Source organism: Oryctolagus cuniculus, chromosome X (assembly GCF_051225735.1).
Source record: "Oryctolagus cuniculus isolate XC-2025 breed Fujian yellow rabbit chromosome X, ASM5122573v1, whole genome shotgun sequence".
In the NCBI taxonomy this organism is placed as follows: domain Eukaryota; kingdom Metazoa; phylum Chordata; class Mammalia; order Lagomorpha; family Leporidae; genus Oryctolagus; species Oryctolagus cuniculus.
This window is the reverse complement of record NC_142888.1, coordinates 89,245,991-89,388,426: the sequence shown is the minus strand read 5'-3', so window position 1 is coordinate 89,388,426 and position 142,436 is coordinate 89,245,991. Positions and strand designations below refer to the sequence as shown.

The window sequence follows — 142,436 nt, the reverse complement described above, 5'->3', positions numbered from 1 at the left end:
TAAATACCCACTATTTCAGTTCAAATCCCAGCAAACTGAGATTTTAAAGTTTCACAGAAAATTAAAGGATATGAGATAGCCAAAAAAGTTTTGAAAATGAATCAAAAAGTTGGAGGACTCACACTGCCTGTTTTCAAAGTAACTATAAAGCTACAGTAATCAAGATTGAGTAGTACCAGCATAAGGATAGACAGGTCCATCAATAGAATATAACAGTCTAGAAATGGACTCACACATACATAGTCAATTCATTTTTGAAAATATAGCCCAAGAAATTCAATGGAGAAATGACAGATTTTTCAACAAATGATGCTGCAACACTTGTATATCTATATGCAAAATACAGTACTCTTACCTCACACCATATACAAAACATGAATGCAAAATTGCTCATAGATCATAAAACCTAAATTTTTTTAAAAAGGTCATTTATTTGAAAGGCAGAGTTACAGAGACAGAGAGAGAGAGAAACAGGCACACACACACACACACAGAGAGCGAGAGAGCGAGAGAGAGAGACAGAGAGAGAGGTCTTTCATTGCTGATTCACTCTCCAGATGGCTGCAGCAGCCAGAGCTGCACCAATCCGAAGCCAGGAGCCAGGAGCTTCTTCCAGGTCTCCCACACGGTTGCAGGGGCCCAAGCGCTTGAACTGTCTTCTACTGCTTTCCCAGGCCATAGCAGAGAGCTGGATCAGAAGAAGAGCAACCGGGACTCGAACCGGTGCCCAAGTGGAATGCCGACACTGCGGGTGGCGGCTTTACCCACTGCACCACAGCACCAACCCAAACCTAAAATTATAAAACTTCTTTAAGAAGTAAGAAAAACTTATGGAATATTTTGTAGTTGAATTATAATTATAAAATATTTATTTTTATTGGTTTAAAGATTTTCACAATTATTATTCTGTCACTATCTACTTAATAAGTTCCAGAGTTTTCTCCTAGTAAGAAATGGAAAAAAAGGCAAGTACTGATGGCAAAATATTTAAATGATGAGGGTAGGCGCTGTGGTATAGTAGGTTAAGTCACTGACTGCAGTGCCAGCATCCCATATGGGTGCTGGTTTGAATCCAGACTGCTCCTCTTCCTCTTCCTCTTCTTCAGATTTATTTATTTATTTATTTGAGAGGCTGAGTTACAGACAGGGAGAGACAGAGAGAGAGGTCTTCCATCTGCTTGTTCACTCCCCAAATGGCCACAGCAGCTGAAGCTGGGCAGATCTGAAGCCAGGAGCTTCCTCTGGGTCTCCATCTTCTGCTTTCCCAGGCCATCAGCAGGGAGCTGGATCAGAAGTGGAGCAGCCGGGATTCGAACCTGTGTCCATATGGGATGCTGGTGCTGTAAGCAGAGGCTTCACCTACTATGTCACAGTGCCGGCCCCTCAAAGTTCTTCTTCCGTGCTGATACCACAAAATGGTTGCGAGACAGACAGGCATTTGGCCTAGCAATTAAGACAGCACTTGGGACACCCACATAACAGTGCTTGGATTCATGTCCTGGCCCCACTCCTGACTCCAGCTTCCTGCTAAAGCACACGTTGAGAGGCAGCATTGATGGCTCAAGTACTTGCATCCCTGCCACCCACGTGGGAGACCAGGATTGAGTTCTGGGTTCCTGGCTTTGGCCCCTGATATGGGGCCATTCTGGACATATGGGGAATGAAGCAGCAGATGGGAGCTCTCTGTTTCTCCGCCTCTCAAATAAATATAAAAATAAATAAATATTTATACAAATATGATCGAGCCAGCCCTGTTCTGTCATTTTTATAATTCTTTCCCCTGTGATTTTATCTGGGGGACAATTTATGACTACTAACTGTTCTTCAAGGTTGTAGCATCCTGACTGTTACTCACTGGGCTGAAATCGCAATGTAGAGGGTTAACATAGTTCAGACCTTGGTTCTCTGGGCCCCTCTTTGTCTTCATATAAGCTACTTTTACAAGGAGGGATTTAACCATCCAAACTCCCAGAAGAAAAGGTTCACGGTCCAGGGTCCAGGAGGGAAATAACCCTCTGTTTATCTGTTTTCTAAGACTCTTGGTAAAGTATTATTTGTCAATGGGAGCTACTCTGGAGAGGCAATGCTACAGAGACCAGGCTCATCCTCTCTGCACTGTTCAGGCACAAGCTTGCAGGAGTTATGTGAATGACTGCAAAGAAACAGCAAAATAGGGATCTCATGATTAATACTCTGACCAGGATTCTTCCTGTTTTTAACCACTGGGAGGTCTTGAGATCTAAGTCAACAGGTCATAGTCTCAGGTAGTGAATGTACCCACTGTTGGTATCTGCCACAGAGGAAATTCTTAATAATTGTGAGAAAAATGCCGGCGCCGCGGCTCACTAGGCTAATCCTCCGCCTAGCGGCGCCGGCACACCGGGTTCTAGTCCCGGTCAGGGCACCGGATTCTGTACCGGTTGCCCCTCTTCCAGGCCAGCTCTCTGCTGTGGCCAGGGAGTGCAGTGGAGGATGGCCCAGGTGCTTGGGCCCTGCACCCCATGGGAGACCAGGAGAAGCACCTGGCTCCTGGCTCCTGCCATCGGATCAGCGCGGTGCGCCGGCCGCGGCGGCCATTGGAGGGTGAACCAACGGCAAAGGAAGACCTTTCTGTCTGTCTCTCTCTCTCACTGTCCACTCTGCCTGTCAAAAAATAAAAAATAAATAAATAATAAAAAAATAAAAAATAATTGGGAGAAAAATAATTCTCTGTAGATATCATTCATTCTCCCTGCTCACTCTACTTTCCCAGTGCTTGCTCTCAGTGGGCCCATGTACAAAGGAACAGTGGAAGAAGGGACCATGCAAGAGCTCAGCAATGTTAACTTCCAGCACCATCCTGATTTGACTACTGTGACAGCTGAGTTTGGAATGAGCCAAAAGTAGAGACCAATGCTGAGTCCCTAATATGGTACTGTTTCCAGAGGGAAGGTAGATTACATTGGATCTCTTCCACCATGGGGAGGCAATATTTGTCCTTAAACAGAAACTACTGCACTTAAAAAAAAAGATTTATTTATTTATTTGAAAGGCAGAGTTACACAGAGGCAGAGAGAGAGAGAGAGAGAGAGAGATCATCCATCCTCTGGTTCACTCCCCAATTGGCCGCAATGGCCAGGGCTGTGCCAATCTGAAGTCAGGAGCCAGGAGATTCCTCCTGGTCTCCCACAGGGGTGCAGGGGCCCAAAGACTTGGGCCATCTTCTATTGCTTCCCCAGGCCATAGAAGGGAGCTGGATTGAAGTGGAGCAGGCGGGACTAGAACCGGCGCCCGCATGGGATGCCGGCACTGCAGACGGCAGCTTTACTTGCTACTCCACAGTGTCGGCCCCTGCACTTTTTTTTTAAAGATTTATTTTTTATTTATTTGAAAGACAGAGTTACAGGGAGAGGTAGAGTCAGAGAGAGAGGTCTTCCATCCGTTGGTTCACTCCCCAGATGGCCACAATGGCCGGAGCTGTGTCGATCCAAAGCCAGGAGCCAGGAGCTTCTTCCAAGACTCTCATGTGGGTACAGGGGCCCAAGGACCTGGGCCGTCTTCTACTGCTTTCCCAGGCCACAGCAGAGAGCTGGATTGCAATAGGAGCAGCCAGGACTAGAACTGGCACCCATATGGGATGCCGGCGCTTCAAGCCAGGCCTTTAACCCGCTGCGCCACAGCACCAGCCCCCCGGCCCCTGCACTTTTTAAAAAATAGATTTACTTATTTATTTGAAAGGCAGAGTTACAGAGAGAGAGATGAAGACACACACACACACACGCACACGCACACAAAACACACAAAGAGACAGAGACAGACAAACAGAGAGACAGAGATTGATCTTCTATCTGCTCCAGTCATTGTGGCCATCTGGGGAGTGAACCAGCAGTTGGAAGACCTTTCTCTCTGCCTTTTTGTAACTCTGCCTTTCAAATAAATAAATCTTTAAAAAATAAAATATACAATTCAGTGGTATTTGGTTATTCACACAGTTGTGCATCCACTAATTTTAGAACATCTTCAAAGTTCCAAAATGAAACCCTGTGCAAATTAACAAACACTACACATTCCCCTCCCTTACCCACCTCTTGTTTCTAGAAATCACTGATATATTTTATATGGATTTGCCTATTGTGGACTTTTCATATAAATGGAATAATTTAATATGTGATATTTTATGGCTACTTTATTGCTTTTTTAAGGTTATTTATTTACTCATGTATTTGAGAGGTAGAATTACAAACAGAGAGGGAGAGACAGAGAGAGAGAGAGAGAGAGAGAGAGAGAGAGATCTTCCATCTGATGTTTCACTCCCCAAATGGCTGCAACGGGTGGAGCTGGGCCAATTTGAAGCCAGGAGCCAGGAGCTTCTTCCAGGTCTCCCACGTGGGTGCAGGGGTCCAAGTACTTGGGCCATCTTCTACTGCTTTCCCAGGCCATAGTAGAGAGCTGGATCAGAAGAGGAGCAGCCGGGACACGAACCGGCACCCACATGGGATGCCGGCTCCAAAGGCAGAGGCTTGGCCCACTCCGCCACAACAGCATGCCCCTGGACATCTTATTTCACTTAGCACAATGTTTTTGGAAGTTCATCCACATTGCAGCATATTCCAATACTTCATTCCTTTTTCACTGCTTAATAATATTTCATCAAACAGTAAACTATATTTTATTTATCCATTCATCAGTTGATGGGCAGCTGTTCTTTTCACTTGGGGTTATTGTAAATAATATTGCTATGATCATTAGTGTAAAATGTTTGTTTGTGGTGATGTGGCTGCCTATTAGCCAATGGTAAAACCCCCGGGATGTGACAGTGGCGTCTGTAGCATCAGAGAGGAATCAGCAGCAGCATCTCCAAAGCCTGCTTCCGCCGCCGCCAAGGAAGCAATCCAAATGTTAATTCTGGCACATGAAGACTGTATGGGAGCTAATTGTCGTGCCTGTGCTGTGGAATCTGGAATCAGTATTCTAAGCGAAATGCAAAACAGTTCCATTACTTTCTGCCTCCGTGCTAATCAATATGTTGGATTTTATCAAGAAGTTCGTGAGACATCCATTTCAAATTCTGGGGAAGAGGGAAGAGTCAAGCTTTGAAGGGATCAATGTTTCACAATGATTTTGAAAGAGGGTGAGGACAGAAGGACAAAGGCATTATCAGGAGGGAAATCATCTAAGCGGCAAGCTGCATTTAGATTCTTACTGATGTATTGAATCTCCAGTGGAGGTCGATCTGGGAAGAAAGCTCTCACGGTAAACATTAAGGAAGACAGGAAGATTCTCTGTGATGTTGAGATTTTCTATAGTCCCACAGTGGAGGGCTGTCCCGTGTGTAGGGCTGGCCTTCTTTTAATTCCTGAGATCAGATACTTTTGTAGGCAGTGCTTGCTGCTGATGAATATGCGATATCACAATGTGCATTGTGCTCTTTTCTTTGGAACTGTTTCAATCTCATCTCAATGCTCATAACAGATCAGAAATACGGATTTTGCTAGCAAAGTAACTAATAGACTCATGTGAAGACAGCAATTGACTTTATCCTCTTTAGAGTTAGACTGCTGTGATTGGGCATAAGAAATGGAGGTCTGTAAAAATCTTTCTTAGAAATGTATTTCCTAGTTCCATCAAAATAGTTATATTGGGTTCTCTGTCACTTACTAATATGCTTGTGGACTGCGAGATATGCGCTATATAAATCAACCAGTTGTGTGTCTGCTTTTATTGTGTTAGTTATTAGATTGAATAGAACAAACTTTAAAGTGATTTTTTAAAAGATTTTATTTATTTATTTGAGAGGTAGAGTTACAGACAGTGAGAGGGAGAGACAGAGAGAAAGGTCTTCCTTCTGCTGGTTCACTCCCCAAATGGCTGCAATGGCTGGAGCTGAGCCGATTCGAAGCCAGGAGCCAGGAGCTTCTTCTGGGTCTCCCACGCAGATGCAGGGGCCCAAGGACTTTGGCCATCTTCTGCTGCTTTCCCAGGCCATAGCAGAGAGCTGGATTGGAAGTGGAGCAGCCGGGACTAGCTAGAACTGGCGCCCATATGGGATGCTGACGCTGCAGGCAGAGGATTAACCTACTGTGCCATGGTGCCAGCCCCATAAAGTGATTTTTTTAAAGAAAATATTTGGACTCATTTTATTTGAGATTGTGTATTTATACAGAAAAACATTTTTTTTAGCATTAAATGAACTAGATCCTTTGGTTAAGTACCAGCAACAATTATGTCCTAGGATTAAATCTCAGTAAAACTGCCCTATTGTATATTGAATGTCTGGTAAATTGAAATAAAGTCTATATGTACTTATTGCAATTTACTGAACATTAAATATACTATATATATATATATAAAATTTATGTGGAAGATCTCTTTGTCTATCCCTGCCTCTCTAATAAAGAAAAAGTTGTATACTTAGTTACAAATATCCATAATATACAATAAAAATATCAATGAATTGAAAAACTTAGCTATATCCATCAGAAAAAAGCAAGAAGACTCAAATTACTAAAGCATGGACTGAAGTGAGGACGTTATTATTGACCTCATAGAGATTAACAGTATTATGGTGGAATACGATGAACAACTATAAGTCAGCCAATTAGATAACCTAGATTAAATGGACATTTTCTAAAAAGATACAATGTATTGAAGTTGATTTAAGCATTAGAAAATCTGAATAGACCTAGAACAACTGAACAGATTAAAGTTGTAATAAATCTCCTCAAAGAAAAATCTAGGCACAGATAACTTTAAAGATTTATTTATGTATTTGAAAATCAGAGTCACACACAGAGAGGGAAAAACAAAAAGAGAGAGAGAGATCTTCCATCTGCTGATTCACTCCCCAAATGTCTCAATGGCCAGGGTTCGGCCAGGTGGAAGCCAGGAGCCAGGAACTCCATCCAGCAGGGAGCTGGATCAGAAGTGGGGCAGCCAGGACTCAAACTAACGCTCATATGGTATGCTGGCATTGCGGGTGGCAGCTTAACTCACTGCATCACAGTGCCAGCCCCTCTATATAACTTTTAAACAAGCCTTCAAAAATAGATGAAGAAAGAAAAATATCTAAAAATAATAATAATAAACTTTAGGAGTGGGTGTTGTATACAGCAGGTTAAGCCATCTCCTGCATTTTAAGCTCCTGGCTTTGGCCTGACCCTGCCCTAGCTGTTGCAGGCATTTGAGGTGTAGACCAGTGAGACCAGTGGATGGGAGCTATCTCTCTCTCTCTCTCTCTCTCTCTCTCTCTCTCTCATTTCAAATACATAAGAATAATTAAATAAAATTAAAAAAAAAACAGAAACAATGTTAGGGTGCCGGTAGAAACTTAACTAGGCAATGCAGTCATTGCAGTAGGTAACATCTGGACTGAATTAAAGTGGAACAAACATTCCACTTAATGAGTGCCAAAGCGGTTCCACCCAGGTCAGCTGCAGACAAGAGCAGAGATTTTGATGAAATTTTAACCTAGTGGGGATCAAGATCTTGAGCTATTTCTTTGAGGAATTGCAACAGGAGATAAACCTGACTTTACCAGTATGATCTTGAGAACAAAGCACAAACAACTGTTACCAGGAGGTAGAAATAGTTCAGTCAAGACAAAAACAGACCTGGCAGGAGCAAAGTTCATAGCAACAGTTTTTTGGGAACTAGCAAAGCATTTTGCTTGTCGACTTGCTAGAGGGCCGAAGAATGATAATATCTGCTTATCAGGAGAGTGTTCAGAGAAAGTTTAGCAACCCTTCAGCAGAAAAATGCCTGGGAAACATTCACCAGAAACTTCTGTTCCTGCTCATTTCTCTCGAGGGCAATTTTGCAAGAGTTTCGATGGAAAATAATCAGATATTCACCTTACAGTCCTGATTTTGCTCCTTTTGACTTCTTTTTGTATCTTAGTCTTTAAAAAATTCTTTAAAGGGCACCCATTTTTCTTCAGTTACTAATGGACAAAAGATTTCATTGAGATGAGTAAGTTCCCAGGACCCTCAGTTCTTTAGGGATGGACTGGCTGATATATTGCTTATAAAAGTATCTTGGACTTGAGGGAGCTTGTGTTGAGAAATAATGTTTATATTTTTATCTTTTAATTCCATTTTTCCATGTACTTTTTGAAGACTCCTTTGTATATCTGTGAATATACACTGAAATAAATACTTTCAACAGCCAAAGTATGTTATTTGAATGATATCCTAATAAAGCTCTTTTAAAAAAGAATAAAAAAGTCATCATTACAGATTCTCCAAACATTTAAAGGACAGTGTAGGAATATTATGACAAAGTTTAGGACAATAAACTTGATAACATAGGTGCAATGGCCAAATTCCTTAAAAGACACAATTTTTTAAAGATTTATTTATTAACTTGATAGGCAAAGTTACAGACAGAGAGAGGGAGAGACAGAGAGGTCTTCCATCCACTGGTTCACTCCCCAAATAGCTACAATGGCTGGAGCTGGACTGATCTGAAGCCAGGAGCCAGAAGTTTCTTCTGAGTCTCCCACATGGCTGTAGGGGCCCAAGGACTTGGGCCATCTTCTACTGCCTTCCCAAGCCATAGCAGAGAGCTGGATTGAAAGTGCAGCAGCCAGGACACAAACTGGTGCCCATATGGAAAAAAAAAAAACAACAAAAAAAAACAATGAAATTAAAACTTTACCCACTACACCACAGAGCTGGCCCCTGTTAAGAATTTTTGCAGCAAATTCTTGTAGTAAAAGAGTGAATGCTTTCCTGATATGATCACGGACTAGACAGGTTGTCTGCTCTCAGCAGTGCTATGCAACACTGTGTTAGAAATCCTAGTTAGTATAAAAAAGTAATGTAAATGGGAAAGAAACAAATAAAACTGTCCTTTTTGCTAGAAAACCATGAATATGTACATAGACTACACTAAAAATCTACAAAAAGTTTTACAACTATTAAATAAATTTAACATGATTCCAAGACAAAAGATCATTTAAAAATAATTAAATATAGGGACTGGCGCTGTGGTATGACAGGTAAAGTCTGCAGCACTGGCAGCCCATATGGGCACCAATTCGAGTCCCAGTTGTGCCACTTCCGATCCAGCTCTCTGCTGTGGCCTGGGAAAACAGTAGAAGATGGCCCAAGTCCTTGGGCCCCTGCATTATGTGAGAGACCTGGAAGAAGCTCCTGGCTTCAGCCACTGCAGCCATTTGGGGATCTTCCAGTGGATGGAAGATTCTCTCTCTCTCTCTCTCTCTCTCTCTCTCTTTCTTTCTCTCTTTCTCTCTCTCCTTGCCTATGTCTCTCCTTCTCTGTAACTCTGACTTTCAAATAAATCTTTTAAAAAATTTAAAAAGTGTGAAATAATGTGAGATAAATTTTAAGAAATATGTGAAGACTTGCAAACTGAACACATCACTGACAGTAATTATGTGAGACCTAGAAATGAAGTGTACCATGTTCACATGTCAGAGAACTCACTATTGTCAAAGTGGCAGTTCTCCCTATGTTCATCTGTAGATTGAGTAATTCCAATTAAGATCCTGGCTGACTGGGGCTGGTGTTGTGGTACAGTGAGTTAAGCTACTGCCTGCAACACTGGCATCCCATATGAACACCAGTTAGTGTCCCAGCTGCTCTGCTTCTGATCCAGCTTCCTGCTAATGTGCCTAGGAAGATGGTAGAAGATGGCCCAAGTACTTAGGTCCCTGACATCCACAGGAGACATAGATGAAGCTCCTGGCTCTTGGCTTTGGCCTGGCCTGGCCCACCTGTTGTGGCCATCTGGGGAATGAACCAGTAATGGAAGATCTCCCTTTTTCTCTGGATTTCCCTCTCTCTGTAACTCTGTCTTTCGAATAAATGAATACACCTTTAAAAAAACAAAAGGATCCCACAGTGTGTGTGTGTGTGTGTGTGTGTGTGTGTGTGTGTATGACCTACAGTTGGAAGTAGAGCACCCAGGACTCAAACCAGCACTGATATAGGAAGCTGGCATTGTGGGTGGCCACCTAACCTGCTGCTCCACAATGCCAACTCCTTAAAACAATCTTGTAAAAGAACAGTATCAGAAGACTGATAATATTCATACCTAATTTTGAGACTTCCTAGAAAGCTTCAGTGCTCAAGACAGCATAGTGTCAGAAAAGGATGAGAAGTTAGACTATACATGTGTCTACCATTCTTGCTGCCCTATTTGCATATATATCATAGAATTACAGTGGTCCTGTGATGTTTAAGAGTTTAGCAAGTTTTGAATAAAGTGAAAGTAAGCATGCTACCTCTATCAATGAATAAGGGGCAGGGTTTGGGTGGTGATAGCTGGAAGGCTACCCTTTTGGTTCCATTCACAATTTACTTCTGACACAGAGTTCTAAGAAACAAAGATCCATGAAGTCGAATTACATCCTTTCTCCATTTGTGACTGCCCTGTATTTGCCAATTACTTACATTGACAGTGATGACAAAGAAAAGGAAAGATAGAGAAACCCCATAGTTCCTTTTCTTTTCAGTCCTTCTTTACTCTCGAGCAAGACAAAGGTAGAGAGTTTGTAGAGTGTGCATGTGTGCACATTATCAAGAAGCGAGATAAAGGGACCAGTGTTGTGGCAGATTAAGGGCATTGCCTGCAGAACCAGCATCCCATATGGGTGCCGGATCAAGTCCCAGCTGCTCCACATCTGATCCAGCTGCCTGCTAATGTGCCTGGGAAAGCAGTGGAAGACGGCCCAAGTTCTTGAGCCCCTGCATGTACTTGGGAGACTTGGAAGAAGCTCCTGGCTTTGAACTGGCCCAACCCAAGCCATGGCAGCCATCTGGGAAGTGAACCAGCAAATGGAAGACCTCTCTCTGTCTCTGTCTCTCGCTCTCTTTCTCTGTAACTCTCTGCCTGTCAAATAATTAAATAAATATTTTTTAAAAAGAAGTGGAAATAAAAATAGTTAATTGATTTTGTGCAGTGTTTCTACCATCCTAGTAAAAAATAAATACATACTTGTGTATAAGCTACAAAATATAAAATATAGGGGCCAGGGCTGTGGCATAGTGGGTAAAAGTTACTGCCTGTGCTGCTGGTATCTCATATGGGTACCAGTTCTAATCGCACCTGCTCCATTTCCCATCCAGCTCTCTGCTATGGCCTGGCCCTCCCAGGCACATTAGCAGGGAGCTGGATGGGAAGTGGAACAGCTGGGACTCAGCCGACACCCATATGGGATGCCAGTGTGCAGATGGTGGCTTTACCCACTACACCACAGTGCTGGCCCCATGCAGCTATCTTTTGAAGGCCAGGAGTTCTAGGACCTAAATATTTGTTGATTTAATGAATTAATATAAACTTTCGTAACCACAAGTACCAAGAAGTGACCGGATAAGGATTTTGGAGACCTAATAAAATCTATTTCTTCTATTATGAATAGCAACTATTGAATAATGGTATATAAATGTATATATAAAGTATTCATTATATATATATACACTTATTTGTATACATACACATACATACATATATACATATGTCTGTCTATATCGATAGAGCGAGAGTGAGAATGACAGAGCCAGAGAGAGAAATGCCATGCTTTGCTTTCCTCAAGGAGTCTCTCATTTTGGATAACACCTAAGATTTCTGGACTATTTATACATGGACAAATGTATTTGTGGTTTATGAATATCATTTTTTTCAGATTTATATACTTTACAAACTGAACTTTTTCTACGCGTCTACAACTAAATGACTATTAATTTAGCCTTGAGTTTCTATTCGTGACATAGGTCTGGGGGCTGAAAAACAAAAACAAAATACTGACGTCAAAGAAAAGTGAATGAGTTTCTCCCATGAAAATGACAAAAGCGGAAAAGGTGTCGAGAGATCCGAAATGGAAACGATGGAGTTAAAGACGTCGATGAAAACCGGGAGTGCTGGGATAGGAGGGGATGATATTGATTCGCGACGGCCAGGAAGTCAAATGTCAGTGCAGGATTTGAACTGCAGGGGCAATCAGGGGCTGCCGTGATGGGGAAGGGAGGGTGGGGGAGAGAGCTGGTATCCGGGGAAGCAGCAGAGAGGAAGAGGCAGGCAGTTTCCATACTAGGTGCTGACATCTCCGGCAAGCAGAAAAAGGCGCACACGGAGAGGTGAGAGACAATGCTGGGTGTGTTTGGGGTCAGATTCAAGCAGGTTGCTGTGCACGGCCGCCGGTCAAAGTGGTAACGGGGGATCTGAGCTCGGCAGTGACGCGCGGCCCTCACGTGACCAGGAGCCTGTGTCTGCCAAGTCCCTCTCGTCCTGGTCCTTTCTGCCTGTCCAGACACCGTCTTAGTACCCTTTGGTCGAGAGGGAAAGCAGAAGGAAGTAAGTTCTCTCGATCCTCTCCAATCGGCGGTCGGTGCTGCCTTGGATCCCCGGAATCAGTTAGGGATGGCAGCGCCCAGGCCTCTTCCCTCTGCTCCAGCCCCGCCCCCGCGCCCACATTTTGGTGCAGAAAATGGTGGTCTTGAGGGGGTGGGGTAGGAAGGTGACGGAGAGCCCGCCTGGGAGGAAGGTATAGACCCTTGGAAATCGTTTTCTAAGTAACCGCTTGCTTCCATTTCCCGCCCGAGAAAAAATGACAAGCTTTGTGAGGTGGGGGCGCGGAGAACGAAGCGGGATAGAGGGTGTCTGGGAGGGGAGGAGAGCCTGAAGGGGGCTGGCATGGGGGCGGCGGCTGGCGCCCAGAACTGGGGGTGTGTGTCGCTCAGGCTGTCCCTCCTCCCCGCCCCCAACCCTGTGTGGCGTCTGTTTGCGGGGCACTGAGGGGGCACCTCGAGGAGGGTGCGTCTAGGAGCATACGTCCCTGAAAGGTCCATGTCCGTGAAGGGCTGGGCAGCGGGCCGGGGCCGCGGTGCCAGGGCGCCAGGGCGCCAGGGCGATCGCCAAACGCAACGGCCTCTGAGGTCCCCGCTGTCCCGCCCCTCTCACTGCGGGAGCGGCCTGTGGCAAGGCCTGCTGGGAAAATGGTGGGCTTGCGGGAAGGAAGGGCGGCCGAGAAGCGCGCGTGTGAGGACCTGGCCCCCAGTCAGGGCGAGGCCGGTATTGCAGCCCTGGCTGGGGTGTTGCTGCTGCCCCAAGGATCCTGACACTGCCCTGCTTTGCTTGTCTCCTAAGAATAACCGCTCGGATCAGAATATTCTCAGCATGGAAAATCCATGCCAAGAAAATGAAGAACAGCCGCGGAGCGCGCCGAGGCCCGACGAGGAGGAGCCTCCAGTGGAGCAAGCTCCCGAGAAGCAGGGGCCTGAGGAGGAGCCCTCTTCGGAGGAGCAATCCTCGGAGGAGGAGTTCTTCCCCGAGGAGCTGCTGCCCGAGCTCCTGCCCGAGATGCTGTTGTGTGCGGAGCGCCCCCGGCAGGAACGCCTTTCCAGCAAGGACCTGTTTGAGGAGCGCCCTCCCATGGAGCAGCCTCCTTGTGGAGTAGGCAAACATAAGCTCGAAGAGGGAAGTTTCAAAGAAAGGCTGGCCCGCTCTCGCCCGCAGTTTAGAGGGGACATTCATGGCAGAAACTTAAGCAATGAGGAGATGATACAAGCAGCCGATGAGATGGAAGAGATGAAAAGAGTGAGAAACAAACTGATGATAATGCATTGGAAGGCGAAACGCAGCCGTCCTTATCCAATTTAATGTATTCTGTCTTTAATTCTGTTTTGCCTGGAAACAGTGTTGCCACCGGAACTTTCTGTCTGCATTTTCTTACATGTCTTTTTCCCCATCTTCCTAATTTTAACTTTTTTTTCTTTTTTGACGCAGCTTTAATTTAGGTGCTTGGCTCCTAACTGGCATAAAATTGTTGTTGCTTTTTTTTTTCCTCCCTGAGATCTGAGCTCCATCTATTTGCATGGAAAGATGTACATGACATATTGTGAAGTGAAAAAAGCAATTTTCAAGAGTTATATATAATATCCATTTTTGTAAAAAAGTCCTGTATATTTATATATTAATATGCAAAGAGAAAATGAAAAGTATGGACTTCAAAAGCTTACCATGGCCATCTGTGTGGTGAGATAAGTGATTTTAATTTTTAAATGTGTTGATCTATCTGAATCTCATTTTTTTTCCAAATGAACACATTCTGCTTGTGTCACAGAAAAAGAAAAACCAGTATAATGAAAAGTGAAGCTATTTTGAAAATTACCTAATCAGCTCATAATGACAATGTGGCACTTAATAAATACTTGTTGGAATTTTAAAAGAGCAAAAGTGAATGCTATGTTTTCTCTGACTCTCTTAGTCAAAAATATAAACCAAAACATTAATATATTTCTTCCATCTAATACCTTCCTTATAGTGCTGCTGCAGAAACAAATGAGATTTGAAAAAAATGTGTGAACTGTCTTTTATTCTGCCATCTACACATGCAGGACCCCAACCCCTATACATTCTGTACAAACTTAGGGGATCATACCCAAGGAGATCTCACTTGTGTTTAGCAACCGTTCCCGTGGTGACATTCCAGACCAGAGCCACATTCTGGTCCTGCCCTGCTGTACTCAGATCTAGCCACACCTGCTAGACCCAGCTGCTCCTCTCACTGGCCCTGGTCACTGGGGACGTGCTGCAGTCCTCGAGGTGTGAAGCCTCACTGTTCTGCACTGTGTGATGGGCCACCGTTGAACTGGGTCTCTACAGATATACAGTAAATGTCCCCCTTACAGCTTTAATACTATAGTTATCCAGCCAGGCACCGACCGTGCCATTGCTGCTTAGACCTCTATGTCTCTAAACAACACTTAGAAACATAGTCCTTTCCGTTTCTTTCCCTTAAGTCCTCCCTTTTCTCCACTGAACTTAGGAGTTCAGTGAGACCTGGGCCAGGAGACAGTTTTGTGACTAGACACCTTGTTATGTACTCAGAATCGAAAGCTCCTTCTCGGGGGTAGCATTGCAACGTAACGGGTAGAGCCGCTGCCTGTGATGCCGGCTTGCCTTATGGACACCCAGTTGAGTCCTGGCTGCTCCACTTCCAATCCAGCACCCTGCTAACGGCCTTGGAAAGCAGCAGAAGATGGCCAAAGTGCTTGGGCCCCTGCACCCACGTGGGAAACCCCAAAGAAGCTCCTGGCTCTCAACCCATCCTGGGACATAGCAGCCATCTGGGGAGTGAACCATCAGGTGGAAGATCTCTCTCTCTCTCTCTCTCTGCCTCCCCCCCAACTCTGCCTGGCAAATAAAATTTTGTTTAAAAAAGCCCTTCTTCTGGCTGGCGCTGTGGCGCAGCGGGTTAATGCCCTGGCCTGAAGCGCCAGCATCCCATATGGGCGCTGGTTTGAGTCCCGGCTGCTCCACTTCCCATCCAGCTCTCTGCTATGGCCTGGGAAAGCAATAGAAGATGGCCCAAGTCCTTGGGTCCCTGCAACCGTGTGGGAGACCTGGAAGAAGCTCCTGGCTCCTGGCTTTGAATTGGCGTAACTCTGGCCATTGCAGCCAATTGGGGAGTAAGCCATCGAATGAATGATTTTTCTCTCTCTCTCTCTCCCTCCCTCCCTCCCTCTCATCTCCTCTCCTCTCTCTGTGTAACTCTGACTTTCAAATAAATAAATAAATAAATATTAAAAAAAAACCTTCTTCCAAACCCAAAGATAACTATTTTAATTGCCTGACTTGCCTAGGTAACTTCTCTGTTGGGAGCTTCTGCAGGCTTGCCTTACAATTCAGGTGACTTGTATAAATTAAGGAGGTGAATAAAGCTGAGGTCCAAACTAGGACATTCCTCATTTACACTACTTGATACCAACCAGAAACATGCAAAAGTAAGTTATTAAAATATTATATACAGAGGGAGACATATATAAGTATATATATAAGTATACCATATATAAGTATATACATATATAAGTATACCATACATGATTTCTCTATTAAACTTTTTTCAAAATATTTATTCATTTTTGAAAGTCAGATTTACAGAGAGAGGGAGAGACAGAGAGAGAGAGAGAGGTCTTCCATCTACTGGTTCACTCCCTAGATGGCTACAATGGCCAAGACTGGGCCAGGCTGAAGCCAGGAATCTGGAGCTTCTTCCAATCTCCCACGTGGGTGGCAGGGCTCCAAGTACTTGGGCCATCTTCCACTGCTTTCCCAGGCCATTAGCAGGGAGCTGGATCAAAAGTGGAGTAGCTGGAACTCGAACGGGCACCCATCTGGGATGCCGGCATTGCAGGCAGCAGCTTTACCACAATGCCAGCCTCAAACTGTCTTTTAAAATTCTAAGATTATGTTTTACTGATCCTGCTAGTGCTGGAAACATAGATAGTACTTAATTTTTTTTTTAAATTGTGAGCTGTCATGAACTCTTGAGTTTCTGTTTCATTGACTATGTAAGCCTTAGTAAATATTTACTTCTGTTGAACTATGATTTGCAATTCCAGAGGGAGCACAGGGAGGGATTCATTCTCCAAATTCAATATTAAAATTATTTAAATTTTTGATATGTCAGTGTTTCTCTTATCAAAAATATGGAAACCTGGGCCCCACCCCAGACCCTCTAAATCTACTTTCCTTTTTTTAAAGATCATTGCCTACACCAATATCTTAAAATGCTTCCCCTATTTTTTTTTTAGATTTTATTTATTTATTTATTTAAGAGGCAGAGCTACAGAGAGAGGGAGAGACACAGAGAGAGTGGCCGTAATGGCCAGGGCTGGACCAGACCTAAGCCAGGAGCCAGGAGCTTCTTCCAGGTCCCCCACGTGGGTTCAGGGGCCCCCATCTTCCACTGCTTTCCCAGGCCATCAGTGGGGAGTTGGATCAGAAGACAAGCAGCAGCAACTAGAACCAGCGTCCAATGGGATGCCGGCACTGCAGGCAGAGGCTTAACCCACTATGCCACAGTGCTGGCCCCTAAATTTTACTTTTCTGTAAATTAGCAAATCAAAGTTGGAGAGCCACTGCTATACACTCCTGATTTTCTTAATAATAAATATAACGTAAATAGAAGAAAATACAGATAACTGCATCAGACTTAAAAGTTGAAAGGCTTCTTCAAGCGTATTTTTATGTAACAAACTAAAGACAGTCTCATGAAATTTATAACATAAAATGTGACAGATTTCTTGCATCAAAGCAAAATTATACACAAAGTGAAAAGCTGAGATGACTTAGAAGCAAGATGTCTTTTCCATGACTGATATTACTCAATGCCTTGCATTTCTTTCTTTCAATGTGAGTTCCAATGTGGCATCAAAAATAAATGCAAAGTTTTCCTTTTGTAATTATCTTACAAGGCAGTTGGGCAAGCCCTGTGCCCTTGGCTTTGTTGCTATTTTTTCACTGGATGATGCCATTTGAGAATATCTTCATGCCTCCAGACCATTCTTCAAGGTTATGGAAGACTGGTGAGTGCTGGCTGTGCTGGAATTCCAGTTGGCATGAGATAAGATTCCAGGAATCACTGTGCCCATTTCACAAGGCAGAATAAATCCGTCCCCCTGGCGCTCAGAGGGGGTGATGCTCAGGCAGGATGTGGAAGAGCTCACCCAAGCCATACTCCTCTCAGGGTGGGTCTGCCCAATTGTACCCACATGCAAGACTCAGATGAAACTTCAGGCTTCAGGCTTTGGCCTTTGGCCTGGCCTATCCCTGGCTGTTGTGGTTGTTTGGGGGAATTAACCTGGGGGTGAAAAGATTCTCTTTCTCTCTCTCTCTCTCTCTCTCTCTCTCCATATATATATATATATATCTTCTCTGTAACTCTTTCAAATAAATAAATACATTGTTTTAAAAACTGAGCTTTTTCTTTAAACCTTCTCTTCACTGAGACAATACTTGTTTGAAATATTTGGAATACTTACAATACTTATAAAAGATATTTAGAATATTTTGAAAAACATGCATAGTTTTTAATAATATATATTTCCATGAATTATTTGACTACTTCTCATTTGCATGGATTTTAAACTTTTTTACACCAAAATAAACATCTTTTTATTCCATATTCCATGACCTTTTTGAAATACCCTCACGTAGATAAGTGCCATCTGGTGACCAGAGCCAGAATTGCAGGTTGAACACAACAAAGGAGACGGGGAAGGAGAGAAAGTGTGGTGAAGGGGACAGGAAAGACTTTGATATTCTCCAGGGGAATGCCTTACTGTCTTAATGCCTTAAAGTCTTATACTACAAGTATTTTCACTTTTTCTCTAGTTGTGGAAGCTGTATATTTCTACTAGAAACTATCGGGAAATGCAGAAAGCATACAAAGAAGATAGAAATCACCTATACTTCCTCTACCCCTAGACAATATTGTTATTATTGAGATGAATATAGTCACAATATGCATATATATCTCCTTTTATGCACTCTATCAATTTACTTTGTTACATAATATATGTATGTTTACATTTTTTCTTTTTTATATTATACATTGAAATGCCTTTGTGTATTCATTTATATATTTGTAGATTTATCTTCTAGAGCATGCATTTTATTTATTCCTTTATTTTTAAAAATATTTATTTAGGGGGCCAGTGTTGTGGCATAGCGGGTAAAGCGGCTGCCTGCAGTGCCAGCATCCCATATGGGCACCAGTTCAAGTCCCAGCTGCTCCACTTCTGATCCAGCTCTCTGCTATGGCCTGGGAAAGCAGTGGAAGATGGCCCAGGTCCTTGGGCCCCGTGCTCACGTGGGAGACCTGGAAGAAGCTCCTGGATCCTGGCTTTGGATTGGTGCAGCTCCAGCCATTGCTGACATCTGGGGTGTGAATCAGCAGATGGAAGACCTCTCTCTCTCTCTCTCTCTCTCTCTCTCTGCCTCTGCCTCTCTTTAACTCTGCCTTTCAAATAAATAAATAAACCTTTAAAATATAGATAATTTATTTATCTGAAAGGCAAATTTACAGGGGTGGGGAGAGAGAGAGAGAGAAAGAGAGAGATCTTTCTTCCACAGGCCCACTCCCCAAATGGCCACATTGGCTGGGGTTGGGCCAGACCAAAGCTAGGAACCTGGGAATCCATCGTGGTCTCCAACATGGATTGCAGGGGCCCAAACACTTGGATCATCTTCTGTTGCTTTCTGAAGTGCATTAGTAGGAAGTTGGATAGAAAGTGGAGCAGCCAGGATTCAAACTGGTACTCATATGGATGTTGGCATTGCAGGTGGCTGTTTAACCCACTATGCCACACTGCTGGCCTTTATTCCTTTATTTTTACTTAGGTATATGCTATAACATTCATCTGTATTCCACAAATCACTACTCTTTGTGGTGAAGTCAGTGACAAAAATAAAATTGTTCTCTTAGATCTTAGAGGTCTATGTGTGATTTATGTATGTTTTAAAGATTTATTTATTTGAAAGTCAGAGTTACACAGAGAGAGAAGGAGAGGCAGAGAGAGAGAAGTCTTCAATCCACTGGTTCCCTCCCCAAATGGCCATAACAGCCAGAGCTGTGCTGATCTGAAGCCAGGAGCCAGGAGCTTCCTCTGGGTCTTCCCACACGGGTGCAGGGGCCCAAGGATTTGGAGCATCTTCTACTGCTTTCCCAGGCCATAGGAGAGAGCTGGATTGGAAGTGGAGCAACCGTGACTGGAATCGGTGTCCATATGGGATGCCAGCACTGTAGGCGGCGGCTTTATCCGCTATGCCACAGTGCCGGCCCCCAGATGATGTATTTTAAAATAATAAAAAAAAACAACTCACTTCTGATCCAGCTCTCTGCTATGGCCTGGGAAAGCAGTGAAATATGGCCCCAAGTCTTTGGGCCCCTGTACCCACGTGAGACCTGGAAGAAGCTCCTGGCTCCTGGCTTTGGATGGGCCCAGCTCCAGCCATTACAGCCATTTGGGGAGTGAACCAGCAGATAGAAGATATCTCTCTCTCCCTGTGTGTGTGTGTGTGTGTGTGCGTGAAACTCTGTGTAACTCTTTCAAATAAATAAATATTTTTAAAAAAGAAAAATAAAAAACTCTACTTACAGAATAAAAATGAACAAAGTACATAGAAAAGTAATTCGCAAGCTGGCGCCGTGGCTCACTAGGCTAATCCTCTGCCTTGCAGCGCCGGCACACTGGGTTCTAGTCCCAGTCAGGGCACCGGATTCTGTCCCGGTTGCCCCTCTTCCAGGCCAGCTCTCTGCTGTGGCCAGGGAGTGCAGTGGAGGATGGCCCAGGTGCTTGGGCCCTGCAGCCCATGGGAGACCAGGAGAAGCACCTGGCTCCTGGCTCCGGATCAGCGCGATGTGCCGGCTGCAGCGCACTGGCCGCGGCGGCCATTGGAGGGTGAACCAACGGCAAAAGGAAGACCTTCCTCTCTGTCTCTCTCTCTCACTGTCCACTCTGCCTGTCAAAAAAAATAAGTAATTCGCATGAGAAGAAACATCAATTTTGTGTGTGTATGGGGGGAGGTGTGTAGGAAAATATGCTGTAATGATTTTTCTCATGCAGGCTTCCTTGTGCATGTACGCATTACTCTAACGTTGAAGACTAGAATTGAGATTGTTGCATCGTAAGGTGCTCATAGGTTACTCTGCCAATTTGCCTCTGTTATAGATTTCTTTAAAAATTTTTTTATTGGAAAGGCAGATAGACCAGGGACACACACACACACACACATACACACACACCGAGAGAGAGAGAGAGAGAGAGAGAGAGAGAGAGAGAGATCTGCTGCTTCACTGCCCAAATGCCCACAACAGCTGGGGCTAGGCCAGGCTGAAGAAGCCAGGAATCCAGAACTTTTTCTAGGCCTCCTACCTGAGTGGTAGAGACCCTGCTGCCTCCCAGGGTGCACATTAACCGGAGTCTGGAACTGGGAACAGAGTTGGGACTATATCCTAGGCAATCAGATATGAGATGCACATGTCCTAAGCTGCTGATAGACTTCTGACATCCTAATTCTTTCTAGATTCAGACTGGTCTGGTCTGTTCAAGCCTTTGAAGCTAAGCTCCCTGCCTTTTCTCATGCTGCTATTTCTGTTCAGCTGTCCTCCATTTCTCTGCTCAGGAAAATGCCATTCAACCATTGATACTCGAAGTGTCACCTATTCCCAGAAGATGCTGCTGACAGTCGCCAGAGCAAGCTGAGTTAGGATACCTTTTCCTGCTGTTTGTAGAGTGCCAATGACTTAGGTTGTATTAGTATTCTCTGCTAAACTTATGTGTAAACATCTATCTCACTCCTACATCAATGAACTCCTCAAGGACATTTGTGTTTTATTCATCAGCATATACAGGACAGAGGGCAGAACAAACACTCATTCAATAATAAGCTGGTTGAATCAAACAGCCAAGATTCCGATTCTATCTCCTCCACTCCAAACACTGTCACCCATATCTTAGAGTGGGTTGTTCTAGGCTCTTTTGAGGGTCCCTGAGGTGAAGAGTGTGCAGGTGGTGGAGCCCAGTGGGGAAAGGCAGCCTGGGGCAAGTTCTGTGCTCTGTGCTTTCAGGAAAGGCAGCAGCAGCCACAGCCTGCAGGAGGTCCCCACTCAGGCCACCTGGTGTCCCAAGGACAAGCCCTTCCTCAGCATGGTGGGCTTGTTACAGCACCCTAGAGCTGGAAGGGAACGCATCCGGTTTCACTAACAGTGCCCCAGCCACCCACCTTTTAAGAAGAAGCGCATTAAACAGAGGTGCAGAGAGGGGTAGAAGGCACCCAAGCCTCCAGAGTCCCCGGCGAGTGAGTCCTCCCCAGCCCCCCGCACAGTACTGTACTGTCTCCCCTCAGCCCAGATCTGCACCTGTCTTTGCTGTCCCTGTGTGTTTCCAGGAGCCTGTGTTGCTACCCCATCTTTTCTCAGAGCCCCTTCCTTGTTTTTCTGAGCAAATATAAGTGTGTGTGTGTGTGTGTGTGTGTGTGTGTGTGTCTAGGCCCCAGTCAGGATGAGGCCAGAAGGGAAAGAAAAGGCTCTTGTTGTCACATTTCCCACTTGGATATTTCCCCGGAGGCAAGGGTTGGAAGTGAGAGCAGGAGAGCCACAGGTGGGCAGGGCCTGCTGCCAGCAACAGCTGCAAGTCTGAGACCAAGTGCTGCCTTTAGTGCCCTTAGGAAAGAATGCAGCAGCAGCAGGGACAGCTGGGGGCTGGGAGGGCAGAACTCCTCAACTCCAGGCTGCCAGGCCCTGCAGAGTGAAACCAAGGGGCCTCGGGGGAAGCGCAGGTTCAGTTCCTGCCATGGGAAAGGCAGCCTCACCAGGAACAGGAATCCCTGGACCAGAAACCCACCCGGGGCTTCTTGGGATCCCCAGAGAAAGGCCACACTCCTAGAGACTGTTGCCATGGCAGCAGCTGCCCTGGGCTGCCTGCCTTCCCCCTTCCCCGCATGGCTGCCTTCTGATATCTTTACCTCCTGCTTCCTGAACAGGTCTGTGCTGCCCACTGTGGCTGTGCGTACATGTGGTTGGGCCCCCACTTCCCTAGGAGAAGCTTTCACCAAGAAAAGACCTCCGAATATGTTCTGAAGAACTCAAGAAGGTGAAACACAAGGAGTAAGGCCCCCTGTATTATGCGATCTAGCCATGGAGTCCGGCCGGAAAGGCTGTGAGTTCACACACAAGGGTGCCAGGGACAACATCTCTCCTGGTTTGTTAGAGGCATTTGGAAGTTAATTAAATCTCTCTTTTTCCCCTCCTCTATAGCTGGGGTCAAAGAATGTTTGTAGAATTGTGTCCTTATAGCAGTTAGAAATATAGATTTATAACATCTCAGGGTCCAGTCCGAGTTCAGGGATGTGTAAGAATGACAATTTGGACTTGGTTCAAAGTGGCATTAGGTTCATTACATACCAAGGATATAGAAGAAATGGTGGTGCAAGTGATTAAGAGCGGCAACCAGTGTGTGTCTTGTGTGTCACTCTGCGGTGGCCAGAGCTCAGTGGTCTTGGCAGCCCAGGTAAGATGAGATGCTCAGTAGCTCAGAAGAGTGGAAAAATGTGAGCTTACTGCTTTTTCTTTTCACTTTTTCAAAAATATTTATCCATTTGAAAGGTAGAGTGGCAGGGAGGGAGAGAGGAGGGAGAGAGAAATCAAGGCGGAGTTTGGCTGGTTCACTCTCCAAATGCCCACAACAGCCAGGGCTGAGCCAGGCCAAAGCCAGTAGGTAGGAACTCCATCCAGGTCTCCCATATGGGTGGCAGGAACCCAAGTACTTGAACTATTTGCTGTCTCCCAGGTACATTCGCAGATTTGAAGCACAGAGTAGCTGAGACTTCAATGTCTAAGTAGCAGTTTATCCTGCTGTGCTACAGTGCCCACCCCAGGGTTACTGCTTTTTAAATTTCATGGGGTCCGGCGCTGTGGTATAGTGGGTAAAGCCGCCACCTGTAGTGCTGGCATCCCATATGGGCTCAGGTTCAAGTCCTGGCTGCTCTACTTCCGATCCAGCTCTCTGCTATGGCCTGGGAAAACAGTAGAATATAGCCCGAGTCCTTGGGCCCCTGCACCTGTGTGGGAGACTCGGAAAAAGCTCCTGGCTCCTGGCTTCAGATCGGTGCAGCTCCGGCCATTGCGGCCAATTGGGGAGTGAACCAGTGGATGCAAGACCTCTCTCTCTCTCTCTCTCTCACTCTCGCTCTTGCTCTCTGCTTCTCCTCTCTGTGTGTAACTCTGACTTTCAAATAAATAAATAAATAAATAAATAAATTTTTTTGAAAAAATTCACTTCTGGGCCTGGTGCTGTGGCGTAGTGGGCGAAGCTTCCGCCTGTCCTATATGGGCGCCAGTTTGTGTCCCAGCTGCTCCTCTTCTGATCCAGCTCTCTGCTCTGGCCTAGGAAAGCAATAGAAGATGATTCAAGTTCTTGGGCCCCTGCACCCACATGGGAGACCTGGAAGAAGCTCCTGGCTTTGAATCGGCTCAGCTCCTGCTATTGCAGCGAATTGGGGAGTGAACCAGTGGATGGAAGACTTCTCTCTCTCTCTCTCTTTCTGCCTCTTCCTCTGCTTCTCTGTAACTGCCTTTCAAATAAATAAACAAAAATATTTTTTAAAAAGTTTCACTTCTGTCAGGTATTTGAAAGAAATTTAGTTTACAAGCGAATATATCTGCTGCTTTGTGAGCCACTTCTCCAGGGTGTAATGGTCAAGCCCTGGACCTTGACCTTCCTTTTGTTCCAGATCTGGTGTCTCTCTCTCTGTTCAACAGGGAAGTTCTCAACACATGCCAATTTAGGGGCTTTTTGTGAAAAGGTTGACCATGATCTACTTAAGTAGGAGGGAACTCTTTCTGCCTAGGTTCAGTCTGGCAGAAAACAAGTCCTAGGGCATTTATCTGAAGAGTGAACGGAAAGGAATTCAGAAACCTACAGCATTAGAGAAGGCATGCAAGATGGAATGCAGATGGAGGAGAGAAGAGGTCAGAGGTGCTCGAAGTGGATGAGATCTGTATGTCCCATGGCAAGTGGTGAAACCACACCCAGCCTACAAACCAAACAGTGAATCCACAATTCTGCAAGAATCCCTTTTTCACTAACCTGGGGTAAAGTCTCTATTTCTCTCCTGTACTTTCATAGGGTTGGCTGCTATGGCTCTCAGCACCTGTGATTTATTTGTATGTTTCTGAAACATCCCGAGGAACAAATCCTTCAGGCCATGCATGCTGGTACAGTACTAGGCCCGGGGGAATTACGCATCTTAGGAGAATGACACAGCAAGGACCTGGAGGGGACAAGGGGAAAGTATGTTTGGGTCATGCTGATAGAGAATGGGTCTCTTCAGGCTGGAGCAGAGGAAAAATACATGCCAAAGCTTAGGAATCTGTGACTCAGCCTGGCTTCTGAAGCGTCCTGAAAGTCAGAGCCTTTGAGAGCAAAAGAATGGCACAATTAAATCAAGAAATAAAGGCGATTGGGGCCGGCGTCATGGTGCGGAGTGCTGGGGTGCCACCTGAGTTGCGTGAATCCCATATGAATGCTGCTTCAGGTCCCTGATGGCTCAGCTTCCAATCCAACTTCCTGCTATTGTGCCTGGGAAAGCAGAGAAGAGCCCAAGTATTTGGGCTCCTGCACCCACACAGGAGTTCCTGGCTCTTGCATTCAGCCTGACCCAGCTCCAGCTGTTGCGGCCATTTGGGGAGTGAACCAGCAGATAGAAGATTCTCTCTCTCCCCCTCCACCCCGTCTCTCCCTCCTCCACTCTCTGTAGCTCTGCTTTTCAAGTAAATGAAATAAATCTTTAAAAAAAGAATTATAAGCAGTAGGGGTGAGCATTTGGCCAGTGATTAAGACACTGCTTGAGATGCCCCCACTCCATATCAAAGTGCTTGAGTTTGAGTCCCAGTTTTGCCCCTAATGCCAGCTTCTTGCTGGTGCACAGCCTGGGAGGTAGCATGTGATGGCTCCAGTGCTTGGGTCCCAGTGACTTGCATGGGAGAACCGGGGTTGAATTCCAGGCTCCTGGCTTTGGCCTGGCTGTGGCAGGCATTTTGGGAGAGAACCAGCAGATGGAAGTTCTCCATCTCTGTCCTTCTGCCCTTCTAATAAAAGTAAATATGTAGGGGCTGGTGCTGTGGTGTAGCGGGTAAAGCTGCCGGCATCCCATATGGGTGCCGGTTTGAGACCTGGCTGCTCCACTTCCGATCCAGCTCTCTGTTATGGCCTGGGAAATCAGTAGAAGATGGCCCAGATCCTTGGGCTCCTGCACCTGCAGGAAAAACCTGGAAGAATGTCCTGGCTCCCTGGCCTCAGCTCAGCTCAGCTCTGACTGTTGTGGTCATTTGGGGAGTGAACCAGCAGATGGAGGACCTCTCTCTCTTTCTCTCTCTCTGCCTCTGCCTCTGCCTCTCTGTGACTTTGCCCTTCAAATAAATAAATACATCTTTTTAAAAAAAAGTAAGCATGTAAACAAACATAAAATTTAAGAAAAAAAGCATCGTATGCAATAACTAATCCATGCTTATGAATGGGTAAAGTTTGAGACTCATTAACAGAATAGGAGAAGTGAAAAACTGAATGGGTAGAGGTAATGCAAAGGTGAATTTTCTTTGAAGCTGATGATGCTTCAGCTTCAGGGCCCTTGATTGATATGGGCACCATCTAGCAGGGGTGGAGAACATTCAGCCCATGGGGCTGCGAAATCCTTTGGTCTGGCCCTGCCAAGGCAACTGCAGGCAGAATTCAGAATTCAATACATCTGTAACAGGTTACTTTGTAAGTTGTTAATTTTGTATGGCCCGAAAATGATGTTGTAAATATTCAAATGGCCCTTGGCAAGAAAAAACTTTTCCCAGTGTTGAAGGCCTTTGGGGAGGTTGTCGTAGGCAAAATTCTAAGATGATCCCCAATGACTTTCACACTTATGTAATCCCCTATCTTTGACTCTGGATGGAACATATGAATATAATGAGATAGCGTTCCGATTGTTGCGTTGTCATTTACTAAGAGGTATTCTGAAGACACAGTCAAGACCCTCAGATCATTGAGTTCATTAAAAGGGCAAAGACTCCGTGGGCCTAACTTAGTTAGGTTAGCCCTAAAAGGGACCCGTCCTTCTTTAAGTCAGAGAGATCTAAAGCGTGAAAGAGATTCAACGTGAGGAAAATTTTCCACCGCTGGCTTTGAAGGTGGAGGGGGCCAAGTGGCAAGGAATGTCAGTGATGTGTAGGAGCTCAGAGCGACCCTGGCAGATGGCTGGAAGGAAAGCAGGATCTCAGTTCTCCATTCACTTGGAATTGAACTTTGCCCCAATTGTGTTAGCTTGGAAAAGGATCCCAAGCTGCAGATGAGAACGCATCCAATCCGACGCATTGATTTGAGCTTTGTGAGGCCTGAGAGAGAACTGAGTTACACCCACCTGTGAGCGAGCCAGATAAATGTATTACTTTAAACCATGAATATTATCATATTTGGTTACATGGCAATAGAAAACTAATACAGGAACTGTAACTATGTTTCATATATTTTTGTAAAGTTAGCAAAAACAAGAATTTGCGGGGCTGATGCTGTGGCGTAGTGGGTAAAGCTGCCGCCTGCAGTGCTGCCATCCCCTATGGATGCCAGTTAGAGTCCCAGCTGCTCCTCTTCCGATCCAGCTCTCTGCTATGGCCTGGGAAAGCAGTGGAGGACTTGGGCCCCTGCACCCACATGGGGAGACCCATAGGAAGCTCCTGGCTCCTGGTTTCAGCTCCGGGTGTTGCAGCCATCTGGGGAGTGAACCAGCGGAAGGATGACCCCCCTCTCTCTGCCTCTGCTTCTCTGTAACCCTACCTTTCAAATAAATAAATAAATCTGAAAAAAGAATTTGGGGCACAATTCAAGACTACTGTTTCTTTTTTTAATCTAACTACCCCTGGGTGGTGAGATGGATATGGACATGTTGAAGGAATTGGACATTGATTTGAGATTACATTTCGCTCAGTTTTCGTTGGATAATTTATTTATGTGTTTCTCAGTCCCTTCTATGTGTAATTAAATTACTAGTTAGATTTCACAGGGGACTAGATGGAAGATCTAAGATTCAAGTCAGGGCTGTTCAACTCTAATAGTACTCAGTCTAAGCTATATTCTATTGCCTTTCTTTAAAAAAAAAAGATTAATCTATAGTTATTTGAAAATATGACAGTCAGAGTTACAGAAAGAGAGGGAGAGACAGAGATCATCCATCCGCTGGTTCACTCCCCTGAGATGCCCTCAGCAGCCAGGGCTGGGCCAGGCCAGAATCAGGAGCTTCTTCTTCTTCTTTTTTAACATTTATTTATTTTACTTGAAAGTCAGAGTTATATAGAGAAGGAGATGCAGAGAGACAGAGGGGTCTTCCATCCACTGGTTCACACCCCAGATGGCCACAACGGCCGGAGCTACACTGATCCAAAGCCAGGAGCCAGGATCTTCTTCCAGGTCTCTCACACGGGTGCAGGGGCCCAAGGGCTTGAGCTATCTTCTACTGCTTTGCCAGGCCAAGGCAGAGAGCTGTATGGGAGGTGAAGCAGCCAGGTCTCGAACCGGCACCCGTATGGGATGCTGGTGCTGCAGGCGGCAGCAGCATTACCCAATACGCCACAGCACCGGCCCCTAGAGTCAGGAGCTTCTTCCAGGTCGCCAACATGGGTGGCTGGGGCTCAAGCAATGGGGCCTTTTTCTGCTGCTTTACCAGGTGCGTTAGCAGGGAGCTGAATTGGAAGTGGAGCACTGGAGACATGAACTGGAGCCTATATGGAATGCCGGCATTGTAGACTGTGGCTTTATCTGCTATACCACAATGCTGGCAACTCTGTTGCCTCTCATGGGCATAGTAAGTCATCAACAAATCTTACACCTCAATTAAAAAAAAAATTGATCTATCATCAGCTTCTTGTCAGCATTTGATACAATTTCCCATTTCCCTACTTGATTCCAGGACACTGTGTTCAGTCTTAGCTCCCACTGCTGCCCAACAAGTACTACATGACTTATTAAACATGGAATACTGGACTTTTTTTTTAATCTATCATGCCTGTGGCTTTGCTCAGTTACATCTGCATAAATATTCATATTTATTTCTTGGTGGTTTGAAATGAAATACTGACATGGATACCATAGATACCGCAAAATTCAAGATATGTTATCACAAAGAGGACAGTGACATCAAACTGGTTTTTATGTGTCATTAAGAATATTTAAGGGGGCCGGCGCTGCGGCTCACTAGGCTAATCCTCCGCCTAGCGGCGCCGGCACACCAGGTTCTAGTCCCGGTCGGGGCGCCGGATTCTGTCCCGGTTGCCCCTCTTCCAGGCCAGCTCTCTGCTGTGGCCAGGGAGTGCAGTGGAGGATGGCCCAAGTGCTTGGGCCCTGCACCCCATGGGAGACCAGGAAAAGCACCTGGCTCCTGGCTCCTGCCATCGGATCAGCGCGGTGCGCCGGCCGCAGCGTGCCGGCCGCGGCGGCCATTGGAGGGTGAACCACCGGCAGAAGGAAGACCTTTCTCTCTGTCTCTCTCTCTCTCACTGTCCACTCTGCCTGTCAAAAAAAAAAAAAAAAGAATATTTAAGGGGCCAGCATTGTGGCACAGTGGGTTAAAGCCCTGGCCTGTAGTGCCGGCATCCATATGGGAAGCTGTTTGAGTCCTGGCTGTTCTACTTCCTATCCAGCTCCCTGATAATGCTAATTGGGAAAGCAATGGAAGATGGCCCAAGTCCTTTGGCCCCTGCACCCATGTGGGAGACCCGGAAAAAGCTCCTAGCTCCTGGCTTCATATTGGCACAGCTCTAGGCATAGCGGCCATTGGAGAGTAAACCAGCAGATAGAAGACTTCTCTCTCTCTGTCTCTACCTCTCTCAGTAACTCTGTCTTTCAAACAAATAAAAATGAATCTTAAAAAAATAAATATTTATGATTGGGATACGCACAAGAAAAGTTGAAATATTCTGAAATCTTAAGCCTACATAAGAAATACGCTCAATAGAGTTAGCAATTTCCTCAAATTTGACAATATTAGAAATTTACCCATCACCAGTAATGAGTTAAGCTGAAAATATGAAAATCAATAATAAAAAATAAATGATGGCAAAGGAAAGAGTGAAATTTCTGTTTATTTTCTTTGGAGAAAACAATATTTTAAAATGTCATATAAAGAAAAGATCGAAGCATTTGTAGCTAAAACTGTAAGGAAAATAATCATTATAAAAATGTGCCAAAATCTTTAAAAAATAATAAATAAAGGTGTGCCAGACAGTTAGTTAAGAAAATGTCATTTTTTATGGAAAGTGAGATGCTTTTGTATACAAATATAAACATTTTAATCTAGTTGCTTGCACTGTCCATACCTTTAATATCCTTTTTTCCTAGGACCCCAAAATGTAAATTTCAGCCCCCTCAGATCTGCCCCTTAGGTATTTCATTTATTTGAAAGGGAGAGTTACAGAGAGAGAGAGAGAAATTGAGGGAGAGACAGAGACAGAGATAGAGGTCTTCCATCCACTGGTTCACTCCCCAAATGGCTGCAGTGGCCAGGGCTGGGCCAGACGAAGAAGCCAGGAGCCAGGAGATTCTTCCAGGTCTCCAACCTGGGTGCAGGGGCCCAAACATTCAGACCATCCTCTGCTGATTTCCTGGGTGCTTTAGCAGGGAGCTGGATTAGAAATGGCGCAGCCAGGACTGGAACCAGCGCCCACCTGGGATGCCTGCATCACAGGCCGTGGTTTTACCTGTTGTGCCACAACGCTGGCCCCCACAGACAGGAAGTTTTTGATTTCAATTGGAAATGGTTAATAGGGATGCGGATGTGATAGAGGACTGGGAATTAACACAATTTTCGAAGACAAGAACATTGTGTCAAGCTTTTCAAATCTGAAAATACAAGGTGTACTCAGAACCCAGTGTCAGACTTCATGGAATAGCTTGGCAGGCACACAGGGGCCCCTCACAAGGGGAGCCTCCAGCTGTCCTGTACATTTCAAACTTCCAAAATAGTGGCTGCCTCAAGGATCTATATTTGTGTTATCTCAGAGCAGGGAAAACAGCTGGTGAGTTATTTGTTTACGCACACACACACTTGAAGCTACCTCCTGCTTCCCAAATGAAAATAGACTTTTCTATTTTCTAATGACAAACAGGATGTAGGCTTGTCACCGGAGGAAAGGCCGTGGAAGCTGTGGGGTTCTTGTCTTTAGGCAAGAAAGAATTCAGGGATGAGACAGAGAGCGGAGTGATAAGGCTTTATTGGGGATAGGGTATGCAAGGTGTCCCGCACGTAACAAATCTTCCCAGGCAGACGAATCAATTAATTCACAAGCTTTTATTGGGATTCCACTCCTGGGCGAGGTTCCCCGGTCCAAACAGAGCGGGCAGGCGTGTGTCAGAGGTTGGGAGGGCTCCTTTTATAGATACAGGGCATGGGGGTTAAAGGTTGAGGCGGGTCTGATCCTCACTGGTTGACCTTTAGGCACCCGCAGGGACCTTGATAAGGACTTTTCTTCCCCAGAAGTGCGGGTAGGGACTCTCCATTCCCGGAAGTGTAGGCCTTCTCTCCTTGCAGACCCCAAAGCTACCATCCCGACCTTTTGATGATAGGAAAGGGGGCGACGATGAGTCTCTCTGGCTACTTCCTGCTGATTGGGGACGATGAGGTACTCTTCGCTGGCATGGGGCGATGTCTCAAGCTGCTGTCTCCTGGGTGGGGAGCCAAATATATCCCTGTAGCAGCATTTGGTTGACCACCTGGTTGCTGAAGGCCTTGGTTCGTTCCACTATCACCTGCTGTAAACACTTAAACAGACACTGTAGTATACAAGTCAGGGTGAGAATAGCAACCAATGATCCTAAGAGTGGCATTAACCAGGTAATGAAAGGATTTCATAGAGGAGAGGAAGTGAGGGAGGGTCTCTGGACCCTTGTGAGGATTGTTTGATGGACGTGGTTTAAATCTGATCCCAGCCAAGACCAGGAGAAAGGCCACTCAACTTTTGCAGGTAGAGGGGTTTGTCTGTAGAGGAATTCTGAATAATCATACAACATTAAGTGGAGGAGAGGACCATCAGTACACACAGGTTAGGAGTAGAGCCATTGATGTTAGAGTAGAGGCTATGATTACAAAGGAATGAGGCCCAAGTGGGCTAGACAGGGTCTAGAACAAAGGACAGAGTCACTATTAGAGGACCCAAGAAAGGTGCTGTCTAAGCCACGAATAAATTCTCTGATTGAGAGACGAATAGAAACTGACAGAAGGGTCTTGATAATAATCTGGTGGGCTTTAGGCCTTATAAATTAAGAGGCCCAGACCTATCTCTTCACATAGGGTACATCCTAAGGGAGGTGTGAACCTCCTTAGGGAAGGCACCCTGTTGACTTCCATTACCTAGCTGGCCTGGGAGGAGAACTGGCCAGGTAAAGGCAGGTGGCATCTCTAACAGGAAATTTACAGTTCTGCCTGCAATGTTGCTGACCCTATTTGGCTGTCCCCTCAGCTGCGGTGGTCACTTTGGAAGCTGAGCCGAGTGAAGGGTTTTTCAGCTTAGAGCCAATAAGATCTGTGGCTCTGACCTGAAGTCCTTCAACTCCAAGGCAGTTCCACTTCTAGAGATCTAACTCTTGGCTGGCAGAGCTGCCAGGGCCCATCACAAGCTGACTTCTGCTGAAGCCCAGGCTTACCACATTGAAAGCCATTGCAGTGGATTGGCCTGTTGGGTCTCCTTGATGGCAGATCACTGTACAGAGCAGCCTTTAATAGGCCTGCCATCTATCTTTACCTTTCTTATGATGCCTAGCTTTTTTTTTCCTCCTGGTTTTTGTTAAAGCAGACCAGAGGATGCAAGTCAAGGGGGTGTTCAAGTCCCATCTCTAATCTTTGTGACCTAAACTAGAAGTCTGTAGTCACAGGCATGTTTGGATAGTGGTTTTTCTGAAGTAGACAATGCCCATGAGGAAAGCTATGTCCTCGCTTTAAAACTTTCTTTCCCTTTGGTCTGAAAGGGAGGTCTTCCCTGTCCGTAGTCAGCCTGGGGCACCAGACAGGTTCAAGGAGCGAGGGGACCTCGAACCCAGAAAGGGGAGGCACGTACCCTCAGCTCCCGGGTTTCGGCACCATCTGCAAGGTGTCCAGCACGTAACAAATCTTCCCAGGCAGACGAGTCAATTAATTCACAGGCTTTTATTGGGGTTCTGCTCCTGGGCGAGGTTCCCGGGTCCCAACAGAGCAAGGGGCCGGGGAAGTCATGCGTCAGAGGTTGGGAGGGCTCCTTTTATAGATACAGGGCATGGGGGTTAAAGGTTGAGGTGGGTCTGATCCTCATTGGTTGACCTTTAGGCACCCGCAGGGACCTTGACAAGGACTTTTCTTCCCCAGAAGTGCGGGTGGGGACTCTCCATTCCCTGAAGTATAGGCCTTCCTCCTTGTGGATCCCAAAGCTACCAGGGCATCCGTCAGAATAGAAGTGACAGAGTGCCCAGTCTAGGGGAGAGTGAGATTACAAGGTTGAACGGAGAGAATACACCTGGGCAGGCGGCTCAGCTGAGAGGCAGAGGGCTGAGTTCGAAGTCTGTTTGGACTCTCTAAGTTTTTAAGGGAGTCTGTTTACCCACATCCCCCTCTCCTCCAGGACAAAGGATTTGTTGGGTAAAAATTAGCAAATTCTTTCCCAGATTTGCTGGCGCCAGGCACAGTAGAGCCGCTTCCCTTAGGGCCTCTGTGAAGGTTTTATTGCCCGCTTTGGTCCTGAGGAGAGAGAATTCTCCGGGGAGCTTTCCTTGGGGGAAGGGCTGGGACTACCTAGGAGGTTATCAGGGTCCGGGCAGGACTTTGAAGTGCAAGACGCTGGGCTTCTGGAATTTCCGCAGTAGGTACTGGTCTTCAGGCTTGTTTCCCACATACTTAGGCTAAATCTGACTTCCTACCCAACAGGCTGATGATAGTAATAACTGTAACTAGAAGAAGAAGAAGACTGAAAAGAGCTAGTACAAATCTCTCACCCTCATCACCGCCTCCTTTCCTGAGCCCCATTCCTGTGTCTGGACAGGGCTGCAAAGTACTAGACCTGAGAGTCTTGGGGGAGGGGAGGTGGTGAGCATAGGGAGTAAGAGGCCAGAAAGGAGGCTTGATCTATGAACTCCAGGAGGCTGAGCCTTCCTTGAGACACGGGAATAAAAAGTTCACGGAGGTGAGACCCTCTTTGTGCAGCTAGAAAAGATGGAAAAGATTAACAACGTTAACTGAGGTCGGGGAAGGGGCGACTGTACTCCTGCCCCAGCGTTAATAGGGGGGGTCTGAGCTTGGAATTAACCCTGGTCTCCCTAGACAAAGAACTGATGTTAACTCAACAGTAGTCTGAGTCCTCCCCGCCCCCACCCCACCCCTATTGCCTTGGAAGCAGGCGGGCTTGTTTCTGGCCAGGAGACAGAAAAGGAGGTGACTATTTGCCTGCTTGGGATGCGAGGAGGTTTGAATGAGCAGAAGATACCCGAAGGTGAGGCGAGGAGCACAAAGGGTCCAGGGCTGCACTGCCTAGTCCCCTTCGCTTCCCTACTCAGATCCATTTTAGGTTCCAAAAAAAAAAAAAAAAAAAAAAAATGGTGGGCTTGCTTGCGGGGAGGGATCTGGGAAGGGGCCGGCGGTCGGGTTTGGATACAAGCTCCCTATCGCGTTGAAAGCAGACTTGGCTTCAGGCCCAGGTAGAGAGGAGGGGCCGAAGAACGCCCTTGCCCGCTGTCCGGTTGAGGGTAGGAACCACCTGCCAACTCCTGGAACGATAAAGAATGCGTGAACGGACGCCGCAGCGCGTCTCTTCCTGCAGTTCCCACAGCACGGCCACGCCCTTTGTCCATTTTGATTCCGAAAATGGTGGGCAGTGGAGAACTCGGGGGTGGGTGCGCGGTCGGGGGTGGGGGCGGGTGGCAAGGACAGCGGAACTCTGCGTGGGTGCCAGCTTCCCATTGCTGCCTGTAGGAATGTGGAGAGAAAGATAAAGAAAAGCAAGCGCTCTGGATCCCCGGAGGTGGATGTGAGAGTGGATGATGCGTATAGCCCTCAGGCGCCAGGGCGCGGAGATCCGAGATTGCATTCTCTTAAACTCCTGCTCTGCCTCCGCATGCCTTTTGGAAAGCAGACCAAGCCTCAGTGGCTCAACCCAGCTCACAGTAAAGGGTCTCCTGTGTTAGTGAAGGTCAGGGGTGAAGGGATTCTGCTTCCAGGAGCCTCTTAGCCACCCAGGCTGCCAGAGACTCTGCAACCTGGAACATCACTGGTCACAGTAAAAGGGGCAAGAGACACGTGGAAATCTTTCACCGACTATACATTAGTCTAGAAATAGCGTCACTGCTGTTCACAGCCGCTTAGCTAAAGCTAATCATGCTGCCTCACCTAATGGCAAGGGGCTAGGGAAGGGGACTGGAAAGTATAGTTTTTTCAGTGTAGATGGAGTAAAAACTATGAAGTGAGAAAAAGCAACGAAGAAAATACAAGAATTCAAAGCACCAAACAAAAGAGAAATTTAAAATCCTAACAAAGTGACAACTATAATATAGAAAGCTAATTTTCTATAAAGCAACATAAGAGTGAATGTGCCCTTTGTTTTTTGTTTTCTCTGTGTCAGCCTTTGGGGAGCTCTTCATGTCCCCAGACCATGCCTCAAGGTTCTGGCAGCCTGAACTTCCGGCTGCAGTGAGACAAGGTCCAGGAGGGAGTGCTGGTTTCACAAGACAGGACAACCCCATCCCCCCGGCGCTCAGGCGGGCTGTGGGTGAGCTCACCCAGCCACACTGCTCTGCAGGGTGGGTCTGCCTTCGGCTTCTCTGCCCCAGCCTGCAGCAGGCACCCAGCCCTCCTAGGCTGCCCGCTGGGCTGTCCTGGACACACACCTGGAGGACGACAGTCCGTGGCAGGACACAGCACTTTACCTGCTCCTCCCTTTCCTTTTCTCTTTCGGAGAACGTTCTGTAGGGAAGGGGATGCTAAAGCCCCACAGCTTCCCAAGTGGACACACTGGTGCGGGAAGTCTGAGCAAGCGAAGGGCTGACCGGGTCAGCCCAGGTAGCTCAGGGTTGAAGCACAAGGGGTGGACTCTTCTCTGGGTCCAGTGGAGTGGCTGCCCAAACAGCTGGGGCACGAATGGGGCTGGGCAGCAGACAAGACTGCCCCTTCCTTCGCCTGCTCACCGTGTTCAGACTCCCAGAAGGGCCTCAGGGGTGCTGTGGCCCGTTAGGGGGGTTCCCTAGCCCTAGGGCTGCCTGGTGCAGTGCAGTGCAGTGCAGCTGATGTCTGAGTCAGCCCAGGCCCAGCACTACAGGAGACGCCAGGTAGAGGGAGCTTGCAAAGGCATGTGGTCCCATGGCTCAGGAGAAAAGGCGTGTTATCTCCTGTCGGAACACCCACACGCACTGCGGGTCCCGTCCACCGCTCAGGTCCAGGAGAGTCAAGCTGTGAACTGGTGTGAAGATTTGTTTAAGGCCTTGATGATGGAGGGTCAGCAGTATCCAGAATTTATGGGTTTTCCTTCTTTTTTTTTTTTTTTTTTTGTTCATTCTCATCACCTTCCTGCCCCCACAAAATGTTGGTATCTCAATCACATGACCAAACAGTGACTTGCTTGGCCAACTGCAGAGCAGGAAGCATGGACATTCTAGGAGCCTAGAGAGAGAGCCTTCTGCTAATCAGGATCCCCCTGCTCTTGAGAGACATTGCACAAGTGTGGGAGCCTCTTTGGTAAGGCATTGTAGAACAGATCAGCCTCAAAGTCGTTGCAAAAACTTTGGGCCCCAGTCAGCAGAAGGTACATGCATGACTGCAAGGAAACAAGACATTTGGATATATTCTCACATTCAGGATTGTCTTTTTTTTTTCTACAAAAAAAATTATTTATTTATTTGAAAGTCAGATTTATAGAGAGGGAGAGAGAGAGAGAGAGATCTTCCATCTGTTGGTTCACTCCCCAACTCTCCAAATGGCTGCAACAGCTAGGGCTGGGCCAGGCTGAAGCCAAACACTTGGGCCATCTTTTGCTGCTTTTTCCAATCTGTTAGCAGGGAGCTGGATCAGAAGTGGAGGAGCCAAGACACAAACCAGCACCCATACAGGATGCCGGCACTGCAGGTGGCAGCTTCACCCACTATGCTACAACGCTGGCCCCTCATCATTCATTTTAATATCACACTTTCCCTAGAATGCTCTGATTCCATGACTGAGGAAGGTGGCTGCTAGAGCTGGGCCCTTTCTGCCTGATGGGTGACTCCGCTCATCTTTGCATGGAGCCCTCATTGGTCCAGACTCATGAATGCAGAGGTTCTTCCTGCCTCATGCTCCTTCCTTCCCTCCCCTTCCGTAGATGCGAGCTGTGCGTTCCAGTCTAAAGGCTTTTTGCATCTTCTCTTGCTCCCTCTTCCTTCACCTATTATGTGTGTTTTCTCTGCAAATCTCTTGTGTGTCTAATCTTGTCTTGGAATCAGCTTTTAGGAGGGCCCGAACTGATACAGGGATAAGAGTGCTTTAATAGAAGAGCTCTCAAGTTTCCCACCTCTCCCCAGCTGTACTATTTTACAGAAAGGCAGGATAGTACAGTAGTGAAGAGTAGCTACCATCTAGGTTCAAATCCCAGGTCTGACACGTTAGCTATGTCTACTTGTTCTTTGTGTCCCTTTCATAGAATGCGAATAAACACGTAACTTCCTTTTAGAGTTGCTGTGAGGTTAACATGAATTATTAGATAGGTCACTTAATATCAACACAGAGTAATAAATATCGACTATTTTTACTAACTTTGATAGATCCGGACAGGCTCAGTAGCTATGGATGAGTTTGGCACTGGAGCTTTCCTTCTAAAGCTCTGGAACTCTACGCACATATGTTTTACTGATATTTAGCCTAGAAGCTAAAAATTAAACTTCAGGGAGCTGGCGCTGTGGCGCAGAGGGTTGAAGTCCTAACCTGCTGCGCCAGCGTCCCATATAGGCACAGGTTCAAGTCCCGGCTGCTCCACTTCCGATCCAGCTCTCTGCTGTGGCCTGGGAAGGCAGCAGAAGATGGCCCAAGTCCTTGGGTGCCTGCACCCACATGGGAGACCCGGAAGAAGCTCCTGGCTCCTGGCTTTGGATCAGCTCAGCTCTGGCTATTGCAGTTATTTGGGGAGTGAACCAGCAGAATGGAAGACCCCTCTCTCTGGCTCTACCTCTCTCTGTAACTCTGTCTTTCAAATAAATAAACTAAATCTTAAAACAAAATAAACTTCAGGAAAATACATGAAACAATAGCATGATGATTATTGTCCCCTATTTCAACTCCATTGGGTGGGTAACTCCCAGCTCCCTCCCCAAATCGTGGAATAATATTTTACATTTTCCTATATGTGTCTGTCAGACAACCCATTCTGGAACACAGAAATGGCACTGAAGATTGTACCTGTGCTCCCTCCTTCTTGTTAACATCTGTAAATGCTTTGGGTGGTACGGTTTGTCAAAGACATGACATTCATGGAAGGAAAGAAGCAGAGTAGACAAGGAACATTTGCTTGTGAATGCCTACCAAGGGTGAGATGCAGTGTTTGGTGTTCTATGTTGATTTCCTCTTTGATTCCCATAACAGTCTTAGAATTAGATAGCATTGCCCTTAAATGAAGAAGAAACAGAATTCAGGGAGGTTGAGTATATACTCCAAGTGCCTGAATCTACTAAGTTAGAATTTGAATTCTAACACTTGTTTGTCACACTCCAAAGTCCATAATTCTTCCCTACTCTACTTTTTAAAATTTGTGTTATTAGATGGTGACCTTCCAGGACTGGGGTACTGACTGCTACTTTTTTTTTTAGATTTATTTATTTAAGAGAGGAGAGAGAGAGAGAGAGAGACAGAGAGAGAGAGAGAGGTCAATCTTCCATTGGCTGCTTTACTTCCCCAAATAGCTGCAATAGCCAAGTCTGAGCCAGGCTGAAGCCAGGAGCCAGCAGCCAGCAGCCAGCAGCCAGCAGCCAGCAGCCAGCAGCCAGGAAGTCCTTCCTGGTCTCCCACATGGGGGTTAGGGCCATCCTCCTCTGCCTTCTTAGGTGCATTAGCAGGAAAAAGGATCAGAAGCAGAGTGGGCAAACTGGCACTCTTTTTTTAAAAGATTTATTTATATTTATTATTTGAAAGGCAGAGAGAGGGCGAGGCAGAGATCTTCCATCCACTGGTTCACTCCCCAAATGGCTGCAACAGCCATATCTGGGCCAGGTTGAAGCCAGGAGCCTGGAGCTGCATCTGGGTCTCCCACATGGGTGGCAGGGCCCCAAACACCTGGGCTGTTTTCCCAGGTGCATTAGCGGAGAGCTGAATCAGAAATGGAGCAGGCAAGAATCTAACCGGTGCCCATATGGGCTGCTGGTGCTGCAGACAGAGGCTTAACCTGATTGGCCACAGCACTGGCCCCCAAACTGGCACTCCTACCTTGGATGCCAACATTTCAGGTGGTGGCCTAATTTTGCTGCACCACAATGTTGGCCTTGGACAGGTTGCTTTAAATTTGCATGGCTGGATGCTAAATTGAAAGTTGCCTCTTAGGCATCAAGATAAATGGATATGAAATTTAAGTCAGGTTTTCCAAGGAAATAACCAAGAGTGTCTAAAACCCACAAGGAGGTCAAAGGGTTCAAGAGAGATGTTGTGAGGGAGTGTTTGAGAAGAGGATTTCTTTGGAATGGGCTTCCAAGGTGGGAGAGTCAGGGTGCTTCCCTCTTTGACTCTATGTTCCACTGGACCCATTGAAGCTTGATATGCATCTCCTGAAATTTGGAGGCCCAGTGGGATGAGAGTTCATGCCAGTATGAAAAATCTTCCTGGCTAGAGAATGTCACTGGGGGTGATGGTGGGAGTAAAGAGAGGTGACTTGATTGATTTGCATTGCCAAGTTGTTGGGGCAAAAGACACACGGGTGCTCGCAAGTTGTTGGGGCAAAAGACACACGGGTGCTTGCATGTAGCCGAAGTGGGACACGAAGGAGAGCAAGCTGCTTGATGGTGAGGCTGGCCAAAGAAAACTGTTTGGGGATCCAGGCAGAGACACACATGGAATGGACAGCTGGGAAACCCAGAGCAGAAGGGGAAACAGCAAAAGGAATGTTTTGCTCTTGATAACAAGTTTCAGTATGGTAGCCTGTGATGAGAGAGTCAGCTTTCAACAACAGGTACATCCAGAGCACATGAAATCAACTTAGTGTGGGGACACTCAAGAACATTTTGTTCTTTTCTTCCGTACTGCCTCTTTTCACTCCAACCCCAGGCAGACCTAAGTCAGTAAGCTGGGAAGGAGGATGAGTCAAGAGAATTTAGCACTGCCCTCTTCTCAAGGGTAAGAGGTCAGCTGAAGTTGGTCCTGGCTGGGCAGAGAAGGCTTACCTCTAAACCAAATTCGGAAGTGCTTTGCTATTTGAGACTGGGCCTTCTAATCACTGAATTAAGGCCCAATTTGTGATTTAAAGTAACGGTAGAGCTCTTTAGATTGAGCAGCAAAGCTACAGAGCCTTGGAAAAACAATTTAAAGATATAGTATTAGACAAAAATAAAGTTGCATTTTTTTAAAAAAAAAAAGATGTATTTGTTTATTTGAAAGGTAGAGTGACAGACAATGAGAGAGATTGATTTTACCATCCACTATTCACTCCCCCAAATAGCCACAATGCCCAGGGCTGCGATAGGCTGAAGCCAGAAGCCAGGAACTTCATCGGGGTCTCCCCTGTGGGTGACAGGAGCCCAAGCACTTGGGCCATCTTCTGCTGCTTTTCCAGGCACATTAGCAGGGAGCTGGATGGGGGGTGGAGCAGCCAGGATGTGAACCAGCACTCTGATACGGGCTCTGATGTTGTAAGAGGCGGCTTAACCCGCTGCGCCACAATGCAACCCTGAAGTTGCATTTTGGTTGTATCTCACCAGTAGTTCTTTTTCAGTAATATTGACTACATTTGTTTGGTGTGGTGTTTGTGATGTGCGATACTCCTTTTGATTAATTTTGCTATGACAGCTTTTTTTTTTTTTTTTTTTTTTTTTTTTTGCTTAGCATTCCCTTAGTATGTTTCATTCTATCCTTTTATTTGGAACTCTTCTAGATAATGTTAAGCTCATCTCTGAGAAAAGCAAGAAATTGGATTCTGTGCCTTGTATAATATCCAAACTGAGGTTTTCTTTTTAATATGAGAGCTTAATCCATGTGCATTTAATATCATTGACATGCTGTAGACATACTTCATTTTTTTACTTTGAATGTTTATTAATCATGTATTTTCTTTACATTCTCCCTTTCCCTCTTTTTTTAGCCTTCTGTTGGACCATTGGAATTTTCTTTGATATTTTTAATTTTACGCATTGTTTTTTAATCTTTAGCGCTTAAGAGTTTTTTTTTTTATAAACTTTTAAAATAGAACTATATTTTAAAAACAAAGTCTAAGCCGGCGCCGCGGCTCACTAGGCTAATCCTCCGCCTTGCGGCGCTGGCACACCGGGTTCTAGTCCCGGTCACGGCGCCGGATTCTGTCCCGGTTGCCCCTCTTCCAGGCCAGCTCTCTGCTGTGGCCTGGGAGTGCAGTGGAGGATGGCCCAAGTGCTTGGGCCCTGCACCCCATGGGAGACCAGGAGAAGCACCTGGCTCCTGCCATCAGATCAGCACAGTGCGTGGCGGCCATTGGAGGGTGAACCAACGGCAAAGGAAGACCTTTCTCTCTGTCTCTCTCTCTCTCACTGTCCACTCTGCCTATCAAAAAAAAAAAAAAAAAAAAACACAAAGTCTAGAATACCTCCAACTTCTATCCTACTCCTTATATAGACTTTTATATTTTGGAATCTATCTATCTATCTATCTATCTATATATGTATATATGTCTTCTGATAATTGACATTTCTATAAGTGGACAAACTATTAACTATTAATATTATAGTTCACAGTTAATGATGTACTTTTAAATATATTGTGTCATTTGTTTACAGAAAATGTTCAGCTAAGTGTTACCTTTATAATTTAGAAATTAAAAAATGAAGAAGGGAGAAGAAAAGAGAGCTTTTCAGTTTTTAATGGTATTTTTTTAAAGATTTATTTTATTTATTTGAAAGACAGAGTTACAGAGAGAGGTAGAGACAGACAGGGAGGTCTTCCATCCTCTGGTTCACTCCCCAGATGGCCACAATGGCTGGAGCTGCGCCTATCCGAAGCCAGGAGCCAGGAGCTTCCTCCAGGTCTCCCGCTGGTGCAGGGGCCCAAGGACTTGGGCCATCTTCCACTGCTTTCCCAGGCCATAGCAGAGAGCTGGATCGGAAGTGTAGTAGCCAGAACTCAAACTGCCGCCTATATGGGATGCAGGCACTTGCAGGTGGTGGCTTTACCCGCTATGCCACACAGCGTCGGCCCCCAGACTACTACACTTCTGATCCAGCTTCCTGCTAATGCACACTCTGGGAGGTAGCTCAAGTTCTTAGGTTCTTGCCACCCACATGGGAGACCTGGATGAAGTTCTAGCTCCTTGCTTTGGCCTGGCCAAGCCCTGACTGTTGTGGGCATTTGGGGAGTGAACCTGTGGATGGAAGAGCTCTCTGTCTCTGCCTTTCAAATAAAATTAAGTAAATAAAAATTTTAAAAATTAATAGGGATTCATGGAATTATCAACAAAACCCCGTCTTCTCCTGTCACATGACTTGTGTATTCCTTAACCAGGATTTGAAGAGTAAAAATTCACACAGAATGAGTCTGGTCATTGTGTGATGGTGTGATAGTCACAATGCAGCCAGCCTGTAATCTAGGCGAGTTTCTACTAAAATCTCTGACAAATATACTGACTAGACATCTGGAAGCAGGTTCGGGTAAATAACTTACTAGCACCCATTCCAAGGGGAATGATATTAGCGGCAGGAAATACTTCAGTATTTTAGTTCTTCAGTATTTATGCCTAGGGTAAATGAGCCAACTTTGTTTATTTGCAATGTACACTTAAAAAGATGTTTATTTTCAAAGTCAGAATTACAGAGATGGAGAGACAGAGAGAGAGAGAGAGATCTTCAATCTGCTGGTTCACTCTCCCAGATGGCTGCAATGGACCAGCACTGGGCCAGGCCAAAGCCAGGAGCCAGGAGCTTCATCCTGGTCTTCCACTGGTTTTCCTAGGCCATTAGCAGGGAGCTGGATTGGAAGTGGAGCAGCCAGTACTTGAGGTACTTGAATCAGAGCCCATATGGGATGCTGTTGTTGCATGTGGTGGCTTTACCCGCTATGCCACGAGGGCCCTAATGTGTACTTTAAAAAATTAGCCCATTTGTATCTGTGGCCCATTTCTTTAGTTTTATATGACTTGCAAACAAATGAGGTGGACATTTGCTGTAGTGGTAAGATGGTACTTAGGATGCTCACAACCCATATCAGAGTGCTTAGATTCAAGTTCTGGCACCACTCCCAATTTCAGCTTCCTGCTAATGCACACTCTGGGGGGCAACAGGTGAAGGTTTAAGTAATTGAGTTCCTGCTATCCACATAGGGAGACACGGATTGAGTTCCAGCCATCTTCTGCTGCTTTGCCAGACACGTTAGCAGAGAGCTGGAGGGGAAGCAGAACAGCTAGGACTCGAACCAGCACCCATATGGGATGCCAGCACTATAGATGGAGGCTTAACCTGTTGCGCCACGGTGCCAGCCCCATGGGTATTATTATTTGTTGACAGGCAGAGTTAGACAGTGAGAGACAGAGAGAAAGGTCTTCCCTCCATTGGTTCACCCCCGAAATGGGCGCTACGGCCGGTGCACTGTGCCGATCCGAAGCCAGGAGCCAGGTGCTTCCTCCTGCAGGGCCCAAGCACTTGGGCCATCCTCCACTGCGCTCCCGGGCCATAGCAGAGAGCTGGCCTGGAAGAGGGGCAACCGGGACTGGAACCCAGGATACTGGCGCTGCAGGCAGAGGATTAGCCTAGTGAGCTGCGGCACCAGCCAAGAGTATTATTTTTTAAGATTTATTGTTTATTTGAAAGGCAGAGTGACACAGAGAGGGAAAGAGATCTTTTTCATTTGCTGGTTCACTCCTCAAATGCCAACAAGAGCCAGGGCTGGACCAGGGCAAAGCCAGGAGCCAGGAACTCCATCTGGGTCTCCCACATGGGCATCATCCACTGCCTACCCAGATGGACCAGAAAGAAGCTGGATTGGAAGCCGTGCAGCTGGGACTTGACTGGACTCTAGTATGGAATACCAGGGTTGTAAGTGGTAACTAACCTCACTGTGCCACAATGCTGGCCCTGAAAGGGTACCATCTAAATAACAAATTTTATTATGTGGCAACTCCTTAATTCTCTTTTTCAAAATTTTCCTATTGTCACTGTCACTGAAATGTAAACTTGTTTTTATTTATTAGTTTTGAACTTCCTTTGACAGTCTGGAGAGAGAACTAGAGAACTGTATATGTAATCTGATCTCAATTTGTAAAAAATAAAGTGTGATAGGGGCTGCCACTGTGGTGTAGCGGGTTAAAGCCCTGGCCTGAAGTGCCGGCATCCCATATGGGCACCTCCTCTTCCAGTCCAGCTCTCTGCTATGGCCTGGGAAAGCAGTAGAGGATGGCCCAAGTTGTTGGGCCCCTGCACTCACATGCGAGACCTGGAGGAAGCTCCTGGCTTTGGGATCGGGCCAGCTCCAGCCATTGTGGCCATCTGGGGAGTGAACCAGCGGATGGAAGACCTGTCTCTACCTCTCTCTTTCAAATAAATAAAATAAACTGTGATCTTCACTACAAATGTGTAAACATATACTTAACCCTAAAATACATGGCCAACTATTAACTGGTTATTTCACTTATGTGTATGCTAGATACCTCCCAGGCACTTTACTCCCTGCTCTGCCCCCCCCCCATTTACCTGAATAGACTACCTTGAAGGTCTTCCTTGTTCTCTGCCTTCCAGTTTGGTCAAAGGGAAATGCCCAGCAGGAGATAGAAGACTCAGGTACTTCCTCCCCCTCATCCTGGCTTCTTTTTCAGGCCTTTGTGAGGCGACTCCATCTTGAAGATCACAGCTGCTGTGAAGTAACCCTTTCCACACAGCCATAGACCTTTGCAGGACAGCGCCTTTCCCCTCCCCTCCCCAGCTCTCCCCCTCCCCCACCCCTCCTCTTCCCCCACACCCCCCCTCTTCCACCCTTTTGCTTCCTCTGCCATGCCTAAGGGTAATGATACCGTTAAAGCCTGATTCTGTTCCTCTCACAAGGCCCTGAGTAGAATGCCTAACCCCCAGTACCTCAGAATGTGGCTGTATCTGGAAACAGGGTCTTTACAGAGATAACAGCTAAGTTAAAAACGAGCTCACTGGGGTGGGCCTGTACCTAATGATTTGTGTCCTTATATTGGTAATTTGGGGAAAAATCCTTTATTAATAAACTCTTCAAACCACCCATTCTGAGTCTTTTTTTTTTTTGGAGGGGGCTGGGACTTGAATTGATAGGATTTTATGTGATTCTTATTTCCATATTTGTTCTTAATGTATTTTCTAAAATTTTTACAATAGTTATGGTTACTTTTCTAGTTGATCTGAAAAAGTCATGAAAAATATGTGGTTTGACTAGGAAATTCTCATGTTTAGATGAACCTACAAGTACAGCTATCCAATACCATGGAACATCTCCATGGATTCCCTATGCTAGGATTAAAGAGAAGGAACTTGACATCTGTTGGGGAATCAGGGAAGTCTTGGTCAACGATCTAGGAGTCACAGATCTGTGATACCACCAAGATCTTTCCTGAGCAAGGTGAGTCTGTCAGCTTTGGTGACATTAAAGGCACAGCACATATTTCTTGCTTTGAAACTTAGAAACAATTTTTATTTGAGATCTGAAATACAATTCCTAAAATATCAACTTCTCCAGAAAACCGTGGCTACACAATAATGCATTGCCTCTATCATGTTAGAACGTGCATTAGACTCAAATACAAAAACCATGAAACAAATCACCATCCTTCAACAATTTGAGCAAAGATAGGATGCCTAAGGAACAACATAGATGGATTTGCAGAGGATGGGCGGTTTTTACTTCAAGCACCATAAAAAAAAAAAAGAGCACAAATGCATGGGTTTTCGGGTATATACATTAAGTTGAACCTTTGGCACTAGGAATCAGGGCATTTTTTTTTATCACATAGCATTAACACAGATTAGAAAATTGTGTAGTGTCAAAGGGATGGAACCACCAGCGTTCAAGCAATGTTGTCAACTATGCAATAAAATGTTCTACTGAATTTTTCTTCTTTTTCTAATTACTGCATACACTGGTAGCAACTCTGAAATGAGAAAAGGAGTTTGCACTCCTTTTATTTTCTGTTTAATATAGAACAGAAAACAAATTGAAACATAAGCCCTGTTATACATTAACAATTTTAAAGAACATCAATTATACAAGAAAAAGACTAAGAACAAAAAAAAAGTGTTTTACAGATACCAGACATTAATGGTGAGTGGTCAGTAGACCCTCACAGGGCTTTGCGGTGGTACTCAGCAGAAGCCACTTTATAATCACTGGCAGTAAACAGAGAAGCAGAATTCTTTGCCAGATATTTTAGGAAATCATGCAAATAGCCCAACAATAGAGCAAGGCTCTTTTCATCAAGGGGCGTATAAGCCAACATTGCTCCAATTCTCACAAATAATCTCAGTAGGTGTGGTGCTCCATAAACCTGGGACATCGGCGCATCAGGGTGAGCCAACAGGATTTCAGCATACTGGGGCCTCTCAAACTTATAGAGCAGCTGAGTGCCCAACATCACATTGAAATACTCTTTTATACCTCCCACAACTTCATTGACGGCATATTCTTTGTTGTCGATGTTTCCCTGTGACTTCTTGCAATTGGCATACTCTTCCAGAATAGCATCTACATTCTTCTTGGCAGGGAGTTGAAAGAGCTGTTTCTGCCTGGTTACTAAGTCCCAGTCCTCAACAAGCCATGGTTTTAATTCTTCAGGGATCTTGACCTTCACTTCCATCCTATTCTTGAATGCATCCTCACTTTCGACAGTGGGATCGGCCCGGGCCCTCTTCTTCCGAGGGGGCTGGGGTGCTTCGCTGGTACTGCCGCCATCTCCATTCCCAGGAGTCTTCTGCTTGTTCTTCCTTGTCTTCCTCACAGATCCTGAAGGGGGGTTCTCAGCCGAGCGACCCCCCCATCTTCCTGGGAGAGCTTGTTCAACATTCTTCGGCTGTTGGCCAGCTGTCTTCTTTCCTGAGGAGGCGCCTCTCATCTTACTTCTCTGCATGTTGCCTCTAGTTGGCTTTTTGAAGTTGTCTTCTTCCGCAGATTGTTGTCCACGAGTTTGAGAACCCTGCTTTCTGGAACTCATTCAACCCTGTTTTTATTCCAACCACTGTAATACATAAAGTATTTTACATGTTTGTTTTCTACAGTGATCTTTAACTATGGTTCATAAAGGCCCATTAGGCCACAACATATGCTAACTCCTACTACCCACTACTGTCATCCCACCCAGGCATTCCTCAGACTGCTCTAGTTTTTTTTATGTCACTAAAAGTATAGGTGTGCAATTTTAAAGAAGGAACTAAAATGACAAAGAAATGATAAAAGGCAGTGGAGTTGAAATGCAAGACTTTGGAACAGAAGAACAGAAGGAATGACAATGTAAAAGAAATCAGGAACATCAATTTAGCCAAAGAGAGGCAAAATGAACAACAGTAAAACAAGCAACTGGAAAGGTTCTTGTCTTGGTCCAGGTAGGTCGGAAATAGGGCAATGACAGTAAAGAGAAACTGAGCAACACGCTGAAGGAGACCAGGAGTCAAAGGGGCTCTGAAATGTCAAATGTGGGGAGCTAATGAGTTAACAAAAGTAGACTTAAGTGTTACTTTGGAATCAGCAATAAAAATGAAAGAATGGAGGTAAATCATCCATCTATTTGGTTTGTCATCTTCTATTGCTGTATTTTTGCTTCCAAATAGGCACTATGGTAGGTGTTAGGGATTCAAACATCTAAAGTGACAATTATAAAACAAGGTTAGTACATGATGGTTTATAGGCACAGAATACTTTGGTAGCAGACAAGACATGGCATGTAACAAAATCTCCAGTTATCACTAGTTGGGAGGGGGAGCGTAGAAAGTTGGTGAGGGAGGAGTCAGTGAGGACTCCCAGGTTTTGAGAAGTGATTAGGTCATTAGTATTATCACAAAATAATACTGCATCTGCAGGAGAAGAAATTGTTGTTCAGTATCAGCCTTCTTGCATGTGCGGTGTGCATTTCAACATAGCATTTTAAAGCTTAGGTGAGAGAAGTCAGAACTAGAAGTGAAATCTGAGAGTAATCATCATATAGCTGGCAATGGACACTATGAGGGAGACCAGAATAAAATCTGGGAAACCTGAGGAAGCGATATATAAGGGGTGAGCAGAGAGAAAGGCCAAATGAAACAAATGGCCAGAGCAGTCATAGGAAAATTAGGAGACTTAATTTGGAAGCCCAAGTTGAGAATTTCAAGAAGTGACAGGAATAATCGACAGTAAGGGAGGGCTAGAAAGGATGCAAAAATAATCCTATGGTATGAGAGGTCAAACAATTCTTTTCACTTACACAATCTTCCTTCTTTCCTTTCCAAGAATGCCTAGTGAGTTCCCAGATTTTACAGATCTTCTGAGTTGGTCTGTAAGAATGGAGTAGGAGACACAGCCTAGAAAATAAAGCAGGTATCTACAATCAAAGCAAACTTCGGTAGTCATCTAGGAAAAAATAATTTATAAACATGTATTTCACAATTGCTGTGAGAAAATACTTGGGGTCTCACATTATAAAGATCTTTACTCTGAACAGGACCTAGCATTTATGAGCTGTGCGTCCCTGGGCCTCTCTTTTTCTTGTCTATATAATGTGGCAAGTTATTCCCAGCCTTCATAAGCTCCTTAAACAATTTCTGAAATGTGATGTGGCTCAGTACCTTGCAAACATCTGTACATGTGAATGCAGAGATGTTCACTGTAGTTTCTGTAGTGTTTGTAATACTGAGGAACTGGAAACTGCATATTCTTCACCAGGGAAATGTATACATCTCAAACATAAATTATAGAAGCACAGAATAGAAGAACATTCAAATGAACTAAACAGAATCCCAGGTACTGACACGGGAAGTTTTCAATATGGTTAGATAAATAAGCAGGTTGCAAAATACTAGGTACAACACAATCCCAAAGGAACAGACAGCCCAGGCAGAGAAATAAGCATCAATCTCAGTTCTCCTGAGTGTGATCTTGTTTCTGTGTATTTCGAACAGGTACCTATCAATGCATAGGGAAATACAAACACCAGCCTGGTGAAGTCAGTGTTAAGCTCTGAGAAAGGGGCAAGGGTGGATCAGTTTCACAGCAGGTTTCCATGATAACTATAACTTTCATATACAGCGATGTTCAACCAGTCAATTCCTAACCCTTAAGTATATGTGGACAGATGCCAAGGAAGCCCCAAGGCAGAATCCAGAGGTTACCAAGCAGACAATATCCTCTAACTTAAAGGTCCGAAGCTCTGAGCAAGAATTGAAGAGCAAAGCCAGTCTTCGGAACATCAAAAGCTATGACTAAGATGACTGATCCTAAGGGAACCAGAAGGCTTCTGGCTCAGAGGGTTACAGATACATCCTGTGAAAACAGTGGCTTACAAAATCTCTTTAAAAAAAAAAAAAAGGAATTCATTGTGTCTGGGACAGAAGGAATTAAGTAAAATCCAGAAAGCCTACCTTAAGGCTTCCTCATATAGTGCACAAATGCCAAAAAACAAGGCAATGCTAGTAAAAAAACCTAAAGAATGCAAGATGGCTTAGTGCCAACCAGACCACAAAACATATAGAGCCAGCCTGGGCAAGAGCTATTCTGAAAGACACATTTGGGGAAGCCAGTGCTGTGGTGTAGCGGGTAAAGCCGCCACCTGCAGTGCCAGCATCCCATATGGGCACTGGTTCCAGTCCTGGCTGCTCCACTTCCAATCCAGCTCTCTGCTATGGCCTGGGAAAACAGTGGAAGATGGCCCAAGTCCTTGGGCCCTTGCACCTGCGTGGGAGACCCAGAAGAAGCTCCTGGCTCCAGATCGTTGCAGCTCTGGCCATTGCAGCCATTTGTGGGAATGAACCAGCAGATGGAAGACCTCTCTGCCTCCCTGTAACTCTGCCTTACAATGGACTATCTGACATTGCTATAGAATACCTGCATCATTAGTCAAGGCTTATGTACCCAGTGTGGGTACAGCCAGGACGAAACCTTTTATTTTCATCTGGGTGCCCTACACAACAATCAAGTAACCACTACTTGGGAGTCAGGAACCAGACATCATCCACTCAACCTTGAGTTCCTCATTTATGGTATGGTCTCTACCACATAGCCCCTTTCCCAGCAGCTTAACAGCGCTGTAAGGATGTAGCGACTAATGTGCTTTGCACATTCTTTGCCAAAAACAAAGCTCTTACATATTGCTGAGCTGTTTTAATCTGCTACTTTCTACTAACATATACCCACTGCTTCAGATGGCCTTTCTCCAATCTCACAGTCAAAGGTCCCTAAACCCTCTTTGATCTTTAAGCCTTTCCTAACTATTCTAGGCCATGTTTCTGATACTAGTACCCCAGAGCTGCTTAACAAGTGGTGGTGGTGGGGAGGGGGTGTTTTCAGCACATGGGAAAAATGAAAGCACCATTAGGGACAGCAGCTTCTATTTTCCTACTGATTTTCTACAAGTCAGCTTTAAGGCAAGGCAGAAATTAAGGAAACACACTTATATGTCTTAGTTTTCTACCTTTAATGTTGCCAAGTTTATTTAAAATCTCTAAATATACATTTAAACAGAGAGAAGCTCACACTGGCTATCAAATCTTGAAAACTACAACTTATGACTATGTTATTTGAGAGCTCTAAGTATGTTCCATCAAGTGGCCTACCTTGGACTTAACCACTCCCTCTAGAAATATCTGGTACATTCCCTCACTGCGTGTCTTCTCTAATAACCAATTATTAAACATTCTGTCTAAATTTTTTTTGCCCTCATTTCCTCCTACTTTGGTAACTCCAAGAAGTAGATTTAGTGGCAAAGAGGCTTTTAACACTTCTATAGCCAAGTTACCCCCACTCCCCAAGTTTTACCAATCCCAGAAGTAGTGTGGAAAAATGCTGATCACTCATACTCTGGTCAGCACTGGGAATCTTTATTTAAAAATATTTGTGAATTTGTTAAGGAGATAGGTTGTTTTAGTTTCCAGTTTGTATTTGTTAGTGGCGGTTTAACACTGAAAAAATGTGCCCACTGCCCACTCATTTTGAATTGGTCTTTAGTGCTTTTAATATCCAATGAGCTCTTTATACTGTCATTTCCCACAAATATTTCTCCTATATTTTTCAAGTATTGTGATCAAATGTATAATTTTCCCTTCCATTTTTAAGTTTAAAAACTAAGAACAAACGATGACATCTTTCTATACATTTAATGCCTTAACCCACCTAGAATTTACTTGTAAATTATGAACTGAAAATCTATATATATATTTTCCAAGAAGCTAAATTTTTTAGTACCACTTACAGTTCCTCTGTAAACCTATATATACTATACTATATAAAAATGTGAAGGTGCCACCTTATCCCCCCACCCCCAAGAATAACCGCTGAAGCACTATGTATGCCTTCGAATATTTTTATGTATACATTCAAATAAAGCATAATTTAAAAACTCAATGTGTACACTATACATAGCATGCATTTACTCAGTTCTGAAAAAGCTGAGCTGCATACTGCTCTGCCCCTTGCTCCCCCCACCCCCCTTATCATGGGTATCCTTCCATGTCAGTACATACCTACCTCTTTAATATCCACACCACATTCTGTAATCTGTTATGTACCAGAATTTACCCAGCTTCATATTAATGAATATTTAGGTTTGTTCTAGTATTTTATCATCACAAAAACACGGTTATATAGACATTGATTCACAGATATATTAGAACATAAGAATTTCTGAAGGGCACATTCCAAGGGAAACTACTCAGTGGAAGGATCTGTCTATTTACAACCCTGCTAAGAGCCAAATTAACCTCATCAAGAACCGGTTTTAATTTGTACTCAGCAAAAATGCCCAAGTTCATTCTTCTATACCTTCAGCAACACTAGATAAACACTTTTTTGAAAAAGTAGATTTTTTGTGCCAATTTAACATGTAGTTCCATTTGAATTTGTGTGATATCAAGCATATTTTTGTACATTCATTGGTCAGGTATCTGTTTCTTACAAGGATATTTTCGTTTGCTTTTCTACTAGGTTTGCTGCTTTTTATCGATTTCTAGTGAAATTTTTTCCAAAATGTCACCTTTACTAAAGTGTATCTAATGGTACGTCACTATAAGATAACATGTATTTGTGTAGATCTCAGTATCACAAATATGTCCATCTTCACCTTTGTGACTTTTGGTCTTTATGTCATGCCCCCAGACCATTATGATAAAAATGATTTAATGCATCATTTCTTGGTGTTTTTAATTTTTCCACCATAACTAACTTTTCCAAATAGTCATTGATGAATATTTATTAATAATAATGAAGGATATACCCTTTCCCCACTGATTTGAAATGCTACTTTATAACATTCTAAATTCCCAGGTATATGGGTCCCTTAAGGTACTGTACCCTCAATTATTTAGGATTATTTCATTTTTACAGTTATCACTGTCCCTAGGCCATCTGTTTTGTCAGAGTGGTATGTCTGTCCTACCACCTCCACACTGGTCTAATTATTAGTTTAACAGCTTAAAAAACGCCCTTGACTAACATTTGTAAGCAGGCATTAAGGATGTTTGATGCAGTACTATCTGAAACAGCACAACACTGGAGTCAACCTAAAAGTCTGTCAATGGCGATTTGGCAAAATAAACTGTGGTGCATAACCTAACAAGGAGTACGTTGCTAATTAAAGGACTGCAACTTTGCAAAGGCTAAGATAGAACTTTTAGACATTAAGGAAGCCAAGACAATTTGTTGAATAAAATTAAAAATAGTCAGTTGCAAAACAATATCAACAGTATAACACCATATTTGCATAAAGAAAAACACAAAACTATTATATATATATCCATATACATTTTAGGCAGGTTCATAACTTAGTGATCTAGAAGGAAATAGGGCAAACTGGTAAAAGTGATTAACTCCAGGGAGGGAAAGAGAATTGGGAGTGGTGAGAAAAGGGAACCAGAACCTATTCTAATGTTTAAAAATTTTACAAGGACATTATTCTTATTTCAATTATGTGATTAAAAATTTATTTAAAAAACACATGTATTTAAAAATACACACTGACTTTCTGATCCATTCTTGTCCATGGAAATCTTATATAACCTGATTTTTAAGTTCACCTCACCACATATTTTATACTTTGCAGCCATACCATTCAGACTAGATCCCCTCCCTCCTAGGGTCTACCCATCCTTGAAAGGAGAGGTCAAGGTCCTTTCCCTTTTCCAGGTCACCCTGACCCTTGCTTTCTCTGAACATGTACGGGCCCGATACTCTACCTCCCTACTTTTGTTCTTAATTATTTTCTAAATGGTCTCATGTAACGGTGTTTTGTGCCTATCCATCTAACGTATCTCTTTCATCATACCAGTGCCCTCTTCTGAAGTCTGGATTTCAGCAGGGAGAAGATTAGGACTCCATGAGAAATACAGTTTTCAAGAGACTGAAAAACCTTCTTTCATCTCTTTATGCAAGCAATAGGCCATCTGGGAAGCAAGACTCCAAATGCTAACATTTTTTGTGTATGTATGTGTCACAAACAAGGGTGAAAACATCTCCTCCAGTTTGTTTAGAATAAATCTTAAAGTGCACATATATCATGTCAGTTACATTTATATCAATTTCCTCTTTGGATCTTGGAATATTTCCTTTATGCTTAACAGGGTTTTTTTGTGTGTGTGTTAGTCTGAACAAAGGAGGAATGATATAAAATTTGTTAGCAGACTGAATGTGGTAAGATGTTAAAATTACAGAACCCGGAAATTTCCCCATAGAAAATATGATCAATGTACTTAAAACCTTTTGAGATGGTTAGAATTAGCCAGAAATCCTAATTTCAGTCCTAGTGGTAACTGCTGCTTCTGGAAAATGAGGAGAGAAATCAATACCATTAATTTTTTCCCCTTATAACTGCAAAAATGGGATCCACTGCTTTCAGACGTGTGTGCTAGATGTACATGTGTAAAACAAGTTGTATCAAGACTAGCAGAGCAACAATTATTATTTAAGCAAACACTTATTTGTGCTAGGCATTGTCCTGAAGCAAGAACTGCTATATGCTATATTAGAATCTCCATTTTTACAGATAAGGACACTTGGGCACAAAGTGAATTAAGTATCTTATCCAAGATCACACAGTGGCAGAGTTAGGATTTAAATTCAGAAAGTTGCTATTTGCTCCTCAACATTGAATTATACTGCATGTGGGATGCCATCCCCCCCCCCAATAAAATCTGGATTTGTGGATCTAACAGAGAATCAATCTTAGCAGTATACTTTACTAACGCACAGAAGATTGTAAAACCCTCTGTCGTCTATCCTTTTTCTATACTGGAAGCATGAATGGACTCAGCATTGAAGAGTACTTTCTCAGATAGGAGCTTAGTAATTCTGCAAACATTCCTGTAAGGTTAGGTAGTAGTATGTTGTGTGAGAACTAAGGTCAGGAGAAGGGAGGCACTTACCCAAGATTCTGTAAACAGGGATGGTTCTGCTATCAGGATCAGACCTCCTGACCCTTTTACTGTACAGTAAACTTAAGCTTTTCAGACGGTGACCTAGAAGGTCAAACAAAGGGACAAGAAAGGACATTAAAAAAAAAGCATGAGAGGATGATTTTCTTCTCCACCAGAATAAGCAATTTTACTACACACAAAGGACACCAAAGCTGATAAATAATGTACAAGTGCTTCATTTTCCTTTCTTGTGGTTATATTTTCAAATTTACTTTATTGTATGTTTATCCAACCTTTGACAAATTAATTTGTCCCCCCCCACTTTTTATTAAGGATAGTAGCAAATAGATAAAAATGTAGAAGGAATCCATCATGCAGCTTCAACAATTACTAACTGAAGGCCATCTTGTTTCATCTATAACCCCACCCACTGCTCCCTCCCCCCTCCCCCGACTTTTTAAAGCTCACCGAATAGCTGACTTGTGTATTTTATTATGGAAAATTTCAAGTATATATCAAGAGAATGAGATTAATAGAAGAAACCCACATGCCTATAATTCAGCTTAAACAATTAATAATTTACGGTTAATTTTCTCCCCTCTGTTCCCCTCCCCCTCTCCCCTACCGCTGAGATTATTCTGAAGGAAATGCTAGTCATCAACGTGTTTTGAAGACAATCCCGAACATTAAATTATTTAACCCACAAATATTTTTGTAAAAATCGTATCAAATAAAGACAATCTGAGAACATAACCACAATAGGACTACAACGGCTAAAAAATCGCTATCAATTCCTTGAAAACCTTCAAATATCGAAATCTGTGACCAAATTTTTCTGACGCATCTTAAATAGATTTTTACAGTTGGCGTGCTTTTGAATCAGGATCCAAACAAGGCCTACGCATCGCATGTGGCTCATCGTTCTCCATCCCCCTCCTCTTTAACTTTTTAATATGGGAAAATTCCAATCCCCGCTATTTTGAGGCAATTCCCAGAAAGTAAAATTATTTAATCGGTAAAAATTCAAGTTATCTGGTTTTATCCTTAATTTCTCCCAGGGAGGAGGCTGGGGCGCAGAAAAGCCACTGTGACGAGCGAATTTACGTAATTTGTATTTTTCTCTCATTCTGCTACGTGGATATTTATCTCCGTAACAATAGTGAGCCTCTCGAGAAAGCGGGTTTCATCTTCAGTGCCTTCTACGCATTATTAGAGCACACACCTCTGAGCACACGTCTCTGAGGTAGATACTATTATTATCACCATTTTACAAACATGGAAACCGAGACACAGAAAGAACAGGAGCCTTGCCCAAGCGGGGCGTTGGCGAGCAGGAATCAGAATCCGGCTCTGCCCGACTGTGAAGCAATTAGCTAATCCTATCTATAAAAACGCCGAAAAGGGGAAATCATCGACCCTTTTTCCCCACCCCCCACCCCGAAACCTGAAACGAGAATCCAGTTCTTCCCAGCAGCCGACGTGTGATCACTGCCGTTCCTCCAACCGCCATAGTAAAGCCAGGTTTCTCTGGCAACTGATATCCATACGCAGACACGTCACCCGGGAGGCGGGCTTAAGCCGTTCAACCAATCACGATCGTCTTGTCTAAGTTTTAGAATGTTCCATAACCAAATGATTGGACAACGACTCCGACGTCAGTAATGACACTCCGCCGCAGTAAAGGCGGGCGTAGCAACCTGCTTCTTCATGGTTAGAGCCTAAAAGGAACCAATCGGCTTCCTCCTTTCGCGCGGGTTCTGGCCAATGACGCTCGCGCTCTTAGATTCTGAACCCGCCCTCCAAAAGCGCGACAGCCGTTGGGTCATAAGTCTATAGGGCAGAGTGCTCACGTGGCCTATTTTCACGACCCAGAGTTCCTCTGACCAGAGAATTTTTTTCCTTTCTGCAGGGAGGCATTATGGGTTTGTGGTTTTTTTTTTCCACTGGGAAAGGAAGTGTCTACGTGGCCTGCGGAAATAGGATAGGCGGAAATGAGCTAAGGTTCCCGCGAGTGGGGAAGCGCGAGGTCAAATCCAGGGCCACGCCCCCGAGCCTGTTGCGCAACTCTCGGAGCAGGGGAAAAAAAAGGCGCAGTGAGAGGGTTTGGATGTGCGCGCAAGTTGGCGTGGTGAGTGGCGCCAGCGCAGGGCGTTAAGGGTAGCGTGTGAGAGTGTGAGTGTGTGAGTGTGTGTGTGTGTGTGTGTGTGTGTGCGCTTGCGCGCGCGCGCTTGCGCGTGCTAGCTAGTTGGCCTTGGGGCGTGAGCGCGCGCAAGCCCTCGTGGCGCCGGCAGTGGTGGGTGTGCGCAGGCGCGCACCCTTGGCCTGGAGGGGAGGGGGCAGAGGGTGTGGAGCTGAGGCGCTCTATACAGGTTCTTCTGTGTATGGCTTGAAGAGCCGTTTTACTGAAAAAGAAAATAATAACCAAGAATACACGCTGCAACCAAAGGTGTCCGTTAAGAAATATTTGTTTTCCTTACCGATTTCATTTTAGACCCCCCCAAACACTTTCTTCCCACATTTACTTCCGTTCTTCTAATCCATGAACGGTCCTTTAGTGGTTAAGAGCCAAATCCTCCCACTCCCGTATTAGCAACTCCAAGGGGCAGCTTCTGTTAACTTCCCTAATTATCCTCCTCCCTTCTTCCCCCTCCCCTGCCCCGCGCCCCTTTTCGCAGTTCTGGCACAAATTAAATTTTCTCATAAAAATATCTGCATAGGACAGCCTTCCCTTCCGCTAGCGACTCTGAATTTCTGTGAAGGATGAAGCCCTCTTACCTGTTTGTCACGATCTCCAAGTACAGTGCCCTTCTTAAGGCAAATGCGCATTCAATTAATTTTCCAGAAAGTTCTCTGGCTGAGGTTGCTACCTCTGGAGCCTGCCGCTAGATGCCGCCAAATCCCAGTAAAGGATCGGTCCCTGGGATTATGGGGTATTATTCCCCCTTTTCTTGTTTGCTGAACTCTCCAAACAAGCTATAGGGATCATATAGGCAGTATATCTTTAATCTTTAGGGAGAAATAAAATCAACTTTAATAAATAGCCCTGTTATGACACTATGACCCATGAGCCAGATGTTTTTTGCTGATTTTGTATTTTCTCCATGGGAAAAAAGTCACCTTCTCCACTCTTGTAACCCTAGGTGCTGAAGCTGATGCAAACCCTTACCCCTCTTACCAATGCTCCCTATTCCCCTAAATGGATAATGCAGTTGACTACTTAGTCAGTGAAGAAAGATAAGAACTCAGAGATAAAACTTGGACATTGGTATTGAAAACCAATCTTTCCCCTTTGAATTTTTTAATGTTATGTATATTCCTCCCCACCCCCTTCTGCACTGATTCCGCTTAACTTTGTTGTGCCTTTGACGTCAGAGACCCTATTTTAAACCCTGTTTCACCACTCAGTAGCCCTGTGACCCTGGACAAATGATTTCTGTCCTGTGATCCTCAGTTTGTTGCATGCTTTCTTATGTTTTAGATGCTGTGTTAAATGTTTCACATATATATCTTATTGTACCCTAAATCCTTATTAGATGGCTACTGCCAAAACAAAATCAAGCAAAATCTAACTAACCTATAGTTATCCATCATATATATCTGTACATACATGGGAGGGATTTTTAGGGCAGTGGCTCTCAAAATGTGTTTCCCACAAGTCTCAGCATCCTCTGGGGAGTTGTCAGCAATTCGCATTCTCAGGTTTCACCTCCAGCCTAATGAGTTAGAAATTCTCTGTGTGTGGTTTAGCAATCTGTTATTGCAAACTGATCTGTGATTCAGTGCACCCTGAAGTTTGAGGACCAGGGCTTTGAAGGGCTGAAATACAGTGCTTGCTTTTGCAGACACCACTAGAGGGTGCTACAGAATAGAAAGCCAATCAGTAAATGATGAGTATGTTTTGAAACGAGCTGTATTATCAGACACATTTTACACATTAAAATCAAATATGAAGAGGTATGGAATTATTTTCCTTGTGCACTCAATTAGTATGGAACCAGGATTTGAACTTTACTTGCCTCCTCAGTCCAACTTCTTAACAGTGCTCTGTTGTGCAACCACATCAACTTGTCTCAAAAAAATAGTATCTTTTTTCCTCTGATTTGGATAATGTTGACTGGAACATGAGGGAGAGGGCAGTAAAGCAAAAACAATTAAATGGAAATATTTTGATGATTTTCATACCCTTCCCCAGTTCCATTCTGCAATAGGAGGTCACATAAAAGCCCATGAGCTTCCTTTCTTTTTTTTTTTTTTTCTTTCTCTAGTGTTCTCTGTACTCTGCACTTGTCTTCTGTGTGTGATGAAATAATTAGGGTGGTGAAGAAACACAGTTGCTGAAGACCTATTATGGGCCACACTGTAAGACTGTATACCCATGTATTCCAACAATAAGGCCTATAGATTAGGTGATAATTATCATGATTGCATAGATTTTGGAAGTGAGTTGCACAGTCTGTAATTCTTTTTCTTTGGTCATATAACTTGTAAATCGTGAAGCCCAGATAATCCCTGGAATATCTGATCCTATTACTCTCCTAAGCCTCCTACTCTCAGATTTGAATCTGATTTACTTCCTATTTAAGTGATTTCAATCAAGTTCTTTTTTTTATTTGACAAGTAGAGTTATAGGCAGTGAGAGAGAGACAGAGAGAAAGGTCTTCCCTCCGCCGGCTCACTCCCCAAATGGCCGCTATGGCCGGCACTGTGCCAATCCGAAGCCAGGAGCCAGGTACTTCTTCCTGGTTCTCCATGCGGGTGCAGGGGCCCAAGCACTTGGGCCATCCTCCACTGCCCTCCCGGGCCACAGCAGAGAACTGGACTGGAAAAAGAGCAACCGGGACTAGAACCAGTGCCCACATGGGATGCCAGTGCCGCAGGCAGAGGATTAACCAAGTGAGCCACGGCACTGGCCCCTTAACTTGTTTAAGCATCAGTGTCACCATATATTAAATGAGAGCAAATATTTCTGCTTCATAACCTTACAGCCACACTTCCTAATATAGTGTCCAGCCTAACGTGTGGCTATTTAAATTGAATTAAGATGAACAAAAATTAGAAATTCAGTTCCTCAGTTGCACTAGCCATATTTCTAGGACTCAGTAGGTGCTTATGGCTAGCAACTCTCATATTAGCACAGATACACAACAGTCCCCTGACCTCTGAAAGTTCTTCTGGACTGTGCTGATTGAGAGGATGTAAGGTATGAAAAAGGACCTAGTATAGCCCATGTCTCATGGCAGATGCCCAAGAAAAGTCATTTCTTGTGCTCTTTCAGCATCAGGGCTCAGGTTCTCCCATTTTATTGATGGGGTCAGGGCAGGAAACAACTAAGGTACTATTGTAACAAGAGTCATTGGGATCTACGTCTCCTGACTCTTGCTTCAATATTCTGTCTTATGGACCTGTGGATACACTTGATTGAATGAGGCTTCAATGACAAGCGTGTGAAGAATGTGAATTAGCTTTGCAGTCTGGGTGGTAGCAGAAAAAGGCATAGGAAGTGAATACCTCTGATGTGCCAGGCAGCACAATGCCCAGCTCTTTCACATCTGTTATCTTAGTAAATCCTCACTGAGGCCCAGAGAAGTCAAACTCTCTCCCCAATTTACTCAGCAAGTAAATGGTAGAGCGAGGATTGAGACTTTTCTCTTACTCTGAAGCCCAACCTTTCCCCCAGTTATGTCATACTACCCCCCAAAGTATGAAAGCCCCTCTGCTGCCTTCACTTACTGGTGAGATTAGGCTTCAGAAGATTTCTGATGGGTAGTGGGTCCCTGGAAAATGCGAGTTACTCTTCTTGCAGATTCACAGATGAATTGCTGTCTTCACAATCTGTTTCAACTGGAAGGGAAAGATAGCTTAGGTTTGTTTGGCTCCAAGGCCCAAGGCCAGACAGCGACTATTTATGGTCCTAGCCTTCACAGGACATAGAATAGCTCCGACAACCCTGTGTTAATTTGCAAGGGCACCATTAGCTCATAAATGCCTTTGTGCAGATTAGAAACCTGTGCCACCTGGGGGCAGACACATTGCACAGAAGTGTCCACATCAGTGGAACAATGAGAAAAATTCTTTTCTTTCTCTAGGCTGCTACAGTTTCACCAGGGTAGTTGAAGAATGAATTTCAGCCCAGATTTGTGTTCCCTTAGTTGGGCACCCTTACGCAAATTGCCCAGGGTGGTCTTCTGGCCTTGCTTGTCTCACCCTGTGGCTAAGAGAGCCTTCCTAGTTCTGGAAGGTAGTGATCAGTCTGTTCGGGAGGGTGTCCTATGGCCTCTGGGTAGCAGATGAAATGGCTGTATTCTAGGGTTAATTTTGGCATTAAAAATTTTGTTCTGACTAGCTTTTTGGATGTCTTGTAAAGGAATATTTGGTTACTGTAAAAGTTGAAAAACAAAACCAAGTATTTAGCAAAAATGGTATTTCTTACATGAGGATGTTTTACTGTGCATTTGTCCCTGCCTCATTCAATAGGGATTTCATTAAACCAGACCAGATCAGTCTGGTTCAATCTGGTTGCTTAGCCTATGACAAATAAGAAAAAAAAATGGAAAATATCATGGGAAAATTTATCCTTTGTGAGTAATCTCTTCTCTTCTAGCTCCTCTCTCATATTTAATTCACAACCCAACTGACTCGTCCATTTGACAGAAAGAGGACCTTGCAAATAGCTGAAAGCCTGAAGCTAATCTGTGCAGTCCTTGAGTGACCTTGGGATATCAGAGTTGCACGTAATCTCTTGTTTTCCCCTCCCTAAGTTAATAGTTGATCATGTAGTTTGCAAAGGTTTGTGGTCTTGTGAACCACAGATTTCACTGGGAATAATCATGTGAAGTTCTACTTTGAGCCATTATTCTCAAGTTTAAGTTTGCTTATGATTACAATCTCTGCCTATAGGCCACCTTTCAATGGGTATGATAAAAGCTATGCCTTTTGTAAATATCAGGTATCATATTAAAAGAGGATGAGGCCTAAATCTGTACATATGAAATACACGAAACTTGTATAACTTAAATAAAAAGTTTTAAAAAGAGGATGAGGTAGTAATACTACACTTGATGTTAGCCAAAATGCTGAGAAGTGATGAGGTAGTAATACTTAAAATGTTGCATCTGAGTTGCTGAAGCTTAGTGATGGGCACATGGGGGTTCATTATACTAGTTTTCCTCCTCTTGTATGTATTTTTGAAATTTTCACAGTGAAACGTTTTAAAAAGACAAAAAAAGGTGTTAAAAGCTGCTCCATCAGTCCGGGGGAAGAGAACATGCATGGGTTTCTGTTTGGAAGAGTACGCATTGACCAAGGGATTAGGTAGAATGCACACTCTTTGGTAGGGAGGCACCATGTAAAAAATCTCGGGGTGGGGGGGGTTTAGATGGAAAAAGACTTGGCCAGAAGAACTGATGAAGTCTCGAAGAAGGAGACTCTCCTACCTGCGGTGGCGCTCCACCAGGCCTCAAAAGAAGCATTGCTGCAAGAGCAAGTGGGGGTCAAAGACGTGTATCATATCCCTCAGGCGTTTGGGAGTGGGGGAGGCTGACACCCAGGGGAAGAGGCCTCAGCTAATTGGCGGGAGCCGTGTTAGCCAGCAGGCAAAGGGAATGTGGGGGCAAGAGAGAGAACTGGGAGAACCAGGGCTTCATTCTCAGCGCGTAGGAACACTGAAGAGGGAAAAGCTGCTAAGGAGGAGATGCCCGGGAGCAGCGTATGTGACAAAGAGGACCTCTTTGTCACTTAGGGCCTCATGAGTAGTATGGTGGAAGCTCCAGGCCCCAACTGATTTGTAGTTTTGAAAAAAGTGGGAAATCCATCTGAAGGCGAAGAAAACACACACACACATATGCACACACTTTCAAAAACCTGCAATATGGCCGCTCAGCTTGGAAAGACAGATTCCAAAGAGTATACATTGAAAGCTGTGTGGTTTAGTTCTGGGTTTGGTGGCGGTTGTGTTTTTACTGTGTAATTGAGCAAACGAGAGCTTTGGTACATTGTTGGGAGATAGCAGATATGGTTGGAGAGGAGGGGCACTGTTTAGGGCAAGAGGTCCTCAGAACATGCTCTTTCGAGGCCCAGAGGTTGAGATAAGCCGATTTGCAAACAGGGACAGAGAGGAGAGCAAGGGCAGTTCCTAAAAGGTACAAAGCTGAGATTCACCCAGCTACTCCCAGGCTCGAGTTGTGGGTGGGACATCAGTGAGCCCAGGCGGGTGCAGCCAGCTTTCAATAAAGCTGGTCTGTGAGACTTGGCTGAGAGGACAGAGGAAGATTGATGTTTGCCCCAGAGTGGGGCTGTCAGCTGTGCTCACCGCCTCGCCATGCTCCCAGCTGTAAACAAAAGTCCTGGCCCTTCATGGCACTGCAGAGCAGCCCAGGCTGGCGTAAGTCTCTGAGGACAGCTTGACCATTTTCTCATCCTGGCTGACAACCAGAAGACAGAAGAAACAATAGAAGGTTGGGGGGGCGGGGTGGGGACCAGGATTGCAAGGGGGTGAGAAGCAGTGACCAGTGGGAAGGAATAGTCAATTTCAGATCTCAGGTCTTCGCATGCAAGTTGTAGGAATCTTTTACACAAAGTACATCCCTTTCCTATTAGCTTCACGGATAATAGTGAATATCTAAAGGAGGTCTGCAGAGACTCTAGTGCCTCATTCATTCATTCATTCATTCAATGACTGTGTCACACAGTCCCTCATTGTGCTAGATACCCTGGATGATGCTAAAGTAATAGAAAAGAGTTTGCAAATCCAAGTAGCTTACATGTGAATCTGTGTGAAGTTAAGTAACTACCCTGAATAGTAGATCTTTAATGCTTAGCAATACGTATGGAATAGAAATTTATAAGCAGGAACAGTAAGTCGTATTGGGGTGTCATCAGTGGACCTGGCACTGGGGAGGGCTGTAGAAACATAGGCACTGTTTGGCTAGGAAGAAAAGGTACCAGGCATTCCAGACCAGGACGAGGTCCTTAGTGAAAATGAGACCTGCTTTGGTTAAAGGAGAAGGTTAGTGTCCGGGCCTCTCTTCACTCCTCACTCCCTCACATCCCTCACTTCCCTCACCATGGCGAACCCAGCCTGCAAGTCTCACTTGGAATGTTACTTCCTTACGGAGCCCTTCCCTGATGCCCAGCCTCTAGTTAAGTGCTTTTGCTTTCTGTTCCCTCAGCACCTGTGACACGCCTTCTTGCAAGACACCACTGTTTTCACCTGCTGACCTACTGTGGTTTCCCTACAATCTGTTCTCCACACTGCGGTCAGATTTTTTTTTTCAGATGAGAATCTTTTATACCACTTCCCTCTTCAAAGCTCTGTTACACTTCGCACTTTCCTTCTCCTTTGTCTCCTTGGTCCTTCCTGCTGCTTTGCTTCTTCCTTTTCTTTCAGGTCACATCTGAAATGTGTCTGCCTCAGGGAAGCCTTTCTAGACATTCCCTCCCCAACTTGGGCCACGAGTAGGTCAGTGTCCCTCTTACGTATTTCCACAACACCCCCCCACCCCGTTTTCTCCATCTCACTATCATCCAGGAACTTAGTCCAAGTCTGTCTTCCCTGCTAGAATACAAGATCTATGAGGCTAAGTGCTAAGTTTCTTCTTAACTGTGTATACTGTGTGTTTAGCACAGTTCCTATTGTGGTAGCTACTCCACCATAATTTGTGAATGAATCCAAGGGAGATGACGCACCTGCAAGTGAAAGCTGGTCTCAAGGACTGGTCCTCCACCTATATGCGAAGGGAAAACATTAAAAGTTTTCAATTTTGAGAGGAAGAACTCATGAGAGAACACTGACTTCTGAAAACACAAAGCAAAATGAATAATCAAGCAAAACCCAGATAGTTCTAACCTTAGCTTTCCCCAAACCCTAGCCTTCTCATTATCTTGTGGACTCATGTACTCTCCCTTCCTGATTCTTCCCCTCCCCAACCCCTCCTCTAAAAACAGAAGAAATTTGCTTATTGGTTCTTCAAACCAGAATTTTGACATTATGGCCAAATGTGCTTATGTCCACATGTAAAATTGTTCATTTGGTTGGAAGATGTCATAGAGGCAGTGTGCACCCACCCGTACCCCACAGAAAGACAAAGGGAGGAAATGGAGACAATTTTGTAGCTGCAGTCCTCACTGGATATTTCTTGCTTGAGGAATACCATCCGGATGGAATCAGTGACATCTTAAAGCTATAGCAATTTGTTTTTACCTTTCCTCTCTCTCTTTAATCATTTACCCTAAACATGAATCCACCACTAAGATATTAGAGAGGTTACATAAGTAGCAGAAAGAAGATAATGGATTCATTTCCATAATCTGTTGTTCTTGTCTCTTGAGGGCCCTGGATGAAGAGGGTTATATACCTGGAATTTGAAATCTTAATGAAATAGGATAGGAAAGGTTGAACTCCAAAATCAGTGTAGTACATTTCATTAGAATAGTGGATTATAATTATAAGATATAATTAATTATAAATATAGAAAAAATGATAATTAATGAGAAACCGCATTTTCTTCTTTCTGAAAGAACCAACCTGCAGCTTAGGTCAATGAAATGATGATACCAGCTAGGGCTAAAGGAAGTATAAGTCTAAGGAATTCACAAAGAAACTCTAGTGGAGGAAACCCTAAATTTATAGGATGTGGAGCTTGGCATGACCATTTTATTTTTGTAATATGATCCTGCTGCCAAGATTTGGCTATCCCCTTCCTATGGGGACTATGATAATTGAACCTGGGTATCAGTCAAAAGACAGACAAGGAAGAGGTTCAGGACTGAATAGTCATTATAGGAACAGTTTCCTCTGATGAAGATTACCTTTAGCCTTGAGTCTCAGTTCAGGAAGTCGAAGAAGTGAGCCTCTGGAGCTAATAAGTGATAATACTCTAGTCTCTCTAGTCTTGCCCTTTCTATTCTATTTTTCCTTTCACAGCTACAAATGAGTTAATGGAAAAAGGAGGTTACAAGTAGGGTCTGGGCTTTGCCCATTCGGACCCTCAATACCCCATGTTGTCTGATGAAGCGACAAGACTGAAATGATCTGGGAAGGCCCTCCCAGCTCTGTTATGCCAGGTTCTGGAATTCTGGGACATTGTGACCTGCTGACCCACTTACCTTATGGGAAATCCCATGATTCATTAGGTTTCTAAAAGGACCACCTTTTTTTTTTTTTTTTTTTGACAAGCAGAGTGGACAGAGAGAGAGACAGAGAGAAAGGTCTTCCTTTGCTGTTGGTTGACCCTCCAGTGGCTGCCACGGCCAGCGTGCTGCGGCTGGCGCAGCACACTGATCCGAAGGCAGGAGCCAGGTGCTTCTCCTGGTCTCCCATGGGGTGCAGGGCCCAAGCACTTGGGCCATCCTCCACTGCGCTCCCGGGCAATAGCAGAGAGCTGACCTGGAAGAGGGGCAACCGGGACAGAATCCAGCGCCCCGACCGGGACTAGAACCTGGTGTGCCGGTGCCGCTAGGCGGAGAATTAGCCTGTTGAGCCACGGCACCAGCCAAAGGGCCACCTCTTTATTTCTATATAGAAGAATTAGTGTTGAAAGTTAAATGCAGTCAAGATACCAAATGTGTTGCTGTGACCAGTGGTCCCAAGCATTCTTGTCCTTTGATGGTCAGGACTGTCTTTAGCATTAAACTGAGAACTGATAAGCCTAGAGGCCTCAGCCAGGCATTGATAGTAAGTGTAAGGAGAGGTAGGGTGACAAGTATTTCGTGTTTCTGTAGGTTGATAATTTGAAGAGGGTCTTAGACCTAGACATGATATCCAATTATTATATTCCTTTGTCATGGCTGTCCTTCAGTTTAGTCTGTTCTCAAACAGCAAGGTCCTCTTAGAATACTAGCCGAATAATACACTTGTAACATCCCTTGACTGGTTAAATGGCTTACCTGTGACAGTTACAGATGGTATAGAGTTTTGTTGTTGTTGTTGTTGTTGTTGTTAAAGATTTATTTATTTATTTGAAAGGCAGAAGGGCTTACAGACAGAGAGGGAGAGGCAGAGAGAGATCTTGCATCTGCTGGTTCACTCCCTAGATGGCTGCCACTGTCAGTGCTGAGCCAGGCTGAAGCCAGGAGCCAGGAGCTTCCTTCAGGCCTCCCACATGGGTACAGGGGCCCAAAGTCTTGGGACATCCTCTGTTGCCCTCCTGTGTGCATTAGCAGGGAGCTGGATTGGAAGTGGAGCAGCCAGGACTTGAACCAGTACTCATATGAGATGCCAGCACTGTAGATGGTGGCTTTACCTGCTGCACCATAATGCCAGCCCTGATGGTAGTTTCATTTCTCAAATTTTTTTAAAGCAGCAATAAGCTCTTCCCTTGCTCCCCCTCCCTACCCCAAATAAAATATTATGGTGATGTGAATATATAAGGTGAAAGTGGAGTTACTCTTACTGAAATGAGTGTGTGTGTGTGTGTGTGTGTGTGTTGCTACCTGTTTTTTTCTTCCCTTAAAAGCCTAGGACTCCTTGAAGATGATTTTTGAGATTCTTTGCCTAATAGATAAGTCATTGTACTGAGAAATAGGAAACCTGGGTTTTGCTTTTGTTGTGAGACTTGGATGAGTCCATTAACCTCTCCCAGCCTCATTTCCTCACCCCTTGCATGGATACACGGTTTTCTTACCTGAAAGCTTTGCTCTGAGGATGATACACCACTTCAAGGCTTTGAAAAAGAAAAATATAAATAAGGATGCTTGTTGCCTTGAAAGTACTGTCCTTTATGACACAGCCCTTACAAAGAAAATAGAGTTGGTAAGAACTAGTACGGAAACTGGGTGGTTGAAAAAAACTTTTTTAAGAACTACAGTGTTAGCAAATACTAATCCATTTCACGTTCTCACCCTGGTACAGAGAACATAAAAATAAATGCATTATAATTCCTGACCTCAAACTCATATTTATGTGTGAGAGAAACAGTTAAAAGAACACTGTATGGGGCTGGTGTGGCAGAACACTACATGGTTGTGGCAGGGCAGGTTAAGCTGCCACCTGTGATGCCGGCATCCCATTTGAGCACTGGTTTGAGTCCTGGTAACTCCACTTCCCATCCAGCTCCCTGCTTGCTTCTGAGAAAACAGTGGAACATGACCCACATGCTTGGCCCCTGCCACCAATGTGGGAGACCCAGATGGAGTTCCAGGCTCCTGGCTTCAGCTTGGCCCAGCTCCAGCTATTGTGGCCATTTGGGGAATGAACCAGTAGATGGAAGACCTCTCTTTCGGTCTCTCCTTCTCTCTCTGTAACTACCTTTAGTGTAAATCTTTAGAAAATTTAAAAAATATTTTAAAGTCCTTTTTAAAAAAAGCTATCCTCTATGTGACTTTGAATTCTTCTCTAGCTATTGATCTGTTGCCCTCTTTCCATTCACTGCCATATCCCTTAAAAGGAATATCATTATTAGTCATTTTCACACCCTCGTCTTTGCCCTTACTTACTCCTTAAGCCACTATAATCTATCCTCTGCTTTCTTCCCCCTACTTCCCCCCTAATGTGTTTCCTGTGTTTCTCATGCTGCCTTCTTCTTGCTCTATGAAATCAACACTGTCCTAATCTTTCCTGATCTCTCTGTAACATTTGTCAGTACTGTCAAACCTTTTTGAAATTCTCTTCTCCCATGGCTTTCATTTTCTACGTTCTTCTCTTGCCCCTCTGACTATTCCGTCTTTTTTTTTTTTTTTTTTTTTGACAGGCAGAGTGGACAGTGAGAGAGAGAGGCAGAGAGAAAGGTCTTCCTTTGCCGTTGGCTCACCCTCCAATGGCCGTCGAGGCCGGTGCGCTGCGGCCGGCGCATCGCGCTGATCTGAAGGCAGGAGCCAGGTGCTTCTCCTGGTCTCCCATGGGGTGCAGGGCCCAAGCACTTGGGCCATCCTCCACTGCACTCCCTGGCCACAGCAGAGAGCTGGGCTGGAAGAGGGGCAAACCGGGACAGAATCTGGTGCCCCGACTGGGACTAGAACCCGGTGTGCCAGCGCTGCAAGGCGGAGGATTAGCCTATTGAGCTGTGGCGCTGGCTCCTTCTTGTTCTTATTCTCCAGCTTTCACCTCTCCTGCTGTACACGTACTGCTTGGCTATTCTGGACTAGTTCCATGGCTGGGGCAATCTGCAAGCTGATGATTCTCAAATTTCTACCCCTGTACCATGAGTACCTCACAAACTCAACATATTTAGAGTCAGAAAAGTCACAATCTCCTTAAAACATTCTCTTCCCAGTCAGTGTTGTGGTATAACAGGTTAAGCTGCTGCCTGCAACACCAGCATCCCATACGGGCACTGGTTCAAGTCCCAGCTGCTCCACTTCTGATCCAGCTCTCTGCTAGTGGCCTGGGAAAGCAGTGAAAGATGGCCCAAGTGCTTGGGCCCCTGCACCCACATGGGAGACCAGGATAAAGCTCCTGGCTGTTGGCTTCTGCTTTGCCCAGCCCTGGCTGTTGCCGCCATTTGGGGAGTGAACCAGCAGATGGAAGGTCTCTTCCTCTTCCTCTTCCTCCTTCTCTTCTCTTCTCTTCTCTTCTCTTCTCTTCTCTTCTCTTCTCTCTCTCTCTCTCTCTCTCTCCCTTTCAAATAAAATAAATCTTAAAATATTCTCTTCCACCCATCTTCCAATCTTCACAATCTTTTTAAAAAGATTTGTTTATTTCTTTGAAAGGCAGAGTTACAGAGAGAGGGAGAGAGCGAGGGAACGATCTTCCATCTGCTGGTTCACTCCCAAAATGACTGCCATGACCAGACCTGGACCAGGCTGAATCCAGGACCCTGGAACTCCATCTGGGTCTCCCACATAGGTGGCAGGGGCCCAAACACTTGAGCCATCTTCTGCTGCCTTTCCGGGTGCATTAGCAGGGAGCTGGATGGAAATGAAGCAGCCAGGACTCAAACCAGTGCACATACGGGATGCCAGTGTTGCAGGCAGTGCCTTAACCCACTGTGCTGCAACCCTGGCCACCCAGTCTTACCAAAGGTGAAGAGTGGTACTTTTTGCCCAGTCACCTAAGCCACAAACCTAGGAGTCATCTTTGACAACAACTTTTCCATGGCCCTCAGATAAAATCAATGACCAAGTCTTGTTGAGTATACCTTTAAAGTATTTCTGAAGTCTCTCCCTCCTTCTCTGTCCTCCCTGACTTCATCTTGATTCAACCTTTGAGTCCAGTATGGTTTCCTACCTCTACACTATTGCCAATATAACCTTTCTACACTTGATCTTAGCCAAAAGGCTGAGAAGTGATGCCAATGTAACCTTTCTAAAAGTCTTTTTATGACCGTTCCTGGCTTTTAATCTTTTGATAGCTCCCTATTGCCTCAGCAAAAATCCCAGGTTCCTCCTTAAATTGACCTGTAGGAAATCTGATCAGGCCCCTTACAGTGCCTCCCACGCTGATCCACTCTGACCCTAGCAACTCATTCTGTCTCATTCTCTGTGCCTTTGCACATGCTGTTCCCTAGACGTTAAATGCCTCTCCTTGACTTCTACCACGTGAAGTATTTCTACTCACCTTTCAAGATTCTAACCAGATACCACCTTTTTTTTTTTAAGTAGTTTTGAAATCTGTTACTTCAGCATACAGACAGATTTAGGTTCTGCAATAATGCCTTGTACAGAACTATATTTGTAAGTTTATATAGTATTCCTGTTTCATTTTTTAAAAAAATATTTATTTGAAAGGCAGAGTTAGAGAGAGGTGTATTAGCAGGGAGCTGGATCATAATTGCAGCTGCTGGAACTTGGGATGCTGGCCGAGCCACAACACCGGTCCCAAAATTTATTTATTTGAAAAGCACACACACACACACACACACACACACACAAAGAGAGAGAGAGACAGACAGAGAGAGATAGAGAGACAGAGAGACAGAGAGCTGCTGGTTCACTCCTCAAATGCCTGCAATAGCCAGGGATGGGCCAGGTTGAAGTCAGGAGCCAAGAACTCAATTAAAATTTCCCATGAGTGTAGCAGGGACCCAAGTACTTGAACACCTGCTGCCTCCCAGGGTATGTATTAGCAGGAAACTAGAATTGAGAGCAAAGCTAGGACTCGACCCCAGGCATTCCAATATAGTGCGCAGGCATCCTTCTAAGTGGTATATTAACTGCTGCTCCAAATGCAAAGCTTGAATGGTAGTTTCTAGTTTTTTTTTTTTTCATTTTGAATGGGAGATACTTTTCTCCACCCCAGCTAAAAAAGGTGAGATTCAGAGATTTAGCAATTTTCTGTTACATAGTTTGTCAGCATGTTCTATACCATCAGGAAGAACCCAGTACCTGTAGATAGACTGAAAACATAAAAGATAAGTGATTTTTGCTTGACCATTTTTTTGAGTGTATACTCAGGAAGGTGAGTCACATAAATGGAAATTTGAAATAGTAACCAGGCCAGAAATTTGAGAGGTGTAGAAGATGCTATGATGATAATGGATGTGGTCAAGTAACGGCTAGTTTTATTGCGCATTTACTATGTGCCAAGCACTGAGGTAAACATTACCTGCATTATCTTGCTTAATACTCACAAAAATCCCCATGAGATAGGTATTGTTATCACCTTCATTTTACTTTATTTTTTAAAAAGTTTTAAACGATTTATTTTTATTTATTTCAAAAGCCTGCTGACAGATAGAAGACCTTCCAACTACTGGTTCACTCCCAAATGGCTGTGATGTACAGGGTTGGGCCAGGCTGAAACCAGGAGCCTGGAACTCCATCTTGGTCTCCCACATGGGTGGCAGGGTTTCTGTGGCTTTCCCAGGCACATTGTCAGAAGTGAGTTGGTTGGGTAGTGGAGCAGCCGGGACTAGAACTGGTGCCCATATGGGATGCTGGCATTGCAGGCAGAAGCTTAACTCGCTGTACCATAGCACTGGCCCCATCACCTTCATTTTACAGATGTGGAAACTGAAGCATAGAAAGGATCAATGATTTTCTTAAGATCGCATAGTTACTGTGTGCTGGGTCTTTCAGAGCCTTCAAATGACCCAGTAGAGGAGGAAATTGAATCTAAGAGAGGTGACATCATTTGTGTAAGAACCCTGGTATGCTAAGTGCTGGAATTGTAATTCCAACCCAGGCTGTGTCTGGTACCAAAGCCACCACGCTGTCTTAGACATTATGCTGTCATGAATGCACACCAGGAAAATACCCACTATCTGTATATTTTTCTAGCTCCAGCTCTGTAAGACAACATGTTCCTTGAATTTAGGTTATGGTAAAAACTTGCCCTTACTGTGGGGAATTGAGATAGAAAGCATTTGCTTCCTTGGTAACGCACCACCCAGTATCATGCGGCCAGGGCACTTGAGGAAAGCCTCGTGGTGAAAGCAGAGGCAGGAGGTCAGAGCGGGTCAGGTGGGGTGGCAATGGCCGAGTTCTCAGGGGACCTCTTTAGGTGGCTCCATGATGGCACACTTACTCCGTCATCCTTCCGTGAAGAGAATGCCCTGCGAGTGTGCCTTGGCACAGATGCTCTTGTCCTCTTGGCCTAACCAGCATCGCTAACTGACTCTAGCAGCCAAGTTTGGAAACGTTATAATCGACGTGAAGTGTGATGCAGCAAAGGATGTGAGGCTAGGAAGAACAGCTTAACTGCGAATCCTTCAGAGATGCCTGACTTTGCAGCGGGGACAATACACAGAGCGGGTGGTTCGGATGGCTGTATCACAAAAATCCCCGCCACTGACTTGCCCCTGCCAGGCTTTTCATCTGCTGATTGATTTCTTTTTCTTTTCTTTTTTCTTTTTTTTATTTTGACAGGCAGAGTGGACAGTGAGAGAGAGAGACAGGGAGAAAAGTCTTCCTTTGCCATTGGTTCACCCTCCAGTGGCCGCCGAGGCTGGCGCACTGCGCTGATCCGATGGCAGGAGCCAGGTACTTATCCTGGTCTCCCATGGGGTGCAGGGCCCAAGCACTTGGGCCATCCTCCACTGCACTCCCTGGCCACAGCAGAGAGCTGGGCTGGAAGAGGGGCAACCGGGACAGAATGCGGCGCCCCGACCGGGACTAGAACCCGGTGTGCAGGCGCCGCAAGGCGGAGGATTAGCCTAGTGAGCCGCGGTGCCAGCCTGCTGATTGATTTCTAAATATAGCTCAGTACTTGTCTTCATATATGGAGTGTTACAGAGTTTAATCAGAATATTATCATTCTTAAATCAATAATGCGATTTACAAAGTTTTGCAACCTTTCTTAACTTTGAATCAGTTACATCTAAAGATCAACCTCTGTGTGTGTGTGTGTGTGTGTGTGTGAACCCCATCTAATTGTGTAAGATGTCTTCCAGATCTATTGTTTTGTGATTAATTAAATTCATGGAGAAAGAATGAACAGAAATTTGGTATATGTTAAAGCAAGTGAAAAGTCACTTTCACAATACGTGCCCATATGTAGTATCGCTAAGTAGCAGTCCCTGCCCTCAAAGAGCTTATTTGCCATTTCTTCCACTGAACAAATGATAATACTTCCTGGCTTTCCAATCCCTTGGTGGCACCCTTGCTTGGTTGATTTGTCTTCCGTCAACAGAGCAACCTAGAAGATCTTCAATCCCAATGTAGTGAAATCAACTTTAAGATTTTGATAACCAGAAATGATGAGAGAATAATAACTATAATAGTAAATTGGGAGATGCAAGTGGGAACATATATATAATCCCAGCAGGTGACACATTCTGGACAAAGCTGAGCTGTTTGCATGGCTCAGTAAGAGAAAATATCTTCAAGAGTCAACCTCACATTTCAGCTAGAAGACTGTTTTGTGCTAATAGCTGGAGAAAAATGTGTATGGAGAGAGTGAGAAGAATGTATTCTAATCACTATATTTCTTCCATATAGAAAGCTCTTTTGGCTTTGTGGTTTTGTAGATAGCAAGAGACCCTGCTAGTGGATTGAAGGGAAAAAGGAAGACAGACCACTGGTTTTTCAAAAAGCAAAGCAAACTGAAAGGAAGATGGAGGTCCTGATAGCCCCAATAAGGGAATAAATAGAGAGTTTTTCTCTGGAAAAATATATGTATAAAATATTTAACTGACATTAAATATTAACAATGAATTAATGAAAACACGAAACCATTTTATTTATGTAGGAAGTTTTTCCCCTTCTTAAAAAAGACCTTTTAAATCCCCAAATCACTTCAGATGAGATCAGGGCAGAAAGTAGTGCGAGTCTGTGGAGGGGTGACGTGACCTCTGAACGAGCCTCTTACATCACCCCTGCTAATTCACTGTGGTAAGAAGGGCCCGCATTTACAAATTCTGTGATGGAATGGATTGCTAGGTATCAGATGCTCCCAGTGAGCCCCAGCATTCCCTCAACCCCTGTGCATATGTGAGATGGGTGAGGAAAATGAAAGCTATTTGCACCTGCTTCTGGCAGCATGCGTCTCCCTTCTCTACATGGGAGCTGGGATGGGGAGGGATCGTACCTTCCACCTGGCATTGCCTCTGAGTAGCTTTGTGAGCTCCTTTGGGCTATTATGTTGGTTGGTACTTTGGCTTCCTTGACTCCCAGCACCAGCTGATGCCCTGATCTGAGTCCCAGTTGGGCAGGCTCTATTGCTCAGTACTGTAGCTGTCTCCAGGGCATTGTTCTTGAGACTTCCAACAGGGCAGATTTGTGCAGTTGGCCCATCTGGACAAGATCTCTAACAAGTAGAGCTCTGTGCAATAAGCTCATCTCCATAGTCCACCCCCCGCACCCCCCGCCCTCGGGCTGCAGCAGCCTGACACCCCAGCCCCACCATGGAGAGTATCAAAGAGATACTCTCTGCTCCTTTCAAAGGGGTATTGCTGTGGCATCTCATTGATTGGCACTACCTGGGCAGAAATAGGAAAACAGACTTTCTGCCCTTCTCAATTCAATGTCCTCACTTCAGCCAGTTCTTTAGTTTTGAATCTTTGTGTTGTGAGACTGATAATATACCAGTAAAAGGAATTTCTGGTTCAGCGACCCTGGTCAGCCCAGAATGCTCTCCTTGAAACGAAAGGACAGGCAAGAGGCGTGTGTAGAGAGCAGGAAATAGCAGCCAAGCTCAAGGGGAACAAGGGGAAAGAGAGCCATACTCTGGGTTTGACTATAGACATTGCTTTGACTATTGGATTTATTGACTTTCAATTTGGAACACTGTGTGGAGGGAGGCAGGGAGGAGGAAAGGGAGAGGGAGAGGGAGAGGGAGAGGGAGAGGGAGAGAGAGAGAGAGAGAGAGAGAGAGAGATTGGGCATACATAGTTAATTATTCCAGGACTGGAAAGAAAAATAAGATGTCTAAGAGATCATTTGGTCACCTCTGTCTTTCTGCTGTTAGCCCCCCACTTTGTTCTCTCCTATTTCTGTTCCCCACAGTGAGGTCACTTCGAAGGACCCAGTGTACCAGGCCCACGATTCCCCATGACCCGATAGTATGTCAAGCCTGAAATTGGGCTCTTCCACACCAAGTCTGTATTCTGACATTTACTATAGCTTCAACCAACTACTCTACTTCCTCCCTGCTCCTCATCATGGAAGCAGAAGAGAAGCAAGAGAAGGGTGAAGAAACAACTCAGACTCGTGGCTCTCTAACTGCTTTAGCTACCACCCTGGCAGTGGCCCAGCGTAAGTGTTCTCTGTGTGTCTACCTCCTTCCCAGGTGCCTCAAAGCCCATGCTATCCTGAACAGGGTTGCGTGGCACCATTATTTGCTTGCCAAAAGGAGATGGAAGGGCAGGTTGTAAATGAGGGGCCCTAGAAAACAGACTTTGGAGAAAAGGAAGAAGTAAATGACAGCCCAGCCAACAGCAGATTCTCTGAGGATAGGTTCTGTAGTCTAGTACTCCTGGATCCTCCTACCTTGGCTCTTACTTTTCCTGAGAGTTTTCTAGCATCATCAAGTAAGTTTATTAAATAATAAGCATTTCTTCTCTTTTTATAGTCCCCAGCAAACCCTACCGCCATGCTAGTTAGGGGACAGAAAAAGAAATTCTGAAATCAGAGAGTTCGGTAGAATCTGAAGCTCTTCCTGAGAATTCAAGATTCCTGCCCCAATTCTGACACTTTGGGGCTTCCCAAGAAGACTCAAACACCGCTCTGTTGGCACATACAGCAAAGTCCTAGCCCATTACTCTTCCAGTGGAAGGTGCGGAACCTGTGACTTTGCCCTCCTGTCACCCCAAAGAAGCCTGACAGGGTCACACTGGGCTGCCCTTGTGGATGGGAAAGATGCCCTATTTGATCCTGCTGTAGGAGGGACCGAAGACAGGGCAAAATGCAGACCCTGAGTCAGAGGTGGCAGGGTGAGAAGCAGTGCAGATTAAGAATGACAAATGTCAGAATCTAGTAGCAGTTGGTCTGACTATTCTCTGGAGTATTGGAAAACAGGCATCAAAAGTTATCCTGGTCCCAGGGACATGGTCAAAGCTTAGTCTCATGAGCTATGGCAAAGTACGGAGAAAATCCGGATTAGGGTAAATGAGCCATCTTTAAGGACAGCCATCATGGCACCATGCAGTATAGGCCCACATAGCTCTGGGACTGGTAGTTTACATTTTGAGTGGGAGATTGGGAAGGAACTGTCCAAGCCCCTGAGGGAGTCTAGGGGAAGAGGAAAGCCCACCCAGGAGGAAGCAGGAAGCCAGCAGCTGGATGTGATAGCCCCCACCCTATTCACAGTGCCTGGTGGATATCTTCGGACCGTAGCACTTTATATACAACCCAGTAGAAGACATTGAAGATGAGGAAAGTGAAAGGGAAGACAGCCCGGGATATGGTGTCAATTCTTTTGGCTCGGTCCACATAGAGTTTCCGCATGGTTTCTCTCCCCCTAAGAAGAGGGGCTGGAGGTTGGGGGCTATACATGCCAGAACCTTCCATCGGACCTCCATCCCTTGCCTGCAGGCAGTGGCCCAGGCCATAGCCACGGAAATAGAAGCGACTTTCTCGGATGATATCTTCCTCCTGGAATAACAAAGAAGACAAGGCAGAATTTGAGGTCAAAGTTCTAAGGAAGTGAGACAAAGAACAGACCAAACAAAACATCTCATAGGTGGAGCTGTGCGGGCAAGTTGGCTTGGTACACAGACCTCCTGTGCTCTTAGTTATGTTCACAAAATTACTCATGAGATAGATAGATACCAAGCAGTTATTTGTGGTGTGTATAGTATATGTTATGATTCCATTTGCAGATAGACCCTGTGCTGCAGTTTTTCTTTTTTATTATTTACTTGAAAGTCAGAGTTACGCAGAGAGAGGAGAGGCAGAGAGAGAAAGGTCTTCCATCCGATGGTTCACTCCCCAATTGGCCGCAATGGAGCTGTGCCAATCCAAAGCTAGGAGCCAGGCGCTTCCTCCCGGTCTCCCATATGGGTGCAGGGGCCCAAGGACTTGGACCATCTTCCACTGCTCTCCCAGGCCATAGCAGAGAGCTGAATGGGAAGTGGAGCAGGCACAACTTGAACTGGTGCCCATATGGGATGCTGGTGCTTCAGGCCAAGGTGTTAACCTGCTGCGCCACAGTGCTGGCCCCCTGAGCTGAATTTTTTAAAAAAGATTATTTGAAAGGGGGAGGATGAGAGAGTGAGAGTGAGAGTAATAGGGCACTTCCATTCACTGGTTCTCTTCTCAAATGCCTCCAGCAGTCAGAGCTGAGCCAGGCCAAAGTCAGAAGTCAGGAACTCCATCCAGGTCCCCTGAGTGGGTGGCAGGAACCCAAGGATTTAGGTTATCCTTCTTTGCCTTACCAGGCACATAGCAGAAAGCTGGATCGGAAGTGGAGCGGCTGGGACTAAGACCAGCATTCTGATATGGAATATGGACATCCCAAGTGGCAGCTAACCTGCTGTGTCACAACGCCAGCCCACTGAGCTGCCTTTTTGGTTTTGTTTTATTTTTTAAATGATTTATTATTTGTTTATTTTGATGAAATTTATTTATGTATTTGAAGTGCAGAGTGACAGAGAAAGGGGACAGAGAGGGAGGGAGGGAGGGAGGGAGGGAGGGAGAGAGAGAGAGAGAGAGAATCTTTCATCTGTTGGTTCATATCGCAAATGGCAGCAGCAATGCCCATGTCTGGGCCAGGCTGAAGCCAGGAGCCGGGAACTGGTCCTGGTCTGCCACATGCATAGCAGAGGCCCAAGTGCTTGGGTCACCATCAGCTGCTTCACAAGCACATTGGCCAGAAGCTTGATTGGAAGCTCAGAGACGCAGGGCCTCAACGGGGCACTCCTATACGGAATCCAGGTGTTTCAAGCGTTGGCTTACTCCACTGAACCATAATGCCTATTCCATGAGCTGCCTTTTTGAAATGTGTACGATAATTTAGAGCTCTCCAAAACCCAGTGAAGTGCTATCCACTGTGAGAGGGACATCTGAATGTCAAATTATCTCTGACTGGTAATAAACAGAACAAGGAAACCATAACACAGTGAAGCTAAGATATTTAGATTTGATTAATTTGGATTTTAATGACTTTCAAAAGCTTTAGATAGAATGAGTTTTCTTTGAATATAGTATCTTTTCAGTTATCTTGACTCAAAGCTGAAAATCCTCAAAGTTTAAAATAACCTAGTGTGTGATCCAAATTAGAATAAGATGATCCCTCCATTGCAAACATATGTGCTTCTCAGCAAACCAGCAGATTTGACACAAGGGTCAGCATATCCAGAGAAATGCACCTTTCATTCATGTACAATATGTACATTATAATAAACACTAACACCAAAGAGGTATATTTTATATAAGTACTGCGCAAACGGTCCATTTATCCAGTAGTTGGTTGACAACTTTAACTAGCTGGTAGATAGCTGGGAACAAAGACGTAGGGACAGAAAGATAGAGATAATAAAGATAGAGACAGAGGGGAGAGAGAGAGAGAGAGAGAGAGCCAGAGAGTGAGCCAAAAAAATAGAACATTAACTAAGAGGCTCCAAGGCCCCCACTCAGAGCCCATTTATTCTTTTTATAAAATACAAATAAGTCTTATTTTACCTACTTCTAAAGGCAAGAGTTGAGAAATATTTCCTTCAAGGGTGGTTAGAATTTTTTTTTCAATATAGGTGGCCTTGGAATGAAATCTTCGGTTATCTAAGGAAACACCTAAAGTGATTTCACCTATAGTGAAATGCCCATTTGTAGGTTAATACTGAACTACCAACCTGACACTTGCCCAGGTTTCAGGGGGTACTGAAACTCAGATCTTTCAGTGTTCAAAGTGGGGGAAGTCTAACCAGCAAGAGTTAGTTACCCTATAGCTCTCTGAGGCCTTTACTATTCATTATAAGACCAAGGTACATGTATATTGTATGGCTATGGAATATAGCATGTAGAAAAAGTAGATTTGTACACCCCTGAGTAGTTAGAGGGACCTCCACAGATTTGGCAACATGTCAGAAAGCATCTTTGTAGGCAAGATATTGGGTGAGGAAGGTACAGTAACCCTTTATTACTACATCATGAGAAGCTGACCTAGCATCTTGCAGGCAGGCCTGTTACCGGGCATCCAGGGCAAAAACGCTCAGGTCAGAGATTGACTGGCAGATCCCATCCATTTCTCTGCTACCTGTGGGCTCAAAGTGTAAGCTTGGGAAATGGCAGTGGTCGTGCTCACTGAGATGTGTCCAGTGCCTGGAACCTAATCGGCTCACGGTAGGTAGCTGCTGAATCAATGAATAAATGAATGATTTTAGTTTTTGAGAAGCCAGCATCCTCTCAGAGTCTCGGACTGCAAACCCTGCTCAGAAGAGAATCTTACTCAGTGATAAAGTGCTTGGCAGGAAAATGGGTAACTTCTGGCCCCGCCCTGCACACTGGTTCCATGGCCTTCAGCTTCCAGAAAGGGAATTGCACTTTAGGCACAGGAAAGACTCTCTAAGTCTGACCACCTGACGGCTTTGCTGTCAATCCTTGATTTTTCCAGAGGTTTTGTGGAGACATGGTACCCACGCAGGCCGAAGACAATTCACTATTGTAGTTGCACTACACCGGAGTTGTAGTGGCGGTGATCCGAGCTCTCTGCCCAAAGTTGCTTATTTCCATAGCCTCTTTCACCAAAGGCCCTGGCTTACCTCACGTGATCCTAATTCACTTGCACACTGTTCCTCTACAGCGCAGGCTTTGCCAGGCCCATTTATGAGATGCAGAAACAGAGGCCAAAAAAAAAAAAAGTCTCCCAGGAGGATAGCCCAAGTGCTTGGGCCCCTGCACCCACATGGGAGACCAGGAGGAAGCACCTGGCTCCTGGCTTTGGATCAGCGCGGTGCACCGGCCGCAGTGGCCATTGGAGGGTGAACCAACGGTAAAGGAAGACCTTTCTCTCTCTCTCTGTTTCTGTCTAACTCTACCTGTCAAAAAAAAAAAAAAAAGTCTCCCAGGGAATTTAGAAATGAAGTGGGCTAGAAAATGACTTTCTTGCTTTCCACTTCAAGGTCTTTCAGATCACACTGTTCCCCACTGCTTGCTCTGATGTCCTCTGCCCCCCCCCCTTAGAGAATAAAAGCATGGAATGTAGATGTTTGAAAAAAAAAAAAAAACTCTGAAGGAAAAAGTTGGATCCAACTGCTATTTCTGTTTCTATAGATCCAATTATTTCCCCTTTTCTCCAATCAGCAGGCTCTAGTAAATCTAAAGGGAATTATTTGGAAATCTTTCCCCAGCTGGAAAAAGCCATTTCGCACAGGAGGGAAAATATGGCCAGCAGAGTGAGCCGCTCTTAGTTATTTTTGATTTTAATATATTTTAGCTCTTGTAGTTGGGGGAACAAAGACAAGTAGCGTGAAATCCAGAGGTGAGAGGGTGTCCTGGATTTGGTTATTATCTATTTAAACCAAATTCTGAGGGGTGTGTGTGTGCATGTCTGCATAGGCACCTGTTTGTCTTGGGGAGGGACAATGGAGCCTTAAATACCACATTGTGATTTCTGAGGCTGTTTAAATAGAACTCATTTTCCAGCTATCTGGGATGGGGGAGGCAGTGAAAAGGTAGACAGAGAAAGTAGTCCAAAACTAAGCTGGGGAGGGAAGGCATAGGGTAGGAAGTGAGGCCTAGAGATGGGGCAAAGTCACATGTATTGAAGTGAGAGAGGCTAGAAGACAGGAGATTGGAGAATAGGGGAGGGTGCAAGAAGAAGGAGAAGACACGAGCAGAGTTCTGAGACCAAGCCCCTGAGAGCACCTGGCAGTATTTTGACATTTATTCCAGTTCTCAGGTTATTCTGTTCATAAAGGCAAGACTTTCTCTGTGCAACTTCAGAGAGAGAGAGAGAAATGCGAGCCTTTACCAATCAGCCTGCAAAAGTTGGTGGGCTGGGTTACATGGCTACTGTGTCCATGTCCTGGGGCTAGTGCCTGCTGAGATGACAGGGGTGGGGGGGGTGGGGGGGGACCTTTGCCCTTGCCTGTGATGCCTGTAGATTAGCTGGAAATGCAAAGCAGAACTGTTATGGAAAACATTCAACCACTTTTGACAGTGGAGTGGAAAGAAGAGTGGTTGAGGAGAGAAGAGAGATTAAGCTTAGAGCTCCGTGGAGAGCTGGCTGGCTCCTGGAAGACGCCTAACCTGCCCTCTAAAACCATATAGATTGTCCCTCCTTCCCTGACAGTGCTTCTCTCAGGCTGAAAACTTCTGCTTCTCCAGCTGGAACACTAGAGAGGTTTCTAGAATTTTATTGACCAAGAGAGAGGTTTAGAAATGTATTACTTTCCATCAACTATTTTCAGCCTGCTTGGTGCCTCCAAGATTCTGGCTACTGTTCCATTGGGATGGCAATGGCTTTAGGAGACTTGAAAAGGGACATAATTACTGGAACAGGTGTGAATTTCAGGTTTTACTCACATCAATAATAAACCTCAGCCCACTTTTAGCCAGTCCTTAGGGTCTGAAGCAATAATCAAGCACTAGTTATGACACATCCCACTATGAGCTCAGGATCAACTTATATATGAGCAGGAGAGGATAGGCTATGGACAGTTGGAGGTTGGGTGGGTGTAAGGAAGGATTCGTCCTTTTTCCTTCCTTCCTTCTTTCTTCTTTTAAAATTTATTTATTTGAAAGGCAGAGTTACAAAGAGACAGACACAGATCTTCCATCTGTTGGTTCACTCCCCAGATGGCTACAACAGATGGAGCTGGGCTGATCCAAAGCCAGGAGCCAAGAGCTTCTACTGGGTCTCCCACATAGGTGCAGCGCTGGCACCCTGTTCTTCTTTTTCAAAGCAGGCATTGAGAAGTCATCATGATCAAAAGTCTTATAAGGGCAGAATTTTTGGGAGCCTGCACTATGGCATAGAAGACTAAGCCTCAGCCTGCAGTGCCGGCATCCCATACTGTTGCTGTTTGGAGTCCTGGCTGTCCCACTTCCCATCCAGCTCTCTGCTAATGCGCCTAGGAAAGCAGCTGAAGATGGCCCAAGTGTTTGGGCCCCTGAACCCGTGTGGGAGACCCAGATGAAACTCGTGGCTCCTGGCTTCTGCCTGGCCTAGCCTCAGCTGTCGCGGGCCATTTGGGGAGTGAACCAGTGGAGCAGATGGAAGATCTCTCTCCTTATCTCTCTGTATCTCTGCATTTCAAATAAATAAATAAATCTTTTAAAAAAGAATTTTGGTACCTACAGGCAGTTTTGACACAACTAAAGAAGAGGTAGGGGACAGTTAGCTTAGAAAAAGGGAGCATCCTTTTTTATTTTTTTCCCCTTCTGCCAAGTCTATATTTCTCTAAATCTGAGAATGAGATAGGAAAAGCTTTAAGGTCCTTTGAAGAATGAGTCCTTCTCAAGGAGATGCAGTTGTAGATCAATCCACTAGAGGGTGTGTTGTCTAGTGCCTAGCTAAAGGAGTAAAGTGAGGCAAGATTTGATAACTTTAGAGAACCCCCTAGATGAGCCAGAAGCCCTGCCTTCAGCAGAAACGGGCCTTAGCCAGGAACATGAAACCATGGAGATAGTTTGTGAGATATTTTTAGTGTGGGCATATGGTAGAGGTGCCCCTGGAGCAGCAGAGGTGGGAAGTGGGATGTTGGGCAGAATGAAGAGTCCTTGTGTTACTGTGGCCCAGGCAGGCTAGGGCCAGGGTAGTAATAGGGGGTTCAGATCATTGCTTCCTATCCTCCAGAGGCTGTTTAATTCACTTGCTCCTCTGGTTTTAGAGCCTCTGGATTGGGCAGAAAACATGGAGCCAGAGCTCAAGACTCTGATGATTAAGCAACCAGTATGCAGCACGGCAAAGTCTTTCAGCTTCGCACATAATTGGATACTTGCTACTGTAGGGGCAGCCCAGGCACCTCTGTTGTCATGACAACTTACCTAGCACCTATTGTCTGGGCAATTGAGGGTAAACTGCCTCTGTTGTCATGACGACAAGATTCCTCTTATATTTCCCCAGGTGATCACTCTACTGTAGAAGAAATGGGGTTAACAAACAAGGGTGAGGGAGACCAAAAGCTCATGCCCAACAACTCTGATGCACCCGATGAAGATAAAGGAGAAGAAACCCAACAATCCAACAGCCAGAAGAGGCAAGCAGCTGTTTTTCAATTCCAGCTTAGTTACTGGGACCCCCTCCCCACAACCATGATGCCTCCCTAGAAAAGTACCATTGCCTGACTGTTGAATTCTTAATTACTAATTAGTGTCTGACAACCTAGAGCACCTTCCTCCAGGGTAGGGAGAGAGCCAGGAGCAACCATTATAACTGCTTAAAGGATTCTCATATTAACTAATTTGATAAGGTTCTAATACCTGCTAATACATTTTCAGTGCTTACTTTATGCCAGTCACTGTGTCCATGCTCTTAAGCAATCTTCTGCCTTACAGTGATTAATGTCCCAAAGGACAGAGAAGGAACAAGATTCAAAAAGGTTAAAGCACTTAGCTCAACTGTGACCAGCCTGGGACAAGAATTTAGGGTTCCTGATTGCCTGTCTAGTCCTTGCAGCCCTGGGTTGGGTCCTGGCTTATGGGAGGAGGAGTAGGGAGGAAGGAGTCCAAAGGAGAAAGAAACTGGGCCTGACCCTAGTTGTACTCACCATGCGTTGGCGCCTCTGCCTTCTTCGAAGTCTCATGAATTCCTTATGCTGACGAGAGACAAAATTGACAGCAGCATACTCCAGCAGGGCAGCAAACACGAAGAGCAGGCACACGGCCATCCAGATGTCGATGGCCTTCACATAGGACACCTACAACATCCATCGACAGAGTAGTCAGCCTTCTTGGATTCCTTCCATGGCCCATCCAGTGGATTTCTAGCCCACATTGATTGCCTGCTGCTCTCCAGCGTGGTCCTGAATTTCTTCTAGTTGTTAAAGATGCTTACCACAGTATGTCCTGTTGTCTGAAGGAACCATGTCAAAGAAGTCAGGCTATGCATGATCCTTCACTCTCTGCACTCTCCACCCTCTATTTCCACCTGCCTTTCCTCTCTACATTTCTTTTCTTTCCTTTATTCTTCTTGCATTTCTGCTTCTTCCTCTTACTATTCTTTTCATGCTTGTCTTTTCTGATTCCTTTCCTTCAATAAACAGCAACGAACATGAACACTGTGTTCATTTGCCCTCTGTTATCTCCTTGGGTCCTCACAACCTAATTGGGTAGATAATCTGGCAGGCATCATGATTCCCATATAAGACATGTTGAGATGCTTAAGGCTCAGAGAATAAAGGTCTTACCCAAGATCACCCAGTGAGAAGATGGTGTTAGTACTTGGCAGTTCTGGGATTTCAACTCAATGACCTTACAAGTTAACTAGGCTGCTGTCTCGCTGGCAGACTAGGGACTCCACCTCTGTTCTTCCCTTTACCTTGTATGTTTTTTCCTGCTGCTCTTTGTGAGAGGCCCTGCTGAGGAATTGAGTACAGTCATCCATTGGGACCTTATCTCACCCTGGAGAGGAGAATAGGGCGGAGATGCTGAAGAGCGCTACATAGCTGCAGTCATGATACTTTGCTAATTGCAAGGCACTATTGGCATCCACCTGGTCAGTGCCTAGTGCTCTCCTTTCATTACCTGCCTCTAAGTACCTTTCTCTCCCTTCTTGTGGAGGTTGAACATCGCCTTCTCCTGGAACAAGGTGGCAGCTCGGTAGGGCCAGGAGGGAGGAGGACATAGCTCATATTCGAGCTGTTTTCACCTCTTCAACCAAATTAATTGACTCCCTACATAGTTTTGAGCTCTGGGCCCCAGAGAGCTCCCCAGCAGAGATAGGGTTCATGACAGGCAACTTCTTTCACCAGCTTCTGCCATGGTGGGCAGTGAGGGTGCTGCAGACGCCAGGTCAGGAGATGGATTCAATGGATACATCCTGTACCTCAGTGGTTCTTGACTGGGAAAACTTTACCCCTCTCCCAGGGGCACTTGGCAATGTTTTGATCACACCGTTTTGGAGCAACGGTGGCTACTTGCATCAAATAGGTAGATGCAAAAGATGCTGCTAAGCATCCTGTAGGGCACACAACAAAGAATTATCTGACCCCAAGATAATAGTAATAAGGTTGAGACATTCTGCTCTAATTCTTTAAATTCCACCAAGGTGGTGTTACTGGGTTACTGATTAGATATACTTTAGTCAAGTGTCTCCATTTTTCCACCTAATAAAAGGGAATTCTGTTTCATTCCCCATTTCCCAGTTCCACTGTGCCCCTAGGAATATATCTTCTATGAATATTGATAATAAGTTAACCACAAGGGAGGACCACAAGGGCTTTGGATTATCAAAGGAAAGGACAGCTTAAACACTAGGAAAGTCTTGCTAATGATGAATGTGTCAATAATACATCTTTAAAAATCTCAGAAATTAGGGATGACATTGTGGCATAGTGGGTAAAGCTACCACCTGTGATGCTGGCATCCCATATGGGCACTGGTTCAAGTCCTGGCTGCTCTGCTTCCAATCCACCTCCATGCTTATGGCCTGGGAAAAACAGTGGAAGATGGCGGAACTGCTTGGGCACATCTACTCTTGCCAGTTGCAATCTATTCTCCAAACAGCAGCCAGAGTTTTCTTTCAAAATATGCATCTGATTGTATCACTCCCCTGCTTATAATCCTTCAGTGGTCTTCCTCAACCCTTATGACACTCGTTTTCCCTCACCATAACATCTAACCTCTGCCTACCTCTTCAGCCTCATTGTACCCCTTGCGGTCGATGACACTGTCATGGTGAACTATTTCAGAAGTTACTTAAGGAGTCACTATCTGCTTGTCTTTACTTGGACGAGTTTTCTTTATCCTCCAGCCTGCATTTTAGATACCACATCTTCTGGGAAGCTTGCTCCGATCATCCCAGTCTGTTTCTTGTCCTGCTATATGTGTCCAGGTTACCTATACCTTATAACACCCACTGCATACCTGGCCATTCACTTCTCTAGACTGTGGACTCCTTGGCAGAAAGGACTGTTTCTATTTCATTCACTATTCTGTCCTCAGTGTATAGCTGAGTGCCTGGCATGGAGTAAGTTTTTAAATGAACATATCGATGGTTGAGCGATGCATTTGTCTCTGCTAGCTCCTGCTTGCTGTCTTTGCCCTCCTCACCACTAACTGGCCCAAGACCTGTGGGGAATTTAGATTACAGACCTAGAGAGAATTGAGTCCTCCCCTGTTGCAACTTTAGGTCTAATCTGCCAGTCTTAGATGGAAGCTTCTGTTTCACCCTTCCATGCTGCTCTGAATCACTTGCAATTGTAGAGCTCAAAGGTCTGGAAAAGAAATGATAATCAGAGCCTTCAGGGTACCGCAACGGGACCCTGGGGGAATGGCCACTCCAGCTGAGTTCACTTACTCATCCTGGACACTGAAGTCTACTGGAGGGGGGCTGGTGGTGACATGGGTGTGGTGTTCAGAAGTCCCTGGCCTGGCGCCATGTCTTTCCTTGGGGTTCTCACCAAACCTAATGTTGCACAAACTCAATAGTGTACGCAAGTTTCCTGGCTTACCAAGATCCTTGCTCTGTGGGGTTGGCTAATGAGGCTATTTAGTTTCAGGGTGCATGCCTCAGGATTTTGCTTACTGGCCAATGGGGCCATAAAAAAGTCATCAAATTCGGAGGAGAAAGCACTAAATGCTGTGAACAAACAGCCCTCTAACAAAGTCCATTTTCTCCAAATGAGGAAGATAAGTGGTTCCTAAGAGCAGATGGACTGTTGTTCACTCACAGGAGGGGACCAGAAAAGGAAGTTCTTTTGGCAAAAGTAAGAACTAAATTGCAGAAACTTTATAAGTTAGGGAAGAATCTCCTTGCATGGCAGAGGCAATAAACTGGAGCAGGGTTCTTAGGTCTGAACTACTTTTCTGCCTCTTATCTCCATACCCGGTCACTACCACACACAGCCATCACAGCCCAGCCTGGCCCTATAACCTTTGCCCAAGTCCAGCCTGCCTCTCAGAACCTTGTCAATATCTCTGTCCATCCAGGAAATGTATTTTTGGGAAGTGGCTCTTGACTATTTCTCCTCAGACACTTGATTTTGATCTGAGTTTTGTCACTTTTTATCCTGCAGAGCTCTGAGCTTGATCAAAGGTTTCCCAGCAACTCCAGCATAATTGGGAGGGATGGCTATCTGGCCCAGTTAGGACGTCTGTGTCCCACATCACAGTACAGGATTTCATTCCTGGCCCTAGCTCCTGATTCCAGCCTTCTGTTAATGCACACTTTGGGAGGCAGCCATGGTGGCTTAAGTGGTTGGGTTCTTGCCACCCTTGTGGGAGACCTGGATTGAGGTCCCAGCTTCCAGCTTTGGCCCAGCCCAGTTGTGGACATTTGAGGAGAGAATAAGCAGGTGGGAGTGCCCTCTCTTTTGCTGGGTCTCTGTCTCTTTATATCTGTCTGTCTCTCTCTGCCTCTAAAAAAATAAATTAAGGCCAGCGCCACGGCTCACTAGGCTAATCCTCCGCCTGTGGCACTGACACCCCGGCTTCTAGTCCCAGTCGGGGCGCTGGATTCTGTCCCAATTGCTCCTCTTCAGTCCAGCTCTCTGCTGTGGCCCAGGAATGCAGTGGAGGATGGCCCAAGTGCTTGGGCCCCGCACCCACATGGAAGACTAGGAGGAAGCACCTGGCTCCTCGCTTTGGATCGGTGCTGCGTGCCAGCCGTGGTGGCCATTTTGGGGGTGAACCAACGGAAGGAAGACCTTTCTCTCTGTCTCTCTCTCTCTCACTGTCTAACTCTGCCTGTTCAAAAAAAAAAAAGTTAAAAAGTAATTGGGGACCCTAGCCATTTTGGTCCCAGATCCATCCCTCACATTTTTCAACCCTAACACCTAATAATGATAAGAGTAGCTAACATTTACTGAGTGACTATGTGCCAAACACTGTCCTGTGTAGTGATACATTATTTATTTTTCACAATAACCTTCTGGAAGAGGTAATATTCTTATCCTGTTTTATGGATGAAGAAATTGAGAAATTGAGGAATTTACCTAGGGTCACACTAGTAATACATGGCAAGGCTGAGACTTAAATCCAAAATGTTTGACTCTAATCTCCCACTCTAAACCACTACTTTCTCCATGCGTCAAATTTATAAACTCACCACAGATGCCCCAGATGACCTCTTGTTTACATACCTAGTAAAAAATCGTAGTAGGGACAAGCACTGAGAGATGGGAGATCACAAGGCTTGGTTCCAACAACTCAGAGAAAGAGGGAGTATGTTCACCATAAGATCCACAAGGAACTTTGTTGCTTTCACATCCCCCATTTCTCTAGCACTAAATACAGTGCCTGGTACATAGTACCTGCTCAGTAAGTATTTATTGAATGAATTAATGACCTTGCACTATGGTTTGCTTAGAGCTTTGCTGACTATAAGGACCTTGAAGTGACCTGTGAATTCCCTAGTTGAAGCTATGAGGCAGGGAGAACCGTGCCCAGTCCCATCAGCACAAATCTTTCTGCATAATCAAAACATCACCAGGTCCCAGATGATCAGCCTCTACTGACTTTCGTCATTTGCTACCTCAAAACTTTCTCATATCAAAAGAGCAGACACTGTCTCTAGAGCTCCTTTTAATAGTATCTGATTTCTGACATAGAGGACAGAAATTGGCTTAAAATCCTGGTATTTCTTGGTTGTTTCTTCTGAGTGATGACCTTGAGAAGGTCACTTTGCCTCTCTGGGCTGTATTCTCTTGACCTATTGCAAGATTGTGGACATGCTAGTATTTAGGGAAGGAATTAGGCATGTTCTACTCATTCCCTAGTCAGACATCATCCCTAACCCCAGCCTTTGTGTTGTTAGCAATGTTATTGGCAATATGTTTTTGGGGAGGAGAGAATGTGGAACACCTGCTCAATGACTCTGCTCAACCTTAAATCCAAGATAAAGAGTGAGCAGAAGAGCGCATGGGATGAATGGGGAATGAGGAGAGCCTGATGTCAAGCAAGTTTCCTTGCATGTCTCTTCACCTTAGGCAAAGAGGCCCGGGAGCCAGAGCTCTGGGTGGTCATGGTGAGCACGGTGGTGATGCCGAGCCCCACACGGGCAGGGGCAGCATCCATGTTGATCCAGAAGGAGACCCAGGACAGGATGACGATGAGTAGGCTGGGGATATACATCTGAATCAGATAGTAGCCCATCTGCCGTTCCAGGTGAAACTTCACCTCGATGCAAGTGAATTTCCCTGCAAGGAAAGAGGTGAGGTATCAGACCGCAGGTCCTCAGCCTGTAAACTGAGCCTGAGAGTCAGGACTAGGGCAGCCCTATCTCTGTTGCCCTGCTGCTGCGCACCTAAGCTAGGCCAATAAGGGTTTCAAAATGGCCCTAGGTGTATGAGGGGACTTTAGAATGTTTGTGGAAAACTGAATTAAAAAGTAAGTTTAGGAGCCAGTGCTGTGGTGCTGTGGGTTAAGCCATCATCTGTGAAATTGGCATCCCATATGAGCAATGGTTAGAGCCCCAGCTGCTCCGTATTATTAAAAAAAAAATATTTTTATTTATTTAGTTGAAAGGCAGATCCACAGAGAGGTAGAGGCAGAGGCAGAGAGAGGGAGGGGGCGAGAGAGAGAGAGAGAGAGAGCGAGCAAGTGAGCTTCCATCTGCTGGTTCACTCCACAGATGACCACAATGGCTGGAGCTGTGCCGATCTGAAGCCAGGAGCCAAGAGCTTCTTCCGGGTCTCCTACGTGGGTGCAGGGGCCCAAGGACTTGGACCATCTTCTACTGCTTTCCCAGGCCATAGCAGAGAGCTGGATTGGAAGTGGAGCAGCCAGGACTCGAACCAGCACCCATATGGGATGCTGGTTCTGCAAACCGGGGCTTTAACCCACTACACCACAGCGCTGGCCCCACTTCTAATATAGCTCTCTGATAATGTGCCTGGGGAGACAGTGAAAGATGGCCCAAGTCCTTGGACCCCTGCTACGCATGCAGGAGACCCAGATAAAGCTCCTGGCTCCTGGGTTTGGCCTGATCCAGCCCTGGCAGTTGTGGCCATTTGGGGAGTGAACCAGTAGATGGAAGATCTCTCTTTCTCTCTCTAATTATGCCATTCAAATAAATGAATTTTGTTTTGTTTCTGTAAAGATTTTTTTTTTATTTGAAAGGCAATGATACAGAGAGAAATGGAGAGAGAGAGAGAGATCGATCTTCCATCTGCTGGCTCACTCCCCAAATGGCCCCAATGGTTGGGGCTGGATCAGGCCAAATCCAGGAGCCAGGAGCTTTTTCTGGGTCTCCCACATGGGTGCAGAGGCCCAAGGACTTGGACTATCTTCTGCTGCTTTACCAGGTGCATTTCCAGGGAGCTGGATCAGAAATGGAGAAGGTGGGACTTGAACCAGTGCCAATATGGGATACCGACACTGCAGGTGGAGGCTTAACCTTCTACGCCACAGTGCCAGCCCCAAAATAAATTTTAAAAAGGTTTAGGGGCCAGAATTGTGACATAGCAGATTAAGCTACCACCTGTGACACCAACATCTATATCAGAGTGCCGATTCAAGTACTGGCTGCTCCACTCCCAATCCAGCTCTCTAACAATGTGCCTGGGAAAGCAGTGGAAGATGGCTCAAGTCCCTGGGCCCCTGCCACCTATGTGGGAGACCTGGAAGAAGCTCCTGGCTCCTGGATTCAGCCTGGCTCAGCCCTGGCTGTTGTGGCCATTTAGGGAGTAAACCAACGGACAGAGATCTCTTTCTCTGTCTCTTCCACTCTGTCACTCTGCCTTTCGAATAAATAAATAAATATTAAAAAACAGACAAGTATATTTGGGTGCAAAAATTTTTGAAATCCATGCATATGAAGGAGTCTTCAAAAAGTTCATAGAGGGCCAGTGCCGTGGCTCAATAGGCTAATCCTCTGCCTAGCGGCGCCGGCACACCGGGTTCTAGTCCCGGTCGGGGCGCCAGATTCTGTCCCGGTTGCCCCTCTTCCAGGCCAGCTCTCTGCTGTGGCCAGGGAGTGCAGTGGAGGATGGCCCAAGTGCTTGGGCCCTGCCCCCCATGGGAGACCAGGATAAGCGCCTAGCTCCTGCCTTCGGATTGGCGCAGTACGCCGGCCGCGGCGGCCATTGGAGGGTGAACCAACGGCAAAGGAAGACCTTTCTCTCTGTCTCTCTCTCACTGTCCACTCTGCCTGTAAAAAAAAAGCAAAACAAAAAGTTCATAGAAAAAAGTATTATTAAAAGCTGTGTATGGGTTTTAAATTTTTTTGTACCAAAATAACTTTATCTTTGAATTCCATTTTCCATGAACTTTTTGAAGTACCTGCCAGCACTTTCATTTCCAGCAGAAGGCCTTTGTAGTTAGTGACATCACAAGAGGATAAAGAGCAGGAGAGTTTCAGAGTCAGAGACTGTCTGCATATGAATCCTAAACTTTCCACTTATTAGCTATGTGACCCTGGGCAAAACACTCAAGCCTTTTGAGCTTTAGTTCACTTGTCTGAAAAACAGAGCAAAACCAATATTGACAGCATCACTGGGCTATTGGAAAAATTAAAAGGCATAATGTTTTTCAGGGGTTGCACACATAGGTAGCAGTTACTAAAGCATTAGTTTAGGGACTGGTGTTGTGACTCTCTGGGTTCAGCCGTTGCCTGCAACACCGGCATCCCATGTGACCATGGGTTCCAGTCCCAGCTGCTCCACATCTGATGTAGCTCCCTGCTAAAGTGCCTAGGAAAGCAGCAAAAGATGGTCTGAGTCCTTGGGCCCCTATCACATGGGAGATCTTGATGGAGTTCCAGGCTCCTGGCTTCAGCCTGGCCCAGCCCTGGCTGTTGTGGCCATTTAGGGAGTGATCCAGCGGGGATGGAAGATCTTTTTCTCCCCTACCCCGCCACCTCCCCACTCTCTGTAACTCTGCCTTTCACATCAATCAATCTTTAAAAAAAAAAATGAGGCCAGCGCCGCGGCTCACTAGGCTAATCCTCCACCTTGCGGCTCCGGCACACCGGGTTCTAGTCCCAGTCGGGGCACCGGATTCTGTCCCGGTTGTGCCTCTTCCAGGCCAGCTCTCTGCTGTGGCCCGGGAGTGCAGTGGAGGATGGCCCAGGTGCTTGGGCCCTGCACCCCATGGGAGACCAGGAGAAGTACCTGGCTCCTGCCATCGGATCAGCGCGGTGCGGCGGCCATTGGAGGGCGAACCAATGGCAAAGGAAGACCTTTCTCTCTGTCTCTCTCACTGTCCACTCTGCCTGTCAAAAAAAAAAAAAAAAGAAAGAAAGAAAAAGAAAAAAAGCTTTAGCTTAGACTTCATTCTGCTCTCAGCAGCCTTTCTTGTGCTTGCTAGTACCCCAGAAGCCTTGGTAGCAAAGTGCCAGTATCCCATATGGACACCGATTCTAGTCCTGGCTGCTCCTCTTCCAATCCAGCTCTCTGCTATGGCCTGAGAAAGCAGTAGAAGATGGCCCAAGTCCTTGGGCCCCTGCACCCATGTGGGAGACCCGGAAGAAGCTCCTGGCTCCTGGCTTCGGATCGGCGCAGCTCCATCCGTGCGGCCAATTGACACCATCACCAAGTGAACCAGCAGATGGAAGACCTCTCTCTCTCTCTCTGCCTCTCCTCTCAGTGTAACACTGACTTTAAAATAAATAAATCTTTTTTTAAAAAAGCAACAATTCACTGGGGATGAACGCTACCTGTGTGTTAAGCAAGTGAGGAGAGCCAGATAACAAACATTTGGAAATAATGCCTGGCAGAGAGCAGCTCTGGACAGCAGGCAGCGGGTTCTCCAAGAGCGTCAGGCAGTGGCATTTGATTCCACTAACATAAAGTGTGCTGGCCCCCGGTGCGTGGACTGGTGCTCTGCCACTCTTGCCAACCACCTTTGTCTTATCCTCTTTGCATGGTCCCAAGTCTAAGAAAACACTGGTTCAGAAGCAGAGGCTTAGGGTAAGCTAAGCGAGAACAATAGGATGTACATATAGTTATTTTATTCTGGTGTACACTTACGCTAATGAGGCCTACCTATTTCCTTATGGCCAGTCGTTTCATCAGTGACCCACAGGCCTGGAAAAGTCCTGTGACCCTGTGACTTCCCGCTGTTTCTTGAGTCTATCTCACCTTACCCCACCCCCAGTTTCTTGCCATGACATGCCCTTACTAGGTACCCATGTTTTCTTTTCTTTGTTTCATTTATGTATATTTTTAAGGCACAATGAGAGAAAGAGAGAGAGAGAGAGATGGATGGAGAGACAGACAGACAGACACACACACACAGATCTTCTGTCCACTGGCTCACTCCCCCAAACAGCCACAACGGCCAGGGCTGGATACTTCAAATAGTTCCAGGCTTTTGCTAGTATAAAACAGTGACTCGGGAGCCCTCTTGGTTCTAAAGCTAATGTCATATTTTGGAATGTTTCCTTATTAATGCATTCCAAGGTGTGGTATTCTTAGATAAACAAATAGGGAAATTTTTGTTTTAAGCTTCTTGAGTAAAGTTTCTCAAACTGTGTCCCCTGGATCACATGCATCAGGATCCTCAAGATGTTTATTAAAATATAGATTTCTGGGCCTCTCTCCAAGTATATGTGGTTAGAACCTCTGAGAAGTAGAGTCCAGGGGGCTATATGGCACACCAAAGTTTGAAAGCCATTGATCTATATACAAATAGCCAAGTTTTTACCAATAAGGAGCATACCAATTTCCATTCTCAACTGCATTTTTAAAATTCAGTGACCTGTTCCTCTCTCTACTCCCCAGCATTCCCCCACACACTTGCACATACATGTCCACTGGGCACATGTACATGTTCATGTACTCAGTGCATATCAGCATATTATAGGATGGGTCCAGGGTCACCCTCTTCAGCCTGTTGCCTCTATCTTAGGGTTTGAGCCACGTTTCCAGGGTCATGAGAAAACAGCAACTCTCAAGGAAGATTCAAAAGGCAAATACTCAGGCTGGAAAAGCAGCCCCTGTCCACTTGTTTACCCATTTTTTTTTTATTTGAAAGACAGAGTTATAGAGAGGGAGATACACACACACACACACACACACACACACACACCATCTGCTGATTCACTCCCCAAATGGCTACAATATCCAGGGATGGGCCAGGCCAAAGCCAGGAGCCAAGAGCTTCATTTGGGTCTCCCATGTGTGTGTAGGGGCCCAAGTACCTGGACCATCTTCTGATGCTTTCCCAGACCATTAACAGGAAGCTGGATGGGAAGTGGAGCAGCTGGGATTTGAGCTGGCCCCCACATGGGATGCTGGCGCTGCAAGCAGTGGCTTTACCCACTATGCCACAGCACCAGCCCCTCGCCCATGTTTTATACCTGAGAAACCAAGTCAATTTAGGAGAGCTGGATGGGGGGTGGCAACAGTGGCAGCTGTGGCCTATTCACTCTGAGTTCAAGATGGCCATTAACTGCTTCCAAATGGAAGTTCCCCAGCTTTCACACAAAGTTGGCCACAGGAAAAAGTGGAACACCCTTGCCACTCAGTGTCATAGGCCCATTGGCTCTGCAGCACATCATGGGGATGGAGTTAGATGTATCTGGATTTGAGTTCAAAACATGCTATTTGCTATCCATATAGCTTGGACAATTCATTTAACCTCTTAGAACTTCAGTTTTCCTTTACTGAAAAGCCATGTTGATAATTGCTACCACAAAGAGTTGAAGTATACAAAGCACTTAACACCGTATCTAGCCTAGATTGGGCCTTCAAGCAAGGATGGCCCCCTTGTCCCCTGGAGGCCTTCTGTGACTCAAAGCCAGTAAAGAGCCTCTTTCTTACCTGTGTTGTAGTACTTGGTACAATAGCCTAGATCCTTCTCATCTCGCAGGATGAACTGGGGCAGGGTCAGCCCCTCAGCCACTTGGACAGCAGGAGCATCTTCTAGCCACTCAAACACGAGATCATTCATGGTGTAGCCAACTACAAGTGGAAGATATGGCAGAGGGCCTCAGAGTGTGAATGATGGGTGAAGGCAGAGGTAGGGCTAGAACTAGCAGGAGAGAACAGATGAGGAGTAAGGCCTGCGTTTAGGAACTTCGTGCTCATATTTGAAAGGGAAGCTTTTCTGAAGCTGGTACTTGGGCAGTTATCCTACGCACCCATCCTAACTGGGAAAATCAGCAAAATTTCAGGCGCCTTTACTACCCATTCTCGAGCTTGAGAAAGGTCCAAAGAAAAATGATTCTGGCAGATCTAGAATGCAGGTCAATAGGATTGGAAAGATGTCAAGGACCCCAGCTGGGAACCTCCTGCCTTATCTCATGCCCAGGGGATTAAGCATGTGTACTGAACACATGTCTTGAGCTGAGCCAGCCTCAGAGCCAGGACTTCCGCCACTTCACCTCAGGGAGGAGAGAGCTATTTATATTCTGCCAGTCATGCATGGGACAATGTACATACCACAGACTCCTAGCCAGAGCCTTAAATTGGGGCAAATAGAGAGCTAATAGCTGAGCATGCCAAGTTGTTCACGGTTAGCTAGCAGTTAATGAAGGTTCATGCCACATATAAGGCCATATTCACACAGGTCTGGTAGAAATGGGAGCAGAGCACTGAGCTGAGAGATACCCAGTGTAGGACTCTGACCCAGAGTAACTGTGTGACTTTGGGAAACTTCCTTTTCCTTTAAATGGGGATAGCTGTAGTTGCTCTACCCATTTTTCAGAGTTGTTGTGAAGGGGTAATGAGAACCTGGATGTGAAAGTGGCTTATGCACCTTCTTCTCTGAGGACCAGGTGGGTGTCTCCTGATCCCACAGTCTCACCTCATCTACGAGATGGGGAAGGAGCGGAAATGAGTGATGTGTCACCCTTGCCGTGCTTCTTTGAGCAGCTGTGCAGGCTGGTGTCCCTGCCAAGGATGAGCACTGTCTTTTCCTGGAACTGTTCTTCCCTACCTCTCACAAAGGCCCTCTATGGAGATGGAGAAGCATGGTCCAGAGAGTACTCTCCCACTCTGCCTACAATGCAATTTTTATAGGCATCTTCAAGGTCTTGGGATGGGCATCAAGGTAGAACTGCTTCAGGCCCTGTGAGAAGGAGCATACTTTTGGGCAAAGGAAGTGCCCCTCAAATCTCCCCAGCAACCAGCAGAGGCACTTTTGTACATAATGCTGGGGCCTTCCCACTCCCTGGCCCTGTGGAACAGCCAGAGCAGCAAATAGTGCTGGGATGAAAAGCACATTGGACTGTTAGGGCTCCCTGGCTTCTGTTTGATCTGGGCCAAGAATGGACTGCATGGGCTTGGATAAGTCCCTGCCTAGTCTGGAATATTGTGGAATGGGGTGAACTGGCTGCTATTTCAGGCATTGAACTGTGACTGTCTTAGAAACACTTACAGCTCTCCAGCTGCATCGTGCAGGTCTGGATGTCCATCGGGAAGTTCTTGAGGTCCATTGGGCAGGACAAAATGAGGGTCAACCTGTTAGAGACAGGAAGAAAGACATGATTTCGGCTTCCTGGGCACTAACACAGCACAGGGGAATCCCCCTCCTGCCCCTTATCCATTTAGCTTCTTTCCCTTGACACACATTCTCCCAGCCATCCATCAGGTGCACCTGATGCTGTAGAGTACATTCCCATTCTTGAAGATGCGCAGTAACTTGTTGTCTGTGGTCACCTCATGGAAGTTGGCCCCTTTCTCATTGGCGAAGAACAGATCTGGCTTCCAGATAGAGTCCAGCATGGAAGGATCAAGGTCCAGAGAGTCATCAGGATATTCTCTGTAGGCCAGACGTGGGTCATTCCACTGCTGCCGCAAGAAGACATTCACCCTGTAGTCCTGGAAGGGTGCAGAGATGGGCCCATCAGAGGCCATGTGAGTCACAGAGGCCCAACAAGCCTACGTGGGAGGAAGAGCAGGAGGAAGAGCAGGAGGAAGCGCTGGGGCCACATCTCAGGGCCAGTGGTCAGTTTCCACTGGAGAAGGAACCTGCCTTAGGCTGATAATGGCAAAGCCAGGTGGGGAAAAGGCATTTATTTAAACGCTTACTGTGTGCCAGGCATTTTGGTAAGTGCTTTATCTGTATGCATCCTGTCACCTAAATCTCACACCAACCTTGTGAGGAGGGTGCTGTCACGATCTCCACTTTATAGATGAGAAACCAAGACAAAGAGAGATTTTTAGTAATCTGCCTAAGTTAGTGCAGCTACTAGATGGTAGAGTCAGGATTGGAATCTAGGTTTGTCTGGTTCCAAGGTGTGTGCTCTGCACCAAACTACTGAACACCTGCTGCTTAGGCGAGGCTGTCTTTAGTCATGGAAATGCAGCGATAGGGAAAACTGTCCTCCCAGTGACCAACCTTGGATATCCCATGGCTTTAGAAACGATCATATAACAGAGAAAGGACGGAGGAGGCAGGAAATGTCTGCTCTCGGGTGGGCTTCTCCCATTCACACTAGATTGGGAGCAGGGAACAGGGAGACCCCCTTACCATAGTGGTCTCAGTGACGGAGCCGAAACTGTTGATGAAGATGTTGCAGGTCACGTTCACGGGTGGGCCTGAGGGTAGCAAAGCACAGCCCATTGGCAGGGCATTCCAGACTTGGAGCAGGGTCCAGGACTCCCTCCTGGAGCTTTGTACCAGGGCGCTCCTGGCAGGAGGCAGTGCCAGCTACATAGGCCCCTGGGCAACAGTGTGGGGATGCTCCTTCTCAGCTGGCAGAACTAGCATGGGCTCTTAACCTCCTTTCCTTGGGGCAGGGCACACGGACTGGCTGGGTAGTGTGCCATCAGAAGTGATGGGGAGGGAGGGAGTTTTATAGGATCTATGTTTCCTACCTTTAAAATTGGGCCGAATCCTGGCATCGTAACCAGATGTGCGCCCCATAAGCTTGTCCAAGAAATCAGAAGGCGACATGGGCTGGGGCCCCTTGCTCCCAGATTTGACATCATCTTTTGCCAAGGCCACCCTGGACAGGAGAGATAAAGAAGTCTGAGACCAGTTGTATTCTTCAGTTATCACAGACTCTATCCATTCTTGTCCTCCCTCCCCCCTGCCTCTGGCTGCTCTCCCCATCAGGCAGGATAGGTGAGGTGGGACTCGGGTGCCCTCTTGCCAAATGAAGAGACCAAAAACAGCCATAAGCCCACATGGCAGCTCACCAGCTAGTCCTAGAAAGCAGCTTTCATAGAGTATATACTTTTCCTTTCACCACTCTCAGTGAGATGAGGGGAGGGGGAAGAGGTGAGGACTATTATATCCGCTTTACAGCTAAGAAAAGTGAGGCTTCAAAAGGAGTGACTTTTCCAAAGTCTTAGTGTTAGCGAATGACAAGGTCACAGTTCAAACCCTGGTCTACCTCAGCCAGTGTTCTCTTCCTGAAGGATTTTTGAAAGTGTTCAAAGAACAGTGTCTCCCTGGAGATCATGTGGCCACTGCAAAGTTTTGCCCATCTGGCCTCGCCAGGGATGGGAAGGTCCCAAGGAGACGACTTGGTTTCTGATGCTTGGGCTTCATGCCGGGCTGCTCAGAATCCAGGAAGATTTCTGTGGGGGAGGCTTGGTTTCAGGAAGTGATGGTTGGAGCTATGTTTTAGTTCAGGGAGGTGGCTGCTGTAAGCAGGTGAACTTGCTTTGAGAACCGTGGTGGGAATCTGGATTCTAGTAGTGCGGGCGTGTTTCCTGGTAGGGTAATGTTGAGAAGGTCAAATTCCATTGTCCCCTCTAACAGCTTGGTTTTGAGGAAGGGATCAAGGTGCTTTGGCCTAGCCTGAATGCCAGCCCTCTTCTCCTCTACAAGCCACTCCCCTAACAGCAGTAAAGCACCTGTACTTGCCTGCTTTCCAGCTTATCTGCCAACAGAGAGACTAGAGATCAGGATCTCAGCAGAGGCTTGGGTGCAGGGACACAGCTCAGGGCCTGGTGCTTCCTGCTCCATCATGCTGTCATCAGGGTGCCAGGCACTACAGCCAGTTCCTCCACGGCTGCTGCTGTGCTGTGCGATTGGCAGCAAGCTCACTGCTGTCCTTTTGGGTGCTAGTCTGCTTGGAGCCAGTGAGCTCCTTTTTCTCAGTAAATCCGTGTACCAGCCAGTGATGGATAACATAGTAAAAATAGCTAAGGCGCCCTGTGGAAGATGTTACACACCTCATCTAGATAAGTTCTCACATCAGTCTTTTGTGACCATCCTCATTGCAGTCATGCTTCAGCATCCACAGGGGGTTGGTTCCAGGACCCCTAAGGATACTAAGATCCATGGGTATTCAAGTCCCTTATATAAAATGGTTGAATATTTGCATAGAACCTAAACGCATCCTCTTGTACACTTTAAATCAGTTCTAGATTGCCAATCGTTCCAAATACACTATACTGTACTGCTTAGGGAATAATGACAAGGAAAACAACTCTAGGCAGCTTCAGTACAGATGCAAATTGTTTTTTTCAAATATTTCCCTTCTGTGGTTGGCAGAATCTTGGGATGTGGAACCCACAGATCCAGAGGGCTGATGGCTGATCAGTAAGGTGGAGTGAATGGTAAAGCCAAGATTTGAACCAGAGCTATTGACTTCAAAACTAAATCTGTGGACCACAATACCAGGATGCAGGAAGGTCAGTGGCAGCCCCGCTCTGACTGCCCAGAGTCCTGCCTTCTTGAATGTCCCAAGCAGGAGGAAGTCTTTACCCTGGAGACAGAGGCCACTCTGCCCTCCCCACCCCCCATCCCCGTCGCCCCCTGCCTTCAGCAGGGCCAGTCAAAGCAGGTGGCCTAAGCAGGCTCTGCAAATCCAAAGAGGCTAGAGTGGTGCTGGAGCGAGCAAAAGTCTGTGGCTTTACCCCAGGATGTCCACGCTGGCCAGGTGCTGCTGAGACCACCGCTGCTGCTGGCCATCTGCCATCAGCCTGCTGGGAGGCCACATGGCCCGGCACATGGAGCAACTGGACCCTCCCCACCATCCTTAGCCCCACTTTCAGGTCACCCCTCCACTAGCCCCAGTCCTAGGACCCTGGGTCAGACTTCAGGCCCAGCTGTCTACAGCCTCAACCCCTGTTGCAGCCCCCTCTTCTGAAAGCAGAGTCACTGTGTGCAGCCACTCCTTCCTCCCTTTCATTCCTGGAAAGTCCCATACACTGGCAAGACCCAGGAGGACACACTGCTGACTGTCCTTCTCAGGTAATGGCCTGGGTGGGGTGGGGGGAACGCTGATTCAGCCGATGGGCACCTATGTGACCTTGGACAAGTCACCCCCCCCCCTTCCCTAGGCATTAGTTTCCATGAATAAAGCAAAGGACTTGGACCCAAGACTCTGAGGGCCCATCTTGCTCTAATTGCTCATGGACTCCAAGCACAAGTGGGGACACGGCCACTGGAGCTGGAGCCGTGGGGCAGCCTCCCCTCCAGGAGAGCCTGCAAGGGCCAGCAGGGTACTGTTTTCTGCTAGAGCCCTCCTGTCAACTCCAGCTAAGCTGCCTTTGCATTCTGAGCTGCTTTGCCCTCTTAAGACGTTTACTGCTCTGCCCCATATCCTTGTCTACCTGCTGGCCAATGTGTCTGCTATCAGTGGGGCAGGAGGTTCCACAGAGGAAGCAGTTCTGGGGTGCTCCTTGGAGGAAGAGGAAGAAGAGGATGCTGCAGTGGGCACTCACCCCCTGCACCTCGAGAGGCACCCCTCTTATGACCAGTTCAGCACAAACCACAACTATCTTTCCTGCTCAGCGCACCCTGCCAACCTAGACTGGCTTCTGGTTTACTGAAAACAGGGCAGTCGCCGGGGAAGAGGACATTTCTAAGGACTCCCAAACATATCTTGCCTGCAAGCCCAGGAAATTAGTGCTACTCGGTGCTGCTGGAACGACAGTGAGCAGCCATGTGCACAGGGGGCAGGGTAACTGCAGAGGGCCAGGGCATGAGGAGCCCAGCCTCACCCTGCTGTGGTCTTTGGGCGAGACGCTGCTACTTGAAGCCCCTTGCACAGGCAGCTGACAGAAGTTGCTGTCATTTTTAGGGATCTGGGCCGTGCGTGGTCCACCATGTCAGGAGTCAGGCTTGGATGACAGGACAGCTGGTCTCCATCCTGGGGCTCAGCGACCTAATCTCTGCCCAGGACCAGGAAACGCCCCTCATGCAGAAGCCTTCCCACCAGCACCGGGGCCTTGATGTCTCAGAAAAGCTGCTGCATCCTGACTGGGGCTGGATGTGTCCTCCCCTGGAACCCTCCGGACTGTGGACTTTTGGCAAAGTTAGAGGAAACTGCCAGCTGCCCTGGCTGCCCCCAGCAGAGTTTGCATGCACCTCCTTCTCCCCCGCACTCAGCTCACCTGAGGAGGATCTGCCCTGGCAGGATCCAGAGGAGAAGGAAGGAGAGGTTTGCAGGAACAAGAGTTGTCATTTCCGTGGGGGCACCTTGGCGCCCTTTCTCAGCCTGGCTGCCAAGGTGAGAGGGGATATCCCTGTGGGAATGCCCAGAGAACGGCGCCTTCCTCCAACTTGGGCTGCTTGCAAGGAGCCCGTGGGGCTGGGCTAGGAGTTGTGCTCTTTTTCCTCTTCGGCCTCTTTCCTCTGCCCTGTCTTTATCGGTCACAGGCCAGAACTAGTCCCCTGAAAATGATCTTGACACAGACAACCCTACTGGCTCCTGCCTGGGCTCACCCTGGGCTCTGGAAGGGGCCTCAGCCTGCCGGCCAGCGTGCCAGCAAAGGTTCTCTTTGGGCAGCAATCACTCTCCAAACCCTGCCTGGAGAGTCTTGGAGGGGAGGGAGGAGGGAGACCGGTAGAAGATGTTTCCCTCCCTCCCACCTCCCCCCTGCATGCACCCTCCTAAAGCAGCAATTTAAAGGCACAGTCGCCAGCAGCTGGAGGGGGGTTCAGAGCAATGGCCGTGTGCCGTGTGCCGGGGAGGAGCCTGGGCTGCCGCCGCCGCTGATCCCCCGGAGAGGCAGAGGTGCCCTGGCCAGCCTCTAACTCTCCAGCTGGAAGAGTGCAAGCAGGCAGCCTGCTCCCCACCACCACCCCCACTCCCCCAACAGCTTTTCTTTCAGCCTGGAGTCAAGCCGGGGCTGATGTTTTAAGAGGGGTGGGAAGGATCTGAGAGGGTTTAGGTGGAGCCACTGGGTGTTCTCAAGCTCACAGCTTCAGGTCCCAGAGGAGGCAAGAAGGAGGCTGAGGGCGGGGGTGGCTTTCCCCCCATCCTCTATGTAGGTGGAGGCACAGACTATGAGGGACTCTGGAGCCCTCCTCAGATGTGGCCCTATGTGCCTGCCCCCAGCCCCTTCAGCTGGGTGCTTGTGCGTTCTTTCCCCTGCCCGCCTCGATCTCTTGCTCCCTCCTTGATCCCTCCCTCCCTCCCTCCCTCAGGTCGTGCCTGCAGAGCTTGGGACCCTGTCTAGCTCTCAGAATCCCTCTCTGACACCCCTTCCTCAGCCCTGCTTGTGGGGAGGCAGAACTGTCACAGGCAGGGGGTGGGCTGGGACACAGCAGGCTTGGCACGTGTCAGGGGAATGGCAAGGGGGCCAGGGATAGTGAGTAGCAGCCCTCAGCCCTAGAAGGAGGAGAGAAGCCAAGCGGAGGGTTGCCCTCCTCCCCTGCCTTTGCCATCAGCTTCCAGCGTCCAGGTGCTCCCACAGCCTCGTTTTCTTCTGCCTAGCCCATTCCCAGAGTTCCCAGGAGTGCCTCTTCCTCCCACCACCCCCCCAACTCCATTCCTCTGCTCCTGCCTCTCTCCCTGAAGTTTTCCCTCACCTATCCCCTCTCCATCTCAATCTCCCTCGAGGTGTCTTCTAGGAATCTTACCCTCTTCTGGGTCTGTCACCCTCTTCTCTTCTCCCTCATTTTCTCGCCATTCACGTTTTCTCTCTCAATCTCTCCCCTCTCCCTTCACAGTCACTCTCTCCTCCTAAGTGACAGCAGGGAGGTTTCATTTCTTTTTCAGTGAAAATCTCTCTGACCAGCTCTGCTGAGTGTGAATGCGTCCTGGGCCAGGGTTCTGTGCCACCTTACGGGGCCAATGTCAGAGCTGACTGCAGCCTCCCCAGCCTTGCCAGTGAGTGGTTTGAGGGTATTGGAAGCTCTTCTTTGAGGATCCATTGGTAACACAGAGGACTTAATAACAAGGCAGCCGTGGATGCATCTTGTGTAGCATCTCCTTTTTGACTGTGTTGTTAAGGAGGAGATATCTTCAAACCACAAATGGAAGGGAAAGAACAGGATTTTGAACAATACACACTAAGATATTGATGAGTAAGCAGAGCTTTTGGAATGGGAACTGAGACCATTACAAGCCTCAAATGAGGCCTAGATGGCCTGTAAATGCAAAGTGCGGATTATCCCAAACACATCTGCAGCTGCCCTTTCACCTGCTCCCCTTTCTGCTTTGTCTCCCTTAAGCATACCCATCCCCACTCTGTGGGCAGGGACTGCCCAGGCCCCGGAGCTGGAGGGAACATTCTCCTCCTTTGTGTAGTTCTCTCTCTCTCCCTCCCTCCCTCCCTCCCTCTCTCTCTCTGCTTCTGCCTCTCTGTAAATCTGCCTTTCAAATAAATCAGAGAGAGAGAGGGAGAGAGAGAGAGAGGTCTTCCATCTGCCGGCTCACTCCCCTAATGGCTGGAGCTGGACTGATCTGAAGCCAGGAGCCTGGAGCTTCTTCCGGATCTCCCATGTGGGTGCAGGGGCCCAGGCACTTGGGCCATCCTCCAGTACTTTTCAGGGCCATAGCAGAGAGCTGGATTGGAAGAAAAGCAGCCAGGACACAAACTGGTGCCCATATGGGATGCAGGCACTGTAGGCTGTGGTTTTATCTGCTATTTATTTGAAAGGCAGAGTGACACGCAGAGAGTGAGATGCAGAGAGAAAGAGATCTTCCATACCCTGGTTCACTTTCCAAATGGCCTCCACAGCCAGGGCTGGGCCAGGCTGATGATAGGAGATAGGAGCTCCATCCGGGTCTCCACTGTGGGTGGCACGGACCTGAGGACCTGGGCCATCACCCACTGCCTTCCCACATAAGTTAGCAAGAAGTTGGTTGGGGAAATGGAGGAGCGGAGACTCAAACCAGCACTCCCATATGGGATGCAGGTGCCACAACACTTGCCTTTACCTCTGACAAACATGATCACATCATCCCACAGCCTCAACAGTTCCCCATCGCTCTCAGGCTGCAGTCCAAGACCCTGTGTGATCTGGCCACTCTTCGCACCCCCCTGATGCACCCAGACGTTCTTGTCCTGCCTTGCCATTTCCCGGTATTTTCACATTTGCATGTATTTGCTTTGCTCAGAGCACACTTGCCTCCACTCTTACCTTTCTGGAATGAGTTCTGTTGTCATGTGCTCGAGGAAGGCTTCTTGAGCTGAGCTACCATCGGGAGGTGTGAATTAGAGACCCTCACCATCCTCCGCACAGTGTGCTCCGTCTACCATGGTCGCCTGCTTCTTGCCTCTCACCCCTACTATAACATGAGCTCCCCAGAGCACAGGCACAGTCTCCCAGCAAAGCCCCAGCATGGAATCAAGAAGTTAGGGAGCGTCTGGTCAAAGATGCGTCCTGGGCACCCAGGGATACTTCCTTGAGTTGAGTGCCTCTGCGTGTTTCTCTGTCAAAGCTGAATGGTGAGTCTCTCTCTCTCTCTCTCTCTCTCTCTCTCTCTCTCTCTCACACACACACACACACACACACAGAAAGCCAGCATGAGGGATTGGTAATGAGGAGAACGAAGGAAGGAAGCAGTTTTCATTGCTTTGCCCCTTAGGCTTGTGGCCTCACACTCAGTCATCCGGAATTCTTGGCTAATGGAAGGTATAGGCCCCTGAGCACTGCTTCATTGTCTCGGGTCTCACCTCCTGAGTGCCCCCATGGGATCCCTAAGTGCTGACAGCATAGCAGGGACAGCTTTCTGGCAGGAAAGAGTCCCTTCTTGTGAGAGGCTGCAGCAATGAACAAATGTCTGGCTGCCATGAACAAGAGAAGCAGCTTTTCTCAGGTACTGGAAGCACAAGGGAGACCAAGAGCGAGTTGACAAGCAGCAGGGGATGTCCCTATTCAGAGTTCCCCCCAGCGAGTTCTCTAGGTTTCCCTGTACCGAAAGGAAGCTACAGTCTCTAAAGATGACCTCGGCATCAGTGGCCTGTGCTGTGGCGTAGTGGGTTAAAGCCCCGGTTTGCAGAACCGGCATCCCATATGGGTGCTGGTTCGAGTCCTGGCTGCTCCACTTCCAATCCAGCTCTCTGCTATGGCCTGGGAAAGCAGTAGAAGATGGTCCAAGTGCTTGGGCCCCTGCACCCATGTGGGAGACCTGGAAGAAGCTCCTGGCTCCTGGCTTCAGATCGGCTCAGCTCCGGCAGTCGCAGTCATTTGGGAAGTGAACCAGCGGATGAAGACCTCTCTCTCTCTCTCTCTCTCTGGCTCTGCCTCTCTGTAACTCTGTCTTTCAAATAATAATAATAAAAAAGATGACCTCAGCATTTTCTGCTGTGGGAAGGGTACAGAATTGGCCCAGTCTTTGCCACCGTAACTTTTTCTTGTCTCATTACCAAACTACAGCCTCTGGGAATCTCCTTGTTCCAAAATCTCCGTGTTCTACTTCCTGCTTCGCAATTGGCTGCCACACTGGCCCCCAGAACTGGCTTGATTGCAGTGTTGGAGGTGGTGTCAGAACTACAACAGGCAACATGGTTTTCAGGATCCAAGATTTTATTGCATCATGAAAAAAAAAACACTACTGAGTTGCTAAAAATGGATTAAGCCTATTTTCATAAATGTTTCATTCCAGGGAAGAGTCTGTCACATTTCAGCCCTATGCAGGGAAAATGGCAACTGCACCCTGCTGACAAGCAGTCTTCCTAAACCCTGTCCGAGGAGCAGCTTGTGTGTGCTGGGATAGGCATCGTTTGGTAAATGCCCTGATGTCTAGAGCCCTAGGGCTGCACTGGGGCGGGAGGCAAAGTTGGAGAAGCATTTGGCACACCTTCCTGGACCCAGTTCCAATGGCCTGGCAGCATGGCTCCCTTCCAGCCAATCTCACCTATTGCTGACGGGTTTGAAAGGTAGGCTGTGTCTCCAATCTGAGGAAGCTCTCAGAGCTTTAGCTCCTTTTTAGAGACGTTGTGATGAGAAGTTGGAAGGGATTTGAAATAAAGGACAGATGCCTTTTTAAAAAATCTGCTGACGATGACCCGGGTGTTTCAGTTGGATCTCTAAGGAGCAAAGCTGCATCTTTTTGCTGCATGTGGATTTTTCTTTTCAGGGTCATTTTCAGCTTTCAAGGATGTGGTCGTTTACTTGCAAGCAGGGGCTCCCCTTCTGGTGTTCAGGAGCATGGGTGACAGAGGCAGAAAGGTTTTTCAGTCTCCAAGGTTAAGGAGATGAGGCGGCTGTGTGATGGGGCCAGTAAAGGTGTGGGAGTTGCTCAGCCCTACACTCAGCCGGAGTAAGGAAGAAGGACAAAAAGGCAGATGTGTGAGGCACGTTCTGTGTTTTCCTCACTTTCCTGGTTCAAGTACCAGGCTTCCTTCTTCTTTATAGAATGTTTCAGGCCTGAATTTTGCCAACAAATCCTGAGGCATCTGAACTTGGAAGAGGCACAAGATGTTACCTGAGCTTCTCCTAGTCCCTCAAGGCAAACCAAGTGTCAGCAGTATGTTAGCACCTGTGAACCATGGGCCTTGCCTCTGTGACTGGGCTGTCTGTTCTATGTCCAGGAGCAAATGGGAGCGTGGGGCTCTGGCTAGGGCAGGTGCATTGACTGGACCCTCAGAATTATTACCCATCTCATCAACCACTTCACAGCAATTCACTAGTCGTGCAGAAGAGTTTCATTAAGGTTTCCACAACGTTTGCATGGACTTGTCTCTTGGCTCTCATAACTGCAATATTCTTGTTCGGAGATGACAGCACCATGTCACGCGTCTTCTCAAAGGTAAATTGGTTTTTGCTTGTGATCATGCTCATGAATATTTTATTTCACTCATTTGGGGATTGCGATAATCCATGCTGTGTAAGGCGTGAAATTCTTGCATAACGTAAAAGCAAAAGGATTCAGAAAAATGAATAAATATTTGCTGTGTGGAATGGATGTCATTCCCACCAATTCACGCATGCATTCAACAAATGTTTATTGAGTGAAAATTATACACCAGATGTTCTAGGTGCTGCAGATACATTTTGTGAATAAAGCAGATAAAGTCCAGGCCCTCAGGTAGCTTACACTCTCCTCAGTTAGTAATAGAATTCCTTCCCAAAGAAGGCTTCTGCATGGGTCATCAACAGCACCCCAGGGCCCAAGAGCCTCTCACAGCATTTGAGCAGGGCATTTATTACAGAGCCTAACAAACAGACCACTTTTCAGCAGGTGGTAATAGGCGTCATTTCCATCCTTCCCAGAATCTGGCTGCTAGTCACCACTCAGAGGTCATCACACCCTCCCACAACGGTTTTCTTCCAATAATCCAACCCTACATTATCCATGAGTCAGAGTCCTATTAGTCCTTTGTCAGCAGTGTTAATATGTGCATTCCTCACTAGGAGAGTTAGGTGGCATTAACGGCACTCCTAGCTGTGATGGTTTCCAATTATTTGGGATTTTTTTTTTCCTCTCTCTCTCTCTCTCATTCTCCTTCCCTCCCTCCCTTTTGTATTTTTTTCCTTCCCTTTCTTTTTTTGAAAAAACTTATTTGAAACATACAGACACACATAGATAGATGATAGATAGATAGATAGATAGAGCGAGAGAGTGAGTGAGTGAGTGAGAAAGAGAGAAAAATCTTTCATCTGCTGGTTCACTCCCCAAATGGACACAATTGCTGGGGCAGGGCCAGGCTGCAGCCAGAAGCCAGGAACTCCACCAGGGTCTTCCACCTGGATTGCAGGACCCAAGCACTCAGGCCATCTTCTGCTGCTTTCCTAGGTGCATTAGCAGGGATGTTGATCAGAAGTGGAACAGTCGAGACTTCCACTGGCACTCATATGGGATGCTGGCATCACAGCAGTGGCTTAACCCACTGTACCAGACACCAGTCTCTTTTTTTCCAGTCTGTATTTTTGTCTGTTCTCCTGTCTTGTCTTCTTCTTTTTGATTTTGCCATGAGTAGATTAAAGTCAGCTGCACTAGGACACGGGACACTTACCTAAGGAAAAGTTTGGTTGGTGACTATGTAGAATTATGCAGAGGAGTGAGTGTTTGTCTTAGCAGCTAAGATGCTGGTTAAGATGCCTGTGTTCCACACCAGAGTGGCTGGGTTTGAGTCCTGGTTCTGGCTTCTGATTCCAGCTTCCTGCTAATGTGCCCCTGTGAAGCAATGGTAATGGCTCAAGTACTTGGGTTCCTGCCACCCATACAGTATCTACACTGAGTTCCTGGTTCCTGCCTTTGGCCTGGCTAAGCTCTGGCCATTATAACCATTCCAGGAAAGAATCACTGCATAGGAACAATCTCTCTCTGTCTCTGTTTCTTGTCATCTCAAATAAATAAAATTATTAAGGAAAATAACAGCACAGCAAGCTGAATTTGTATTAATAAAATCAATCATATGCATATAGTTAAGTTAGCACATTCTACATACCATTATTTACCATTATAAATGATGCATTAGCTTTTTAAAAGATTTATTTATTTATTTGAAAATCAGTTACAGTGAGAGAAGGAGACAGAAAGAGAGAGAGAGAGAGAGATCTTCCATCTGCTTGTTCACTCCCCAAATGACCACAACGATTGGAGCTGGGCCAGGCCGAAGCCAGGAGCCAAGAGCTTCCTCTGGGTCTCCCACGTAAGTGGCAGGGGCCCAGAGACTTGGATCATCTTCCACTGCTTTCTCAGGCACATTAGCAAAAAGCTGAAAAAGAAGTGGAGCAGCCAGGACTCGGACCAGCACCCGTATGGGATGCCAGCACTGTAGGCGGAGGCTTAACATGTTGTGTCACAGCTCCAACCCCGATGCACTAGCTTAACCTTGGATACTTGTATGGTTCATTGCCTATGCACGTGTGTGCATGCAAACACACAGAGTTCTGTTTGATAATCTGAAGGCGGTGTCCCTGTGGCTAGCAATTATTATCCAAGAGTGTGACTGTGGCCAAAAAGTTAGGGTATGATGAGTAATCCTTTTCTTTCTGATTGCAAGTGGACCTTGTTCTTTGACTTGTGGCTGTGGCTTCTACCTTTACTGTACTAATGAAGCCCCTCTAGCCACAGTCACTTAGTCAGAATAATTGGAATCCCTAGCTCAGGTACCAAATTGAACTGCTTCTTTTTGGACCGGGGCATGGGCAGGGGGAGAAGGAGAGTTATTCGTTTTTGCTAAATTATGCTGCATATAGCCCAAAGCGACAGATTCTAATAATGACAGGCACTCCGAAAGAGCCAGCAGAGATGCTAATCAGACAACAGGCCACTCCAGACCTCAGCATGTCAGACACACCAGCTTTTTCTGCCACCCGCTCCTGCACTGTCAGCAGCAGTGTCGTCAGACGCCGGCTGGCGCTTTGAGGATTCTGACTTCTCTTTTCTGCCCATTCCCAGCTTCTTTCTGTAACCTTCACACTCCTTTCTTCCATGCGTTACATCCCACGTGTTCTCTAATCCCCTCACTTTCCACAGCCGTGTGCCCACTGCTGAGTCAAAGGCACGTGCCGCTTCACAACTGCAGACCCGGTGCAACTAGCCTCAATTATGGTCCGGTTTCAAGGGAGACAAATAGGATGCTGAGGTCTTGACATTTTCAGGCAAGCAGTAGTAGCAGCCAGGAAGTCTGCTCAGTTGCAGCACCTTAAGGAAAAGCACGCAGGATGTCAAATCATTCTTCATGTAGACAACCTGGTCTATAACAGTAGAACAGAGTAGAAGAGGACCACTTACAAGGCTCACTGAGTGGGGATGAGCGTTTTAGCACCTCAGACAAGTGCCCAGGAAGAAACTGGAAGTGAGGACAGGGGAGTGCAGCTCATCCTGAGCTGCTGGCGGGGGAGGATTTGAAGTGGCTCCTTTTTTTTTTTTTTTTTTTTTTTTTTTTTTTTTTTTGATGGCTCGGATTCTGGTAGAAAGTTTGTTGAGATTCAATATCAAGTAGCAACCGGCAGGAGTCAGAAGATTTCCAGGGAATATTATTAGAGATAAACCTCAGACCAGAGACCAAATCCTGGATAAGCTGATATTCAGTGCTAAGAAGGCAAGTGCCTGGGGAGTTGTAGCTCGTGTTAATTGTGTTAACCGAATCTGGTGTAGAACCGAGTCCATCACAGACTATGATGACCCCCAAACCCACTCTCTCATCCCTTTACATTAAGAGAATTCTCAAGATTCAGTTACTATTTTTTATAAAGATTTATTTATTTATTTGAAAGGCAGAGTCAGTGAGAGAGGGAGACACACAGAGAGAATCTTCCATCCACTGGTTCAATCCCCAAATTGCCATGATGGTTGGAGCTGGGCTGATCCTAAGCCAGGAGCCAAGAGCTTTTTCTGAGTCTCCCACATGGGTGCAGAGGCCCAAGGTCTTGGACCATCTTCTATGGCTTTCCCAGGCCACAGCAGAGAGCTGGATCAGAAGAGGAGCAACTGGGTTTTGAACTGGCGCCCATATGGGATGACGATGCCACAAGAAGCAGCTTTTACCCACTACGCCACAGCACCAGCCCAGATCTACTTACTGCTAATGAACAGTTTCTGGCATTCAGGTGAGTCCAAATTGTTGGAGGTGGGGAAGATTCTTTGTTCCAAGTTGTGGGATACATAACAATTATTAGACACATTTCAGTATCTTTAACCATTCATGTTAATCTGATTTGCTTTTATTTGTTCCTTATTAGATTCATTTTATAGATGGGAACATGAAGACCCACAACACTATGCTTTTCTATCTCCTGCACCCCACATTTTGTACCTCCGTTCTCATCACACCTCTACTTGCTCACATATAATTATATCATGTTTACATGTTGGTAAGAATCAAGCCAACCAATAAGATAGGCTAAATAAAAAATGATACCAGGCTCCATTTTTCAGTTAATGCCCAGGAAATATTTAGGTGTCTGTGTCTTGTGCAATTCCACACTCACTTTGCACTTACTTAGACCTCTACTCACCAGCACATTCAGAGTGTCATCTTCCAAAGATGACCTGAGGCCCCCTGAGACCCAGCAAGGGTAAAGGTTGCCATCTTCCTTCACAATGAATACTGTCCAGTGGGACAACAGGAAGTCCAGGCTGATTGATTCATTATGGAACTTGATTCTGCCATACAGTTCTTCCTGGTTTCAGCAGGTGAGCAGAGAGTGTGGAAAGAACAAGCATTCCGCTTTCCTAGGAATTCAAAGCACCCTGGAGACATTTTGCAATAAGAAACTACTCTTTCTCCAGCCTGCATTCCGCAGAGCATGGTCACAGAATAGGCCTTTTTTTTTTTTTTAAACAAAGGTCAGATAAGTTGGCTATCAAGTCAGGAGACAAAGCCAGCTGGGGCTTATCCCCCAAGTGGCTGCTCTAGTCAGTGGAAAAGAAACTGGATTGTTAAAATGTTAAGGGACAGTGAATAGACATCATCAATACCTCCTTCCAAATCAAACTTCATCCTCTCAGCCACCAGACTGAATGGATGAACTGCTCACGGTGGATATTTGTTTTCTAAACGGCTTGCTTCTTCCTTGCTCCACGGCCTCCTGCCTCTGTTGCCAACCCATTTCACTCCTGCTCTGTAGCTTGGCTGACCTCTGCCATGAGCAGAGGTGGCAGCAGCTTTGACCGTTCTCTTACATGATTCAGAAATTCCTTGGGATTTACATTTGATGCCCAAAACATATTGATCTGATGACCAATGGGCGATAAGACTGAAATTCAAGAGCATGGCCTTGCGTGGGGCAAAGAAAGAAGGGCTAGAATTCCCCCTGCCCCGGGAAAATTTCAGACAAACCTGCCAAGTTTGAAGTGGCTGGAAATTAGAGATGAAATCAAAATGACTCTTTTTGAAGGCTTTGGAAAGGACTAGAAGAGACCCTAACAGGCTCAAGATGGTCTAGCGATTTGCTGCAGAACTTGGATTAGGTTTCGGGAACTTTGGCTGCAACTCAGCTGCTCCCCCTCACATCGCTGCCTTCCATCCAAAGCCCAAAGTGGTCCTTTGTTTTGTGCTCTGTGACATTTCCCTATGCCCCGCTGCACAAGACACACATGCGCACACCTGCATTTTGTAGTCAGGAACTCTTCTGGGCAGAACACGGATAGACCCAGGAAATTTGGCCTTCCCGAGTTCCTACTTTGCAGTAAAGATGTAGCAGTACGGGCCAAGAGAACTCCTTTCTTATTAAGCCACAAGTCAGCTGAATTATGCACACACAGCTGCTTCCCTCACTGTTTACTCAGTAATTTATCCTTCTAAAAATCAGAGCTGAGGAGAGACAAAAAGACAAGAGAATAAGGGGGCAGAGAGCAAGAGTGTGAAACAGAAATGGCTTCCTCACACAAGCCCTTTCTTTAATCTCTGTTCTATGAGACCACCTTCCCTGGAAAACCTGGCTCTACCTTGTCCCCATATAATTTTTTTAAAGATTTATTTATTTATTTGAAAGAGTTACACAGAGAGAGAAAGAGAGGCAGAGAGAGATAGAGAGAGAAAGGTCTTCCACTGGCTGATTCGCTCCCCAATTGGCCGAAACAGACAGAGCTGCACTGATCCAAAGCCAGGAGTCAGGTGCTTCTTCCGGGTCTCCCACGCGGGAGCAGCATCTTCTGTTTTTGTTTTTGTTTTTGTTTTTTGACAGGCAGAGTGGACAGTGAGAGAGACAGAGAAAGGTCTTCCTTTGCCGTTGGTTCACCCTCCAATGGCTGCCGCAGCCGGCGCACCACGCTGATCCGATGGCAGGAGCCAGGTGCTTCTCCTGGTCTCCCATGGGGTGCAGGGCCAAGTACTTGGGCCATCCTCCACTGCACTCCCTGGCCACAGCAGAGAGCTGGCCTGGAAGAGGGGCCACCGGGACAGAATCCGGTGCCCTGACCGGGACTAGAACCCGGTGTGCCGGCGCCGCAAGGCGGAGGATTAGCCCAGTGAGCCACGGCACCGGCCTGGGCTATCTTCTATTGCTCTCCCAGGCCACAGCAGAGAGCTGGACTGGAAGAGGGGCAGCTGGGACTAGAACCGGCGCCCATATGGGATGGCGGTGCTGCAGGCGGAGGATTAACCCCTGTGCCATGGCGCCCGCCCCGCACTCCCATTGTTTTATCAGTAATGTTCCTACGTAGAAGTGAGGCTGCCTCTGTGAAGCTGACCCTTCTGCATTAGACACCATGTTAGCTACTTCCACAGCCACACTTCTTGTCAATTCAGAAGTTCTGGTATCCCCAGAAAGCAGCTCAGAGAGGGCAGGTGGAGAGGCAGGCCTCACAGACAGGGCTTGTACCACGTGACTGTCTTTCCCCCACGACAGCTGCCTCGGGATAGGCTGAGCAGAGTCTGATTAATTGGGCATACTGGCTATGTGTGTGTCAGATGAGTGAATGAATGATCTCACTGTCTGAAGAAAGAAAGGCTCACACGAGGGCTCCTCCATGCCTGCCTTTCCCCCTTCTGCTCCTAAGCAGAAAGGCAGATTGATTGTCCAGAACCTTCTTACTGACCAGACACCTTCAAATAATGCTGATAAAAGGGCTTCCCAAATCTCCATTCCTGTTCAATGACCTAGGTCAGGATCTTCATCCTGAAACCTCTTGTGAAAGTAGCTGTGAGGGGCCGGCGCTGTGCTGCAGTGGGTTAAGCCACCTGTGAGGCCAGCCTTCCAGCTGCTCCACTTCTGATCCAGCTCTCTGCTAACATGCCTGGGAAGGCAGCAGAGGATGGTCCAAATCTTGGACCCCTGCCACCTATGTGGGAGACCTGGATGGAGTTCCAGGCTCCTGGCTTTAGCCTGTCTTGGTCCTGGCTATTGGAGGCCATCTGCAGAGTGAACCAGCAGATGGAAGATCTCTGTCTCTCTAACTCTGACTTTCAAATTTAAAAAAAATCTTAAAAAAAAAGAAAGTAGCTGTGAAAGGGGCAGGCTTTGGTGAAAGAGTACCTGGATGTAAATGCTTGCTCTGTTCCTTACTAGCTATATGACCTTTCACAAGCGTCTCCCTCAGCCTATGCCCTGGTGTCCTCCTTTGTTAAGTAGGACATCATCAGGGTTGTCAAGAAGATTCAATGTGGCAGTAGACACCAAGCTCTAGAGGAAGCTCAGGCTCAGAGTTGGCACTCCATAATCAATAACTATTATTCCGAATCCTAGAGGCTTTCCTCTTCTTCCATCATTGGCTCTGTGGGCTGAAGTGGCTCTACTTCATGTGCACCCCCAGCTCGGAGGTGGAGGACCCTGGAAGCGAGGGTGTGGGCTTCAGAGGGGGGACCATCTAGAGCTCACCCAGAGCAAAGCTGGACACTTACCAGGCCGTTAGGGCTGTAGCTGAAACGTCCTGGATGAAGGCGTAGCTCTGGAAGAAGAGAGATTGTTGGAAATACTGTTCAGGGGAAGGGGCTGGACAGGAACTTGTAGGCACAGGTAGGACAAACAGAAGGGAAAGGGAGAATGGGGAGGCAGGGGAAGACAAGGTTGGAAAGAGAGAGAGCGAGGGGCTAGGAGAGCTGAGCAGAAGCTAAATTGCCACTGGAACATTAAGCACAAATGAGGGGAAATATAATTAACATTTTTATTGGAAAGAAAAACAAGGAAGTAAGAACTATCCTTGTTTGGGGAAATCTTGTGTGAAAAAGGAGCAGGTGCGGGGGGGGGGGTGGCTTTGGAGGCTGGTTGCCATGACAACACTATGTGTCTCCATTTCTATTACTCTGAATCTGTCAGCTGATAGTTTCTGCTTTCCCTTCAAAGACCAGGACTTAGTCCCCCTGAAGCTTTGGTGTTTCCAATTCCAGCCCTCTGGTTATGCTGTGTGATACTGGCTTGCTGGCATGGCTCCTTTGTGATATGATAGCTGTCCAGAAAGGAGAGAGAGAGTTCTATGCTGGAAAGCTGGAAGGAGAAGCCTCCTGGGCAGCTCTTTCCAGATGGATGAGAAAGCAAGTGTAGCAGGAAGGGATTACCTTGGCCCTAGGGAGATGGGGCAAACTTAGTAAGTCCTCCGTTTTCCAGGTGAACCCAGGTGGGCACATCTCTTGGAAACTAGGATGACCAATTATTCTGTTTTGCCTAGGACTTGAGCAGTTCTCTGGTACAGAACTTCCAAAGCTAAAAACTAGGAGAGTACTGGGCAAATTGCGATGGTTGATCTCCCTTAGGAAACACCCACTTAGATCTCACAATGAAAGGAGCCAGAGTGTGATAAATGGCATGCAGAGAATGGAACGGTCTCTTAAGAGATGGTCACTACTTAACGCAGGCTCCGAAACATGGCAAAGATTTACCAGCTACCAACCTATTGTCCTCACGCTCTCTATAGTATGAAAACAGATCCTCTGGGTTTCAGCAGCATTAGAATCACTTGGGGTCTTGTTAGAATGTAAATTCGTGGCCCCACCCTGACCTGCTTAATCATAGTTACTGGGGAAGGTGCAGCCCAGGAATCCACACTAACAAGTGTTGTTGTTGTTGTTGTTGTTTTCTGCCACTCCGATGTAGTATGAGGGCCAGGCAATGGAAACACCCAAAGCTGTGGGCTGGCGAAACTGCCGCCTGCAGTGCCAGCATTCCAAATGAACACCTGTTCGAGTCCCAGATGCTCCGCTTCCAATCCAGCTCTCTGCTAATGCGCCTGGGAAAGCAGTGGAAGATGGCCCAAGTGCTTTGGCCCTTGCACCCACGTGGGAGACCTGGATGGAATTCTAGGTTCCTGACTTCAGCCTGGCCCAGCCCTGGCCATTTTGGCCATTTGGGAAGTCAACCAGCAGATGGAAGAGTCTCTCTCTCTCTCTCTCTCAATCTGTCACTAACTCCGCCTTTCAAATAAATAAAATAAAATCCAAACAGAAAAGAAAAAGCCCAAGCCGCAGCAATCGGACACATTGTGAGACAGGTGAAAGCCACAGCACGCAGCCAGCAGAGCGTGACTCCACAAGAGTAACGGGTTTGGAAATGCCCTGGCCAGGGGCGGGACCACACCGGCCCCCGGCCCGCAGTAGTGCCCCTGGCAGTGCCCCCTCTCGCCCGGCTGGAGACTTTTCTTTCAGGGGGTGCAGGCTTCAGCATCACCTGCTGAGTTGTTTCCTGGCCCTACTCCACCTCACAGGTGTTGGCAGCATCCTGCCTGAGCTCATTTTGCTGCGTCTCCCACAGCGTGGAAGCCCACGTGCACGTGTGGGGTCCTTCCCGACTCACTAGACCGTAGCTCCACGACACTGAGGCCTGGGCCGGCTTTGCCTGCTGCTGTGCACCCCCGAGCATCTAAGCCGGGGCCAGGCCAGCACGGGACACTAAAGAGGAGTGGATGAGCCCAGGAGCAAGTAGACAGGAGAGCGGCCGGGGCAGCTTGGACAATGGTACTGAGTGGCAGTGGCTGTGAGGGGCCAGTGGCAGCTCTGGGGCAAGGGCTCTGGTGGCCTCATGGACGGCTGGAAAGGGGACCAGACGAGTGCCTGGGCGCCTTCCTTAGGGCTTCTGGTGCCCAGGCAGAACCCTAGTCACTCCACACTTGGGCTGCCAGGGCTTGGGGGAGAGCCGTACGGTAAGCGCCCTAGGGTAAGGGGAGTCCCTGGTCCTAGCTGCCCTCTGGCCCTGACCCTGGCTCACCTGGCCTGTGGCCTTCCAGCCTTCCTGCCAACCCCAGGGGTCCCCCAGGCTTTGCCTTAGTGTTGCTGGGGCAGAGTCCTAGGCAGGTGACCTGGAGCCCCATCAGGCTCGGTCTTCCCCGCAGTGCTTTCCCGGGGGCCGAGAAACCCAGGGGGCACACGCGTGGTTGTGTGACGTCACCTGTGACGCGACTGGCATCTACGGGGGGGGGGTTGCCTGTGTGCCACAGATGTCTGCACACGTGCCCTGAAGGAGTGGCCCCGGCAACCATGTGCTCTCACGGCTCCCTCTGGAATGAGAAGGCAGCCCCAGGGCCTGGACTCCTGGGCGACAGCAGGCCTGGGAGCGCCCCTCTCCTCAGGCCAGTGAGCGGCTTCTCCCTGGGAGATGGCGATCTGTGATGAGACGCAGGCAGCCGGTGTTGTCGAGGGGTCTGAAGGCCGTGTGCTGACAGCTCTGCGGGCGCTTGCAGCAGCCTCCTGGGGCAGACACTGTTGTTGCCCCCATTTTCCAGAAGAGAAGACTGAGGCTCGGTCAGGTTACGTGGCTTTCCCTGTGCAACACCTGGGGCGAGCAGACCTGGGTGTGCAGCCCGCAGCCTGGCTCTGGAGCCCACGCTCTCCATGGCGGCGCCAAGTGTGCTGCCTCCGGCATGCAAGGGGAGCCTCAGGGCGCAAGAAGGGGGCTGGGGCCGGGGGTTTGCACACACCATGAATGCCAGCACCACAGCTCACAGGTAGGTCTCCTCTGGGTCTCAGGCTGTCCTCCTGCTGGGGCCATCCCGGGAGGTACAGCGCCGGCATCCTGCCCTGTTTCCCCCAGCCAAGGAGACAGCTGAGGCGCGGACACGCCGAGGTCTCTTTCCTCCGTGGCTGTCACTGCTCGGCCTTCAGAGACCGTGGGCCTGGGAACCGCGGTGGGAACAGGCCTTCTGGGTTGCACGGAAGTGTTGCAGGATGCCAGCCACACCGGCCTTGAGCTCCCCCTGGGGCCTTGGGCTGCCGGTGTCCCCTTCACCCTCCGGGCCTGGGTCCCAGGGACGCCCTCTCCTAGCCCCTCTGCCGCAGTCGCACACCTTGCTCTGCTTCTCCTCCTCCCTGTGGCTTTCTCTCTGGCCTGAGTGGGAAGCTGGGCTGAGTAGGCCGCTCTGCCCAGGGCTTTAAATGAGAACTTGTGTCCTGCCCAGGCGGCAAAGATGAATAATGCAGCCGCGGAAGCCCAGGAAACGTTATCATTTCAGAGAAGGGTCCCTGGCAGCGCTGGGAGTGGCAGAGAACCAATGCATCTTATGATGGGAGGAATGCGGAAGGGAGGGTGTCCGGGACAGCAGCAGTAGAGGAGAAAAACCACACAGCGATCACTAGCAGGATTCCAAGTGATCCTTCATAAAGCCTCTTTGCCCCTCAGGACTTAAGGCTACTTAGGCTGGTGGGAAATCCCCAGCAAGCTGGTCCCCTAGGCCCTGGGAAGCAGTGATCTCTTTATGACCCGCGCCTCCCTCCAAAGAGCCTTGCTGTCATCTCTGGAGGTGATGGTCTGTTTTCTTTTTTCTTTTCTTTTCTTTTCTTTTTTTTTTTTTTTTGGATAGGCAGAGTTAGACAGTGAGAGAGAGACAGAGAGAAAGGTCTTCCTTCCGTTGGTTCACCCCCCAAATGGCCACTACAGCCAGCGTGCTGCAGTGGTCCGAAGCCAGGAGCCAGGTGCTTCTTCCTGGTCTCCCATGGGGTGCAGGGCCCAAACACTTGGGCCATCCTCCACTGCACTCCCGGGCCACAGCAGAGAGCTGGAGCAACCAAGACAGAATCGGGCGCCCCGACCGGGACTAGAACCTGGGTACCGGCGCCGCATGCGGAGGATTAGCCTAGTGAGCCGCAGCACCGGCCGGCCTGTTTTCTTTACTCATCGGACTTTAAGATGATTAAGAGTGCTCGGGGTGGGGCGGGGGGGAAACAAACCCGCAGCAGCAACTTGTGCCAGCTTGCGCTGCATCGGAGCACACGCCCCTCCCCTGTCTCCAGGCGGCAGAGTGTGGAGCCGAATTCTTAGCACCTTTGGGGAGCCGACTTACAACGTGTTTCCTGCCAGCTGCAGTGCCTTTTCTATTTCTGACGGAGCCAGTGCGGTGCAGTGCTTCTGCGGTCTCGGCAGCGGCAGCGCGGACACAGCGCTAGGGCCCCGGCTCCCCATTGTTTGTATAGGAAGCAGCAGTCCTTTCCCGGGACTTGGCTCGGAGCGCAAAGCACGATGGCCAGTGTGTGTTCCATGCCACGAGCACCCAGTGGCTTATGTTGTGGTGTTCCCGAACCAAAAACGAGTGAATTTGAGTCCTAGCTCTACTACTTCTTGGCTGTGTGACCTTAGGGAATTTGTATAACCTCCCTGAGCCCCAGTGTCCTGATCTGTAAGGTGAGGAACAGGAACAGAATTCCCTCACATATGGTTGCTGTGAAGCGTATTGCGGATTTAAAAAAAAAAGTGGTTTGCCAACTGTAACATTTTGTACTTGTGTAAGGGATATTTACAAGTAGAAAGGTATACTCAGCAACTCATTGGCTCTCGCCAGGGTCCCTTTGGACCAATTGATTTGCTAGGGTTGGAAACTAAACATGTGGCCAAGGGACTGTCTGGGCAAGGACAACTGGCTTTGCGGGGAGCCACATAGTGAGCCGAGTCTCCATAGCACTTCCCTATCATCAGAGGTGTAGGGGAGGCAGGCTTTGGAGTCCAAGGGATCTGGGTAAGATTTATTTTATTTATTTGAAAGACAGAGTTACAGAGAGAGGTACAGCCAAGAGAGAGAGGTCTTCCATTCCACTGATTCACTTCCCAAATGACCGCAATGGCCAGAGCTGAGCCAATCTGGAGCCAGGAACTTCTTCCGGGTCTCCCACATGGGTGCAGGAGCCCAAGACTTGTGCCATTTTCTATTGATTTCCCAGGTTAAAGCAGAGAGCTGGATAAGAAGAGGAGGAGCCAAGACTCAAACTGGCACCCATATGGGATGCTGGCGCTGCAGGCTGGGGCATTAACCTGCTGCACCACAGCGCCGGCCCCTCTGCTAGTTCTTAACCATGTTAAGTCTGGGACAATTAATTGACATTCTTGAGCTCCATTATTCTCATCTGTGGAATGGGACTAATAATGACAACCTTGAGGTTAATTTTTATTTTTATAGGGAATAGGTGAGGGGGGAAATCTTTTCCTTTTTTTAAAGATTTATTTTTATTTATTTGAAAGGCACTGAGGAGGTGGGGAGATATCTTCTATCAGCTGATTCACTTCCCAAATGGCTGCAACAGCCAGACGAAGCCAGGAGCTTCTTTCAGGTCTCCCACATGGGTGCAGGGGCCCAAGCACTTAAGCCATTTTCCACTGTTTTCCCAGGTGCATTAGCAGGGAGCTGGATTGGAAGTGGAGCAGCTGGGACTTGAATCAGTGCCTGTACGGGATGCTGGCTTTGCAGGTAGCTTTACCCGCTATGCCACAGCATTGCTCCTTGTAACTAGTTTTATTTTTTTAAGGATTTATTTGTTTTTTGAAAGTCAGAGTTATACAAAGAGAGAAGGAGAGGCAGAGAGAGAGAGAGAGAGAGAGAGAGAGATGTCTTCCGTCCACTGGTTCACTCCCCAATTGACCGCAATGGCCGAAGCTGTGCCGATCCAAAGCCAAGATCCAGGAGTTTCTTCCGAGTCTCCTACGTGGGTGCAGGGGCCCAAGGACTTGGACCATCTTTTACTGCTTTCCTAGGCCATAGCAGAGAGCTGGATGGGAAGTGGAGCAGCCAGGACTTGAACTGGCGCCCATATGGGATGCTGGCACTGTAGGCAGCAGCTTTACCTGCTGCACCACAGCGCGTGGCCCCAGTCATTAGTTTTAAATAAGAGTGTGTATATGAAATACTTCACATAGACTCTGGCACATAGCAGTTGTTCAATAATAGCCTTAGATGCTACTGTTATTTTAAGTAATCACCAAAGTCTGAGATGATGCACACACTAGGCTTCATTGAATACCTACGCTTTGCCATGAAGCACTGGTGACAATGGTGTGACATCACCTGCCTCCTGGAGTTTGGTCTAGTGACTTTCAGTAAGTCTGGCAAATGAGTGAATGGAAATAAGACTCCACTTTGGCTATGCAATTAATATCTTTTTTTTTTTTGACAGGCAGAGTGGACAGTGAGAGAGACAGAGACAGAGAGAAAGGTCTTCCTTTGCCGTTGGTTCACCCTCCAATGGCCGCCGCGGCCGGCGCACTGCGCTGATCCGATGACAGGAGCCAGGTACTTCTCCTGGTCTCCCATGGGGTGCAGGGCCCAAGGACCTGGGCCATCCTCCACTGCACTCCCTGGCCACAGCAGAGAGCTGGCCTGGAAGAGGGGCAACCGGGACAGAATCTGGCGCCCTGACTGGGACTAGAACCCGGTGTGCCGGCGCCGCAAGGCGGAGGATTAGCCTAGTGAGCCGCGGCGCCGGCCAATTAATATCTTTATGTTAGTAAGACTTTGAAGGTGGAGACGGAAGGTAGCCTCTGGGACCCAGCTACTTAGTAAAAGAATGGAGAAGGGTGCGCAGATGATATCAGGCCCAAGAGGACAGACAGAGGAAGGCAGGTAGTGTTTTTAAGGAGGGAGGTGTGTCCATTTCCATTAGCAATAGGGGAAACCAAGCCCACTGAGAAAACAAAATGAGCAAGTCACCCTTCACTAGCTGTGGACAGGAGTAAAACTTTCAGGGGTCTTCCCAGAAACCTTCTTCCTCAATTTCCTGCCTCCCATTTTTCTTGTCAAAGCACACATTTCGGAAAGGACCTAAGAATTCACCCCGGATTCTGTGATGTGGGTCCAATGGGAACTGTCTGGGAAGTTTCATAAGGCCCGGGTTATTGTGTGGGCCAGGGAGTCTGGATACAGTTCCATCTCCAGCTCCGGCCTCAGTTTCTTAGGGAAGGGATTGCCAAAGCAGCAGCCGTGGGAGTTTACAAGCCTCTGACATGGCTTTGAGGGAGGGACTGTACACCTTGGCAGGTGGTGGTCCATCCATGTTGCTCAGTGCCCTACAGTGGTTAGACAGAAGCAAATGAGAGCTTTGGGAATGGGGACTTTGGGAGGCTTGCTGAGGCAGAGTTTGAGGTCAGAGAAGATGAGTTGCCAGGAATGTTTTCCTTTCTTAAAGGTTTATTCATTTATATATTTTTATCTGAAAGGCAGAATGAGAGACAGAGATTGACAGAGGCAGTGACACACACACATACACACACACACGCACAGTTAGGGGGGTGGGGGGAAGAGATTTCCATCTGCTGGTTCACTCCCACAATGTCTGCAACAGCTGGGGCTGGGCCAGGCTGAGGCCAGGAGCCTGGAACTCCATCCTGGTCTCCGACGTGGGTGGTAGGAACCCAAGTACTTGAGCCATCATCTGCTGCCTGTCAGGTGCTTTAGCAGGAAGCTGGATTGGAAGTGGAGGCAGAACTCGACAGTAGGCACTGATATGGGATGGGGGCATCCCACAGGGTGGCCTAAGCCAGTGTGCTACAACTCTTGCCCCAGCCAGGACTATTTTCTGAGGAGTGTGCCTCCTGTGTTTTTGAAGAGTTGCATATTCATCAGTGACCCGCTACCTTCTGGGTGAGGTTGAAGTGGGTAGCCCATTAGCTTGTTCCTTTTGACTCCTCTTCCTGCTTTTGGGAAAAGAGGGATTGGATCACTTTGGTTGCCAAGAGCTGCCTGGTGCCTCACACACTGAAGCTTCCCTCACACTGCTGCACCTTGCTTGAGGGAGACGGAGAATGGGCGGGTTTGGCCTTTACCCCTCATCAGAGTGCCTGAGTGATACTGCCCGGGGCAATGTGACAGTCCTCCCCTCAGTGTTTTGTTACTCTCCCGGTCACGGTCATGACCCCTTCAACTTGCCCAGTATTGAAATCACAGCCAGCTGCCCATCTTCACTAGCAATTGATTTGAGAACAGAGGAGCCTGGGGGCCTTACTGTTTGCCATGGTGAGGAGTAAGGAGCCCTGAGCATAAGCTTTTTTTGTTTGTTGATTTTGATGATTTCTGGTTGCTTTTCTTCCCCCACCCCTCTTTTTCTGTGTCCCCTCACCCCTCTGCCTCTCTTTCTTCCCTCCAGGGTCTCAAACCACTAATGAGGCTGAAGATATCAAATGGTATCCCTGTATCCCTAGAACAATCCCTTTATTCATCGCAGCCTGGAAATAAGCATCCTGTGCCCTGTGAACCTTCTAGCTTGTCGGCTTCCAAGGTCTCTATTTATCCTTGCCTATGTGTTGCTTTGTGTACACTGTCTAATCCTTTCCCACTATCCATGTTTTATTTTCCCAGCTAGATAGTGGTTCTTGAAGGCAAGTTCATTATCAAGAACTCCACTAGAGTTCCTTTTCAGAGCTCTGAAAACAATAGGAGCTCAGTGGTGTGGCTTAACTTACTGCTCACAACCTGAGAGCCCCAGGAAAGGTTCATGCTGTGCATAACAGGTATAATATAGAGCTATTGGGGGAAATGACTTATTACACAAAAATCAGATTAAGTGCTTATCGCATGCCATATACAGAATCAACTCTAGAGGTACTGAAGACTTACATATGAATGCTAAATCTATACAACTATTAGTAGAGCATGCAGGATAATATAGCCTTGGCACAGGAAGGTTTTCTTAAGCAAGAAGTGGAGAACACAAACCACAGAAGGACAAAACTGCATTGACTTGATTCCAGTTCATTCAAAGTAAAGATTTCTGTTATACAGAGGACACAATGGAACCTTGAAGAGAGAAGGGCCAGTTTGGATGAAAATATTTGTGATGTATATGAGGACAAAAGATGACTATCCAGAATATATAGGACAAGGAGGAGACAGGAACCATGATGAAGAAAACAGCAAGTGGACAAATAGGCAATTTACAGAAGGAGAAGCTCAAATAAGCACACAATAATAATCCGAAGAAGTGTTCAAGCTGATTAGAATAGGATAAGTCAAAACAGTAGCAAGATATTATTTTGTACACATCCAACTGGCAAAATATTGAAAAAAAAATACATGCTGATATCAAGAGTCAAAAAAAAAAAAGAGTTAGTAGCAATAGAAGAAGACGGGGATCTTCACATATGGCTAAGGATTATGTAAGTGGATTCAGTCATTTTGGCGAAGAATTTGGAGATAAAGAAAGAATTTGAATTTGTATATCCCTCATGGCAAAGCAATTTTTCTCTTGGATATATATCCCCCAAGAACTACTCTCACAGATAAAGTGGCTTGCATGAAAATGCTTGTTTCAATATTGCAATAGAAAGCAACTAGAATGATTTAGCACCAGGGGAATGGATAACTAAGATGCAAGGTAGGCAGATAGTAGAATACCATGGAACTGTTACAATGAATCCATTGGACACCTAGATAGCAACAGAATTAGCTCTCAGTAGTTGTGGTATTACAAGGAACAGAGAAACAGAAAACGACATACAGAATGTTATTTATATAAATCATGGGCACAAGAGTGGTGTCTATCAAGAAAGAAGATGAGAAGATTGTCAAGGAGGGAAAGAAGTGAAGTAAAATGAATGAAAAATAGAAATAAAACGAAGTGAAGGGAGTTGCGAATGAACTCATGATGATACTGTGACTAGCGGAATGCCAGTCAATGCAGTTCTTTGCAGCAGAGGTGCACGCCTACTCTGTGTGTGTATATATATATATATATACACACATATATATATATTTAAAAAACAGAAAAAAATAAACAGAAATGGGATAAGGTATAGGAAATTTCCCACGCCAGTGTCTGGCAACCAATATTTGCTTAGCAAATGTAAATTTCCTTTTTTCTTGTTTTATTCTTTTTCTTATCTGAGAAGCAAGTAGTAGTGAGCAGGGAGTATCAACAGCCCAGAAACCAAACACCTGGTGTTTTAGTCCATTTTGTGCCATTATAACAGAATGCCAAAAAGGGTTATTTACAAAGAACATACATTTATTCTCGCAGCTCTGAAGGTTGGAAGTCTAAGAATAAGGTGCCAGCAGGTTTAGTCTGTTTCCAAGGTGGTGTCCTGTTTCTGCCTCCTCTGGAGAGATGGATGCTGTGTTGTCCTGTGGCGAAGGCAGAAGAGCAAGAGAGAGGAAACCCACTCCCACAAGCCCTTTTTATAGCAGCAACACTCACGGGAGGGGCGCTCTCTTGACCTATACACCTCCCAAAGGGGCTTGTCTTCCAACACATGAATTTGGGGGTGCGTATTGAAACAATAGCACCTGGGCATTTGCATCCGTCCCTGGATGTCAATTGGCTTACCTGGAGGAGGTGCCCCCTCCTCCAGGCTGGCTGCAAGTGACACAAAGGCACCTGGTTTCTCACTAGGATGTGAGATCCTTTTACACTCATGTTCCTAATCCCACCATCGCTGTGCTGAGAACTTGCCCCAAGGATTGTCAGCCTGGTCATCCTACATCCAGTGAAACCGGTCTCCCCATTCACTCAAGATTAGTGCGAAGGTTGACCTATTCTGACAAAATCAGCATTATATCTCCCTGAAGATTCTCCCAGCTACTCTGAGCTCCATAGCTCAGGAACCCAAGGGTCAAGTCACCTGACAGCTGGCTTAAGGTGACAGTCCTCTTTGTGTAGGGACACAGTAAATGCATACAAAGGCAGCAATACTATTTCAGTGAAGATAACCCAAACTCTAACCTGAAGGGTCCCTAACAGGGAAGTGCTTAGAAAGCCAGCTTTCCCCCAGCTTCAACCTTATTTTCTGTGGAGGCTGATCAGTTTAGCCCTGGCTCAGCCTGAATAGGGCACATTCTGGAGAAAGTAGCCCTCAGTGACATGCTGCCAATCAAGAGAAGAGAAGCAATGGGAAAAGCCTTCCTCCCAAGTGCATGGTTTAAGGAAGACCAATCCGTAGAATCTGAGTCATGACAATGAAGGCAATCAGACAGGGATGCAAGTCTCTACTCTGGCTCTGGCCTATTTTATAGCTAGGGAATAATATCCCATGTAGTCATGGTCTTAGGAAAGCACCAGGCTAGTAGTCTAAAAACTAGGAAAATGCTATGGATGGGAAAGGAACAGACAAGTATACATGGTGGGCATACAGAAGAAGGGCTTCTGGAAAGAGCAACTGCTTGTCATTTCCTTTTCCTTTCTTCTAAGGCAAGCTCCTGCTGGCTAGGATTCTCTCTGGGTCGGTATCAGGACTTGGCATTGGTACTGGTTTTACTGGTACTAAAACAAATGGAGGGGCCGGCGCCGCGGCTCACTAGGCTAATCCTCCACCTTGTGGCACCGCACACCAGGTTCTAGTCCCGGTTGGGGCGCCGGATTCTGTCCCGGTTGCCCCTCTTCCAGGCCAGCTCTCTGCTGTGGCCAGGGAGTGCAGTGGAGGATGGCCCAAGTGCTTGGGCCCTGCACTCCATGGGAGACCAGGATAAGTACCTGGCTCCTGCCATCGGATCAGCGTGGGGCGCCGGCCGCGGCAGCCATTGGAGGGTGAACCAATGGCAAAGGAAGACCTTTCTCTCTGTCTCTCTCTCTCACTGTCCACACTGCCTGTCAAAAAAAATAAATAAATAAAAATTAAAAAATAAAAAAAAAAATAAAACAGATGGAGGCCTGGTCCTACTGGGCCACAATTCAACTTGACTGTTAGGGAGAGGGGGAAAGAGCACCTGTGTTTATGCCCACTTATCTCCTTGCTTTTATTTTGTCTTTGCCTCCACTCCCCTACCCCCAAAAAATTGTGGGTCTCTCATTTCTTGCTCATTCCTCTACATCTGCTGTCTATCTGTCTGTCTCTTTGCCTGCAAGGTCAGGCAGTTGGGATTTGCTGATGTATTTATTTGTATCTGTATTTTAAGAATTTGCAGGCTGCCTGCCCAGGAATACAACTGGCCTGGGGAGTGCTGGTCTGCTCTAGATACTCTTTTGTCCGATGTCCTTGGCTGGATGAGGGCAGGAGGGAGGCGGGGCGAGGGCCAGGTGATAGGGGAACACTGCTGGTTATGTGTTTCAAAGTTGACTTCTCAGCTTTTATCCACTTCCCTTCCTTCTCCTCCCACCGGATTCCTTCTGAAGTGGGAGGCACTGAAGTTGGGGAGGGTGCAGAGAGAAAGAAAGTATTACTGAGTGATGGAGCACAAACTGCGTGCCTCTAACCATGCCTTGTTTTGCTTCACTTAATGCTCAGAGCAGCCTCTTGAGGTCAGTACTACTACCGTTCCCCAGCTTATAGTTGAGAGAGCTGAGCCCCACAAAGTTCGGTAACTTCCTCCAAAAGTCTCACACACAGTAATCTGTGGCACTGAGACTCAAACTTCAGTTTTTTGGACCTCAGCTGAAATGTCCTTAACCGCTGAGCTTCTCTGGCAGGATCAATAGGTTTTGCTCCTGGCCGTGTCACCAATATGTATAGCTATTAATGCAAAAATCTCCCTGGGTCTCAGTTTCCTCTGGCATACCGTGGGGATGATGGACCCTGTCCTGCCCTACTTCTGGGATTTCTGTGAAGATTAAATTGGTTGGGAGAAATGGAACAATATGGAGCCCCTATCCCTGGTTGTAGGGTAGGGACTAACTGCTCTGTGAGTTGGGCTGCCTGGGTTCCAGTCGTAGCTATATCCTTCCCTGCCTCTGTGACCTTGGATGCATTAATTCAAGTTTCTTGACCTCAACTGTGCAATGGAGAAGGTGGCCTCCAAGGGGGCCCTCCAGCTCTGTGGGTCTCTGATCATTTGCCATGTCTAGTGTCCAAGGCCACGTGCCTGCTGCTGGAGTGAACCGGTCCTGCTCAGCCTTCTTCCTTCACTGTGCTCACATTGCCCGAGTCTTAAGTGTTGTGCAATGAACAAGAAGCCAGAGGCCAAGAGTCTCTGTGTCTTTGTCTAGCCCCCTATTACCTTCTACCCTCACAGTGTTGGTCCCGGGTATCGCCCTCACTCCCACCCTCCTGGCATAATGGGGGAGAGAATGTGCTTTGACTCACAGTCTGTATAAGTCAGCACACAGCCCTACTCCAATTTCTCCCTTGCAAAGCACAATGAGTGACATTGGCTTTACTTGGTGTCATCTATTGCTGCTCTGGGAACCATGGGCAAGGCCTGCTCCAAGGTTGGGGCTGTGAAGCTGCTCATGGTAATGGAGGCTTGATAGTCTTCCGCGGTCCTAAAGTGCTACACTCCCAGTAACATCTTGAATTCATGAAGCACCACTGTATTGGGAAACGACCATCTGCAAAGTACTGCACTGGACGCTAGGAAGGAAACTGTCAGGCCAAAGAGAAGGAGTGAGAGGGATGTGTTCCCAGCATACACAGTGTCTTGTGCCCTTGAAAAGGGCATTCAGAACTTGATCTCTGCAGATTGTCAAAACTTCCAGGAGATAGGCAGGGCAGTGCCATCTTCATTTGCAGATGGGTAAACTGAGTCACATAAGTACATGTGAGACCATATGACTGTGAAAGCAAGAGAAGAGTCAGAAGAGAGGGGGTGACAACAGCAGAGAGTCTGGTGGCATGCAGTGGACAGGTTCTAACTACACAGGATGGTGAGCCACTGGGAGAGAGGCATCATGGGCCGGCATTGTTCTTATGTTCAGCTTATTCTTGGGAACTGGGGAGTCACAGGACGATTTGTATGTATAGAGTGGAAGCCTGAGGAGCTGATGCAGACCAGCTCTGAGAAGATGGAGGCTTTCTGCAGGATAAGGACGCTGAAGAGAATGGAATTTGTTCCAAGTAGTCCTGTTGAAGCTGACTTAGGAAGGTTGCAGAATGAAGCACCAGGACTTGATCAGGAGTCCAGGAGACTGTCCACAAAGCTTTGCTCCCAGTGTCCTGAACGAGTCAGCCCTGCCGAGCAGCTGAGTGTCTTCCCAGCATCTGTCCTCGCTGGAGGAACTCTCTGAGCCCCAGGGGTTTTGAAGCTCGCCCAGCCCCCAGTGTTCTGGCTTCTTTCAAAAGCAAAGCTGCAGGGCACCTTTGCCAAGCTCTTTCACTAACAAGCAATCTCTTCTCTGGCAGCCCTGCACTTCTGCTGGAATCATCAAGCACAGAAGTGAGTGCGCACATGCGCATATGTGTAGGGGATGTTGGGGTGGTGGGTTTTATTGCCTGGAGGGGGAGTTCTTTCCCACTTCCCAGTTACCCTTCTAGCTATGTTTGCCTCCAGATATCTGCCTTTTCTACCCTTGCTCCGTTCCTGTCCTGGCCCTCTTCAGATTCCTGGAAGGGGCTTCCTGCTCTGTGCCCTGAGGCACACTCTCCCAGGATCCTAGCAAGGCAAAACACTAGGATTTTCTGTGAGGCAGATAGATGAAGCCTCCAGCGATTGGGAGTCAGGCCCTAAGTGAAGAAGGACTACATCAAGAGGTGGAGGGCAGAATAGGGGATCACCTGCGCATAGGCATGTGAGTATAGTCTGGAGGCAGATTATCCAGGCTCACAACTATGTACCATATCTTAACAGCAGTGTGTCATCTGTATGCCTCAGTTGCTTTGCCTATAAAATGGGATATTCTACCGATTTGAAACATGATTATCCGCGAAGTGATTAAAGCAGAGCTGGACACATAGCAGGCATGCAATAACTATTAGCCATAACTGGTTTTAGTGTGGCTTCTAGGTGTTGGACTCAGGAGAAGTTGTTCTCAACTCCCAAGCTTCTGGGGATCTCTATTAGATGCCTTTCCTGAGAAGAGGCCATGGAGGGGCTGGCACTGTGACATAGCAGGTAAAGCCGCTGCCTGAAGTGCCGGCATCCCATATGGGCGCTGGTTCAAGTCTCGGCTGCTCCTCTTCCAATCCAGCTCTCTGCTATGGCCTGGGAAAGCATGGCCCAAGTGCTTGGGCCCCTGCACCCGCATGGGAGATCCAGAAGAAGCTCCTGGATCCTGGCTCCTGGCTTCAGTTTGGCCCAGCTCTGGCCATTGTGGCCATTTGGGGAGTGAACCAGCAGATGGAAGACCTCTCTCTCTCTCTCTCTCTCTCTCTCTCTCTCTGCCTCTCTATAACTCTGCCCTTCAAATAAGTAAACAAATATATTTTTTAAAGAGACCATGGAGCCTTCTGAAGTTTTCTCTCCATGGATCATTGGCTCAGCCTCTGAGGCTGTGATTTCTTGAAGGCTTAAGCCCCAGTGGTCTTCTCCACACTGAGAACTGAATGCTGTAGATTTGGGAGGGGGTGATAGGTGTCCCCGACCTCATAGTCAAGAATAGTAAGAGCACGCTCCCCACCAACACCCAGCAATGCACCCCAACTAAGAGGTTCCCTCAGGAGGTTCATCAGCCTGAGGCCTTGGGGAATCAGAGAGACTCAAATCAATGAAAACTCCAGTCTAGAGGGAAGAGGAACCACACTGGAGATATCCAGGCCAAATTTGGAGAAGCAGAGAATTAAAATTAACTGAGCTTCGCATCAGATTTTTTTTTTTTCTTTTGGGATGGAGGTGGTAAAGATTGAGGAGGGCTAGAGCCGGGTAGGACACAAGCAACATTTGTTTTGCTTGCTCCAGGAAGAAGTGATGTGTGTGAATTATGTTTTTTATATCACTGCCCAGAGTGGTCCCTCATTGCCAGAGATCAAGGATTCCCTTGTCACGAGAATTTTCTTTCTTATTTTTCAAAAAAAGATTTATTTATTTATTTGAAAGTCAGAGTCACACATAGAAGGAGAGGCAGAGAAAGAAAGGTCTTCCATCCTCTGGTTCATTCCCCAAATGGCCGCAACGGCTGGAGCTATGCCGATCCGAAGCCAGGAGCCAGGAGCTTCCTCCGGGTCTTCCTACGTAGGTGCAGGGGCCCAAGGACTTGGGCCATGTTCTACTGCCCTCCCGGGCCACAGCAGAGAGCTGGATTGGAAGAGGAGCAGCTGGGACATGAACCGGCGCCCATATGGGATGCTGGCACTGCAGGTGGCAGCTTTACCCACTATACCACAGTGCTGGCCCCAAGGAGAATTTTCTATGCAGCAGGAACACCCTCCACTCAACCGATCTCTGCCTCCTGTTGTTGCAATTTCTGGTCTTTGCAGGGCCTGGGTATAACTTTTTGCAGGCTTCAGTGGTGCTATGCTGGCTGACACTTGAAGAATTCACATTTGGCCCCCAGGCAGTGAAGGTAGCATTCGACTGGACACTGGGAATGGAGAGAACAGTAGAGCCCTGGCCCATCCTGGTCAGAGGAGTCAGCTGAGAGGACCCCAGAGGGGGACTGGAGCTGAGAGACCACCTATAGAAGAAGGACATCATTTTTAATTGATACATAATCATTGTCTCTATTTATCAGGTACAATGTGACATATCAGTGCATGAACCCATTACGTAATGATCAGGTCAGAGTAATTAGCATATCCGTCACCTCAGACATTTGTCAATTTCTTTTGTGCTGGGAACATTCAAAATTCTTTCTTCTAGCTATTTTGAAATATACAATAAATTACTGTTTGCTACAGTTACACTATTGTGCTGTGAAACACTAGAAACTGATCCTCCTATATAACTGTACTTTTGTACCCATCAAGCAGCACTTCTCTATCCCTCCCCCTTTCCAGGCTCTGGTAACTACCATTGTACTTTCTGTCTCTATGAAATCAACTTTTTTGGCTTTCACATATGAGACAGAACATGTGACGTTTGTCTTTCTGAGCCTGGCTTATTTCATTTAACATAATGTTCTCCAGTTCCAGCCATGTTGCTGAAAATGACAGAATTTCTTTTATTTTTTAAGGTTTATTTTATTAATTTGAAAGGCAGAGTTACAGGCAAAGAGGGACATACACACAGAGCAAGAGCAAGAGAGAGATTTTGTTTTAAAAAAGATTTATTTATTTGAAAGAGTTACAGGGAGAGAGGGAGAGACAGAGAGACGGAGAGATCTTCCATCCATTGGTTCACTCCCCAGATGACCATATGGCTGGGGCTGTGCCAGGCAGAAGCCAGGATCCAGGAGCTTCTTCCAGGTCTCCCATGTGAGTGGCAGGGGCCCAAGTAGTTGGTCCATCTTCAGCTGCTTTCCCTAGGCCATTAGCAGGGAGCTGGATGGGAAGTGGAGCAGCTGAAACATGTCCCAGCACTCACATGGGATGCCGGTGTCACAGGTGTGGCTTTAGGTGCTATGCCACGATGCTGGCCATAGGGAGATCTTCCATCTAGTGATTCACTCCTCAAATGGTGGCAGTGACCAGGACTGGCCAAAGCCAGGAGCCTGGAACTCCATCAGCATCTCCCAAGTGGGTATCAGGGGCCCAAAGATTTGGGCCATCCTCTGCTGCTTTTCCAGGCAGGGAGCTGGATCGGAAGTAGAACAGTCTAGTCTCAAAGCAATGCTCATATGTGATGGTATCACAGGTGGCCGCTTAGGCTTAACCTGCTGCGCCACAACACCAGCCCTGGGATTTTATTCTTTTTACAATGGAATAGTATTCCATTGTGTATAATATTCATGCATTCGTGTGTCAACGTAAACCTAGGAAAATTGTCTGTCTTAGCTATTGTGAATAATGCTGTGCTAATCATGGGAATACAACCATCTACAGAGAAGGGACAGTGTTCACTCCATAAGAACTTCTTGAGGAAAAGGTCCTCAGGAGAGTGGCTTCCCTTGGGGCTTTGGCATTTGTCTGGGGTAGGTGAGGATGAAGCATGAACCAGTACTTAAGAGTGAGTTAAAAGAAGGCGCTGCCAAGAAGACACTGGCCAGGAGGGAGCTGGACGAGTAGTAGTCCGGGCAAGGTGCCTGCCTGCCAAACCAAGCCAGCCTGCCGGAATTAGAATGGGGGAAGGAATTCACGCAAGGGAGTTACTATGATAGGTCCTTATTATTACAGGCCAGGTAGATGCCAAGGCTTCCCTTTAATGATAATAGCTACTTGTTTTTGAACACCTACTGTGTGTCAGGTACTTTCTGCCCATGAGCCCACTTAATCTTCAGAACGATTACTCTGTGAGTGTGGCATTAATATCACCACTATTAAAGTAAGCAACAGAAATGCAGACAAGTGCAGGGACTTGTTACTGAAGTTACACAGCTGGTGCAGACCTGGGATCTGAATCTAGTTCTGACTAACTTGGAAGCTGATGCTCACCATACTATGCAGTCATTCCTCAGTGTCAACGAAAAACCCCTCCAAATCTTGGCCACAAGAGATGCCCCAGGGAAAAAAAAGTGTCCTGTGTTAGTAGTGATAGCACAGAATAAAGTCTGTAACAAGTAATGCCCAAATCTCGGGGGTTTAAGGCAATCCGTAGCCTTTCTTTAAAAAAAAATTCTTTTTTCTTTATTTCAAAGTCAAAGTTAGAGGGAGAGACACAGAGATCTTTTATCCACTGGTTCACTCCCCAAGTGGCTGCAATGGCAAGGGCTGAGTTAGGCTGAAGCCAGGACCCAGGAGCTTCATCCAGGTCTCCCACTCGGGTGCAGGGGCCCAAGGACTTGGGCCATCTTCTACTGCTTTCCCAGGCCATTAGCTGGATCAGAAGTGGAGCAGCCAGGACTCAAGCTGGCACCCATATGGGTCGCTGCTTTTGTGGGCAGCAGCTTTACCACAATGCTGGCCCCAGTAATTATCTCTTATCCATGTCACAGTCAAGTGCTCCTTGGAAAGAGTGGGGGTGGAGTGGGCTGTGTTTGCATAATCACTCAGAGGCCCAAGTTCATTTCATGGTGTAGCTTGTCTATGTTTTACATTCTTGAAGCCCTTTACTGGGTCGTCTGCATCATTAGCATACTAGAGGTTCCTAGAAGTCTCAAAGGAGAGAGACTTTTAAAAACACATTGGCCCGGGGCCAGTGCTGTGGCATAGTGGGTAAAGCTGCCGCCTGCAGTGCAGGCATCCCATATGGGTACTGTTTCAAGTCCAGGCTGCTCCACTTCCGATCCAGCTCTCTGCTATGGCCTGGGATAGCAGCAGGAGATGACCCAAGTCCTTGGGCCCCTGCACCCACATGGGAAGACCTGGAGGAAGCTCCTGGCTCCTGGCTTCGGATCGGCACAGCTCCGGCCTTTGTGGCCATCTGGGGAGTGAACCAGCAGATGGAAGACCTCTCTCTCTCTCTGTCTCTGCCTCTCTCTGTAACTCTGTCTTTCAAATAAATAAATAAATCTTAAAAAAAAAAAAACACATTGGTTAAGCCAAACTTTCCCAAAGATGTTCCCAAACATCTTTGCATAACAGTATTTTTTTGTGTGTGTCACATCTTTCAACTTCTAGTGGACCTGGCATTATCTGAAACATACTTTGGGAAGCTCCGTTCTCCTTGCCGTCAAGGACTGCAATAAACTCAGTCAGCACTTTGGAAATATTTCTGATGTTTGGATGTTCGTCGACACTTTCTTTCTATTCATTATCTTCTATTTGCAGGGGAGGGGTGGTGGAGGGAGGTTCTTTTGAAAAATACAGACTGTATCAGCGAAGCCTTGGGCGGGGTTGGGGGGGAAGGACAGAGACAGTGTGCCTTTGTTGGGGTTGGGCTTTCCAGGAGGAGATGCAGAAACTGGGCGTGTGGCTAGGGTAACTGGCGGATAAAGCACAGGATGGAAGTCTAGAGGGCCCAAGGCAATCCTCAAGTCAGTCCTCCATTATAACCTTCTAGAATGAAGTTTGGAGAATCAAATCTCCAGAGTACCACAGGTCATTGCAATGAGCCCATGCTCCATGTCTATGAGGGAAGGTGGGAAGATGTTCTCGGATTATTTAATAAAGGGCAGGAAGAAAGCACCATATTAGGTGCCTGGGCCATACAGGCTCCTACACGTGGGCTCTGTCTAGCCCACTTGTGCTCCTCCCAGCCACGGTGCTCTTGTGGGAAGATCCTGAATTGAATGTTGGGCAGGCCATAGCAGCCACCGGCACAGCTGATTCTCAGGAAGGAGCAGCTGTAGCTGAGATGCTGTGGCACCCGTCGTTGACCCCTTCTCCAGACTCCAGACCCTTCTCCTTGCTTTCTTCTCTCTGGCTTCCTCTACTGCCTGCCTGGCCCAGGGAAGGAGCCCCTGTCATGCCATCTGAAAGTAGGGGCCATTGGAAGCAGCTTTAGTTCCACTCCTATTACTGTGAGCTGTCACTGGCTCGCCAAGACATCCCAAATGAAAGTATAATCAAAAGCAACCTTAAAAAAGATTTATGTATTTATCTGAGAGAGAGAGAGAGAGAGAGAGATCCTCTATCTGCTGGTTCATCCCCCAAATGGCTACAACAGCCAGGACTGGGCCTGGGACTCTATCTGGGTCTCCCACGTGGGTGGCAAGGCATCTTCTGCTGCTTTCCCAGGTACACTAGCAGGGAGCTGGATCAGAAGAAGAGCTGCTGGGACTTGGAACAGCGCCCTGATATGGGATGATAGTAGCTTAAACCACTGTTCCACAACCCTGAACCCAAAAGGAATCTTAACAAAAACAATGTCAAGGTTAACTCCTCTGTTCCCCTAACACACATTCTTTCCCTAAGAATTTTGTTTGTTTTCCCCCTCTCTTCTTCCTCCTTAACCCTGGAGACTTCCTTCTTTCCTTCCTCCCTCCCTCCCTCCTCCCTTCCTTCCTTTCCTTTTCTTTCCTCTTTCAAGATTTACTTATTTATTTGAAAGGCAGAGTTATACAGAGAGGAGAAAGAGAGAGATCTTCCATCTGTTGCTGAAGCCAGAAGCCAGGAGCTTTTTCCGAGTTTTCCACTTGGGAGCAGGGGCCCAAGAAATTTGGACCACACGCAGATGCTTTCCCAGGCACATTAGTAGAGAGCTGGATGGGAAGTGGAACAGCCAGGACTTGAACTGGCACTCTGTTGTAGGATGCTAGCATTGCACATGGTGGCTTAACCCACTGTGCCCCAATTCCAGCCCCTCTAGGGACTTTCTTACTTGGTAATTATCCTGGAATAGGCGAATAAATGTTCATACTTCAACCAAGGGACCTCTCAATTGATGGGTTTTATGCCAATATCAGGCACTATATCTGCCGCCCTCTCCACAAGCGTGTAGCCTTTAGCATCCCACCACTTGGTCCCAGATGTGGGGGAGAGAAGGCAGGAGGCAGTCCCACTAGGGGAGTAGGAAGTAAGCAACCCAGAGCAGAAGCCATAGCTTATACCTCTTCTGAGGCCCCTGAGCTAGCCCTTGTGCCTGGCGCAAAGTTGGCAGGAGGCTGAGAGCAGAAAGAACTCATCCCATCCTTGCTGGGTGACTGACGGCCGGTTCTCTTCTGTCAGCACTAAACAGTCCGAGGCTCCGCACTGGCAGCTCCGGGCCCTCCCTTCCTGCTTTCTGGAAACTCCAGCGCTGAGCTTGCAGCAGTCTCACTATGCCTTGTGGACTTCTCAGCTCTGTTAGGGCCAGCCTGAAAGAGGCCTGAAGAAAGAGGTTGCCTTGATTTTTGTTCTGTGTGCCTATGATTGGGGGTGATTCTTGTAACCAGGCATAGTTCCCAGTCACATGACACCTTAAGACATATGACAACCCATCCACCTACAACACACACAGACACACAATTTAACAAGAAACTACTGCGTGCAAGGTTAATGAAGCACTCAAAGCAGTCGAGAATAATCACGGGGCAGATGATATGCCTATACGGCAGCTGGGAATGAGATGCAGCCCACTGGAAGGTGGCGTTTCCTTGAAAGGAATTGCCAGGAACCTAATGGAATCTCCCTTTAAAGGCAGTGCGGTACGCTGTGAAGCACATATCCTAGGCACTTGCGCAGGCTTCTGGGCTTACTAGCTGCAGAGTCTTGGGGACTCTATTTGAATTCTGGGTCTCACTTTTATTGTCTGTAAAATGGGGATGGTAACCATTTCTATGGTCTGAGGTAAAAGTGAGGAAATGTATGCAATAACAGAGGACGCACACCATGAGAAATCACGGGGGGGCCTCAGTAAGATGGTGCCAGGCAGGACTTATTACAAGATTTGCACCTGTCTTAAGTGACTTTCAGGAGCGCCTAAGGAAATGAGGCTTTGCTTTGGATTGGATGCTATCAGGAAGCAGAGGAATTCTATAATTGAGTATCTCAAATAATCTTGCCCGTCAGGAGGGAATCTGAAAGCAAAGATGGAGAAGTAATTAACGAACAGCAGTCAGTCACAGCAGCCACAGTAGGGGGACATTTGGCCATGTCTATGCTTTAGACACTGCTTGGGTTTTGTCTGTGTTCAGATCTGATCACACGGTGGTCTTATTTTGTCTCACTCCATCATGGTCACAGAGTGGCCTTGTCTGTTGTTGATGTCTTCTGATACTGTTTAGTAGTAGCATAGCAAGGTCCAACTTGCACTACCAGGTCAGGCCCTAGCTGTCAGAGGCTAATTTCTTTCTTAGCACCTCCTGGAAAGACAAGGCAGACAAAATCAGGCAGCAGAACATTAATCAATGATATCGAGATTTTCACCATTGCCAGAATTTTGGAGGGAGAGAATGTAGTCTATGATAGGACTAGGGTGAGTCTGACCCACTTATGTCGCAGGATGAGTGGTTGACTCCTCTAACAACAATGGCTTGTAGGAGCATTTGGCACTCTGAAAGGACACAATGGTGAAATGTAAAACACTGATCAAAAATGGAATTATTACTTTAGGAAACAAATGGATTTTCCCCAGCTATTTTGCCTACCTTGTAGTACATAGGCATAAGAAGCATGTTTGCTACAGTATAGAATTCCCCTTGGCTAGAGGGAATCAAGGAGAATGTGATTGTTCGTAGCAACCATAGATACTATATCTAAAATTATTTCTTGGACTTTCAAAGCAAAGGTTATATTATTTCTGATTTTTGTTAGAGTCAGATGCAAGTTTTGGACCATTTTTGCTAGCTTAGTAGTCCTCACATGGGAATCAAAGCTCACACAACAGGCATGGAGAGGCATTCAGGTATCTCTTTTGGGAGTTCTCCAAAGTAGCCTGTCTGTATCCCATTTTGGGGGTAATTGCGTAATTCGGGGATAACTTTAAAAATTAATTTTAGAGAAACCTGATCCTCTGGAGGAGTGGTGACTTTGAGTACTTGAAAGTTCTCTAAAAAAACCTATCCTTAACACACAGGATAAATTCCTTTGTGGTGCTGATGTTTGATGTTCGCATATGAAGTAGTACACCAGTAGGACACAAACTGCATTGGGAGCAAAAGTGACATCTATTTTTTTTTTAATTTTTAAAGCTTTTATTTAATGAATGCAAATTTCATAGGTACGACTTTAGGAATATAGTGATTCTTCTCCCCATACCCGCCCTCCCATCCCCACTTCCATCCCACCTCCTACTCTCTCTCTCATCCCATTTTTCATTAAGATTCATTTTTAATTAACTTTATATACAGAAGACCAACTCTACACTAAGTAAAGAGTTCAACAGTTTGCACACACACACACACACACACAGCACGTATAAAATACTGTTTGAGAACAAGTGTTGCAGTTAATTCTCATAGTACAACTCATTAAGGACAGAGGTCTTACATGGGGAGTAAGTGCACAGTGAATTCTGTTGTTAATTTAACAATTAACACTCTTATTTATGACATCAGTGACCACCCAAAACTCTTGTTATAAGCTGCCAAGGCTATGGAAGCCTTTTGTGTCCACAAACTCCGTCAGTATTTATACAAGGCCATAAGCAAAGTGGAAGTTCTCTCCTCCCTTTAGAGAAAAGTACATCCTTCTGTGATGCCCCCTTCTTTCCGCTGGGATCTCATTCATAGAGATTCTTCATGTAAGATAATTTTTGCCGCAGTGTCTTGGCTTTCCATGCCTGAAATGCTCTTATAGGCTTTTCAGCCACATCCAAATGTCTTAAGGGCTGATTCTGAGGTCAGAGTGTTACAAAAGTGACATTTATGACAAAAGAAGTGAGCCCTTGGGAATTAACAATTTTTTTTTATTACTTTTAGTAAACAGTCCTGCAAAATGGGCTGAAGTGTCTCTGAAGGTTTGGGCAGGGTATGAAGAAGTCCCTAAAAGAAGGAAGCAATTGCAGGTTTCCCTTCTGTGAAGAAGTGAGGAAGCAGGACTGGGTTTAGAGGGGCAAGCAACAGATGCTGTGAAGAGGGAAGCAATAATATGTCCTAGGAAGTAAAGCAACTAACTGAAAAGTGGTGAGCAAGTTTTGTCAATAAAAGAGTCTTTACAGCATGTGGAGTCATTAAGGTTAGTGGAGATCTAGAACTAAGCTAATTGAAGATTTTACATGTTATTGCTGTTATAGCTCTTATATAAAATAGGTATTCATTAGCTACCCAATCTAATTCAAAGCTTGAAATAAACAATATATCTCTAACTATTCTCATGAAATTTAGTTAGTATCCTTCGAGCCTATCCTGAAACTTTATGAAGAAAAATAGAAAAAAAATATTGTGGGGCCAGTGCTATGGCACAGCAGGTAAGGCTGCCAAAAGTGACACCGGCATCCCATATCGGTGCTGGTTTGAGTTCCGGCTTCTCCACTCCAATGCAGCTCCCTGCTAATTGTGTGGGAAAGCAGCAGAAGATGGCCCAAGTGCTTGGGCTTCTGTAACCCACGTGGTAGACCCGGATGAAACTCCTGGTTCCTGGCTTTGCCCTGGCCTAGTGCTGGTTGTTACGGCCATCTGGGGGAGCTGATAACATCTGAATAACTTCCATTTAGAGGATGGAAAGTCTCTCTCCCTGTCTATGTCTCTCCTTCTCTCTCTGTATTCTGATTTTCAAATAGATCCTTTTAAAAAAGCTTAATTTAAAATAATTGCAAATCTAAAACCCAGGAAAAATGCTTTGATAGGCAAGTATTGTATCAATCTTTGTGTTTGAATATGAGTGTGTTTCTTAAAAGAAAACTTGAAAAATATACAATCATTGAAATACATATTTTTATATTTTGTTTATATACAGAAAACATTCTGTTTTTAACTTATTAGGTTGTTTTAATACTGCTTGGTAGACAAATTTCTCATAACAGTTTGAGTTAATTAAAAGTTGGAGAAATTTAGAGGGCAGTGGTGTAATGGGTTAAGCCGCCACCTGCAGTGCCACCATCCCATATGGGCGCCAGTAGGAGTCCCAGCTGCTCCATTTCCCAACTGTGCTCCCTGCTAATGTGCCTTGGAAAGCAGTAGAAGATGGCCCAAGTCCTTGGGCCCCTGCATTCACATGGGAGACATGGAGGAAGCTCCTGGATCCTGGATTCTGCCTGGCAAAGCCCTGCCTTGTTCTGGCCATTCAGGGAGTGAACCAGCAGATGGAAGATTCTCCCTCTCTTTCTCTCCTCCTCCCCGTCTCCCTCTCTCTCTGTCTGTAATTCTGTCCTTCAAATAAATAAAACAAATCTTAAAAAAATGTTGGAGAAATTTAGATAAATATATATTCAATTGCCCTTTCCTTTATAGGGTGAAAAAGCAAATGTTTTTGTTACCTGATGGCCGTTTTAGGAAATGCAAAGATAATTTAGGCATAAAAGACATCTTGGTCGTTTTAGTATGCTACATTTAGGGAAGGCAAAATTAAGAATAACTGCTACAAGGGACAAGGTGTAAGTCATAATTATTTGAAGAAAGAAACATTTATAGTTAACACTGCAAAATCACTCAGCAATAAGCAATGGCTATAAGGAAATTAGTTTTTTGTTTAAAAGTAAGGACTCTTTTAAAAGATGATCTCAGAATATATAAAAATACTCCAAGAGTTAACAATAATTTGGTGACAGAAAGAACATCTATTAATCAGTGTATCATATAACTTATTCTACATAAAAGGACTCAAATTAGAATTTTATTCTTTTGATGCATTATTCCTGTGATAATTTGTAGGAAAGGATTTATTAATATACCTTTATATGTATTCATACACAGATATAGATATAAATATAAAAATAGGTTATAATATCAAGTTTTTAACTATAAATACAATTAACTTATCAGTATATTAAATAAGCAATGTATGTCATATTAATCTTACAAATGAACTATGACAACTTAATAATGAAATTAAAAATAATACCTATTATCTTACATACATAACATATATATTTTTATAATATATGTATTATAATATAATAATACAATTTCTTTGTGATTATTATACCTAGTGTAACTAACCAACTTCATTAATTCTTATTTTTAACCAAAATAACTAGCTTTGCTTTCTTCAGACATGGGAAATAACTAAGAAGTAAGAGATAATTATTTAGCTATCTTTTTTCCATGAACAGTTATATAACATCATTTTAACATACATATCTTCCTAAAACTATTGAAAATGTGTATACATATGAGATAAAACAAGTATTTATGAAGTATGTACATTTTATATCTATATATCTGTATATAATATTTTCCAAAAGCTTTTGCATGCTTTTTTTGCTTACTGGCATTTGAAAATGATTATAAATCAATGTATTTGTTTTCTTTTCTCTTTTGGAATTGTAGAAGCACCCAAAGATTATTTGCAATTAACTCAGCACTAAGGTCCTAAAATTATCTGAGAATTTGGAAATTTCAAAGGAGTTGTCACTGAGTTCTTATGATTTTTAGCAGTGTATTTCATGACATTATACCCTTTGAAAGACCTGTGTTATTACCATTCCATTAAGTTGAATATAATTTTATACATATACTTTTAATTTTATGTTTCTAATTTTTATGTGTTGATTTTCTTTATTTGAAAGGCACACACACACACACACACACATACCCAGAGACACAGAGGCAGAGACAGAAAGGGATCATCCACTGGTTCACTTCTCAAATTCCCACAAGAGCCAGGGCTAAGCTAAGCTGAAGTCAGGGGCTGGAAATTCAATCCAGGTGGCAGGGACCCAAATAAATACATGAGCCCTCACTCGTTGCCTCTCAGGGTCTGCATTAGCAAGAAGTTGGAATTGGTACAGAGGCTGGACTCAAATCCAGGCATTCTGATGAGGGATCTGGGCATCCCAGGGAGCATCTTAACCACTTTGCCAAGGGCCTGCCAGCTTCATTTCTTTGGCTACAATAATGCCTTGGATATAGTAGGCACTCAATATGAATAACTTAAAAATTTTTGTTTTAGATAAATTTGGCTTCATCTGGACTATATTCCTAGAGTATATGCATGACAACTAAATGAATTTTTCATATGTAGATTTTTAAAATTTCACAAGACAGGAAAAAAGAAAGGAAGTGGAACAGAAGGAAAAAAACACAAAAAATTTAACGGAGCCAACTAGAGTCAAATACGCAATTATCACTGTAAAAGGGGCATGTTATGCTTCCTTTGTAAGAGGAAAGTATGTTAATGTGTAGGAATAGAGATTTTGACATATATACATGCAAAAGGGACTGGTTTTGACATAACATGGGTCCTTGTCAATTTTATCAAGTTGCATGATTAAATAGCTAGTCAGCATTTATTAATCCCCCAGATATGGAAACTAAGGAGATTATATCTTTGAGATTAAACAGAATGATTTCTCTTAGACAAATAAGAGTCTCCTCGTGAAATTTCTTTTAAGTTTTATTTCAAAGTACCTCTTTAGTTGATGTCGAAACCTGCCCAAGGTGACCACTGCGATTTTCAATTGTCCCTGGTGAAATCATGCCAGAGGATAAGTGTACAAGTTAGTAAGGAGGTGAGAAACATGAAAGAAGCAGATGCTTAGGCTGGAAAACATGGTTCTTTTTTTGAATGATTATTTATTTATTTGAAAGGCAGAGTTACAGAGAACCGGGAGGGGGGTTGGGGGGGTGGGGAGAGAAAGAGAGAGAGAGAGAGAGAGAGGTCTTCCATCTGATGGTTTACTCTCCAAATGGTCGCAACAACCAGAGCTGTGCCGATCTGAAGCCAGGAGCCAGGAGCTTCTTCCGGGTCTCCCACATGGGTGCAGCGGCTCAAGGACTTGGGCCATCTTCTACTGCTTTCCCAGGCCATAGTTGAGAGCTGGATCAGAAGAGGAGCAGCCAGGACTTGAACCAGCGCCCATACGGGATGCCAGCGCTTCAGGGCAGGGTGTTAACCCGCTGCACCACAGTGCTGGCCCCTAGGTTTTTCTTATTATAAACAAACATAAAGACATTAGCCAAACAGAAAGACCACAGGAGCATGTGTTAGAGGGCTAGCAGAAATCCAGTGATGTAGCAAATCTGTGTGTGTGTGTGTGTGTGTGTGTGTGTGATTTTGCTGCACAGATAGTTCTGCTCAGTTGGCTGTGGGGCCGGCCTGACACAGTTCTATAATTGCAGTAGTTAGGTCCTTTCCGTGGCCAGGGAAGGTTTCACTTGAGAACAATTTCTCCAGCTCTCTTTCCTGGTGTTTTTGTTGTCTACTTGTCTATAATACACGATTTAGCAGTTTCTGATGTGTTTCTCTGCAACAACATCCTTGGGTAGCAGGAAGAACACTAGAACTGGACTTCGAAGAACAGGGTTTAAGTTGCAGCTCTCTAGGTCCTCCTGAAGCCCCAGTGTACTCACGTGTGAAATGGTTATAGCCAACCAACCACATGTGTTGTGAGACTAATAATAGTGGTTATGGTTGTATAGAGGAATA

The 142,436-nt window shown here is 46.3% G+C and overlaps 3 protein-coding genes and 1 long non-coding RNA gene across 10 annotated transcripts; 2 read left to right on the top strand and 2 right to left on the bottom strand.

Moving 5' to 3' along the window:
• The first annotated feature begins 11,813 nt into the window (after nt 1–11,813).
• On the top strand, nt 11,814–14,175 carry TCEAL1 (transcription elongation factor A like 1). Of its 4 annotated transcripts, none has more exons than XM_008273055.5 (2): nt 11,814–12,077; nt 13,087–14,175. In XM_008273055.5, exon 2 carries the CDS (start codon nt 13,117–13,119, stop codon nt 13,597–13,599), a length of 483 nt encoding a protein of 160 aa, XP_008271277.1. In that variant the 5' UTR covers nt 11,814–12,077; nt 13,087–13,116; the 3' UTR covers nt 13,600–14,175. The 4 variants fall into 4 exon arrangements, with proteins under 4 accessions (XP_008271277.1, XP_008271276.1, XP_002720443.2 ...); XM_008273054.4 differs by having other exon boundaries at nt 12,008–12,294; XM_002720397.5 differs by lacking the exon at nt 11,814–12,077 and adding an exon at nt 12,226–12,484.
• Nucleotides 14,176–45,072: 30,897 nt separating this feature from the next.
• On the bottom strand, nt 45,073–55,503 carry MORF4L2 (mortality factor 4 like 2). Of its 2 annotated transcripts, none has more exons than XM_089324500.1 (4): nt 55,435–55,503; nt 54,000–54,092; nt 47,858–47,974; nt 45,073–46,639 (listed from the first exon to the last, which is right to left on the bottom strand). In XM_089324500.1, the coding sequence occupies exon 4, from the start codon at nt 46,613–46,615 to the stop codon at nt 45,749–45,751; it is 867 nt and encodes a 288-aa protein (XP_089180626.1). In that variant the 5' UTR covers nt 46,616–46,639; nt 47,858–47,974; nt 54,000–54,092; nt 55,435–55,503; the 3' UTR covers nt 45,073–45,748. The 2 variants fall into 2 exon arrangements, with proteins under 2 accessions (XP_089180626.1, XP_002720419.1); XM_002720373.6 differs by having other exon boundaries at nt 47,858–47,954.
• Nucleotides 55,504–55,659: 156 nt separating this feature from the next.
• Nucleotides 55,660–91,967, top strand: LOC138847691 (uncharacterized). Of its 2 annotated transcripts, none has more exons than XR_016228130.1 (2): nt 55,660–56,118; nt 91,729–91,967. It is a non-coding gene; the product is annotated as an uncharacterized LOC138847691 (long non-coding RNA). The 2 variants fall into 2 exon arrangements; XR_011385627.2 differs by lacking the exon at nt 91,729–91,967 and adding an exon at nt 74,307–75,856.
• On the bottom strand, nt 73,068–101,301 carry LOC100349444 (glycine receptor subunit alpha-4). Of its 2 annotated transcripts, none has more exons than XM_089324499.1 (9): nt 100,580–101,301; nt 97,103–97,233; nt 96,756–96,823; nt 95,880–96,103; nt 95,661–95,743; nt 94,103–94,243; nt 88,323–88,537; nt 82,949–83,098; nt 73,068–73,606 (listed from the first exon to the last, which is right to left on the bottom strand). In XM_089324499.1, the coding sequence occupies exons 1-9, from the start codon at nt 100,648–100,650 to the stop codon at nt 73,517–73,519; spliced, it is 1,173 nt and encodes a 390-aa protein (XP_089180625.1). In that variant the 5' UTR covers nt 100,651–101,301; the 3' UTR covers nt 73,068–73,516. The 2 variants fall into 2 exon arrangements, with proteins under 2 accessions (XP_089180625.1, XP_069923259.1); XM_070067158.2 differs by lacking the exon at nt 73,068–73,606 and adding an exon at nt 75,603–75,893 and having other exon boundaries at nt 100,580–101,300.
• Between the last annotated feature and the right edge of the window lie 41,135 nt (nt 101,302–142,436).

What these genes read in the sequence shown, in the direction of transcription:
- TCEAL1 (XM_002720397.5), top strand. Translation starts at nt 12,428, where the DNA reads ATGGTGGTCTTGAGGGGGTGGGGTAGGAAGGTGACGGAGAGCCCGCCT. An exon ending in AGAGCCCGCCTGGGAGGAAG is followed by an intron (nt 12,485 to 13,086) that starts GTATAGACCCTT and finishes TTGTCTCCTAAG; the next exon opens with AATAACCGCTCGGATCAGAA.
- MORF4L2 (XM_089324500.1), bottom strand. Translation starts at nt 46,615, where the DNA reads ATGAGTTCCAGAAAGCAGGGTTCTCAAACTCGTGGACAACAATCTGCG.
- LOC100349444 (XM_070067158.2), bottom strand. Translation starts at nt 100,650, where the DNA reads ATGACAACTCTTGTTCCTGCAAACCTCTCCTTCCTTCTCCTCTGGATC. An exon ending in AATGTACTCTACAGCATCAG is followed by an intron (nt 95,744 to 95,879) that starts GTGCACCTGATG and finishes TGTCTCTAACAG; the next exon opens with GTTGACCCTCATTTTGTCCT. An exon ending in CCCGGGCCTCTTTGCCTAAG is followed by an intron (nt 83,099 to 88,322) that starts GTGAAGAGACAT and finishes TGGATGTTGTAG; the next exon opens with GTGTCCTATGTGAAGGCCAT.